The sequence below is a fragment of the Strigops habroptila genome, chromosome Z (genome assembly GCF_004027225.2).
Source record: "Strigops habroptila isolate Jane chromosome Z, bStrHab1.2.pri, whole genome shotgun sequence".
Taxonomy (NCBI): domain Eukaryota; kingdom Metazoa; phylum Chordata; class Aves; order Psittaciformes; family Psittacidae; genus Strigops; species Strigops habroptila.
Window position 1 is genome coordinate 72,926,664 of NC_044302.2, and position 144,179 is coordinate 73,070,842.

The following is a 144,179-nucleotide window of genomic DNA, read 5'->3' on the forward strand; positions in this document are numbered from 1 at the left end:
CATCAATCAGCACCCCCAGGTCCTTTTCCACCGAGCAGCTTTCCAGCCACTCTTCCCCAAGCCTGGAGCGTTGCAGGGGGTTGTTGTGGCCCAGATGCAGGACCCACCACTTTGCCTTGTTGAACCTCATACCACTAGCCACAGTCCATGGATCCAGCCTGTCCAGATCCCTCTGCAGAGACTTCATACCCTCCAGCAGATCAACACTCCTGTCCAGGTTGGTGTTGTCTGCAAACTTACTGAGGGTGCAGTCAATCCCCTCTTCCATATCATTGATAAAGATACTAAACAACACTAACTCTAACAACAAGCCCTGAGGGACACCACTAGTGACCAGTCACCAACTAGATGTGGTACCATTTATCACCACTCTGTGCTCTGCCATCCAGCCACTTTGCAACCCAGCGAAGAATATACCTGTCCTGGCTATGAGCAGCCAGTTTCTCCAAGGGAATGCTGTAAGAGACAGTGTCAAATGCTTTACTTTAGTCCAAATACACAATGTCCACAGCCTTTCCCTCATCAACCAGGCGGGTCACCTTGTAATAGAAGAAGATCAGGTTGTTCAAGCAGGACCTGCCCTTCATGAACCCATGCTGGCTGGGCCTGATGCCCTGGTTTTCACACATGTTGTGTGACTGCACTCAGGGTGATCTTCCCTGGCACTGAGGTCAGGCTGACAGGCCTGTGGTTTCCAGGGTCAATTGCTTCTGTTGCTCATTTAGAATATTAACTCCATGTATTTTTTTAGACTCTACAGCCTCATTCAAACCCCACCGATGTCCTTCAAAGAGGTTCTCATTTATCTCATCTGATGAGGATTTAAGACATTAAGGAACTCCTGGTTGTCCCTTCATTGTCCTGAGATTTTCAGGCTTTGGGTCAACGATACAGCAAACCTGTACTGAAGGCTCCTCTTGCACTGTGGGTATACGATGTCAAATGCTGATGTGGGACATAGTCATTCTGCCAGTTCACATTTGTTCAGCGCTTCTGAACACATTTTCTGACAGCTTGCCTTGTAGCAGCAGGCTCACACCAGTTTAGATGTCCATCTTGCACCCATTTAACTTTATGCTAAATCAGATGAGGTCTGTACTACTGCAGCTGGCTGAAAGTCAATGTAAGCTTCCTATCTTGAGCTTTGTCATCTCTGGCATCTCAATATGCTCACGCCTGATTCAGATCAAATTAATAATGGCCGTTGACCTGCAGGGTACAATGGTAGGGTTTTGGCACATTTACACCTGTATGAAACAGTACATAAAATGTTATGACTTTGCTTTTCATAGCAGTAGTCTTTTATTTTGCAGTCTCTTTCAGTGGTGGGAGATGATCATAGAATCACAGAATCAACTAGGTTGGAAAAGACCTTTAAGGTCATCAAGTCTAACCATTAATGATTGTAGATTCTTTCTTGATAATTTCCCTTCCCCATGCCCTCACATCCCCCTTGCCTTTTAAGTGGAATAATTTTATTTTTTCCCCTTAATAGCAAATGTTTATCAACGATAAAAAGGACAAAACCTTTTCTTTCAACTTCTGCATCAGAGAAATGCCCAGGCAAATGTTTATCAGGACCAGAGTCTTGCATTACTTTTGTCTGTTATCCCAGTAATACAATCTCTCATTTTCTCATTTTTTCCTTTTGGCGATAACTAATTATCTTTGGCCGTCATCCTTATCCTTACACAACAAGTTCTCTTAGCTGTTCTCAGATTCACTGAGGTGCTGTTTATGCACAGATAATAAAAGCAGACCCTGTAACTGAAAGGGAAAGCAGGATATAATGAGGATGACACATTCTGTATGTAACAGTACTGGTTTGGCACTACTCCCTTTTCTGGTTTTACTTTTTTTTTTCCCCCCTGACTTGTGAGTTTCAAGCAGGTCAGGTTAATCACATGTAAATAGCAATTTCACTGTATCAGTTGCAGATTGTTATTTGAGCCAACATGTGGTCTGCCCTAAATGAAAATCTTACAAAAGCACAGCCCTTGATTTCTTGTATATGATAAACTACATGTTATTGTTATCGCTGAAATTTGTTGGAAGTGGCTTATGCGTGAAGGGCATTATGGTATCCTCCAGGAAAGAATCAGCATATATTTAGTACATTTTTGTGGTAGATCCCCTTTTTTCACTGCTAAATAGTAGGTTTACATCTTATTAAGTAGTAAATATACATAAAGTCTAGAACACTACAACTGTGTTTCAGTGTCAAAACCAGTTGGATTTCTTATGTTATTATAGCATGCTTTTCTTTCTTTTATTTTGTGCAGGAAGCCTTCGGTTCTACACACTGAAGACACTTTTCTAAAAAATAGATGACTAAACATACGTAATATACACACAGAAATAGACATATTATGTAGTAGTATGTATTTCATATGATGTGAATGTCACGTAAATTTTTAACTTCACCCAACCCTTTGCTAAAAGGAGTAGCGTTCATATTATTACGAGGAGCAATTTTGGATTTTTGCTTAATTTTTACTGGCTGGTTTCATTTTAACACTCCGTAACATTATAAAAACAACTGCTGAGTAACACACTGATTCAGCTTTAGTGAGTTCAAAATATAAACTGCTTTACAGGAAAGAAAATAAAATACCTTCTCCCATTCCTTTGATTTAACTAAACATCTTCAGTGAGAGCAGACAGTAATCCTACAATCCTTAAAGGCTTTTTTTCTGGTACCCACAATGGAGTTGGCTGCAGTAAAAGGAGTTCTACTTACATGTTTGTCCTCAGAAATTTCCAGTCCTTCTAGCTGAATTTCAGTATCTTAGGTTATTAAATATTTTTTTCTTTCCTTATCCTTGTGTTTTCAGCCAGATGCTGTATTCTTCGCAAATGTTTTGAAGTAGTAGCAATGAGTAAGTTGTTTTTCTTACAGGGCTGCCATATTTCGTCCCAAGGAGTACACTTTGGTGGTGGATCATGCAATCAACTTGTAATATCAGTATATGAATTTACAAAGCACTTAGGATCATAGCGGATGGAGAACCACGTATGTGCTCCTCACGTATATGTAGGTATTACTGATTAGTCAAAAAGAAGAATAATCGGAAAAGAAGGCAGAGACCTCAGAAACAGCCCCAGAAACAGGAATAAACATTACTATTTTCCTCCTTTTTTTTCTTTTTTAAGGAAAGCTACGATTTGACATTTCTAGGGTGAATTACAAAATTTTAAGTTAATCCTTTTTAATCTGGAGGAGATTAAAGGATTTGGATTTTCTTCCTATGACTGAGGACTGTAAATGCCTTAATGTACTTTGTGGATTTCACAACGCATTTGAGTATCTTGGAAAAAAATAGTATGTGAGTTTTACAACCAAGTCAAAAGTAGATTTAATTTGGAAAATTATTTAAATTGAAAGTACTTTTCACTATTTCCCCTGATGTTGCTATCCTGCTTTGGGGAGTGTTCTGAACATGGGGAAGCAGCTAGAAATGTGAATCATCTCAATATTAATTTCCAACTGTGATAAGCATTTGCTATATCCAGTAACTTCCATATCACAACCTACATTTTTCATCTTGTTTTGATGCAGAGGATCTTACAAACCACCATCTGTAACCTAAATCAGAACACGACATACATGGAGCATTTTGCAGATATGTCCCACTTGCTAGCTACCTTTGTAATCATCTCAGGCTACTGTGTAATAGCCATCAGTTTGAGTCATGGCAACAGTGATTAACAGCAGATTGTGGCCTTTTAAAGAAAGTCCAGAATGCTTCTCTGGTTGATTTAGCTCAAATTCCTCTTCCCAGCCCTCCGAGGGATGCTGGGCTCCTGCTGTATCTCTCTCCTGCCATGGAAACTATGTAGCCTGTGTGCTTCCTCACACCAGCCTTGTTACATGGGTTGCATTTGCATGCATGCCTGTAGTCCCTTGCTTTTTGGATGGCTAGTGGTAGAAAGGATGGAAGGGTTTGCAGTGGCTTGGAGCTGTGGTGCTTGGTAGGATTCAAGGCACAGCAGTGTTCCTTCACCCTCCTTGTATTTTCTCTTCCCGCCTTCAGAGAATGGTGCACTTACAGCTTGGCTGTCTCTCAGCTGAGGGCTGCTCTTTTACCTGGACTCTTTTTTTAAAAAAAGTGGTCTTTTTAAAGATGTTTCTCCATGGTGCCTGGTCTTTAGTTTATGTACTTCAGCACACATTTTAAATGTACAAAATTTATTAATTCACCTTTAAAATACTGCTTTTTGTGTTGGGAGAGGCTTGCAGAATCCTTGTATTGGTTCACTGTTGCATCCTTATCTGAATATACATGGTTCCAGTCGCTTTTCTTACGTTGCAAAGTGAGTTTTGTGGCCTCATCATGGGTTCGTGGAAGATGAATACTAACCTGCCTTGTTTATTTTTAGGAGGTCTTGGTTGTGGACCCCAGTGCAAGTCCATTGGAAAAGGCAGCTACAACAATGTAATAGTCACCAGCAGTCCCATGACAGTTCAACAGCTGGGACCTGTTTCACTTCCTGCTAATCAGGTTTCAACAGCATGCAACCTGATCAACCCTAGCTTACAGAGGTCTATGGATGTTTCCACCCTGGGTCCTTCTCCATCAAATACAAGGTCCTGAGTTACTTTTTTATATTTCGTACTTTAAAAAGAGGATATTTTAATACTCTTGTAATTTAAATGCAACCTTTCTGATGATTAAAATGTCCTGAATGATGCCCTGTTATGCCATGGGAAATTTCATTCACTGCAATTTAATTTACATCAGCTATAGTCGTACTGTTTGGATCATTGAAATCATGGGTGAAATTTGTCCACGCATTTTCTATGCTTTGTAGGTCTTTTTCATAGTCACTTAACTATATCTTTGTAATAAGGACAGGAAATGTTATGGAAGATGAAAGCAGACATAGTCCACGTGTTGCACCTTCAGGAGCAGTGACCTACTTTAAGCTTACGTAGTACTAAAAGTGCTATGTTGGTGCCTGTTGAGTTACACTAATGTCAGAGAAAAAAACCTTAAATGCCCTCTCTCATCCTTATCAAATACCTTTGCTTTCAAATTGTTCAATTGTTTACATAAGTAATCAGATCAGTTGTTCCCAATCTGTACTGAGCCAGCAGTTCATTTTATCTGTTAGACTTGTGTCCCTAAAAACTTGTCCATTTTCCTAGCTCTCATGGGTAGTTTAATAAAAACTATGGCTTCTTCCTGTAAATGTTGCCTTTTTGTATCACTAAACCACAGATAAATCTTCATTAATTAATTTTTAAATGCTTAAATAACTTTTGAGATTATGGCTAGGAGTATTATCAGCAAAAATGAAGGGAAAATAGTCATTTATCCGTACAAATACATTAAGCACATCCTTGCATATTAGTTAAATATACAGTGCTAAAACATGCTGGCGTGTTATTTCAGAAGCTACATTCCCACTTTTATAGATGTGACTTGTGGAACAGTTGCTTACTGAGTTGAAATGTAACTGTTCTTATTTACAAAAGGCCACAAGAGTCTTTACTCTCAGGACAGTTTCCATTTTACTACACCACTTTATTACAAGGCAAGGAGCATTCTTGAAAGAATTAAAATTCGTTTTATGTAACTGGAAGAAAATTTTGCTTTACTCTAAGATGGTTTGTGACATTTCTTGTTGCTTAGTTGTAGAGACTGAGTTCCCCAGGACAATTTACGTAATTAATTACGTATAAATGTTTCAAGGAAAACCATTCTTTGCTAAGATGAAGATAGATGACAATCCAGAGACATGCCTTTGAGACAGAACAGAACTGATGATACAACACCATCATTAAGTAATTATTACTTACTTAATAAGTTCTAGGTGTGCCTGTATGGTTCCAAACACTGTTGTTTTTATCTGAATGTGTGGTTGGGTGTACTGTGTCAGCACTGAGTTTTGCATTTTTGTTTTTATTTTAAAGAAACATTTACTAAGGATGAACTGAAGTTGAAACTCTGGCAGAATAGAGTCTCTAGTGTCCCTAGAGTCTCTTTTAATAATTTATCAATGAAGGTGTTATAAAATCAGTTTGCCACACCAAGAATGTGAATTTCAGCAATTTGCCCTCAAATTGACCATTTTATAGGGCAAAACAAGTTTAAAGTCAGGTTTTAATTCACAGATTGTTGAAACACTTCCGCCCCCCCCCCCCCTTTTTTTTTTTCTTTTTAAATTACTTCAGCAATAAACTGCATTGGCCTAAACCAGTTGCCTAGAATGACTCCATAATCCTTCGTGGGCTGAGTGCTTTCCCTGGACTGTATCTCTCAGGCGTCATGAACTGTGCTATGGCAGGTCAATCCAAACCAAATTACTTGCTGAACCGAATCAAACCAAAACAACTTGTCTTGATTTTTGCTGATAGAAGAAGGAAAAAAATTCGCATTTTTCATATATATTCCATGAAGGATAAAACCTTCCCCATCTTTTTAGAGTTTCCCAAAAACTTTTTCAGAGTATTCAGTTATTCTGCTTGAAACCAGATGCAATATTGTGATTCACTTTGATGCAAGTCAGGAAAGGGCCTAGGAAAGAAGGCCTACTTTTGTCTAGTAAATCTGAAGACAAGGCAAAAAGATAAGAAAACATAGTTTTCATTCTTCCGTGTTTATGTATAGGAGTTTTGTGTATGTAGGAGTTTATGTGTAGGGTTATACTTGACATTGTGGCCTCTGTACACAGAGGAAGAAGAGAAAGTAATTACAAGTAATCTCTTGTAAATATTCATAAAAGATCTCAAGCTGGTTTAGATTACAATAAGTAGATGTGCCAATTAATACCATCTGAGAATCTGGCACAATGGTATAGCTGGCCCTGCATTTTCCTGTTAGGTATATTTACTTTCCCCCAGAAAACTACTTAGTCACAGTATAGACTGGGTTTTAAAGGAATTTTCTTTGTTTTGAGAGCTGGAATCTTCATTGCTTTTGAGTTTAGAGGCTTAATCTGAGGCTTCTTCAGATTATCTGGCTCTTACTTATTGTGTACTTGAAATTCTGGGCCAAATTGTTTGCTCGTTTTCTTCTGAGACTTTTGAAATTCAGTTTTTCTTCAGCTTCACTTGTGGGTATGTCCCTTTGTGTTAGGCATTAGTAGCTTTTTGAATGACACTGGTTCTATTAGGCATCTGATTAAAATTCTTGACATTACAGAACCAGACTTGTTACATTGGTGATTTTTTTTTTTTCCTACTTATAAAAGAAAATAAATAATCAAACTGGCAAAAAAGCCCAAACCAACCCTATTTGTATTTTCCGGATACAAATATATATATACTAGCATGGAAAAATCAAACCTTACTTACTCCTCTTGCTCTGTTGAAGACTGTGGAACTGTTTTGGGGTCACAGCATACAAACATGATTTAACTGCCCTGTAATGAACTGAACTTTAACAAAGCCCATTGATAACAGACCCAACAGCCTGAATATTCTTTTTTTCCAACAAATAATTATCCCTTTAGATCTGAATCTTGCACAACTTTGACCTGATATAGCAATCCCATTTTTCTCATTTCTCTCAATGCAAACTGTAGTCAGCATGTTAATTGTGCTTTTCTTCAGTGGTGTGTTTTGAAAGTGCCATTTAAGCCCTGATGGAGTAACATAACCTTCATAACAGTAGCCTATGCTGACATTCAACCTGAACAGGATGTTTCTTACAAAACAATGTTCAGCAAATCAACAATCCATTACAAAGCAAGTATCTTGAGCAAAGGAGCATTTACCCCTTGATCCTGTAGGTCACCACAGCAAGTTTGGGTGATATTTAAAGCTACATTTTCACTGTTCATGAGCTATCTCAGTGCACAGATGTAGCACCTGCAAATTGCTTTGTCTCTCCCTCAGCCCGTGCCAAGCTTCCCCTCTAGACAAAAGAGAGCTGAGGGGGCAGCCAGGGTGCCCTGACATCAATTCCCCTCCTCCAGCTCTTCAGCAATGACTGAGCAGTGTTCTTGTAGCATGGTCCAACCCTTAAATAAAAGTCACTGCAAAATGGCTTTTCTTTCTTCACAGTTGTTTGACTCTCAAGTGTTGGAAAATGCTATAATAACAACTAGTAGGAAAAAAATCCCATCACTCAGGGAGTGCTTGTGTGATGGGCAGAATAAGATAACAAAGACACTGTGATTTTTCATCTTTAACTTCTAAGGCTAGATCTGAGTGTGGAAAACTGTATACATTTCTCTCACCTGAATGACCTTGCCTAGTGTTTTCATTATTCTTTCAACCTTGCTGGTCTAATTGAAAGATAATCCACAGATCTCAAAGGCGAAAAGTCTATTTACAAAAAGCAAAATCATGGAAATTTGGTAAATATTACTATATACACTGGGAATATCTCCAGAGCCATTGTTTAGGATCTGTTCTTGCTCTCTTGGGTTGACTGATGTTGTTTTAAATGGGATTTCCAGTTTCAGCCTACCACCAATCACCACTTCAGTAGTTTCATCTATCTCTACCGAAGCTGCAGTCGCTGCAGTAGGGCTGTGGTGCAGACATATGATGCAAGTATGAGCCTTAACAGATCCGTCCCATGGTCTCATATATCTTCAGTATAGATACTAAAGCAGTATCTATAAGAAAATCTTGGAGAACTCAGAAGCAACTGCAATATTGCTTACCCTGAGTAGATAACAGAACTTGCTTCCCTATTAAAAAAAAGAAGCAAGTCAAATAGCTAGTAGAACTGCCTCCTCAAAGATAGTTGCTGTGACCATGTCTGTATCAAGAAGGAGATGAGATTTGGTTTTATTAATTTTCTTTATGGTGCATACTTTTCTCTTTTCAAAAATGGAGGTTTGTAGCAATATAAAAACATGCAATAAAATAATTATAAACAACTACAGGAATACCTTTGTAAATAAGAATACATTATGCCTTACCTGCATGACAGTTCCTGTGGAATATTGCATGCAAATATTTCATATACTGTTTATTTAGAGCTTTTAGAAAATATATTTCAACACCTGGTATTTAAAGTACCTATTAGTATTTAAGGTACCTTAGTAGCACTTATTAGCTCTCTTTTTAAAGTTAATTTGACCTCCTGAAGTCTTTGTACAATACGGGGAACTATTGTGGATCTTGGTTTTTATGTGAGAAGGTAAGAAGCAGTGATTGACTTGTCCACCTTAAAAAATGCAGTTTAGACGTGGAGGAGGAACTAAATTTCCCATTTACTGAATCCATCATTGAAATTCTATGCTTCTTCAAAAGTGTAATTTGAAAATAATTAACCCAGGAATTAATCCCCAAAAATGTAAGATGCAGAGGCTTCTGTGTCTATGAGATCTCCAGGTTTATCTAGCTATGTATCTGGTTCTTCCTACTGCTAGAGCCCCTAAAAAATTTAAATTAATACACTGATAGCACTGCTGGCTGACAGGAGATCCAAGTCTGCCATGTGAACTGAAAACAGAAAGACATAAATACACTTGGCCTTTACCCAGCATTTGCAGCCATGAACCAGGGACCTTGATGTTCTTGTACTTCCTTTTTATACTTTTCTGTAGAAAACAGTACTGTTAAGAGCTTATGAGTTCTTTTTTTAAGCTACCAGTAGAACATTTGCAGTATAAACAAGTTTCACATTATTTCTATGAAAAACAATGATAATAGCAAGATTACACTTTTATGATAATTTAGACTGCTGACTTGGAGGCAGGTAAATCATCAGAACAAAACTAAATAAACCACTTCAAGTAGCTCTTCTACATTATTCATTTTGTTTGGTTTGTAAATTTAGATATCTGTATTTATAAACTTGAGCTATCTCTGTAGAGACAACTATTTGTATGCATTACAATTACATTCAGGTTAAATATTTATTCTTTATTAATAAGTTTTCTTCCTGTTCTTTGCCAGCAAAATAATAGTAAACTCAAATCAATACGAGTTTCATACAAGGCAGGAGCATAATGCACTGGCTTCAGAAGTCCAAACCCATTTATACCACAGCTGATGAACAGATTTACATTGATTTCTGCAGTGATATATCAAGAACATTTACGGCAACTTTTCTTTAAAATCTTTAAGTTTTGAAGTTGGTTTCTTAAGTGACCTTTTTACATATGTATTACCCATGTATGCCTCCTGGTATGTTAACAGAGAGTACTGAAGTTGAGTACTTAAAATTACAGAGAACTTTTTTCACATGTAGCCTTTCTTTACTTTTATGTGTGTGAGAAAATAGAAGGACTACTGTTGAATTGTCTAACTGCTTACTTATTTTGTTGTGCCTTTATTCCAGGTTGCTCTTGTCACATGGGTCTCTGGCTCCTATGACATTAAGCTCGTCAGAAAGTCAGTCCACTTTGAGTGTTAAGCAAGAGTGGTCGCATGGGTACAAGACACTTCCTTCTGTTGCTCCTGACCAAGGTTTTCAAAACAGCAGTGAGCTTGGGGACTTACTAAATTTTTCACCTGGAACATCTGTGTCTGGTAACTGCATATCTAACTCATTACCATCCTACTTATATGGCACAGAAAATAAGCATTCCCCTTACACTAGTCCTCACGATTCCTCAGCCCAGTCTCAATCAGCCTGCTCCAAAAAAAGATCACTCACTCTAACTCCTCTGTCTGATGGCATTGGGATTGACTTCAATACAATCGTCTGTACATCCCCAACCTCTCTGGTGGCCTACATCAACAGCTCCAGGACATCACCAGCAAATGTCTCCCCACAGCCTGAGGTCTATGGACACTTTTTGGGAGTGAGAGGAAGCTGTATACCCCAAAATTGCTCTATTCCATCTTCCCAGAAAGACCTCCCCATGGCTAATGGCAATATCACCTTGTCAGGGTACACTGATAATGGGGCTGGCGAGTACCAGCGGATGCAGCAGCTGGAGCAAACCAGCTTGCAGACGGATGCTACCAGTAACATGGTGATCCAGGCAGGCATGCTACCTGCAGACAACCAGGTGGTGGACATCCTGAAAGAGGGACAGCTGGACGACTTCTCAAGCCATACGGTTGACATGCCTCTTCCACCCCTGCTGCCACCACCTCCTTCTCAAGGGCCACCACCACCATACCACGCTCACCAGCACCGGCATCCACACAACCTCCCCAGTTGCATTCACTCGTTGGCTGTGCCTCTTTCTGCTCCAGGCTCCCTGCTTGATGAAGACAGTGAGTCAGGTGATTTCAACGGCAAGTATGGCTGTTGTTGGGTAGACTGTGGTGCACTGTATGACCAGCAAGAGGAACTTGTGCGGCACATAGAGAAGATTCATATAGACCAGAGGAAAGGAGAAGACTTTACTTGCTTCTGGGCAGGGTGCCCACGAAGGTACAAGCCATTTAATGCCCGTTATAAACTGCTGATTCACATGAGAGTCCACTCAGGAGAGAAGCCGAACAAATGCACAGTAAGGCTGAATTCTGTCTCTCATACTAATAATAGGCCCTCTATTACTCATGAAAATACAAAAAATTTGTAATTCTGCCTTTGTTTTTCCAAGTTAATGCTGTGCTTTTTTAACTAGTCTGTGTGAATGAATGACTGTTCCATCTTTCCAACGAGATTGAAAGGAAAGGTAGTCTTTAATTTGATATGCAGTGACAGACAGGGTTGGACAAAATGTTATTTTCTAATTTTATAATCTTTTACTGTAGACTGCAAAATTGACATAGTAGACCTTGATAATGTACAACTTAAAGTACCTTCAGTACTTCAGTACCTGCATAAAGGAAACACGTGGGAAAAGTGCTGCAGAATAAATGGCACAATTTTACTCTTGCCTCATGTTACTCCTTTTAGACTTGAGGAATTTTCAGGATCTTGCATAAAGTTACCATGAAAAACTGAGAAGAGTTGGGTGTTTTTTTAAGGCAGTTATTTGTTTCATTACTAACAAAAAATAGACCCACAGCCCTGTTTTCATGAATACAGTAGGAATTAAGCACATAATTTCTCTGTTTGGAGATTCTAGCAGTGAGCATTCAACCTCCAAAGTTTTTCTTGCTGCTTTTCTTAAGGTCATTGCAAGTCAGTCTCACACATATGTAATCACATGGGGTAACCATCTAGCCAGTAAGCCGTAGAATCACTTTATGTTTAAATTCCAGTGAACAACCTATAATCTCTGTAATTAAGATTCTTGATTGGCCTTACACATAGTCTGTATTTTGGATGACGATTAGCTTACCTTTGCTGTGTGCTTACTTAGTGCCAGCAGAAAGTAATCTCACCAGTGCTGTTTCCAATCCTCAGCATTACCTAACAAAATAAGGAGTATATAATTTCTAGGAATAACTCTTAGTATTATTCACTTGAAAAAAAACATACTTATTTATACGTTATGAAACGTAAATTGGTCCTGGAGTCTATTTCTATTTGTGTGCCTAGTTAAATAATTTTCTTACTATGAGGTAGATGTTTGCTTGTGCAGTAGATAGAGGAAACTTTTTTATTTCACTTTTGTTACATCAAAGGGCCAATCTCTTTGAGGGAGAGCAGATATCTTCCCAGATTTCTCTCTTAAAGAATCTGGTAGAGGTTGGGTCGCAACACTAGGAAGGCTCTTTTATCTTTCCCTTTAGTCACACCAGACCCTGAACTCGGGCTCTCTGGATACTTTTTCAAAAATTCCATAATACTATCTTTTCTGCTCTCCAGATATATTGCATTGGAGTTTACTGTTAATTTCAGTTCCTCTTCATGGATTTCTTTTCAGCTCTGTGGAGAGAGAGAAAGGGAGAAAAAAGAATTATTAGGAATAAAGAAAGTAATATTTTAAGGGAATAGCACTTGGAGAAAAGGGACAGAGACAGACATCAACAGATGAGTTAGGACAGACAATGGTATGAAGAAAGAGCTGGAATGGTGAAAGAGCATTGTAAAAAGAGTAATGGAGGTACCCAGCATCTTCTAGTAGGAGAATTATGGTGAGGGATCCAGTAGATCAGGGAAAACATTGTGTTAGTAGCACTCTATACTCCCTGCCCTGCCTATTCAGAAAGGATGCTTACAGTGACCTTCTCATGATTATGAGGCCTCCTTGAGGACTCCTTAGCTTTGAATGAATTGTCATTCACTGATAATAAATATGTTAATGTTTAAGAGGATAGAGTACTTCATATGATAACATTTTTAAGATTACTAAACCTAAAGCGTGTGCCACATCACGCTGTGTCACAAAAATGTAAGAGGTGTCTGTATTAGCTTCTCAGAGAGGATCGCTGTCATAAACATTAAAAAGTGTGATTACTTTCACTGAAGTTCATTAAGTATTGCTGGATTATTGCTAGATAGTGCCAAGAAGTTTGTGTATCAGAACCAGCAGCCACATGCTTATCTTGCTTTCATGTTTAGAAGTGTAATGAAATGTAGAAATAGGGTGACATATACACCCCTTATAATGTGGGTGTAAATCTGGAACATAGGCCTCCTTTCTTGGGACAGAATGCAGAAACGGCATTCTTTAGCAGGGTTTGAGAGGAACAGCTAGCTGTCTTCTCCCTTTATCATTTCACAAATGCCATGAAATTGGAAAAGAATATTTGGCTTTCTAATGCTCAGGGGGTATGGTCTGGAAGTATCTCAATATGTTTAGGAAACTGTTCTTCAGCCAGACTTCATACCTTTCTCACCAAGCAGTGGAATTTACATTCATATCAATTCAGTTCAAGGTTTTAAACTGAGATTTTAAGTGAGGTACTAAGGAGAACACTTTGGGCAAGATGATCATGAAGTATGATTTCTGTAATTAACAAAAAATATGCAAAAGAAATCTCAAGCTTTTCACCAAGCCAGTATGAATGTATGCATTTAAGTGATAAATTGAAACAATTAATTCATAGTCTTTATTTGTCCACCTAGGGTCTTTCTATAGTTTATTTATGCCTCTTTCACTAAGAACATTAGAAAGTAAAAGTTTACGTCCACTGCAGTTTGCAGACTAATAAAAGGCAGTCTAGTAGATGAAGGAGGGAAGGAAAGATATCACATCTATTATGTGAACCAACCAGATTTACTACAGAGAATATATATCAGAAGCAGTAGGTCTTTGGGAGGAACCTATCTTAAGGTAGTGTATCAAGACATCCTGTAATTAAAGGCAGCCAGTTCCACTAGTCACCTTAGTAACATCACACAGTAGTCATTGTGTGAGCATTGTATGTGTTGATAGTTCTTAACATTTTGCAAGAGACAATCTTCTCATTAAGCATATATTGCAATGGGTCCTAGTCAGTATATTCATCATGCAGATGAGTGCAGAAAGTGTATCATCTTACACTGTTTTGTATATCCCAATGGATTGCTGTGATAGTTCAGCAAGCTTTGCAAGATTTTAGTATTACAAGGTGAGGGTTACTTCCAAATTGTGTTACTGTAACACAGAATCAGATGCACAACTAATTACAAGCTGAACTTCATAAAATCATTTTATTCTTCCCTGTTATCACCCTGTGATGATGAAATCATATATTTGAGAAGAGACTTGAAGAACAGCTAGGACTGCAGTTAAAATCAGAGTCAAGTAGAATATTCCTTTGACTTCAGCAGTACTTTTGCCACATCTGAAATAGTTTCTATTTACCTATGTAACAAAAATTTGAAATGATATATTATAGTTACAAGTGATACTCTAGTCATTAGTTCCTTCTCATTCTGGATGAGCAGTCTTCTTCAGTTCTGGAATATGAAAGTGTTGTAGAGTGAGCATTAATCAGATAGCAGCATATAAAAGCTTGTGATGATTATGATAATCAGATCCAAACATAAAGTCAAGCATTCTTAAGGTCAAAATCTTACAATATACTTGTCCCTCTGCATGGAACGAATGAGGGTGGAGTGGAAAATAATTGCATACTGGTCCTGATAGATTTGTTTCATATTCTTGTTCTTCCTCGAATCAGGCTCTTTTTTTCCAGCTTTAACCGAATTTGCTGATGAAGCTGCATGCTCAAATTAGGTTTTAGCAATTTGATCCAGTATACTTTCTCTGTGTACTGAAAAATCGTGGTGTATTTTTCATTCCTGCCCATTTTTAGAATATTGGTCCTTGTTCTAAAAATAAGGCACTTCAATTTTAAAAAGAATTATTTTAATGGAGGCTTGCTTTTTGTTTTGTAATGGAAGCCAAAGTAGGTGAATATACTTGCTTTGCTTTATTACGTGGAAATTTGTGAAGTTAAAGAGTACCTGCATGCAAGAGGCCTCACTTGAATTTGACTTGTTTGGAATAGGAATTCATTAAATAGCTGCTAGAATGTATTGGGCTCCCTCACTTTTCGTTGAAACATGTTTCAGGTTCTGTTCTAACTTAACTGCATCTGGAATGCATTCTTCTTTTCAGTGGCCTGGTTTAAAGACTGAAAAAAAGTTATTAATGACACGGTAAGATATATATAGCGTCTATTCCTAAACTTCTTATTGGAAGATGTTGGGGATTTAGACTAGATGATCTTTGAAGGTCCCTTCCAACCCAAACTATTCTATGATCCTATGATTCTTTATATAAAGTAGGTATGGCATGTCAAATATGTTGTATTTATTTATTAATCTATTCATTAGCTTGTACTTTGTAGGAAGAAGTTAAAGAAGAAAAAGTTGAATAAAAAGTGGATATTGAAATGCAAGCAGTTAATATGCCAGTGTTTGAGATAAAGTCTGTAACATTTGCCAGCAGTTACCATACAGTGGTATCTGAGGTTCCCTCAGATTTCCTCTGGATTAGAAAAGAAGAGAATTTCCAGTAGCTGTGGAAACTCCACAGCAGCAATTGGCAAATGCCGAACTTTTGCTCTCTTCGGCTGTACCTGTGAGGTTATTTTCTACTCAGTGTTCCTTCTTTTATAGTGAGTATTTCTGTACTTTTCAAGTTCAGCTGCAATGAGAGGTACTTAATTAGTCTTCTTGTCATGCTGTGCAAACAGTAAGCTTAATAAATTTATTCTAGTGTAAATAGCAACAGCATATTGTTAGAGATAAATTTCAGGCTCTATTCTTGCAGTTTCATTCAGGTACACTAGGAATGCTTCCCCTTTTGACACTGAATTAAATCTTTCTGCTTTTTGTAAGACCTGAACGATGTTTCAGCACAATGCCATTAATATTTTGAAGTATGGGATAGTAGTACTTATACTGCACCTTTTATCACAGCTGCTTGATGTGATTTAAACCAATAACATTGCTAGTATCCCTGTCAGATTTGAAGCAACATCCATGTAACTTCTGCTAACCATCTAAAATTGTCCTGCAACACACACGTCTACTAAGCATGTGAAATAGAAGGTATGGTTAAAATAAAACCCCATAAAACTTAACACACTTGTAAAATGCTTTTTTTGAGACACAAGTGAACATCTTTGGGTGAGCAGGCATATTTAGATAGAAGCTATCTATGCTACTTGAAGAACATGTGCTTGGAAGATGGTGTTCAAGACGAAAATTTGATTAAAACCATTAAATCCATTCTGTAAAAATTAATGGGATTTTTTTTTTTTCCATCTAAAGGCTTTAGCAGTGTGCTTTCATATGGTGTGTTATATATGGCATGTACTATATGCGATAAGACCATATCAAATCCTGTATTGCACTGGCGTCTTGAAAAAGTAGAAACTATACTTTTTTAAATATTTTTTTAAATTCACTAAACTAACTAAAAGAGAAATACCATGGAAAAGGAAGAGATGTATGAGTAATTAGACTATATAATGGTGTATAGACACCAAAAAGCCGAGTTTTAGTTTGCTACCATAAAGCTAAGCCTTCCTAACTTCTGCAATTTTAGTAACCTACTGGCTTTGGTTATGATGTTTTAGCTGTTTAAAGGAAAAACAAATTATGAATTGTGGGTGTGCCTCCACAAACAGCTCAAATTCCTGTGATCACATCAGATGGCACCTAGCCCAAGCAAATAAATCTTATCTCTAAGCAATGGTACTAATGCTCTTTCAATACTATTCTTTCGATACGAAATACATAATGCATCCATAGTTCAAAATGTAATGATATACGCTTTTCCTGTGGCTGCTCAAGATGCACAACTTCCAGTTGAGTTCAGTGAGCACCTGAAGTAAGCCTTTGGTGTTCAAACTGACCCTTAAATCATCGCGTCTCGTTATACATTCAAAAATGCAAAGCAAACTCCTTTCTACATGCAGATGTAGGACTGATGAAGGTGAAAACCAGCAGCCAGAAACCTGTCTTTTTTGTTGCAGAATAAAATTTCTGAAACCTTATACTTGTTCTTCTAATGAATAATTTGGTTCTTCTGTTAAGTATTTGAACCAGCTTTTCTTGCCTTTTGACTTAGATATTTGGAAAATTTAAGACAGATTTTGAATTAACTTTTTCAAACAGTCATCTTTTTAGTTTCACTGTAATCCAGAACGTGGTTGTGAAGTATCCAAAAAGAACAATGAACTTTCCTAATTACACAAACACTTATGTTTATGTGGAAAGGTTTCTAATTTATTATCTCTTTGTGCTTGTGGATAGGCACAAAGATTATATTTTATTTATAAGATTATATTTTTTATGTTCATTTCCCTGTGGCAAGATTTTAATTGAACATTTTTGAGATTTTTTGCATTGCTGTACCAAACTATAAGTAAATAGTAAACTAAAAAAAATGAAGCACTCTTAAAAATTTCACCTGAGGAAGACAAGAATCAGCTCAATTCACTCTGATCTCTGAAGAAATTCTATTCTACTACCACTGTAGTCCCAATTAGCGGAGGTGGCATTTAAATGTTAAAGATGTTAAATGTTTGTGTACTTTTACAGAGAGATACTTGCAGAGTAGCCTTCCAAAGGACCTGTAGAGTATCAGGCTTAAGCACTGTTCAGAACATGACTATAGGGAACCTTTCCAATAATGGTTGAAATTGGCTTTTTGGGCAAGGATATTACCAATACAGCCAGTGCAATGGAGTCTTCTGTTATAGAAATACAACTGCTGTTGATCTTGTGTTAACAGGGCTTGAATAATTGCTGAACAAACCTTTCTGTACAAGGCTGCATGGAAACAGGGAGGTGCAGTTTGTCTGTGTAGAGAGTTGAACTGAGAAAAGGATATTCAAAAAGAGGATCTAGGGAGGATTCTGTAACAGTTTTGTCTATAACTGCTGTGGAACCCAGTTAGATCTGTTCACTGCATCTCAGTTTGCTAAACCTTGGTATAGTCACATGGTGATTTTTTTCTGGTATCACTGCTATCCACTAGGAGTGCTTGTTTTGCCTGTCTATTAAAGACTGTTTTGATTTAAGTTTGATACTTTCTTACCAAATTTTTAAGGATATAAAGCAATATATTCTGTGAGTATTCAGCTCTTGAGAATTAACACACATCATTACAAAGTTCAAGATCACAAGTGAATCATTTTAGAGAGATGTTATTGTGGTAAGAAATTCTTTTTTAAGAGCAGTTTCTGCATGAAATGTTGAGATGTAATGTTCCTCATCTGTCCATGAAGCAGTGTGCTCATTACAAAGAGTTGTTATAAATAATTTCCCTCCCTCTCTTTTCTCCCTCTTTGAATGCATTCTATTGGTCATCAACTGGCACAAGCTCAAGGAAAAGATGACAACGTGCCTTTATGGGTACTCTTGGTACATTTCTATAAATACATTCAAACAAAATTAAATTGCTTTGGCTCTTTACTATATTTCTTACTGTTTAACATTAGCAGAATTGCCTTCATGGTTAGTCAGATGTAAATATCAAGCAGTGCCACTGTTCTTCAAGGTCTGGAATGGATGCCCATGGATGTATTTTCCTAGTAACATTCAGATTTCTGTTTTAAGAAATTACAGCTATGCAAACAAGCTTATCTGGGCCGACAATAAAAAAATCGTTGATTCTAATTAGGAGTTGTCACATAATAGAAAAGGACAAGGCTTCTTTTGTTCCATGAAAAGCCTGCTTTGCCTGCTTGCAAAATGCATGGATTTCTTTCCAGTGGCTTTACATAATTGGTATGACAAAGTTTCAGTCCTGTGATCTTAGAGTTTCCAAGTGATTCAGACACACTTGTCAAACCTTATTTAAGGTATTTGATGTTAATCTTTTACAGAAGTTGGTGGACTGCATGAACATGGGGTTTGCTTTGTCTAAAGGAGTCGGCTATACATAAACTGAATTAAGGAATATTTATGTTGAGACTGCTGAGATTATCGAGAGTCCTTTTTTTAGAAACGAGCCACTGTTGAGAAACAAGGCTGCCCAGCTCTTACTGACTCACAAGGACTCTTGGCTTTTGAATGCCTGGACAAATGTGGCCTGAATCCATTGTGTAAATTAACAATGTGAGCTACTAGGTTGTGGCACTGATTTTATGTCTGCATCAGTGAAGCAGGTCCATTATCGTATAACTTGTCGAGGAAAGAGACATACAGATGGAGCAAATACTGTAGAAATCATTATAATTTATAGCTCTGCAGGCAGAGTGACTGAAAATATGCAACGTCACCAGTTAAACTCAGACTGTTAAACTCAGCTAAATGAGTCTCTGTGAAGCCTGGGTTGTGAACGTGGCATTTCAGTGAATCAATGGAGAGTTTGGTTCCAAATTAAAAGCAAGCAGTCTGCAAGATTGTTGATCTGCTTTGATTGTGATAAGGTTCTCAAAAGTCTGTCGTGTATTTGTGAAAGCTGACACTTCCTCTGAAGGCAGAGGTCTTCTGCTTCTGATTGTCAGGAGTAGTTGAAAAGCCACTGAATGCAACACTAATCTCAAATACTGCTTCTGAATCTTCACAAAGTTTGAAAAAATGGTGATGCCTTCTTTGGAAACTTATTTTGTCCCCTCATCCTTCAGCCACCTACAATGAAAAGCTTTGGGGTTAATGTCTTCATTTCTTTTACGGTTATCAGTGCAAGATACATAGTGATCATATGTTGCAGATGTTCTTTGCAAGGCTTAGAAGACAGCAAAAATGAAGTTATCATAACAAGTTGTGTTTACTAACTTTAGTTCTTATACATCTTTCATCATATTAGCATCTGGGTACTTTATTTGTTTCCATTACATAAGATGAGATGGGACTCATGGTTAGTATCCTTCTAGTACTAGTATCCTTCTGGTCTATGCTGGTGTGACAGACCCTCTGTTAGTATGAAGCAAAAATGGTATCTGGTTAGCAAGGAAACGGTATACCCTGCCACTCTCTGAATCTGAGGGAGACAGAGAAGACTGAAGTGAGCTGAATAAGGAGAATTCTTGGTTGCTTATAGGAAGGAGGATTGTGTCCATCCAGAACCTGGGTATTTCCATGACTATGAAATTCTGATACAATTTTAGCTCAAAGATGTTAGCACGAAACTGCTCTATTTGTATTTCCAGAAAATAGTAAAAGCTAGTTGGTTATCTGTCTCTCAGCATTACCTTGAGATACTGGTTTTTTTTTCTTCAATGGTATGTAATATAACTGAGAAGCGTGAGATCTTTAGTGGCTTAGAGTACACAAGGCAAGGTTACAGCAGTGTTCAGCAAGAGGCAGCTGCAAGTTCTCTATTAGATGTAATGGGGGAATCATGTCTCAGGTGTGAATACAGAGAGCATTTCTGGTGGTGTATGGATATAGAACATTTCTGTCACAATCTATGCTGGTTGCAGAGACTGGAAACAGATGCTGTGGTGTGTTTTCCAAGACAACCTGCTGCTTGTTTCTCTGGAGTATGGGGAGGAAGGACATGGGCGTGTAGTATAACTTTGACATGCTTTCAAAAGGAAAAGAAGAAAATTAAACTAGCAGGCTTTACATCATATGTGATGAGGACAATACGCCAGTTTTGGCTACTCTTGTTTTGTGCATACTTGCATTTTTTTTCCCAATTTTCAACATTTATAGACACGATTAAGTCAATTTTGTATTAGTTGTGGAGATTTCTCTTCATGGTCCTTACAAAATTCTGTGCAGAGGGAGCAGTCCACGACACTAATCATGGGTATGTGGTATTTGGATCTATTCTGGCATACGTCCAGCAAGCTCAGAGTTTAGGCTGTCAGCTCATCTCTATCTTTGTAAGACCATATAGGTACAGTCTTTGTGATCCTTAGCACCTCCCTCAGTGGACTAGTGACATAAGCCATACAAACAACAAGGTAATCTTTATTTTTTTCTCAAAAAATGACAAACTTAGTTATTTTGTTTTACCTCTAGAGTGACACTGAGGAAAATAGAAGGAATGTTCTGTCAGTGTTTTAGAATCTGACTCATTACTGGGGGTTCGGTATATATACCCTGTGGTATTATGTATTCCATGAATTTTCATTTTTATCAAAATGCATTTGTTTAAAAAAAAACCAAAACGAACAACTACTTTTTAAGATTCCTTTGTATGGTAAGAGTAAGCTGAATTAAATAGCTTGAACTCTTCCAGTTTTTGAATGGTACTTGGCATTCTTTGCATTAACCCATTCAGTGTTTCGGCTTGCTTGATCAGTAGATTTTCCAGAAACTTCATGTTTTTCCATCTGAAGTTAAAAGTTGAGACAAAATGCAATTTATCTTAATGAACTGTGGACCAAATTTAATAACAGATAGGCTTACCTTTTTAAGTTGATTAAAAACTTTACAAAGAAAAATGTTTCACTTGAGTCCTAGAAAAATAATTGTCCATTCTGTAAAAAACCCTCCTCCACAAACAGTCACTACTTCTAAAACAAATGTAGATGAACAAAGTATTGAAATGTGTTATTTAAAGTTGCACAGGAAGTTTTATTTTTAAGATTTCACACAGTGAAATATTTGACCTGTGTAAGGCACATATGTTTTGCAAAAGCTAAAACTGTAAAAGAAACACATCTATCCCTGGTAGGGAGCAGGCACAGTGTGTTGTATTTGTTTATTTATTTATTTGATTGCTTGTTTTATTTATTTTCTTTGAGTATTTTCATCTATATTAGCCTGTGGGATAAGATAAAACTCTTTGTTCTGAGGTTCTGTCTTCTCAGTCTGGTTATACCAGAGTTGCTAGCAGTGTTTGGTCATCTAAACTTCTTTGAGTTGTTGATATAAAGAGCTGATGAAATTTCTCAAGTTAGGGAAAAATACTCTAGTTTTCTTCATTTGCTGATATAATTATATATGAGATTTTGTAGGGTCAGAAGATGAGCTAATCTATGGATATTGGCATTCAATTTCAAATTATTATATTACCAGAGCTTTACATGTTACTGGCTACCTACACAACCATGATAAATCGTAATTTCTGAACACTTAGTCCACTACACCTCCTGAGGTCAGACATGCATTTTAATTTGCATTTGGAAGAGACTAGTTATATACTTGTGGTATACTACAACACAACTAATAGGTAGTAACTTGTGAAGTGTTAGTATCTTGATGACTTGCAGGTATACCTGTTGATTGCTTATGAGACAGAACTGTCAGAATTGTAAAACATTCTTGGTAGTTTTCAATAAGCCTGTTTTTTAAAATGTTTGGCAATTTTTGCAGATTAGTCCCATTTTTTTGACAGGAAAATTCTGGAGCATATCGTAACTGCTAGAAAGAAAAAACAAACAAATAAAACAAACAGCGAACCACACACAAACCCAAACTATTAGAGATTGGTACTATTTTTTGCTAGCTAATCAGGACCTTGTAAAATGCAGTTCAATCCATTAAATTTCTACATTGGTTCCCATGGTGCAAAACCCGAAGCTTGCTGTAAATCAACTGTTATCATGGGTAAGAGCTTTTCATCTGAGGTGAGAAATGTCATGAAGGGGTAGGGAAGCAGCAAAGAACTTGATCACTGTCCTTCGAACAAAGATACCCCGCGACTTTCGGCTGTATTTTCCATAGCTTGTTGGGCACCTCACAGTGAATACCTGAGTGTCCTTGAACGCGGCTTCCTGGGGAAATGTCGTTAACACTTATAATAACTTATTGGTGGTATTCAGGTCAGGTGGATTTTATTATGCCATTGTTTCATTATTGAAGAAAAGTTAATGAGATTCATCTTGATAAGCATGCAAGTGTATAGTACATGGTCCATATACCTAACTCACAGGGGATCCATCCCAGAAAAAGTGAAGTTTGGCCTCACTGGCTTTCCACGAGTGCTCGTGTCAGAATCTGGAGCTAGTTATGAATCACATTCTTAGTAAAGACACTATTGAAAACTTGTTTTGATTAGTTTTTCTTTGTAAGGTGTATGTAAACAGACATTTTGATTTTTGAGAACTTCAGAAAGCTCAGTTTTATTTGTTAGAAATACCTCTTCATAAAATATATCTTATGTAAAACACGCTTGCGCCATTTGCTGCCTGTTACAACAGCAAACAAAATATCTCAATCTTGGCCGTGTTTTGTGGTAGCAAAAACTGGATAGCCGTAGTGTGGATGCCCTTTGGTTTAAGTGGTGATGTTCCAGAATACCTGTGTATTGGGGAGGATCATAAGTTTTTGTCTGAACTGTTTGAGGAATTATACCATCCGGCATATGGATGACAGAACATGAATTAGATTGCTAGAGGTGTATTGAAAAGTAACACAGGCTTAGACTACTACAGATAGCTAAGTTGCAAGACACTTATCCTTTCACAGAAACAACAGATTTCTTTTGAGAAACTTGGATGATTCAGAAATATTTGAACACAAATCAAATCCCAAGTATCACAATACCTTCTAAGAATAATTAAAGTTGACTGTGCTAGAGCTGTAAACAAGACTCTTATCTTGCTAAACTTGCTCTGAAATTCCAGTTGGCAAGTGAATTTGTATATTTTAAATAAGGCCAAAATAACAGAACAGCAGGTGCTGTCCTGTCATTTGTCTTTTCCTAATAAAAATGGCTGTTACTGCTTAACAGCATCATTAGTTTTTCATACTAATCTCAGAGTATCTCCTTAACAACTCTTTGTTTTTTTAAGATATTAAACATATATTTTCCCTTTTTAGTACATAACTTGCGACTGGTGATATAAAAACATTCTCAAACATGGAAGCTTCTTAAGTGTTGCTGTACAAACCCATCAAATGCTAACCTTTGACATGCTTCTTTCTATTACTTGTAAGTAGGAGAAAATACCTCTGTTTTTCAAGGGCTCATAACCTCTCCAATAGAGAATAAAACTGACCTCTCATTTTGGGCAGGAGACCATCGATGGGAATGACAGCAGCATGGATAAGTGGCTTTTTCTCACCTGCCAGTGTACAACAGTAACTAGAAAACTCAGCTAACTCTGGAGTAGTATTGATTGGTGCCTTTTTTAAAAGGCATGCCTGCATTGTGTTTTGTCTCTTGAAAGAAATGCTGTAAAGGCCTTAGCTTGCAGTCAGTTAATCTCCTAGAGTAATTTGTTTACCTGATTCTAATGCCAGATGTACTATCCAGGTACAAGCCACTTTTTTGTGGTGGATAAAGAGACTTAGCTGATAAAGCAGTTTATTATGTTTCTCTGCTGTAAAGTACATTGGTCTTGCTCACAGAAAATGTTAGTACTTTCTCCTTTGTTTGAACCATACCTCTATTTTTCCAGTAATTGTTGTCTTTGACTTAGATCTCATTAGGATTATGCCAAGGTCACTGAATGGCATGTCAGCTTAATTACAGTGGCTTTCAAGCTGAACAGTTCTGACTCACAAGCAGGAATTCACAGTTAGGTAAATGAACAATCTGAAGTGTCTGAGCTGCATACCATGCAATGCTTAGCTCTGTGCAGTAAGATGCTGAGTGAAGACAGTGTTCCTTGGCTCCAGTAAATGGCAGCTGAAGTTCAAAAGCCCTTGACTTGGAACAGGACTGAGCGACCTGAAGGGTTGACCATAAGTTGCAGTTTTTAGCTATGCAATTTTAAGCAATTTAGACATGAACAGGCCTCTGTTATCCCAATTAAAAAGTTTTACAACAGTGGTGGGGAATGTGAGATGTCTGGTACCCTAAAGGAAAGTGGTGTGACTTGTTCATTGCAAACAGTGAAGTAATAAATAGAGCTAAGCACTCCACAGGAAGGAAACAAAAAAAAAAAAAGATGATGTCCCACCATCAGGTTAAAAGTACAGTTCTTAAGGAAAGGACTCTTTTGACCTAGAAGTTTCCATGTGATGAGAACAACTTTATTATTATCATGTCAGAGCATGTGTCATTGCATGTGCTATTGCTTCAAAGTCTTAGATCTTTCTGCAGCTGGATGATGTGACCAACATAAGAATTCTGTTTGCAGTGACAGGCAGCTTCCATTTTCAGTCATCTCTGTTTCTTTTCAAACTCTGTATTTTACCAAGCTGACATCCACATATCTTATAGATCAGACTGCTATGTGCTTCTATAATATAACTGGCTTTATTTTGCACTTCAAAGGTCTTTTGCAGTGGTGCTTATCTACACAAACATCAGGTGGATCTAATAAAAGATGTCAGAATACAGAGGAAAGCAGAATACAGGGAGAAACAGAATCTTTTTTCATGTATTCCCGAGCACATGCATCATCAACATTTATCATTTATCTTTGTAGTCTTAAGTGTTTATTCACATTTGAGCAGAATTAACTCAGCTGGTTTTGAGTAAAAGACAGACAAGAGAAAAGTGCATTTAAAAAAAGAAAAAAGTGTACCTTTCATATTGTCCCTAAAGTTCAAGTAACTGAAGTACCTAGAAAATCTCCGTTGGTAATAGACATTGTCAGTTTTAGCAGCTACATTTGGGCAATGATAAAGAGTAAAGTTGTGTAGCATGATCAGGTTAAATTATGATCCTGATGAAGGAAGCCAAGAAATGCACTGTTTCAAAAACCTTGTCAAGAGCATCTGACATCTGGTGGCTGAAACCAGCAATCTGAAGGGCCTGTGCTGCAAATTTGGGTTTGGGCTAGAATTGAAACCTAAGCAGACCACGGGCAAATGCTTAAAAAGCAATAACTAGAACAGAGCAGTAAAGACCAGTGATCTTTATCTAATACAGGATGAATACTGGTGCAGGGCAAAAGAGGATTAGGAGTGAGCAGTGAGTGAATGAGGATCTCCCGTATATACTAGTGGCTGTATCCTATGAGCGGCATCCTGGTTGTTTCATGCAACTCTGTCAGCTTCACAGGCTTGTTCTTCATCTCCTGGAATATTGATTTATAGGAGCACAGCTGTGGTCAACTGTATCTTTTTTATTTTATTTAGGTTGGACTGTTTCTAGTTTAAAAAGAGAGATTGCCGAGTGGCATTGTGTAATTGATTGCCTGGTTGGGAGAGGTAAAGCACTGACATAGAAAAGAACTTCTTGAGAGGCTTTTAAGTTTTCTGATGAAGTGTAGCTTTCACCTTAGCCTCAGTTTCTCAGGATGTCTGGGAATCGTGTTTTGCTGTGGTGGGTTGCGATCTCTTTAATGCCTCACGCAGGGAGAGAGAAGGAACTTTCCAGGACATGCACCTCACCCATTTCTCAGGACTGTTTGCACAGGTTTATGTATTCTCAGTGTGATCTATACAGTAACATGTTGTAGGTACAAGACCATTTTAATGGAGGAGGAAGGAGAAGATAGGTAGGTTCAGGTTTTTTTAATACTTCATCTGTTTAATTCATTATCAGTAATTAAACTCATAGGCTGATTATGGAATGGAAAAGAAGTATCACAAAATAGAAGTACTGTTTCTTTTACTTTAAAATGGACATGGCTGTTGGTTCAGATTTTTCCAGCTACTTTCACTTATGAATTCTGAGCTTCTCCTATGAAACCAGAAACAAAATGAACCACCAACATGCAAGTCTCTTTGAATTTCAGTTTCAAAATGAACCACTAACATAGACTCTCTTTCATCATGATACTATGGCTTGATTTATTTTCTGTGGAATGAGATTGATAGATCAAAAGTCTCACAACTACTTCAACACAAATTAAGTAGCTGAACTCCTAGTTCATTCAGATATGAATGGTTATTACTGAATATATTTTGCTATGGTTGATTTGGCAATCAGTAACAGCCGTGCATACATGTAGACTGATGATGGTCGACCCTAATCAGTTTGTACAGTTCATTGTGACCTGATGCTTCCTGGGACACTGATCAAAGTCCTGTGAATCTTTCTAATGCAAAGAGTTATTCATTATACCCCTCAGCACATTCTTTGAGAGGATTGTCAGAAGATTCGTGATTTCTATAATAAATCCAAAGCACACAGAATAACCCCCAGTCAGAGGTGGTAACCTGATATTTCTGCATGATGGATTTCAGGAGACTAGTGGCTAGTATTCCACAGAGATATGTAACATCTTCATTATTGTATATAGCAGGCTGGATTTTAAAAAATTATCTTCAAAACTCAGTATCTCAGGTGTAACTTTCTGAATGTCCACTATGCAACAGTGTTTGAGGGGCAAGAACAAGTAACCGACCATACTTGCAGGATAGTTTTCCTCTTCAGTTTTTTCTGACTCAGGGTTATGAAATATTAAAACAGGAATGAACATTGCTTAAGATAAAAATGTGAGTTCTCTAAAATACTGTCGTTACACCATCCAGTTGAACATGTTTAGCTCTATAATTTTCCATCATCATAAGCAGAATAATTTAGGACTCATTATGGAAGCGATACAAAAAACAGGATATATAATATTCAGAATCTCTTCTAAATTTTTAAATTACATGAATTGAACACTGAACGGCAACCCCAGGTTATGTCACTTTAAGGGAAGGTTTGCAGTACACCTCACATCACTGCAAAAGTTGGGTAAAATTAGATTTCTACCATATACCTTCTTCTCTGTTGCTATTAGAATTTTATATTCAGAGTGCAAAGCATATGGTCTCTCCTAGGAGAAAGAGGGAAGTAAAAATCTGTTTCTACTTAATTTGAGGTTTTATTCATATGGGCAAAAGCGATGTCATTACAGCTGCATTGACATACAGGGTAGTATGTCACACAGCTGCTCCTTGACAACAGGCCATGCCTCTGAAGACAGCAGTCTTTCCTGTGGAGACTCAGAAAAGACGTCTGTGGTTTCAGTAAGTGCAGGGAAGTCTTGCAAGTGCAACTCCCTTGAATTTGCTGTAAACAGCATAGGATTTGCACCCAGGAGTCCTAGTCTGTCTCTTTAGTGCTTAATTCTCTCGGAGGGGCTTTGTCCCCCAGGCTGTAACAAGTCTGCTGTCGAGGTAACCAAAACAACATCAACAGCTTTCTTTACGGCTAAAAATTTGCTCACATGCTTGAAAGAACTTGAAGACTATGTTAATAGTGCCATCTGGTGACATTTCATGTAACCCTGTGCTATTTCTGAAGCAATGTTATAATGTAACATGACTTTTTTACCTGTGCATATTGAGAGTGTTTTCTGCCATGCCTAGAGTATAACTAATGAACTAGATCCTCGAGCATCTTTTGCTCTTATCTCTCATGAAGTGCCTTTTTGGCTGTTTTCTCAATTCGAATGCAGTTCTTTAGATACGGTGACAAAATGAAAGGTCTGCAATGCTGCCTTGCCTGGGGTTTCCCTACTGTAGGAGGGGTCTTCAACAGTATTGAATTGACAGCTGTTCTTGAAAAAAACCCAGTTTCTTGTAACTATATTTGCTATAATATTCTTTACTTCTACTGATAGCTGGTTTAAGTATCTGTACTGCTGTATCAGTAATATGAGGAGGAAGACAAGATACACTTTAATTGATACCTCAGTAGAGATGCACGTATAATCACGTGCTCCCAAGAAGACAGCACTGGAAAATTTGCAATGCAAATGAAGCTGCAGCATCAAATTAGAAACATATAAACTGGGAACCTGGGTACTTTTAGTACATTTTTTCTAATGTGGCTAGTGTATGTATCTACCCGCTTCTAAAGATCTCACTCAAAGTGGCAGGAGCATTAAAATTAATATTTGCAATTGTACCTCAAAGTAGAGAGAAATCAGAAATAGTTATGCTGGTAACTCATTTGCATGGTTAATTAAACTTACTGTTAAAAATGATGGGTAGTTTCAGCTTTTGGATATTACATTAATACTTTTCCACTAAATCATTCAAATTAAGTACTAAATTAAGTGTACTTTAAATAGCTGGTAAATACTTGCAAAAACTTAAGACCAAACTATAAGCATTGTATTTTGTTACTGAATGGTGACCTGTAGAATGTAGCTGAAGAAAAATATTTTTCAGTCATGCTCAAATAGAGACAAAAAAAATTTTTTTTCGCAAAGAAATTAAAATTTCAAGCAGTTAAAAAGCTTTGATCAAAACAAATATCTGGGCTACAATCTGTCATTAAAACGAGTGTTTCAATTGTTCAGGAGGGATAACAGTTTTCTTTAATTTGCCACTGCAGATATTCATGTCTGATTGTCTTTATTTATAATTGTATTCTTCTGAATATTGTAACATCTAAATAACTTCTTTTTAAGCATGGTTTTACAATGTGTTACCATTACCTAAAAAGTGAAGTTGCAATATGACAATTTTAAAATGCTTTGACCTCTGAAACAGTGTTTAAAATGGATTTTAAATGTTTCAAGAAAAACCTAAACAATCCTGAGGTATACTTATAAACTATGTCAAAGACATCACAGGCTGTGTTATTAAGCGTTATTGGGGGCTTTTCTCTTTCAGTTGTATAGGATTATTGAATCTTTACAGTTGGAAGGGACCTTAGACCTTAAAGATAGTTCCAACCTTCCTGCCATGGGCAGGGACACCTTCCAGTAGACCAGGTTGTTCAAAGCTCTGACCAACCTGGTCTTGAACATTGCCAGGGATGGGGCCGCCACAGCTTCTCTGGGCACCCTGTGCCAGTGCCTCATCACCCTTACAGGGAAGAATTTCTTCTTAATGTCTAATCTAAATCTCCCCTCTTTCTATTTAAAGCCATTCTCCCTTGTCCTGTCACTACATGCCTCTGTAAAAAGTCTCTCTCCAGATTTCTTGTAGTCTCCCTTTAGGTACTGGAACACTGTTACAAGGTATGAGCCTTTTCTTTTCCGGGCTGAACAGGCCTGACTGTCTCGGCCTGTCTTCGTAGGAGAGGTGCCCCAGCCCTCTGATCATCTTTATGGCCCACCTCTGGACTTGCTTGAGCATGTCCCTCTGGTGCTGGGGACACCAGAACTGTACACAGTACTCCAGGTGGGGTCTCTCGCGAGCAGAGCGGAGGAGTTAAGAGAAGTTGACTGTTTAGCTTTTTGACAGCATGGAAACAAACTGTAAATGCTCCCAATAAATCCATTGTGTTCTGTTGCAGTTATACAGGTTTGAGTGATGTGTGGCTCTTAGTTCGAATGATTAAATTTACATTAAAGCTATCATGCTATTTAAGTCGGTTGACATATATGGCAGTGAAAAAGCGTACGCCAGGTAAGAATTTGGCCATATATTTACCATGCAAACAAATTAAATACCTGTTTTTACACCAGGTATTTTTTTAATTGTTTTCTTGCTTGCCTTGTAATGGATTACATTCAAGTGCTTTAATCAATGGTTTCTGTTTAGGGTACATGATGACAATGCAGAGTGGCATACAAATCTTCAACTGATGTATACTCTGTAGTCACTTTATAGAACTTTATATAGATACGGTAGCTTTCCTTTTTTACTGGAACAGTAAACTTGGACAGAAGGTTTGCATATCAAGACCTTTTTTGTAGGTGTGATCACTAGATATATCTGTAACTGAAACTATAATAAATCATGCAATTTAACTTCTTGTGTTGTTGCAAAGTCAAGACATACTGAGTAAATATAATTCTCTGAAGGATGTATTGCTTACTTTTTCTGCTTGTTGGCAGTAAATGGAAAATATTGCATTGTTTTTGTATTTGATGGAAAAAGTTTTCTCAGAAGAGGTTTCTAGGGGGTATGTGGCTTAGGGAGACTTGTAACTAATTTCAGAATGAATTATTACAAAATTCTGATTTGGGAAGCTAAGTATTTTGATTTTCATGGTCAAAACTCTAACATGATGTTCATTGTTCTTGTAGAAGGTTGGTGCTGTAACATGAGGAAATGGGATTTGTCTGAAGGAGACAGAGAGTCCTATTCTGCTTTCCCTTGACGTCCTGTAAGTGATGTTAGTCCCATTCTGTAGAGTCTTGCCAGGGCAGGTTGCCTATAAGGCGGATGGATCAGCGCAGGCCCTAATTATCCATACTTTATGGTTTCTTGATAAAGTTCCCTGTATCTGTCCTCCTCTGTTTGTAAGGGTGTATGTTGTATCCATTGGGCAACTTCCCTGAAACATGTTGTAGTGTTCTATTGTTGTATTCTCCTCCACTGCTATTCCACTTGCCAGCTAATTTATCTGCAGCTTCCATGATATTTGCATCATAAGCACCACAAATGTAGTTGGCCTAGCAATGTGACTGGTGCTTACGCATTTCAAACTCCTTTTGTATAATTGATACCATGAAGCAGAGTGTAGCTGCATAGTTCTGTTCCTTTATATGTCTTCTTGGACATTTCTGAACTATAAATGGATATTTGAAAGTATATCCTGTCATTATTCTCTCAGACTGCCTGGCTCTGCTAGAACAAGGGGGCAATAATGGCTCATGCTTAGAAATTAATTTTCATTTAGAAAAATCTTGGAGTAGTTTACCAGTATTACATATAGGAATGGTTTGCTACGTACCATACAAATCACATCTTAACTATGCACAGTCATAGATAAGAAGTATATCTGGATTGGTTAATTTCCAGACTTCCCTGAGAACACATTAGGCACTAATTATAAACATACTTTTACTTCTGCTGTGGGACTTGTTGCTAGGCCAAGTTGATGGTATTGCATAAATCATTGATAGTGTTTATGCTGTAGACTCCAGTTATATCATACAATATTGTTTTCCACAGGGTACATTTTCATTTAAAAAACACACAGAAAACATTCATCTTCAGGTGTTTCTTAATGTATACACTTGCATATGTTCACTCAGACTATTGGTAGTACAGAAATGCAGCTGTTGATGTGAGTTAGTAGAATAAGCAGGTCCATTCCTGCCTCAGTTTGTCTAGGTTCTCTGCTAGGACTTTGTCTACTGCATCTATTTTGTTAAAGTTTGTGCTACATAAAAATAGGAGCTTCTATCTTGACCTTTCTCATTTTGCAAAGTAGGAATTAAATCAACTCTTTATGGTATGTGAGGTAATTCTTTGCTAAGTATGCATCCCAATCTCTTGCTTATGAGCAAATAATTTGACATTTAAGACTTCTGTGCAGCCTGTTAGAAACCAATTTTTAAAGATAATGGAATGCTTTCTGCAAACTCTTAAGTCTTAATACATGTTCAAGAAGGTTGAACAAAAGTGTGTTCATTGCTTGAGAATGTTGGAGAGACATGAGAGACATTAAAAACTTTGAGAAGACAGACATTGAAATTTATTCCATATTTAACCATAGAACAGGAATTTAAAGTAAGAAGGGGCAAGCAGCTTGTGTAGTTAGCCTCTGTAATTTTCAATACTGCATTCAGAGTAGGTACTTGCTAGATGGTTACAGCTGCCCCTGCTTGCTTTCCCCTTGGAAAAAAAATAAAATATGTGGGTAATACCCAAGGGAGAAAATAATGTGAATATGGAGAGGGGACAGAGTGGTGTGAGACCCTGCAAGAAAAACTGACACCAGTCCATTGTATTTCCCAGAATATCTTCTTTACTTAGAATGATCAAGGTCTTCTTTCTCATCCCTTGGCAGTGTTCAAGGCTGGGTTGGATGGGACTTTGACCAACCTGGTCTTTTGGAAGATGTCCCTGCCCATGGCAGTAGGGTTGGAACTAGATGATCTTTAAGGTCCCTTCCAACCCAAACCATTCTGTGATTCTGTGAAAGGACATGATCACTTCAGTTGATGTGTCTTATTAGCTGAAGCACTGCAAAGGTTGTATCAAAAAACCTAGTTGTTCTTTTTATCAGTCTGGTGAATAGTGTCCTTATTACTCCTTTTCAACTTTATATATAATTAAACATACTAAATAGACATCTGCACTCTACATATTCACTTTTACTCAAATATTATATTTCTCTGCATATTTTAGAGGGTGTCTTCTTTTGTATCAGTACCAGAGAGACAATGTATAACTATTGCATATGGGGAGAGGCAGTGAAGGGCAGTAGAAGAAATTTCCATGCCATGGCACTGTTGGCTATTTATGGGCCTGCTGCAGTGAGTCAAAAAAGTAGAAATAATTATGTGCTCACTCATGTGCAAATAGGTAAGTATTTTTCCATGGTTCAGATTCACGGGAACAGTGCTATTAAAGAAGGATGCTGTGGCATGTGAGTAAAGCACATGCTTAAGTGTTTGTTGCATCAGTGTCCTGTGAAGGAAAAGTACTTGTTTTCAAGCTATCTGTACACCTGCAATCGTCCAGATTCAAGAAAAGCAGGCCTTTCTAGCCTAGTGTCACCATCTCTGTTTAAGTGATTGAGTTGTTTTCTCTGTTTAGTTTTCCCGTCTGCTTTGGGAGTGGGATGAAATTAACCCTGTTCTGCTGAAAATCAGAAGTACGGCTGTTTCCTTGCAGTTATGTGTGTCCACAACACATAATACAATTGTGTTTGTCTTCTAAAAAGTAGATTTACTGCAAATAAATGGTGGTGAAGACATCATAGAATCACAGAATGGTTAGGGTTGGAAGGGACCTTAAAGATCATCTGGTTCCAAACCCCCTGCCACGAACATGGATGGCTTCCCACTAGAGCAGGTTGCTCAAAGCCCTGTCCAACCTGTCCTTGAACCAGGGATACATCAGTATCCCTGATAAATATTTAGCCATTCAGCCACACTTTCTCTCACCTGTTTAGTACTGTATTACTGCTTCTGCTTGGAACTGGCCATAAATACTTGGATTGGTTTGAAAATACTGCAGGAGCTGCTGACTCACATCTCCCTATATTCAGCTAAGCCTGTGTGTGCAGAAACACACATTGTGGTATCTGTCTTTATTACACTGATTTCTTCAGTCATTTCAGTGCCTGTTGTGCCGGCAGCTATGGAAAGAAAAAATAATTCTGGCAGAGTCATTGTTATTACGCTGGTTTAAAATTGTGTTTACCCAGTGGTCACATAAGAGTGTTTTAGGAGTTGCTTCTGGGCTTCCACTCTCCATTAAGGGGAGTAGGCCTGTACTTTTTTATGAAAAACATGCAGAAAACCATTACAGTATCAAAGAGGCTTCCAAGCTACCCTCTTACAAAGTCAAATACCATGTTGTTGCAGCTGCCAGACCAAAGTGGAACGGAAGACAGATAATTCAGTGAGGAATGAAAGCTTTCAGCAAAAGCTTAGATGAAAATCTTTTCATTACCAAAAGTCATCATAATCATGGAGTACCTTTTGTCTGAATAAATGGGAAATGTACATGGTGGGTTCAGAAAGGGAAGTCACCTAGGTTTCAAAAAGTGACCTCTTAGGCAATGACCACAAGTTAGGCTGGGTTGGATCAGGCAGCAGGTACTCCTAGTTTTTGAGATGGATAGTATGTGTGCTTCTCAGCACCTGTGTAGGTGATGAAGTCAATACTGATAGGAATGTTTTTGGCGAGACATGTTTTTAAAGAAGTTTCTGACTAGAGCAAAGTATCAACCCAGACTGTGGGGCTTTCTTTTGCTAAATAAGTAGTAACAGCTAGAGTAGGACCTCCGAAATGTAGCTAAAGCCAAACAAATATGTTAAAAATACTTAGGAAACTTGCTCTACAGCTGTATGGAGTACAACAAGTCAATTCGCCAAGTAGGACTTGCAGAGTAGAACATAATGAGTTTTGAAGATTGATTAGCTATTTTTATTGTAAACTTAAGAAGTATTCACAAAGGACATCGTCAAAAATAAATTAATGATTCTGAAAACTGTTTCAGTGACATGAATACAATGAATTCTTGGGTAGCAACATTTCTGGCTGAAAAGCTTTTGCAAATAAATTAATCACCATACAATAGCTGATGTCACTCTCACACCAAGAAACAGTAGTTTGACATTGAGTTTGATGGAGCATCCCATCTGCATCACCCTGTCCCACCCCAACTCTCCAGCACTTTGATTTCCTGGGATTCCAGTCTAGGAAGGATCTGAGGCACAAACTAGTTCCTAACTTAGGAATCTGGGTCACTCTCGTGGTTGAGACACCAGGATACCACAGTGTGCTGCTGTGCACTTGGGCACAGCCTATTCTGGTGTTCTACTCTTCTGTTAGCAGTGTAGGAAGGACAAGTAATGCCTAACGGCTTGGGCTGCCTTGGCTTTTTAGTATCTAATTAGAGTCTCTTAAGAAGCTTTTTTATCATAGGATTGTTCTTTTGCCTCCTGAAATGGCAATAATTGAAGATTACTGAAACTTGACACCAGAAATCAGCCATGACTTTGGGCAGTATTGCATTATTTTCTGCACAGAAATGGCTGTATTCTAGTAGTACTAAAAGTAATTGCCATTTAGCGTATTTTGTAGCCTGTCTTGGCTTCTGTGTTGTACGCCCCTATTCACAGTGAAGCATACCTCGAGTGATGTTAGTTCTGTTTTCCTACTTCCCACCTCATTCTTTCCTAGCTGAGGCTACGTATGACCTGTGCAGCACATTACTGCTGCTCCCCAGCAGCAAAAAAACCCCCACCTGCAGGCCACGCTAGTCTGTCTTGCACATCATACATACCAACAACTTTCAGTCCTTTATTATGATTTTTTAATTGAGAATTTTATAACTCTTTACTATATCTAGAAGAAATTTACTCCTTTCGCTTGCATGAGAATAAAAGAAGGAGGAGTTGAAAAGGAGGAATGCACATGATTCAGTCAACAACAAGGCAAGGTTTACTGAAGGTAGCCGAGCTTTCCTGACATAAAGCCCTCTAGGAAACCTGTGTAGTCTCTTGGTTGATCAGATGGAATAGTTTTACAATCAGGGCTGACAGAAATGAATATGCCACAAAAAGGTGACCCTCTTGGCCTTCCCTTCTAAAGGAAGCTAGTTCAAGTATGAGAGGACAGTAAAATAAGCATGATAAATACCATCAGTAATCAGAATACACCCAATCTTGTGAAAAATACAATCTATTAGACTCTTGGCTTCTGATTTTCCACAATGGGATTTCTGGTTTCTGTAAGGATTTTTTTAGCAGAAAATAAATTATTAATTTGTTCCTTTAGTGAGGAAAAAGATCCTAGTACTTCACAACATAATGCCAAATAATTGTCTGGAAATATTTATTGCATTATTTCTGCCATTAAAATAAACCTGGTCCTCAAGGCTGAGACTAAAATGTAAAAAAAAATGTAAAAAAATAGTGGTTCAGCATAAAAGTAAAAGCAACAGCTCAGAAAGCAGCAAAAGGAGGCTTGCTTTCTGATCAGAATATGCCATTCCCTTTGTAAAAAATTCAAGGGATGTTGTATAGACTGTTCAATACAATGTTATTACATTGATGGATGTACTCAAACAATTGATTCTAATAGGATCTCATCACTTTTGCATTCCAATAGATGCTTCATGTAAGACATTAATAAATGGTTGGGCATCACACTTTTGATCAAATGTTATCTCTTCTGTAACAATTTTTTTGGTTTCTTAACTGCTTATTCAGTTGTAAACCGCTAGTGACTCATATAATCAAAGGATTCCATGACTGTCAACAAAAGTAATCTTTATTGCTTAGTAACAAGCTGTGTAACTCTCTTTTGAACTTCAAGAGAAACAGTCACTGAAGGAATAAAATTTACAGAATATCAAAACTAGAAGATGACTGCATGTTAATCACCTCTAAAGAAAATACTTTTGCTCATAATTACATTATGAGACATCCCTTTATCTGCATGATTTATTAAGTCTTACTTTCAGATTTGGAAAGCCTAGAGTACTTCTCAAGGCTCTTACTTAATCCCACAGTCCTATAGCTACTGTGATCTTTTGGCTGCCCTTGCTTTCAGCCAGGGATCTAAGCACCAGCAGTTAAAGGCTTCCACTTCCCCAGGCTCCATAAAACATGGTTAGCATCACTGGGAAGCAGACTGGATTTAGCAGGAAACCTCTTAGCTGTTGGGCTCAATTGTGTGCTAACCAGTCTGAGTAAGTTCTGTGCCTGCCCAGGCTCCTGGTAAATTAACATTGTGTTTTTCCATTTAAAATGAGGCAGAACTTGTTCTGTTCTCAAGCGAAAGCAGAAATGTGCCAGCCTGTCAGCAGTAACTGAAACAATAAAGTTTGTAAAATCAACTACCTTTGGGGGTAGGGATGTAAAAGCTTGAAAACCTGATTTCTCTTTCTTTTTCTTGAAAGTGAGTGATATCTGCACTAAATTTGGTTTCTCAGCAGGGTCACTCAGCTGATATAAAAAGAAAGTTTGTTCTTGCCTAAAGCATATTTGAAGCAATGAATAATCAAGAAAACAAGGTCACCTATTTTAATTTTCACCAAAGTCTAGACTACCAAAATTACATTACATTTTGAAGAGTGAAAGGATTCAGAAGGTACTAAACATCAGTGGACTGTAGCATTTTTATCTTGGTATTAATCAAAATTAACACACAAGTTCTTCTACAATATTAAAATTTCCCTGTTATTTAAGTTTTAAACACTGTTTAAAATTTTAATTTATTTGCAATATATCAGGCAAACTTCAAATAAAATGATACCTCTCAAAGTGTGTTCTGAATAGCAACATCATGTGCAAATAGAAATGATACTGATATTCTTCCTCAGCTACAGAAATATGTGCACTTTGGCCTTTCTCCAAAGTGAGTAAAATGTATGGTGAGTGATTTTTTAAAGCCCTTTTAGATCACCGTTAGTAGATGAATCTTTCCTAGAAACAACCCCAGCAGATTAGTATGCTTTAAAACCTGTTTATCATTTTCATTTTCTTGTGTAACTTGAAATCTGTAATTGTTAGCAACCAGAGTTCCCGTATTGCACAGATGCTGAAGAAAGCCACCATAAGCACGTGGACTCTGTCATGCAGCTCTTTGCATTTGTTCTTGCCTGTTGTAATTTCTGTGCATCTCCAGTGGTGGGATTCGTCTCCCCTCAGCAAGTTGTCTAGTCTCTCCAAATTTGGTTGAGGAATACACACAGGCAGACACAGACATTTCTGAAGAGGTGTTTCATCTGATCATTGGTTGGGACATCTTGAGCTTCCTGCAATGCCTCTGCTAACTTCTTCCAGCAAATAGGAGGGTAGAGGAGACGCTGGTGGCTATAAACCAGTAGCTTTTTGAGGTCAGCTTTTGCTATAGCTTTGTATGAGCACGATACAAATATAACTGTCTACGGGATGCTGCTCCTTCACTGTCCACAGGCCTATTCAATGACTGCTTAATCTCAATGCTGATGCTCCAGTGTTTTAGCGTAGAAACTGAACAAGTAAGAGAAAAGAGTCCTTAACATGTGCTTTTTCATTCTAGACCCTTCTTCCAATGAAGTTCCAATCCAAGCTGGGATAAAAATACTCAGACACAGATTTTCTCTGCATCTTTTCTTGTTTCTCATTTACTGCTGGTACGATGCAGCCATTATTAATTTGCTGCTGCTGCCAACTTGTAAAACTCATTTCATACTAATTAGAAAAACAGATTTAAAGTGCTGGAAGGCTCAGGCCAGTGTTTATGCTTTTCTGAGGGCTGCTGTCACTTGTAACAAGGGCTGATCTAGGGAACACTGAAGCATAATGTGAGTCTTTACAGCTCATCACAAAGCTCAGTTCTTTAATTTCCTACTCTGTAGAGGGGGTCACAAAGGGAACATGCAACCCATACTGACTAGTTGGTTTTGTACTTCTTAGTGGTAACTGAATGGGGGCTTGCCTCATTAAAAGTCATGAGCTCCTACAGAATTGGGTAAACATCCAGCTCCTTAAAGTAAAGGCTTGACAGTCCCATGTCCTTTCTAGTGCAGAACAGGGATCAATACCTGCAGTGAGTCACAAAACATTTATTTTGGCTTGTTTTACAAGACTGTTTCTGACTTAAACTGTATTTCCTGTCTCAGAAATGTGCAAAATTAGAATATATCTATAAATACTCCTTAAGTTAAAATGTGGAATAGGAAGTGGTATTAGATTAAATATTAATTTTAAAAAGGAAATTAGCCTACAGTAATGAAGTTAAAAGGTTGAGATAAAAATTTTGAAATAAAGTTAAGTTTTTTACACCCAAGACAGATTATTTGTAATTAAATAAATGCTGAAACCAAATGGGTTTTTTAGAACATTTAATAATTAAAAAAAAATAATAAATCTTTTTCCAATTGTCTGAGTAGTATTTATAAGTAATTTTCCTCTTTTGAAAGATCTGTGATAGGTTGGCTGTAAATTGCCATTTTCCATGTTATCTTGTTTAATGTATGTGCCTTTTGCAAGTGTCTGTGTGTGTTTGGGAGGGACTGTGGCTTGCCAGAGGTTCAGGCTTTTTCGGGGGGCATTTCTGATAAGTTAGTGGTAACAAAGGTTTTAATCATTGTACTCAGTTCAGAAATAAAAGGCTTTCTCTACATGAAAACACTAAAATATTTGTTAAAAACTATGAGTAATCTATGTTGTGCAATTACTTCTTCCCCTCTGAGTTGAAGGAGATTATTGTTATCTTAAACGGCTTCTGTAGTCTCTCATCTTCATGTACTTTTTGGTGTCCACCTGCTTTTTTATAGCTTGGGTAAAAGGACAGGTTGGCATGGAAGGACAGATTTGGAAAAGAATTAGTTTAGAAGTAGGAATTTTTACTTCAGGTAGAAATAGCTGAGAGTGCTGTTACTTGTAAGTGGGAAAACAGTGCTATTCTTGGTACCACTTTGTGATAACACAGTTTAGTCTTTTACCATTCGTCCATGTAAACTAGCCAATATATGAAAGTTTTGTGGGTTTTATATGCCTCTCAAACTTTTTTGTTTGTGTGTGTGTGTGTAAAATGTTTGCAGTTTTATTTACACATTACTTCAATTCTAATGTAGTGATAATTAATACTTCATTCACAGGACTGGGTTTATCTTCTGCCTGTTACTGTGTTATTAAGTAACTGGAGAGTTAACTCCTAAGCCTCATTCCTGAAATGTCAACTTTAAGCACTGGAATGGAGGAAAAGGCAGGAAGGAAGCTGCCTCTCTGTACGGGTGGGAAATGCTGTACTACCCTTCAGTGCAGCTATGAAGCATTTATTCTGTAGCACAGAGCATTATTAGAGGACAAGTCTTTATCTGTTATAGAGGGAGAGTGAGACACAAGTGGCCCAGACACAGCAGAAGAAACCCTGTCTCCTTGTTGGCATCCCTTGGTAAACTGCTGCCTGGCTTTGGACAGGTCCATAGGCATACAAATTCTTGACTTTGAAGTCCCATGGGCACCTGCATTTCTGGTTTAGGATGTGTGCAGGTATTTGGTGTTGACAGAGCTGAGTGACTCCACCCTGTTTTCATTCTTGGCTCCTAGTCAAGTCCAGAAAACAGATATTCTTCTGTCTGTTCCTTAAGGGCTTAACCCAGCTTGAATTTTTGGGGAACACCAATTGTATCTGTGTATGAGTCTGACAGAAAATGTGATGGTAGCTGCTGCTTTGGCTTCCTTCTTTTCCTAGTGCATTGCAGAAGTCCAAAACTTGATGTTGAAATTGTTAAGATATTTACATCCCTGGTTGGATTTAGTACTAAGTGACTTGCTCAGCATCCAATAATATTTTATTTGGGAGGCTAAGATTGAGGAGATTTTGACTTTTCACCTGTGCTCTCAATATCTGATCATGTTGTCTCTGACTAACTGTTCAGATTCAGGTAGTAACTACTTCTGTTACAGAAAAAAGTGCTATGGAAGATCTGCTATGTGATTATTGGATTAAATGCACTCACATATCTTATTTACAGTCTTTATGGCAAATGGTCATATTATTGCAAGTAAAATGTATGAAAAATAGTAATAATTCAAAGATAGCATAATTCTTTATTGCCTAGGCTCATGTATTTCTCTCAGGCACACATATTCTTAGTAGAAGAGTATGTGACTTTGAAATAACTCAAAAAACCAGTTTGAATGGCACAGCATTTCTTGAAGAGAGAGAAAAAGCTCCGGTCTGTATCCCTCTCGGCACTGAAGACTAGATAACATGACTGTAGAAGGAGCTCGTGTATGCTATTTCTTCAACAATAGAAGTGTTGCTTGTTGAAAATTGTAGCTGCAGGTCATATATCAGAAGATTTCCCAAGCTTCATTGTCCACCATGGAGACCTCAATCAATCCTTCTGGTGTTTTAAGTGTTTCTGTGTGGTGATGGTATTATGTGACCTTCTGCCGTCTGCTGATGGGGCTTAATGGCTTTGAACAGCGGCATAGTAATCAAAAACCTCAAGAAAGATAATAAATTGTGTGTGGCAGTGTTCTTGAATGTTTCGCTCAGTAAGGACAGAGGGATTTAGCACAGCCTTGTGTGGGAGTTTTAAAGTACACACAGAACCACGTAACTGTCAGGAAGGACAGTCCATTCTTTAGGAGGGCTTAACTTGGTCAGCCAGCTCCCCTGTGTTTAATCCCTTGAGCACAAAAAAGAAAGAAGAAATTTAAAAAAAAAAAAAAAAAAAAAGGCAGTAATGAGATCCTCATTTCATGTAATTTGTAGCAAAAGGCAAAATGTCAAGCTAATTAGAAGATTGTTTCCTTGAGTCTCAGGATCAACAGTTGCCCACAGATCTGCTAACAGAGTACTTGCTATGTGAGGATTTAACCCATAAACAGCGTCACAGACCCATGCTTCTATCTTAGTCGTATTCAGGCCTTACCGACTAGGCCAGTGTGAGAGGAGAGGGGCTGAGCTGGAGCAACTGGTAACAATGGGCCAGGTGGAGCAGCGGAGAAGGAGGACAGGAGTTCTTCCTATCAAGACATAAGGAAGAAGATGCTAGAGGGTCCATCCCCTGCAGCCTCCTGGTGTGTACAGCGATGCCACAGGATGGGCTGAGGCCACTGCATATAAACACAATAATGAGAACAGATGGTGGTGCACCTCTGGCTAAGCAAAAGTCTGTAGTTTGACTGTGGTGCACCTGTGCCCTTTAGGTTGAATGTCAAGTTATCCTTGTTCCCTGTGAAGAACTGAGGATGATCCCAGAACATTTCTCCGAACTGCACGTTAGGTTTTCCCATAAGAAAGGAACGGGTGGCTGAAAGCAAGAGCTAGATAGCACGTAAGTCATGAGCTGAAGCCTATATTCAGCTGTTTATGGGCTGGGATTTTATTTTTATATTTTAGTTACCTTTAATAACACATATTGTTTGACTTCATTTGGTATCCTATATATGCTGAACTGTAAACCTTAGCAACAAGTACAAATCAGTAATTTACTACATATATTCATGGAGTTGAACATTAGATATTTAATAACAGGGATGTTCATTAAAATAAAAATAAATTGACTGGTTAAGAAGTCTGACTTACAGAATGCTGTTAAAATTTAGATCTAAAACACAACTTGGCTTATCCTGCACATGTATAGATTTTGACTACAGTACATTAATTTTATCTTTTGCATCCTGTCTAGGATTCTGAAAAATCACTCTTAACTTTATATTAGAACTACAGGTTGTAGAGGTGGAATATTTCCTTATGTCTATCAGGAGCCTAACACGTCTTTGTGTGTCATAAGCCTCATAAGTACATCTGTGGCCCACAAAGTAAATAAATAGAGTAATGAAATTTGCAGGTTCAGACTTATGTGCCAGAATTGAAGAGAGCTCTGGTGTAACAGTGACGTGCAGCAGTGCATTCCTTTCCCTGTGGAATTTGTTCCCTCATCGGGATGGCACTTTCATAGTTGGTTTTTTTTTTTGGTGGTGTAGGATGAAGCAGCATTATGCAAACTTAGTGCTTGCTTACTTTTTCTGTCAATGCTTGCAATTTGTACAGCACCTATTATTTAATCTATTTTGCAATCCATTAAGTCATCACAATGCTGCCAAGCTAGGGGAGCCTGGCACTTGATCATTTGCTTTTCCTTAGCATAAGTGGAAAAACGTTGTGAGTCTGGGCACAGCAGAGCTGCACAACCTCTCCAGAGCATTCCTCCTGGAAACTAGATTTGAGCAGAGAGATCTGACTCGGGCTGTGGTTCTTACATGCACATCTTTGTTAAATATAGTCAGTGGTTAAGCTAATGTTTTGGTCCACACCTATAACAGGGTAAGGTCCTGTAGTTAAGTCAGGGGCGGGGGCTGTCTGTCTACTGTTTGATCCCACCTGTTGACTTCCGAGGCCAGAACTGTCTTCTTAGTCATGTTCTCTGCCAGACATAACCTACAGCAGTGCAGCAGCTATGATTAGCCTACTCACAACTTGTGGCTGAGATGACAAGAGCTTACACAGTTTAACCAATATTATGTATGACCCGGAAATGTAGCTTAGAAGCTGTAAGTACACATTCTTTACACAGTTCAGTACAAAATCCATCATGGTCTATATCGGATTATGTGATTCTGCTGAACAGCTGCAGCTAGATCTTAGGTGGAATATTTAAAATTCAGTCAATAGAAATGTTTTTAGAGTTTTAAACATTTCTTCTGGTATTCCCATTTACACGTATAATAAACTCAGTAGTAAATAGTTCCAAACTGAAAATGGAAAAATGATGTATAAGGATAGGGAACCAGTGTATATACAACTGGAAAAAAGGGGTTTCCACATAAGCATTTAGTTAGACCTGCTTTTCTTGTGAAAAGTTTCTGTTTTGGCTGGTTGGCATTGTCCGACTTTTTTTCTGTGACATTCCTGACCAGCCTGGTTGAAGCTGAGATACAGCGGCAATGTCCAAAACTTGCAGTCCAGGCTGAGGCCTAGCATGCAAAGATTCAATATAAAACAGAGAACATCCTTGCTGAAATAGCCTTTTCTACTCTCCCATCAGTGGTTATTTTAAACCAAAATGTAACAGACTATGGTGAGTGCATATTTTAGAGTATGTTACCTGAAGAGGTCACTCATCCACCCACCCACATAGTAGAAATTTGACCAAGCTAGACTTGAAGGCTATATTCAGGTTCCTGCCAGGAAGCATGGTTCAGAGAGGAGGCTGAGGGAGGCAGCACTCCCACTGCCTCCCTGCAGTGGTTGGGGGAAGCCGTGCTGCTTCCTCAAGTGTCCCCGCAGCTTTTCATCTTTTCAGAAGACCCAGATATGTCTTTGTCCTTCACAGTCTCATGTGAGATTTAGTTTAAGAAAGAGACAAAAGCACAGTGACAACAGAAATAGAATTTGGGTATTTTGAACATCTGATTCACTTTAGGGAAACCAGTGTTCCTTTGTGTTGCTGGCGGTGTTGCTGGAGGGACGGCAATCCTGTAATCACAGGCTAGGGCAGCGCCCCAGGGACTGCAGAGGCCAGGGCCTCCCCACAGCGCCATCACTACATCCCCACGCCTGGATGGTAGCACTAGGCATGGCTGATGTGTGTCCTTCGGGCACAACTAGGCTTCCCAGATGCTGCACAGTGCCCGTGAGTGTGGCATATGGCATAGGGCACCTGCTTGAAAACCCCCACCTTGTTGTGTACCTCTGTTGCACTTGTGTTATGTTAAAACCTGTGGCTGCTTAGGGCAAAATTTTGCAGGGTTAAGTAGAAGGTAACAAGTGCATTACTCTTTGCTGGGCTAACCTTACAGCCCATGTGGTGATGTAAGAAACACACACACACATATAAAAATATATATAAATACATATCAAAGTTTCTCAAAATTAAAAGGACAAATCCATAGCTGAGACTAAATTACAGCACTGATTTCAGGCAAGTCACTAGAAAGTGGCTACCTTTTTTTTAAGCAGTATGAAGAACTCATGGAGTTTAGATATTGCAGTCAGGAAAACTCTGAAGTTTGCAAAAGCACAGTTAAGCAGACTGCAGCTGTGTAGTACTGTTTATGAGATTACAATCCCTGTGCATTATGCTGTATCTGATACCCTTTCTAGGAATTATTGCCCATTCTAGATCTTTTGGTGTCCCCCCTTTTTTTTCCCCTTTTGGTGTTCCTGTAAATTGTGTTCAGTGTCTTTTTTCCTAGTAAAGAATTACAGAATTACAGCTCAGTGACTGCTTCAGTCATTCTCAAAACATTTTTGTTAATGAACTTCCTTCTAACCCCATCAGTTTTCTAAACTAACTTTATTAGCATTTGCTACAAGTTTCTTTTCTTGTATGCATTTAGGCCTGGAATAGTCTGATAAGATCATCTTAAATATCTGCAGGTTTCTTCAATTGCTATTCCTTAACATATGGTCTACTATGATTCTGGTTTCCACTGGCATTTTTCTTTGACCTTTGAGAAATCTTTTATCTGAGCTTGGGCTCTCTTCTTAAATTGACATTGGAGCAAATAATTATTTAGTTCTCTAGAACTCTACAGCCTAACTTCTTGATCATCGAATTACCCTTGTAATAGATTTGAGGTTCTACTATTTAATATACAGGCCTCTTGATCTTTGAATACATAAAAAATATTAGTTTATTTGAACCTCACAGGCAGATACAGACTTCAGCTTTTATACTGGAGATGAGTTGTCTCCTGAGCAGTATGTGCCATGGTTTGCAGATATCCTGTTTGGGTCAGTTGAATATATGGACCCTTACTTCACTGAATCATGATGTACTTACTTCAACTGTAAGCTCTTGGTTGTGATGGGTGCTGGTCAGCAGTAGTCCACTGCAGGTTCAGTATCTCTTTACTGTGAATCATGGTGTGATTCACAATAAGCTGTAACATGTGAAAAGTGCCTAGATAAAGCATCTAATACCACAGTTTTAGCCACATAAAGTAGTCAGAAACAAGATATTACTCCATATAACAGCTACAGTGTACAAAATGGGGCTTTAAACCTTTTGCAGTCAAATCTGAGTGGTGTCAGTGCTGGACTTCAGCTGCAGTCAGTCTTTGTATGAAGCAAGGCTTGCTCCTGACACCTGTGTTTGACCAGGGAGCAACAAAAGATAAAGAAGAGAAAAAACAGGTTTTTTTTTGCACTTTCAGTCCATGTCCTTTTGAAGCTTTAGCTAAAGCAAATAAATAAATAAACAAACAAATAAATACCAAACAAAAAATTAACCCCAACCAAAAATCCTGCAAAAAGCCCCAAATGCAAACCAAACCAACCCCCCCTATACATAAATGAATGCAGGTTTAAAACTATACACCCACATTCACTTATGCTAAAACATGACCAGGGACATCCATGCCTGTTTCACGTACCATTGTAAGGTCCTGTCAAAGGCAATAGACATGGATATACCTACCCTAGAAATCTTAGGTGGCCGATCAAATGACATTTTGCTATCTACAGAAAGTTTTCTATGATTAAGTGTCCTCAGTACATAGGGTTTGGTATTTCCAATGGGTGTTAAGAATCTGAGTTTTTAATTTAAAAAATTTTTTTTTAAAAACAAAAATAAATTAGTTGAAAATATGTGGGGACCAAAAATAGGCTAGTAGTTTGACGCTGGACAGGTATGCTTTGACATCAGGTGAAAATGAGTTTAGAGAGTTTGGTTTGGTCAGTCTGTATTTATTCAGGCATTAGACGTTGAGGTAGGAAAAAATCCTGATGACACGAATAATGCGGTAGGAGTCTAGACAGACAAGGGGGCAGCAGAGGTTATCGCTACAGACACGTAAATACAGCTGAGCTGAGACTTCAGGAAAATACAGTGAGTAGCTCTATGGATGCTGCTGAGTCAGGCTGCATGACTCAGATGATTCCTCCCTCCACAGATTCCCTTACTGGTGAGTCAATGTGTGCAAATAAGGACTGCAGTCAGACAACTGAAGAAATAATTTTTATTCTCTCAACTGAGCAAAGACACGTCCATGACATCATCCTTGTTCTGAAATATCTTCTCTGTTATTAAAGCACAGCTTCACGCTAAGGAGCAATTTTTTGTTGTGCTTGGATTTGATATTTTTTTCCTAATCCCAGTACCACTTATAAGAGGACTTGTATGAGTTCATAGATGCTGTGACTGTTCTTTGTGAAAGCATTTGCTGCTTGCATGTGATACATATTGTAAGCATTGGAGAAGCGTAATCACAGAACTGTTAAAGGGTGAATGCCAAAGAGGCTGAGTAATCCTGTCAGAGTTACCCTGTGAACAGACCCAGACGATTTGTGTCAGAGAGGGATATATCTTGTGTGTGGTTTCACAGTGATCTGTCACATCTAGTCACTAGTTTGCTTAGTAGTCTGATGTGTTTATTCAGTTTGCAGATGAAGCTGGAAAACTGTGTTTATCTTGAAGGATTAGGATCAGAGTACAAAGCTATCTTGTTTTTGTTTTGTTTTGGGTTTTTTTCCATTGGTGTTCAGTAAGAATAAATATAGAGGATTGCAGTTAGGCAAGAATAATGAACATTGTAGGGGCCTGGTAGCATTTGGCGATGTAAGAGATTTTCAGGGGAAAAGAAAATATGATAATAAGCTGAGTATCAATAAATAATGCTGTTCTGGTGCAAATTAGACTTTTAGGACACAGGGATTATTAGGTAGAAGTACTGTTTGTAAGACGTGGGATACCATCCTTTGTTTATTCTTGGTCCAGTAATAACTTGTACAGTTTAACACTTCAATTCAACTGGACATGGACAAGGCGAAAAGTGTCACCCCTGGAGTCCAGGAAACCAGTGTGAATGATTAGAGATACAGAAAACATGACCTAGGCAACATGCAAGGGCTCTGTTAGCTTTAGCTTAGGAATGGAGGACTGAAGAAGAGTGGAAAGCAGGCATAAATTCTTTGAGTGCGTAAAACGTTATTAAAAAGGATCAATCCATTTTTCTTGTTCTGTCCCTCATTGATACAGACTCTTTTCAGGAAGGGAGATTGTTAGGAAAACCTAGTATCGGTAAAAACAGTTATTCTGTGAATTTCTGGACTAGATTGCCTGCAGAAGCTATGCAACAGTAGATCTGAAGGCCTTTGAGAAAATAGCTAAATGCCAGTCAGCAATACTTTCAGCAGAAGCTGCAAGTTCATGCTCTCTGATAGTGACATGAACTAAGTGCTCTCTACAGGCACATTCCATACTTCTGCCACCCATTTTGCCATCCCCTGAAAAGGGTGTGCTCCTGGAAGTAGCTTTTCCAGGCCAATGCTGGCTGAAGAAATCGAATGTGCCACTTGTAACGATACAGAGCTTGAACATGGCATGAAAGAAAATGCTTGTGAAATTTTGTACATGTTTGTGAAAATACGTCTTACAGTGGAGAAAATGAGGCAAAGCGTGTGGTTTTTTCACAGAGAGAAAGGAGACTGAAAGAACACATCTGGAAAGAATATTAAAATGTTGTAAGATCAGATCCTTCCATTTGAATAAATAATCTGGCATTACTCAGCAAGCAAAATTTAGCTAACAAAGTAAAAACCTCATTTAGGTAAGCTAAACCTATGGAAGCCAACATTAAATGAGTCATTAATGTGACTGTAAGGATAAAGTGATGTGATAAAATAGTTTACCAATGAGCATTGTAGCTTCCAAGAAATACAGCAATTTTAAAACAGTTGGATAGCTCCATAAAAGAAATGCCTGTTTCACTTCAAAATTGGGCTTGATATATAGGATAAAGATCTACAGATGGCAGGTAACCAAAACTGTTTAAAGAGGTGTGCAGCCTAAATATAGATATGGATAGATCTGTTACATATACAAAGTGAAGTTTCATGATCTGAGCTTCTGATCCTCACTCTTTCTCCTCTTCAATAGAAGGAAAGGTTCACTAGTGCAGTTTCTGATCATCCAGAGAAAGACCAGGAGGGCATGGCCTGAAGTTCCTGTAGCTTGTGTGAAAATGGGTGACTGGATACATTAGGAGCCCAAATTACTAACTTCTGTCAAGTGAAAGAAAATTATAAGGCATTTATTCAGACTGGTGGAGACACCCTCTGCAGCCAGTGCACTTTATTCCAACCTTGCTGTGCCACAAGTTGCCATTTGTCCCACCAGCGGTGAGGAGCAGGTCATGGGAAGGAGCTGGAGTTGTAGGAAGGACTGAAGAGGTGAGAGAGTGTAGGTAGGAAGGGAAGGCATTGTGATCGAAGGCACATGAAGTAATACCTGAAGTGCTGAGAGGAGATGGGGAAAGAAAAAAAATCTGGGTGGAGCATCTTGGCAAATGAGAGCACTTATTTACAGAAATACTCTACTTCTCTGCTGTATAGGCAATAAATTTTTAATAAATCTTCACTCCTCATCCCATATTCCTGTGGTCAAACTGCACACTTGTTTTAGGTGCTATAGCTATTCTAATGTCTGCTGCTTAAATTATTACAAGGTCATGAATCATTCCCTTTTCCCACGAAACAGTTTTTCTCAGATTTGTAAGCTAAATAGAAGCTATGGAATTTAAGATGGAATGATGATAAAGTTGTATAAAATTATAATTCTGGACTGAGATATGACAGCAGATATTTAGCACTATATTTAGCAAACTGTAGAAATTTGTTGCATTATTCACCTTAGATTACAAATCATGCTCCTAAATGAAATATTTTTTTACTTTTAAGCACAGAGTTATGTATTTGTAAGTCTTGCAGTTGCAAACCGATTTATTTTTTTAACCAAAGAGACTAGGGCTCATAATGTTTTAGAAATACTATACTTAGTTTTTTCTCCTTTTTTTTAATGATGAATAAAATGTTGATTTGTATATTTGTCGCATGAACAAAATTAATCTGAAGAATGCAGTTGGTATTTTTAATTAAAATTGAAATATTAAAGATATGAAACAAGGGCATCCCAAGCATATGAGTTAGAAGGAAAAGCTGTGCATTTCAACTGATGGCACTGCAACAGATTGGTATTTGGAGTATAGCATTCTTAGCTCTGCTTTGGGTAGCAACTGGAGAGATTCTTGGGATACTAATGGTATTGTGAATCCAAACCTGATGCCTACAGTACTTCAAACTTACACGTATAATGTACCATTAGCAAAGTCTCTCCATAAAAGAAATTCTTCAGCTGCTTGGAGCTTTTGTATTATTTATGTTTTTACTATTCCCTGAATGAGTTTTGTACCATGAGTAGGAGGAAAGGCCCACAGAGGCAAAAGAAAAGTTTGGTTTTATTCTGTAAAGGGACACTGAAAAAGAAGACTGCAATAAATATATTAGTGTTAAAGAACAGGTCAGCTTGCTAAGGCTTAAACATTTCGCTACAAGGATAAACTGAGATTCTCCTCGAAATGAACTGTATTTCATATGCCAGCCCTTTTTTCTTCCCCGCCCCCCCCCCTTTTTTTTTTTAGCCACCAGGGTACTGGAGTAAACATTCTTATATTGTTATTTATGCAGTTGTATTAGAATTCAGAGTAGTCTTACCACATGCTGTTAGAGGCAGAACAAATCATGGGAAAGAGTGCATTCTGGAATGTCATGTTCTTTTCTGTCTCTGCATTAGCAAGTAAATACAATAGTTCTGCAACAAAACAAAGGAATTAAAGTCTGCTATTCTGTAAAGTAGTAATGAACTCACAGAGGACAATTCAGAATAACTCTACCAAAAAAAAACCAAACCAAAAAACCAAAGTTGTATTGCAGCTGAAATAAAGATTCAGATTTTTATATGAGCCCAGTATCACTGATTTAGAACAGCAGGGTACTGGAAGAAAACTCCTGAAATGTTTAAAAGCTGGTGTTTGGTGGATACCAAATGGAAAGCTGTTCTCACACATGGTATTTTGAGAACGACTAAATGTGGAGTCTGTTCTTGTAATCATTCCAGGGCTGATTCTGCTAAATCACAACGTCCAAATGTAGGATGCTTGTACCGAAGTTAGACCTGTATCACTGTCTTTTTCCATCCATGAAGACAGTATCCTATTCATGTGGACTGTTTGCACCTTAAGCTGGGTTTATATTGACCCTGTGTTTCCACAAGTGTTTCATAAACATGCCAAAAATGAAACTACAGTGTTTCTCTTTTATTCTCTCTCAGTTATACTCAGAATTCTGTTAAAATGAGGAAGCATCCGTGATGTATGAATTCCTTATCCTATCATGCTAATGACACAGGAAATACACTGCAAGTCTGTGAAGTTTTTTTTGCCAAGCATTACTGCAGAATCTAGATGTATTTAGCCTCTCAAGGAATCTGTATATCCTGACCAAAGAGTAACAAAACTGTTTTCTTCAAATTACTCAGTACTGACATATGATATGGACATATAACAGTAACACTTATCTTTATATCAAGTTCTCCAAATACCTTAAAAAGCCCCAATTTTGGGTAATTTACAGTGAAACCGTTACATGATAAGGTCTGCATGATAAATTGCTTGTGCTAGCAGTTGCACACTTTGGACATCATAGTGTTAATAAACCTGTTGCTTTCATGTGCAATATGTTAGAAGAAAGTAAAACTGCAACTTAGCAAGTTGGTTTTAAAATTATGAGAAACGATAAGTAACGTGAGTGAGTGTTTAATGCTAGGAATACTGTTAAGAGCAGTAATTTTGTCTATTTGGGAGCATGTGAGCTCCTTTTAAACAGTAATTGCAACAGTGATGTGGAATGTGTGTAACCAAATGGTCAAGAGCAGAGCATGTGAAAAAAAAGAGTTGTCCTGTAACTCGTCAGGTATTTATTTAGAGAAGCTGTTTAAAGTTCAATTTGCATTCCAAGGATCAAATCAGAGGGACATTGTTTAGCTGTATGGCAAAGAAAGAGGAAGAATTTTAAGGATTAAGATCCCATTAGTTCAGCTTCAAAATGACTGGTATCTAGACCTTAGTCATAAGTTTTAAAATTGGAGCCCTGGAAAGGACAGAGTGTACTATCCAGCTGAGAGGATTCTTGCTTGTGAATTTTAAAGTTATGATTATTCCCTGCTTATACATATTCCCCTGCTAATGGCATACATGGTATCTAAGTATTATGATTATTATGCTTTTGTACTATAGTAACATAGATGGGACTTTAGAATTGCTTCTTTGGAAGACTGTATATCAATTTATTAGAAACTTGAGGATAATGTATTGTTAACTGTACTAGGTTTTGTTTGCTTGGTAAAGCTTTATAAATATGCCCAGGAACCTGACCAAGAAATTAGGAGTGGGATGTTTTTCTTTTTATGATTATCCTATCTCCTTAAATTCCTGTTTTCCTGATATTTTAAAGATTTACAGAAGTACTTTCAAATGGTAGTGTTGAATACGAAGTCACACCTAAAAACTGTAGGCAGCATGTCTGGTTGGGTGTATCTATGACAATACTTAATAAAAGGCCTTGGATGTGCACACTTCCCAGGGTTTGGAACTTGGAAATCTGATACCAGAAGGCTGCAGGGTCTCCAGGTAAATCTTCTCTAGGTCTTCCTCAGTGTTGACCATTGGGAATAAACCATGGTTCAACTAGAATTGTCTTGCTTGAGTTTTGTCATCTAAACCCAACTCCTGCAGCGGACATATATCACCACTTCAGGGACACAAAGTCAAGTAACAGCCTTTTTCCAAATCCAGTTTAGAAAACAATTTAAACAAATCTAGTCCAGGAAAAAGTTGCATTCAAATGCTCAACCTGACAGAAGCATGTGCTGAAACAGCTAAAAGAGAGCATCTGTTCACAGAGAATTTTCCCTGTGTTTTTTCTGCCCTGCATAAATCAAGTTTTCTCCAGTCTTCCCTTCTTTTATTCCTTTACATTCTTTGCCTTCTCCTTTCACTTTTCTTAGCTTAGACCCTCACTGAAACTTTTTTATTAAATGAAAATCATGACATTGACATATTTGCAACAGGGGTATTTTTCATTCCATATGCTATAATCTTCCCTTTACTGTTTATTTTCTTTATTGCAAATACTTGCAGGGTATAAAGCCAACCCATCTTTTACTGGGTCAATAGGCGGTATATGCAGAAACACGATGAACTTGCTTCAGCTGAACAGCACAGAACTTTTTTGTTAGCTGAGCTAGGAGGCTGGCGAGAGTCCACGGAGTAATCACATAGTACTCAGAAATTCACTGTCACCACTGTGGTATTTAATTAGCTGGTTTGCTGGAAGCCAGTTACAGGGAAGTGAGAATAAAATTCTGAAAGAAGGCAAGCAAGAAACAGGAGAACAACAGAGCCAGACAGTATGTACCTATTCAGACAGAAGATAGATTCAGTAGTACTTTTTCCGTGAGCCCATTTTCAATGGACTTGATTATAGAATGTGAAGTAAGAAATATTTTTTCTTGAGCTGATGCACACCTCCGCAGACTTTTACAGAATCCTTCTATTTTCTAAGTACACATCATATTATGATCGCAGGTCTAAATAGGAAATGTTCTATCCTGTTGAAACAATTGACCCTCATTTTTCACTGATGGCTGAGGTGAGAGTTCAACTGCTGTTCAGTAAGATGTTCCTATTTATTTCCGTAGGCTAATGTCCGTAATATATGCCACAGGTCAAAAATATATTGTGCTGGAAGCACAGACCTTATATAACTGATACCTTGACGAAACTTTCCATAGTGATGTTCTTGAGGAATAGACTAGACTGACTTCAGTTTAGCTCCATCGTGCGGATTCATATGTATGAAGCTCCTATAAGATCCTAGAAAATGAAGGACGGTCTTTTACCATTCACTGTTATTCTGTGGGGAAGTCTGTAGTATCTTAAGTGTTTCCTAAATATTTATTTTTCATTTGAATGGGAGAGTATGCCTCTTAATGCATCTGTACTTTTGTCCTGGGTTCAGCTATAGCAGTCATTTTTCTCCTGCTTAGTAGCTGGTGCAGTGCTGTGTTTTTTAACTTTCAGCCTGGGAACAACGCTGATAACACCGATGTTTTTAGTTGTTGCTAAGTTGTTCACTTAACATGTGAACTCATGTTAAGTAAATTTTGCTCTTATTTGTATCTGATTTATGTTATTTTTCTGGTTCTGACCTTGGGTCTGAATTTTCTGGGCTTTTAGTGTATATTTTGTGAATAATGCTGTTTATCATTTTGAGCCTTCAGTTGTTCAAATGTATTGTTTACATTTGACTGATGATAATTACCTAGGAATTCGCATCTTCAACTCTGTGATGTAGTATGTGTGTTTGTTGTTCAGACACTGTTCCCAAGTATCAGATTCTTCATTGTGAGAGTAATTTTGATAATTTAAAAAATAGCAACTCTTGATATGAATTTTCCAAAATTTCTATGTCCTTAGGTTTGAATGGCTTTGAATGAAACAAACAAGAAGGCCATAATTTCTGAGAAAGGAATGGGAATTTCACAGTGAAACAGTGACATAACTGAATATTGTACAGCAAAGAGCAGGGGTATTAGTGCCTTCATTCTGTTTGTGTTACACTCTCCAAATGCTGAGCCGTTTACAAATGCATCCTTTGCTGCCAGTGCGTACTCAGCAGCACCACAATGTGGAGCCAACACATAATGGTTAGTCAAGGGCATCCTGATTTTGTGCGCCATTTTTCCTTGCCAGAGGTGTGGTGGTGGTGAGAGGTTTCAGCTCCTGATTCCCGTAGCTGCAAAAAAAGAAGACTTAAAACCTAGAGAAGTTGTGGGCTGTTTTGTTTCCTAGGCCTGCTAAGCTTCCACAGGTGGCTGTAAACCTTCTTGAGATGTATCATCAATGTATGAAGTTTTCAACAACACCAGGCTTGTACTCACTCATGTAGAAATTATGAAGCACCCAGATTAGGAAGCTTTTTATTCCTAAAACATACTAATGTGGCTGCAAGCACCCAGTCTAGCCTGAGAGGAGGTTTTGTGCCTCATGGCTTTTTCTGCAACAGGTAGGAAAATGGTGATGTTATGAGCCTCCTTTCATTCTAGTTTTTTCTCCTTTTCTTTTTTATCAACTGTGGAAAAATACCTATATACCAAGGAAGGAATTTGTATTCCTTGGGAATACAAGGAAGTATTAACAAGTTGAAAAAATAAATACCGCTAAAAAAAATTCAGGCTGCTAAGACATAGTCAGGCATAATATGTTTTGCAGACAGTGGAATGGCAGAAAACAAAGCTTTCCCCAGTAGCTGCTTTTTGCTGGCACTTACTCTCCTTACGTTTTGCTGATTTTGGAAGTCAGCTAATCAGGTAGGTTTCCCCTAATTATGTGCATATGTGTTAACCCATCTTGCTTGAATATAGGACAAGGGGTAATGGGTCCAAATTTAAACAGGGGAAGTTCATGTTAGATATAAGGAAGAAGTTCTTGACTGTGAGGGCAGTGAGGCACTGGGACAGGTTGCCCAAAGAAGTGGTGAATGCTCCATCCCTGGCAGTGTTCAAGGCCAGGCTGGGCAGAGCCTTGGGTAACATGGTCTAGTGTGAGGGATCCCTACCCATGACAGGGGGATTGGAACTAGATGATCGTAAGGTCCTTTCCAGCCCAAACCATTCTGTGATTCTATGATTCTGTGATATAAACTAACCTGCCTAACTTTGCCTCTGGATGAGGAAACACTGTTAACATCATCACATCCATCAGCAGTGTTGTAGCAATTAGCAAACCATTAGGCAGCACTGAGCAGTTAAAGTTGGAGTCGTCTTCAACTGGCACCAGTACACATCAGCAACCTCATCTCACTGAATTCATCCATATATTCATCCATATTCATCCATCAAGTGAGAATCTTTGAATACTTAAATCACTAAGTTAATTTGGTGAACCTTCAAACATACAAGCACAAACCATCACACAGTGTCTCTTTCATGACAGATTCTTCACCAGGATATTTAACTGTTTTTTAGTGTGGGTCACTACTAAATGCTTTGATAGTTCTAAAAAATGCAGATTTGGATATATTTTTTTCTTAGGTAGAACTAAGTATAGAATTGCTTGTAAGTGCATCTATTTTTTTTATATATATAGAACAGCATATTCTTATAGCACATTATATTCTCAGATATATATTGTAATATGGAATATTCGGCAATATTTCTTAAGGTTTGATTGATGGTGTTCCTACACTTGTGTAGACATTTATATTTAATTAAACTGAATACAAAATGCCATTTTTTATAGGTAGTTTTTTATCTTATTCACAGTAATTTTTCACTGCTGAAATAGTGAACAGAGCAGCAGTGACACAACTTTAACTCATCTCTGCATATTGATCCTAAGCTTTTTCATTGAGCCCTTTTTTCTAAATCTTTTTTCTGTGTTTCTAGCTGGGTATACAAGCTGTGTTTCATTACTTAAAATTATTCATATTCTTGTACAGACAGCATGAATATTTAGGAATATGCTAAAAAATTTTTTCCTGGGTATTCTTGCCTGTCACTGAAATCAGCTTTTTATAAATCTTCGTGCTAAAGTCTGTTGACTACCAAAATGTTCAGACTGGATAGAGATGTGATTTAAACTTGACTAGAAATAATACTTTGCAGCCTTACTCCCAGTCCCTATGTGTAAGCTCTACTGTGCTGTTTTTCACAGGTCTGAAATTTTAAACAGCTTCTCTCCATTCTGACATTAAAAAGTGTGGATTTCCTGTAGTAGCCAGATCCACATACCAAGGAAGGGGATGGATTTGTAGGAATCTGTAAGTTTAAAACTGAAAAATGTTCTTCATTACTGTATAAACAGAAAACAAGAGTGTTTCTACATTGCAGAATGTTAATTAGGTAATGGTGACTTGACCTTGAGACTTGGTAAATTTAGTTCTGGGATGAATGGCTGTCCTGAAAAGCTGGTATTTTCAAAGACACAGTATTTTCATTGCTGCTATCATTCTCTCTCTGTACCTTGAGGAGTCACAGATTCCAGATGTCTGGTTAAAATTGTGGCACTACTCTGAACAATTCTGATTTCTTCTTGTTGGATCCTGGAGCAGTTACATGTTCTGGCCACATTAGGGAAGTTATAAAAAGATGACAGAGGGTTATTGGCATGTAGGTTGTTTATTGTGGATCTTTCACATGGTGCATCTTTTCCTGTTCTTTCTCTCTGATACCTATTGTCAGCCTCTGACATCTGTTGATGACAAAAAGTAAATTATATTTAGCAAGAATTTATATTTAGTGGGTATAGTTCTTTATTTTACCAAGAATAAAAATGACACTAACTGATTTCTTTTTCTCTTCCTTTCTATTGGAATCCTTAAAAAAAAAACCAAACCAACCAACCAACCAAACAAAAAGCCCACAAAGAACAAACATCTTTGCAGCTTAAGAAGCTGCTTTCCTGACTTTGAACCCCTGTGGAACTGTTCATATGCTCTTAGCTATTATTTTTGCATTGAGCTTCATATGCTTTAGGCTGCTAGTGGACAATCATAAAAAAATAAGAATTAAGCTTCACTGATTTAAACTAGGAATACTGGTTTTGGATATTTACTGGTCCATCCAAACACGTTGACTCTGTACAATTTTAATGTACATCACATCAGAACAACAGTTCATCCGGCTGCTTGTGGATGCTAACCATTAAGTAAAACAAAAGGAAAAAAAACCCCACTTTCCTCTTTCTCTGCATATACTAACTCAATGTCAATGTTCTTCCATGAAATAAAAACATCAAGAAATAATGCAATTTGCTTTAAATGAGGAGTGTCTCCCTCTAGAAGTGATTAGTATTTAGGGAATATGAAGACCCCTTTCTTCCCCTACTCTTACTTCTCCTCTCCCCTGTTCTGATTGGTTCACCCATGCCTGATTTTAACAACAAAAGATGCTAGTCAAAGAATGTGCATAATTTTAAAAGCTTTTGATTGTGATGCTTGGCAAGTTGCAGTATTTGGCATTTCCCCAATTATTCGTACTTCAATGACCATTGCCATTATTTATTTTTCTGCCAATGAATGTAATAGCCTTTTTGTAAGACCCTATCCCAAATATAAATATCCCAAATAAAAACAAGCTCAAAACAATAATGTGGCTTTTTAAGCATATTTTTTTTTTGGTCGTGGCTACTCTCTATATTCAGGGAGAAGGGATAGAGAAGGCAAGGAACAACTTAACATTCACATCCAATCTTGGCTTCAAATACGGGGCTTTGTTAATGTTGAATTTGCTTTCTTGCTGAAAAGAGGGAAAAAACTCTTCTTGTCACCAGAGATTAAATACCAAATGACATCATTAGGACTCAAAAAAACCTCCCGGGATCTTGTGCAGCTCTCCATTTCTTTCTTCTTAGTCTCTTTTCCTCTTCCTTCTTTAGTTTTCCTTTCTTAAATGGGAACAGTAGTGTTCAAAGTCATTACATTGCTGATGAACTGTAAGTCACTCACCCTTGTTTAAATAAGTGTAATTCACCTAGACAAAAACCCCAACAACAGTCATCATTGTCTCTTAAGACTGGATCCTGTTTGCTGGGGTATATTGCATCTGCCTGTTTTTATTAAAGAGGTATCTTTCCAAAGGCTTAGAAAAATAACTGCTTTACAAAAAGTGCCGTGAAAAGATAATGGCATTTGAAGGCTTCTATGGGGATAACCAATCATTTCTTGCTTTCACAGTATTTATAGAACTTTTCTTGTATTTATTTCAGGGTAGTATAGAAGTGAAGGTCCTGACACTGCAAAGATTTATTCATGGAGTGAGCTTACGGCAGTACAAGTCATCTTAATTAAACCAAGTAGGACCTCTCAGAGTACTGAGGATAAAGGCCCTTTTAGAATTGGTTCCTTGAATGTTTAGGAATCTGCTGAGAGAAGGCAGTCCTATGAAACCTTTCCCTTATTTTTGCAAGTTTATTCTCCTGTCAAACACTCTCTAACAACTGAGGACATGGTAATAACTAAACTGAATAGAATTACAATAGTGATGGAAAGAATAAAATCAAATTATGAATCGTCATGAGGCTAATTTAGTGACACAGATAATTAGAAGGGAGTAACTCCATTATAAGGTTTTTTATATCCTGTACCTTCAGTGAAACAAATTCTAGGTGTATACAGATGTTTCTGGGACAAATTTTACCCCACTGTAGTAAGCATAGGCTGATACTAAACACTTTGTGTCTAGTATTACATTAGATGGAGAACCCCCTACTGGCTTGATTCAGACGTCACTTGGGTGGTCAAGAATACACAGAGGATTACACAGTAATCATCTGCTGGATTTGGCTCAAAGTGCTCCACAGCCAACCGCTGGGTCTGAGCAGCTTTCCAAAAATGTAGCCTGAGTCAGCTGATAACTTCATTTGTAGAATTTGTTTTTAGAGTAAGTGACTTTCATTGTCTCTTTTTAATTAAAAAGAAAACAACCCAAAACTTTGTTACCATCATTGCAGCTCACATACTGCCTTTGAGTTTTCTTTCACTTTAGCTGTTGAAGCTTTTTTTACTTACTCTACAAAATGATTAGTAGTGTCATTTGGTGACCCCATATCATTTAGCTGGTACTGTTTCCACCTCTCATGGGGTCAGAAGGCCAGACTGTGGCATACGGTCAGGATGCTTGGTGCGCTGTGATCAGTCATTTACTTTCTTGTAATTCAAAGGCCTGTTTAGTTTGACACTTGTGCTGCTGTCAGAGGCAATAAGGGTCAGCAGTTGTGGTGACAAATTAGTTTTGACAAGCTTAATGACCTCAATGAAGAAAAGTCTGCAGCCTTGATAGCAACTGCAGAATAATTGGTTAGCTCAGCCAAACAACGAACATGTTAAAATCCCAGATCCTCTCTGGCAGGCCAATTACACCATTCAGCAAAAGAGGTGGAAGGTTGCCATCAGCTTCTATAGTGATACAAAAGCATCAATGGGCTGTATTTCAAGCAATTCAGTTTTGTTTGGTGGGACATCAGGATACTGAAAGAAACAATTGAGCCTTTCAAGCAGTGTTCATACTATAAATTGAAGCAGAAATCAAAGGAAAATCTTAGTAAGTGCCCTTTAGACCTTTATTGACAATCATGGCTAGCGATGTTTCAGGTAAGTGTGTATATATATGTATGTTAAATTAGCTAAATGCGAAAGACTTATACAGGTTTTTCCCTGGGTTTTCAGGCTGTAGGACAACGCAACCAAAGTCAAGTAATAAAGTAATGCAAGTAACAGAGTAACAGCTGGCATATGCTTATTGGAAAGTGTTTAATGTTTGATCTATACACAGTTTTCATAAAGAGATTATAATCACTATGGGGCATAGCTTTGACATCAAAATCCCCTAATTTATGTTGGTTTTTGAATTACAGATTATGCTGTTAATAAGCATCAAAAGGTCACTGCAAGCAGGGCTGGCAAAGGTGATCAGATGTGGGCTTTCTCATAAACAAACACTAATGGAGGAAAAAAAAAATCTGTAGAACCATCTTCCTACAAGCAGTTTCATCATTACCATCATCCTTCATTGCTGCCCTCTGATTCCCCCTGTGACTAACTATAAAAATCAAAACTCTCACTTTTTCTGCAAGTGGTCAATTTTCTAGAGGAAATAAAAGTTGCCAGTGCAACACCCAGAACTTCCACTGAGCCTTCCTTGAGTCATCTCTGTGGTCTGAAGCTTGGGTGATCTTCAAAGATCAACCACTTTGGTTTGAATGATTTGTTGGTACATAAGGTGCAAAGGGAAGAATGGAATACAGATGTCACAGATGTTTTTCACAGTGCTGTTGGCGTGACTAGAGTCAGTAAGTGTTTTGTCTAGTAGGATCCATCCTGAGATTACCTATTCACTGAAATGAAGTGAAATGCTTCCTTGGTTTTTCCAGGTGTCTGAAACCATGCAAGTTTTCCCCTCACTCATCATTCCCTCCTTCCCACACACTCGAACAGAGAAGTTGTTATCTGAAGATAATCTGTACTCTGTACGAAACTATCCATAACAAATACCTATCAGATTGACCAGTCTCCCTTAAAGTATCATACAGATCTCAGATTTGCTCACCACCCATTTGGACATCTGTCTAGCCAGATGTTGACCTTTCCAATAGCAGTCTAAACATCAAGTTATTTTCAAAGAGATACTCCAGATAGCTAAAGCATAATAGAGGACCATTCTGCTGTGTTTTCAACTGGTTTTGTGGTGCACATCAACATGCACTTTTAGAATTGCACATGATTATAAGGTAGACATAAACCCAGGTTCAGAGTTAGTATTCTGTTTGCATTAGCTCCTATAAGCTTCATTTGCTGTTCATTTTCAATTAGTCTTTGTGTTGTGCACCTACGTATATGTCTATCATCTGGCTTTGTCTTCAGGGTGCAGGCCATTAAAATAGAAAATAAAGTTTTTACTGTCAATTAAAAGACCCAAGCATGATGGTTTTGGCCAACAGTACAAAAATAGCTCTTACGTCTGTTGTAGCTTCTCTTAAGATATCCTTTCACACTAGGAAAAGATTTGTGTCAGGGACTACTGAATGCTGTAATGATTCACAGTGAAAGAGGTAAATGTTAGGTTGCCAAGGGGAAATACATACTAGGAAGAATGCAGTGTCCACCAAGGAAAGGAGAAGAAAAACCTTAAGAAAAACCCCTTAACATCATGCACTGGTGGTATGTTCTAAGGATAGTTATTTACTGAGTCATCCTTTTATTTTTCTTTGGTAAAATTCAAAGTTTCCTATCCTTGCCCTCAGAAAACTGCACAGCTCATCCCCTACTTGTGCCTCTGAACCTGCAGGTATTTCCGATTTTGTCCTTTTTGGCTGTACCCCTGAGCAGTAAAAATTTGGTACAGTCATTAATCTATGATTATCTAAAATATACGTTAAGTATTCCTCAATCAATTGTGGTGCCAGACATACCACATAAATAATTAAATGTCTTGTAACACTCATTGAGCAAACGCTTCACTTGAGGAATGGGCATATGTACTTATCTTTAGTAATATGCCATGCTTACCAATCTTCTTTTTTTCTTCCTGTCCCTATTATATGCATCTCATTTTTCTGCCTGGCCTAGCACAATCTGGACTGGCTTCTCTCATCCTACCCTTGGATTATTACTGAAGTGTTCTGCTTCCATAAGGTCTGTAAACCCTTCTCTTGAAAATGACATCTGTTGTACGATAGGAACAAAATAATTAGATTCATCGGTGCTTGTGATTATTCCATTAAAACCTTACATTTATTACTGAATTACTCTATTTACTCTTTCTTGCCCTGGCTTGATAATGATCACTTAAGGTTTATTATAGCTTAAGCCCCAGTTGTGTGGTGAAAACGACTCATGTGTAAGATGTCTAAGAGACCCATCTGTTTATATATTCAGGGGAAAGAAATGCATTAATAGATGCATTAGAGGATCTGTGCTATAGAGCAGAGAAACGGCTTTATTCCTAAATTACTTAATAGTTCTCTTTCTTCATCACTACCATGTTACTTTTCTGAGGAGGCCCAGGGAAATAAAAGGGCTCAGGACATCTCTAAACAATGCCTGACATGAAATAAGTGCGTGCTTACTTTATTAAGCTATGTAGATGTCATTGGTATTTTAAAGATTAGTTGTGGGATGTAAATGTTGTATAAATTATTTAACTTTCTACTAAAGATGGAGAATGAAAAATAATCAACACCACAGTATCTTTATTGGCATATACCTCAATTTTTCCTCTAACAAAGTTTTCAGAGGTGAGCAGCTTTTTTGTCTTACCGTAAGAGAACTTTTTTTGCATTAATCAGTCTCTCATGGGCCCTTCACACAGAGTTTTTGTCACAGGGATTTTGTTTGCATAAGGTAGTGTCTTGGTAGACAGGACCAAAAGCTGCGTATGTGTGACTTAAATGAGTACAGCTTTTCAAGGGGATCCACATAGGTTTTGCATTACCTTGATCTTCTGCTTTTGGGAACTTCAACCTTTCTGTACAGTCTGTGTGGCAGGAGGAATACCAACCCTGTACTGAGTAAGGAAAGACCAGCAGCAGCAATTGCCCTTAGGCAGAAGCTGATGAGTGCTGAGCTCTTTAGAAAAAAAAAATATTGTGTCCCAACCACAGTTTTACAAGCAATGACTATGTGTCAGCAGCTCTGCTGGCTATGGCCTGATTCCCTGCCTTGTCTCTTCCTTCAGATTGTGTCCTTTGTGCTCAGCCTTTGCTCTGAACCTCTAGTCCAGACACATTTTGATTTAGCTGTGGTACTGCCTGCTTCCAAACCAAGGTCCAGCGCTAATATTTGTACTCACAGATTGTGCATCACATTGTTAAATGGGATGTCAGAAAGCGTAAACCCTACCCGTTATCCTAAGATCACACTGCTTCCTTACTGTGCCTTTCCTGATGTTAAGAAGGAGGAGGATGGAGAGGAACAGCAGACTTGTTTTCTTTTCTTTTGTGTGTATTTGTACATATTGGTTCTTTGCACTTGGGTACATTGCAGCAAAAGAAGGAAAATAACTTCTAGATTTTTCTCTTATTGCTGTTTTCACTGTTTTCACTGGCATGGGATCACAGCAAAAGTGTTTCAAAATTTTACATGGCACGTATAAGCAAGGTGATTTGCTATCTTAAAACGAAGGTAGTGCCTATTTCTGCTTTGGGCATTCTCTTTTGACCTATTGTTCTTTTCATCAAATTTTTTTTTAATTTCATGTTAAAGTCAAAAGCATAATAATTATATTTCACTTAAGTCTACTGCAAAGAAATAGTAAACGTTAACTAAGACTTTACCTTGTCCAGCGTATGGCTTCTTCCGTTAGTTTTATGATCCCTAATTGACTAATGCCCATCAGTCAGTTCTGTTGGTCATTTTAAAACTTATTTTCTTTTTGAGGCCACACTGCACTGAAGAATTGTATTGCCAGCACCTAAAGTCTTGTCACCATCTTCTCACAGTCACAGCTTGTTTGCTTCACATCCATTCATATCCACTCCTTCTTGCCTTTTTGAATCTGGAGAGCTCGCTCACCAGGTGGGTTTCTGTAAGGTTTCCCAGTTCTCTGTTTAACTCACAGGCTTATAGCATGTGGGAGAATTGTCTGAGTTGTCATGAATTTTGAGATATAGTTGCAGATAGTCAAAAGCATGTTTTCAGCTGAACAAATCAAATGAAGCAAAAAAGCTTCTTTCTGCCTTTATTCTTATTACACTTCCCAGCAGGGTGGAAGATAAAAGGATGAATACTCCAGATTTGAAAAGAATTTCTAATTTACGTTCTTCCTTCATAAGACACAGTGCTTAATCCTTCCTTTAGAGGTTTGTTTTTTGGTTGGTTTTTTTTTTTTCTTTTCACTGACGTCCGTGGAAGTGGTGCATATTCAAGGAATGCAGAATTGGGACCTGGTTATTATGACATACCTGTTATAGTATGAGCTGGCAGTAATACAGTTCAGGTTGATTAAAAATTCACATTTGCTCAGTTTTCATATGCTCACATTTTTGCTGAATAGTAACTTTGGGGGGTTTTCTGTTTCATATTTTTTCACTAGCCATGCAGACACTAATCTGAACATTTTTTAATAAAGCATCAGTTAATCAGACTTTAAAATAGTGTGTTTATTTTCTCATATTTGTTTTGAAAATGGTCTAATTTTAATGGAGTAGTTTTTAAAAGTTCTGAAATTCATAAAATGAACATTATAATATGATCTTTTTTCAGTCAGTAGTTACATATTTTTGGGGTAGGTAGGGTGGATTTTAAATACTACAGAGTATTCTGGATGCCTCAGACCATTTAAGTGAACGTGATACAACTGTAAACCTAAATGAATCACTTGAAGTGTTAGAAAATGCTGAATATTTACTGATGAATATGGCCAGGAGTCTAACTTTTGTATGCTTTATATGTCTCCAAATAGTTAGAAATATTACAAGATAAAATACGCTTGTTTGCTTTTTATGTACAATTTTCAGGATTAAAATTTCTTATGGCATTATCATGGTAGAGAGAGAGTATTATGAATCAGAGGTGGAAAAATGTAGTATGTGTCATGTCTATTCACCAAACAGACGGAAATTCAAAGTTAATAACACAGTTAGAGGATAGCCAAGTAATCCTTACAGTCAAATATCCAAATATAGTGGATACCCATAGATACAAAGATGCACAGATTATGTTCCAAAAAACCCCAATCTACTAAAAGGCAGTGCAAGGAATAAAACTTTGGAATAATTTATTTAAAAGGAGATGTATCTTAGGACCACAAGCCCTATAATATTTTGGTCACCACTGCACATTTATTATAAAAGAGGTAAGGCTGCTCAGCTTAATTATATATGTTCATTCCCATGTATGACCATACCCATTCCACTATAAGTTTGGCCTCAGGTCCTTTGTGTAGAGCAAGAGTAATATTCTCCCTCTTTTCTCTTCCAACAGACGTTGGAGAGATTTATTGTATGTAATAACATTCAAAATGTTACTTAAAAGGAAAATGGTAAGTACATTGAAAAAAAGGAACTATACATTTCATTTAATTAGACATCTGAAGTTGCTATGCTGGAGTTGGTTACATACCATGCTCAATTTAAAGAGTACTTTTGACAATATAGGTGTAATTTCTTCTGTTTTATGATTAAGCAATCAATCCTTTGGGGAAAAAAAGAAAGTATGTGTGAAGAGATCATTTTAAAGGAAAGCTTTTTTTCCCAGCCCCCTTGCTTTAACTGTGCAAAAGTACAGTTCTGTGTATTTCTGTAGTCTATGAAATGAAATGTTACAAATACATAGTGATAGACTTTTTCTTAAAACAGCATTATGGATCTGATATTGCAGCTAAATTCCTGTTTCTATTTTATAGTGAAACACCTGAATTACTTAATGAAGAAAATGAATTAAATCCTTTAACAAAAGCAGAGGACTTTCATCTGATGAAAAGGATGTATGTTATCAAGTTCCCCTCATCCTTCTGAAGAAACTATCTGAGGAAGGTTGGGAAGCCTGTTCTTTGGCCTTAATGCTATGATAATGTATTTCCTTTAAATAGAGAAGAAAATACATCCTTTTTGTCAAAATACAGAATTTAAAATTTTAAAAATCCTATTTTTAGCCTTACGTTTTTCATAGACTTGTGTCATGATTACAATTTTCTTATTGTTTCTTTAGCAGTTAAGTGAGATTAGTTGGTTCACAGATGTGCTTTTATAAATGGTTAATAATATACAGGAAAAAATAGAAATAACTATTATCCAAGAGGTTTTTCTAGTTTTTTTGATTATAACTTGATTCTGCCAGAGTGTAACAGAAACAGCCTTTTCTACATTGTGAACTGAGCGGACCACAAATACACTGTGGATTGAGTGGCTTGAGCTTCTCATTAACTCAAGAAGAGACATTCAAGAAACATTACCTCCCTGATGGAAACATGTCAAATAAATTCTGTTATATGAAATTTGCAAAAAATTCTGTCCCTTGATGAGGTGATTGTTGCATAAGGGAGAATCAAGAGCTTTTGGTTCTTGAAATCAAAAGTATGCTTCTGTGTCTGTAAAAAGCTGTGCCAGAAGTTTTACAGTGTAAGCAGTGAGCTATGTATAGTAAGTGTGAGAGTTTACCAATGCAGTAGTCTAAAGGATCATATTATTGCTTTTCTGTCTCTAATATCATTTTATCTATGAAAAATAGCAAAGTGATGTATTTTCAAATAACTGTAAGAAGAAATACTTTAATAGTATTTGTAGAACAGCTTGCATGTTTGATTTTTTCAGTCCCATTTTGCATATTTATGGATGGGATGGGATAGGATGGGACAGAATGCATATTACTATTTCTATGTATAGATATTTCTATGCTATTTCTATTTATAGCAAATAGAATGAATCATGAATTTGGAACAGTTTGGTGAGGAAGAACCCTCTAAGCTTATGTTTCTTTCCCATTTCTCATGTTTTTTTCCCACTTGGGCTATGATTTCAGGTGTTCCCTGATCTTTAGTTTCTTTTTTTTCACTGATGGTAATAGAGATCAAAATGTAGTCCTGCGTGAAATTCACAGATCAAAAGGCTGTAAAACAACAGAATCTTCTAGTGAGAATGTGGTTTACACTCCCTTATCCCCACCTTTGAAAGCTTATGGTCTCAATTTATAGCATATTTCTGGCATGAGATCCTATAGATATCTGATGAATACAGAAATGAGATGTAGCTACATGTTTGAATTTGTATTGGAGGGAAAGATAGTGTTCCCACATTGTTGTTTTTTTTTTTTTCTGAAGGAAGGAATCAACAGGACTTTTTACGTGATGAAAGTTTATTTAGTTCTTGCAAGTGTCCTAGAAGTATTCTGTTCTAGATGACTTCTCTGGAGTTTAGCAATAATAGTAGCTGCTTTAACCGTGAACAATTTTAGAACTATGTTGACTTCTAGTAGCAAAAGCTGCAAGAATACAGATGGTGACCTCACTTAAAGAGGATCAGAGACAACCTTTTAGAAAAGCCAATGAGGAAGAGAAAGAAAGGAGAAAAACCAGAAAAAAAAAATCAAGGGCACGGTCTTCCAGAAGGAAGCAGTGAAAGAATTCCCAAATTGTTCATTCTTCCTCTAATGGTTTCTGTACCATATGTTTTTTTAATCAGTAGCAGCTGATGTGTTCAGTAATAGTTTCTTTTGAAGGGACTTGTCATAATATTTACCTTCTCTACAGCAACAGAAATAACTTCCAAGGCTGAAATGGCCATGCTTACTAAAACTAATGAAAACAAGAGGCATTTCTGTGGTGAATGAATCTCTTGACACCATTATATCAGGGGATAAATAACATTCAGTATATTGTGCTTCATTTCAGCTGAGGTATTTGTGGTTTTAGCATGTTGTTACCTAGAAATTAAGAGTATACAGTGTGGTACAGATTTCAAGAATGTGAGAAGTATGATCTCCAGAGTATTGAAATGAAAAGAAGGATGAGCATGCTATATTTATCAAGAACACATAAATTAAAATAGCCATCTGTAAAGAGAGCTCCCACAATAAAAGAGTATTGTGGCTTGGAACAGTTCCTTACCTGTTTTCCATCTTTACTGCAATTTGGTAGCATCCTTAATCCACTGTTCCTGGTTGTCCTGTTAGAATCAACACCAGAGTGTTCACTATAAATACTGATCTCTTTGGAAAGGAGATTAAAATTAAATTTTATTGATAAGCTCAAGTAATCACTGTGTACAGTGTTACTGGTAAAGTGAGATTTTGCTCAAAGACAGTGCCAGAGGCTAGCCTCTCTTGTGTGTCTGCCTCTGAAGTAGCCCAATTCAATTTCTCATCTGTTAGCCAATGTGGCTTTTGCTCTACATTAGTTCATAATTTTTTTTCTGTTGATTTCATTGCATTTTTCAGTTACAGCAGCAGTATGTAGCTGTTCTTACTTGAAATATACCCAAGGAGATGTATGTGTTGGAAATCTGAAATCAGATAGGATATAGTTTATTAATCTTGTTCTATTGTTACACACACACAAAGCATTATGTGCTCCTTAGTCAAAAGCTTTATAGTCATAAGCACTGACTAGTTCTGTAAGTCTTACATCTGACTCATAATACAAACTCTCTTGTACATCTATTAAGAATAATAATCGTGTTAGCTTGATGTAGGAAGTACAAAGAAGATAAATTAACAATTTACTTTAGGCTTTGTCTGTAATTATCTTTTGTTTGCATTTATATTTATGCAATGCTGGATTGTAAAATCTTAATGGAATCTACCAGATAGACTGGAAGTGAGGATATTATAGTGGAGGGAACATGCTTTCTTAAGAGGAGAAAGAAAGAGTAATTACTTACTGACTTCAACAAGCTTTGGACCAAATTTTCATTGAATGGTTGGGCAAACAAGCATCTACCATAATCATATGCAAGACATAAGCATAGTCTGTCATTATTTACTGGAGCAAAGAATTCCAATATATTGTTTGATTTCATAAGCTTAACTATAAAATCAGAAAATAAATCACAGCCTTTGCATAGCTTTGAAGAAAATACAGCCTTATATAAGCACCACGAATCTACCAAAGTGTTCAGTCACAGTGTCTCAAAATGTATTCTGTTCAAATGGAAATTGTTGCTCTATAATGAAGTACTGCTCTGAAAGCTACATTTTTACCCATTTACACACTTTAAGGGTTAAAAGCAGAGCACTTATTTTACATGAAATGAACCTGGGCTTTTAAATCTCATCTGTAGCATGCAGCCTCCTTGTTGGTGAGCACCTGATGTCAGCAGTTTGAATGATGTCTGACACTAATTATGTGTTGTTCACAAGATTGCCAGGCAGGAGAGTCTGGGGGAATAAAAAGCTATTTGAAAGGTTTTCGTATGAGGTCTTACTCTCAATTTTTTGAAAGCCCTTACATCTCTTGCAGAGCAGCACCCTGCTAATGCTGTTGAGGAAGGGAAAAGCTTTTAAAAACACTATTAATTAATGTTTGAAATGCATTGTTCTTGTTTGAAAGCCATATAAAAAGAACAGCATTTACATCTGTTCATGTGATAAATACAAAGCTGGGGAAAGATATTTTGTCCTTGTCACACCACCTGCCTTGGTACTGACACAGAAGAACCTACCTGGTCAGCATACTAGACCATTCAAAATCAATTGACAGGTAGACATAAAACATTGTTAAATAATTAATTTACCCTTTATCTGCTAGTAAACCTTTTCAAAACGCTACATGACTACTGGACAATTCAAAGATTTTATTTTGAGGCCTTATGTATATGCTACTCTGATTTATTTTTTCCTTGGAATTTTATACGAATACCTTTTCCTCTATTTGCATATATACATTCCCTAAAATTCAGAGATTGCTTATATTTTCATCTAGATAACATTCTCCAACCTCTAAGATTTAAAACTTTTCTTTGTCATGCTCATGTTCAGCTTATGCTTAGTAAAGTAAGCAAGTCAAGCAGCTTGATGAAGCAATCTCAGGCAGCGACTGGCTGTTGTGAATGGGATCAGGTCAATGTCCAGGTAGTACATCTACATGAGACAGAGTCAACTTTTTATACTGTCTTCAAGCAGGCAGACTTACACCAGTTTGGATCTTTCAGCACATGCTATATCAAATTATTTCATTGTCTTTCTGAAGACTTACAAGGGTACGTGAAACATCTTGGAGTCCTTTGCCTTTGCAGAGTCCCACTTGTTTCATTTTCTTCTCACATAAATATCAGTTCTTTGAAGGAGCATGTATTATCAAGCCATTACTTCTACAGTCTGGCATGGAAGAAGGAAAAAGTAGAAAACTAGGACTATATTTCTGCATTTATATTTTACTGAAAAAAGTATTAAATTGTAAATGATAAACAGAATATTTTAAAATAGTCTAGTATTATTAATTTTTTTTTGAGGAATAGATCTTAAATGTAGTTCAAATGTGGAATCATTGGTAGATAATGCTGTTTACAAAAGTCTTGTGCTGGATTTTGTCCCAGTGCTGATGGGGATCAGTTTGGAATGGAATGTAAAATACCACTGGTGAAATGCCTGCTGTTCCGTGTTTAGGAGTATACGATATGATTAGGCTTCTCCAAGGCTTTTCATGTTTAAATTATATGATATATTTGAACCTTATGTGGAGGGATCTACAAGTACCTGACAGAAGGATGTAGCGAGGTGGGTGTTGGTCTCTTCTCCCAAGTAGCAAGTGATAGGACAAGAGGAAACAGCCTCAAGTTGAGGAGGGAAGGTTCTGTCACTAAAGTATCCAAGTCTGTTATTAAGACTTTGGATGGACACAGGCTACCTCTTGGTACACAGAAAGCTAGCTGTTGCGATTTAATGGTTATAGAAAGTTGATGTTTAGCGAAGTCAAATTTAAAAAGGAGAGACATCTCTGTCCCCATAACCTTAGAGAAAGACCAGACTGGGAACATGTAATGAAATGTATTCATTATAATATCCGTAAATATCTCTCCACAAATGGCAACAGACTAGAGAAATGCTTATCCTTCACTTAAAAAATAAAAGATTATCCTCCCCCAAATGCACTGATGGTGAAAAATATTTGAGAATCACTGTGTATAACTGATTAAGAAAAAAAAAGATATTAAAAGCATAAATGTGAGAGTATCAGAATAAGACAGTAACATAATGTTGGATTAAACATCACTTTAATATTAAATACTGCCAAGGTGTCAATATTTCTGTGAGTATTTTATTTTACTTGTTTCGGTGTTAGAAGAAATTTCAAAGTAGATCTGAGAAAGCAGTGTTTATAGTGAAAAAGTGAATAATTTTTATATGTATAAAGTATTTGGGACTTAGTTAAGTGACTTGATAACAGAAAATACCTAGAAATTATCTTTTAAGTTACTTATCACATTAATATAGAAGAAAAAGACAAAAGAAAATGCAAAATTTGGATGCTGAAGCAAAACAAATTCAGAGAGGAAAAAGTAAAGATTTTTAATACCAGATAATACTAGGGGATAGTTGGATTAAGAGGAAGCTGGGCTGTCTGTCATTGACTTTAAAAATAAAGACTAGATACTTTCCTGTGAATGGATCAAATCTCTGACAGATGTTTGCCAGAGCAAGGTCTTCAGTCTTTGTTACCCTGGTGATCAGCTGAGATATTCAGAGCAATTTCTTTTACAGTGAAAACTGACTAATTTCTTAAACTCTTGACCACTGAAGATCTATTAACATTAAAGTATAGACAGAGAACCATGCTGTTCTTACAGTGTAAAGGTCTAAATACATTTCATAATGAAGGTTGTCATCTAATTCCCAATAGGGCCCAGAAGTGCATGGTGCATCCAACAGGACTTTACATGCTGCACAGATTATTTTATATAAATTTGTGTAATTATATTGCAATTTTACAGGACCATTGCCTGGTACACTCAACACTGTCTCTGAGTACAGAAAGCTGAACAGCACACTCATGATAACATGAGTGTTTTAAAATACTACTTTTGCTTTTTATTGACATGCTTAACCTTTCGCTGTAAATACGTTGTTTCTTGCTTTTGACAATTATTCTTGTAAAAAGGAAAAGTAAATATGGATGTGGACGCTCTAATGAATATGTTTTGAAAAAAACTCCCAAGTTTAGGAAGTAGAGAGAGGAAATTTTCTTTATGACCTACTTTGCAGTTTCAGTTTTTATGCCACTGTAAAAATAAAAGCTCAGTAACTGTAATTTCTGTATCGCAGTTTAGGAAAACATTACATAATTAATTCTTTGTAATACTTCCAAAAAACCTGGTTTAATCGGGAGTACGTTTAGGAATGTTAAACTTCAGATTGCTAAATGCATGCCATGTACTTAAGTGACAACTTGTAATAAAGGTGTTGCATCCTCCTCTTTTACCACAGTTAATAACTTAGAAACTATGGAGAATTGCATTTCAACTACCATCTATCTGACTTTTTTCCCCCATATGTAATCATGTCTTGTCTGGAATATTTCATTGAGATCTGGTTATCAGGAAAGAATGTATGTTCTGCATTTTTGGAAATAATGGCTTTTCATTTATTTTGTCTTAAGCATCAGAGACTCCCAAGGCTTTAAAAAGTCTGGCTTTTAATGTAAACATTCATTAACTGTTGTGTTATGATGGTCTTTCTAATAATACAGGCTTGCGGTTTCTGTGTTTTGCTAGAATGACCTTTTCTGCAATACTCAACTACATACAGCCTTGTGAATATGACACAGTAATTTAGGGCTGTAGAGGGGAGAGAGAACTTCAGAATATCTTCTCTGCTTCCAAATTATGATCAGCAGTGCAGGAGTCTTCAGAAATCACAATTTTTAAATTTGTAAGATAACAGTTCCGTTTAGTTAAACATTTTTTACCAGTTAAATTCAACACTAATTTTACAATCAGAAAACAATTATTTATACATATTTAATTTTGTTTGCATGCTTGAAATTTCAACTTTTGGTAACTTGTGAAATAAACAAAATGGAGGGCCTTCTATACAAACTTTTTAGCTGGGCTGAGTTTTATCTTATAAAATTGAAGGTTGCTAGAGATGCTGCAATTTATTCCATGCTTACATACAGCCTAGTTACTGTCATTAGAATGGATGGTTGTTCTTTTATGAATTTCATAAGAAATAACAACTTGTCCACATAAGATGGGCTAATCAGTAGGTTTCTTTGTTATTTTAGCATAGCTGCTCTTGAATGGTTTTATTTTCCTAAGGCCATTTGTTACATCAGCTCTCATGTTTTTTATGCTTTCTCCACTCTTTACTTTTTCCTAATAAAATGTGGTATTTATATCCAGGCAATTTTAAGAGATATCTATCTAAATTTTTATTTGTGTATCCTGGAATATTTCCTAATAATAGTTTCCTAAAAGTAAAAAATGTTTACACTTGCAACAATGTTTTGCTTGTGCACTAAACCTTCATAAAGGCAACACTATATGTACAAGCATAAATTAATATTCAGTGATCAAAACTGGTTAATCTGAAAGGCACTGTAGGTTTGCTTTGGTTAAAGGGATGGGATATAAATAAAAATGCTTCGTGGGTTGAGAAATTTTCTGAACTTGATGTGTGTGAATGATAAAATTGCACTTATGATATAGTTGGGAGTGATTCATCTCCTTTCTCAATCTTAATTTCTTAAGCTGAATTTTAATATTGCTATTTTATATATTCATATAGGTATATGTGTATTACACTTTATTCTTCAAAATTGTAACTCTCTCTTGCATTAATTAAAAAACTGTGGTATTTAAGTGATGAAAGATTTGTATCCGTTTTTTTCTCTTTTTTGAGGGTGTTACAGTTTTGCATTAAAGTAAAATTTTAATCAGAATTCTATCAGTGCTTTCCTACCCATGCTTTTGTAGACATACACACACTGAATAATATATTAGAAAATTTATTTGTATTATTCAATCGTTAGTGAAAAATGGTCCGTTTCTTTTCCAGTGAGTAAAATGAATAGGTAGAGAAATGGTGGAGAAATTTTTATTAGCATTAGAAATATCTGACAACTTTGTTAATGCACTATTATTTTTGCAAATATACAACAACTGCAAACTAGCATGTTATACAGTGCATGCTTTGGATGCTGCACAGTGGAATATGCAGCAACTGAAACTAATGAGATTAACTGATCTTGACTGATTGAATTAAAAAAGCCTATACTTCTAACTAATGTTCATAAATATTGAAGTCTAATTGAAATGAAATATACATAAAAATGCTGGTCTTAAATAGAACTGGTGGGTTTTAGTTTCCCTTAGGATAAAGTACATTATGGGAACATGATAGATGAAGAACTGGTTTTCTGCTCATATAAACATTGGCAAAGATATGACAAATACAAAAGAATTCATATTCTTTCTTCCCTATTTCTATTTCCAAGATATATATTTTTTGAAATATTTCAGAAATCATTTTACTTCTTGAATCACCATCAGCAAGGTAGAGCAGACTGACATTTCTCTGCATGATTTTGTTGTTGCTCAGTAGGTTGAGTTGGTACTGACAGATGCAGCTCAGTTGCTAATATCCTACAAGCCCAGACCTGAGGCAAGCGTAGCTAGCACAGGACTTGGGAACCTCACAGTGACCATTTTGCTTTCTGTCTGCTATTGGGAAAATCAGCTAGGGCTGTGTTTCCTGGATAGACTGAGAAGCGCGTCTCTCTGAGCTGACCAGTCTCTTTGGGTCTCAATGTCCCATCTGTAAAGTAGGAGTGGGATATAGTTTCCTCGTTCAGTCATGTGCAGGGAGGATAAATACATTCTTATGATCTAAATGGTTCAAACCCTGCAACAACACCCACACTAAGAAGCCAAGCTTTCTCAGCTCTAGAGGGGCATCCAGCCATAGCAGGCTGGAGGTCTCTGCAAGCCCTTTCAGCCTGTTGCTCAGTGTTTGCTGTTGCAGTTTGCTGAGTGTGTTTTTTTCTTTCTCTTTTCTAGTTTGAGGGCTGTAAGAAAGCCTTTTCCAGACTAGAAAATCTCAAGATTCACTTAAGGAGCCATACGGGTGAAAAGCCGTACCTTTGTCAGCACCCTGGCTGCCAGAAAGCATTCAGCAACTCCAGCGACCGTGCCAAGCACCAGCGGACACACGTGGACACTGTAAGGAAGCAGAAGTCACATTGCAGTCTCCCGTACATTAGACAGTATGCTCCTTTCCTCCAGCTTGGTGTCAGTAGGTAGCCCATAACCTTAGAGATAGGAGGGAGAAGTGTCTGGTGAGGCTGGTTAAGGTGTTTCAGAAGTGACACAGTAATGTAAGCGTGGATGAAGATGGGCCAAACTAGTTGATAAAAAGGCCACAGCTCCATAGGCTTTGCCTCAGACAGAGGCAGTAAATTTCTCCCACTTAGATGGTCTTTAGGAAACCTAAAGTTACTATGAAAAGACACAGAAGCCATCTGTAATAATAACATCTATTCTCTGACAAAAACTCAGTTAAACTTGAAGCTAGGGCATGTACCAGAAAAGTCAAGAGAGGAAGAATAATTTTGTAAATCTAAAAATTTTCCTTCCAACAAATTGTTGCTTGTGAATTTGAGTCCCAGCTGAGATTTGTTTAAAACCTTTTGTTTCATAACAAAGATAATGTTTTGTCAGATACAAGCAGTTTCCAAAGGGCAGAAGTCCAGAAAAAAAATGAAAACAATGCCATTTGAATAAAATGGCATTCACAAAACTTAAATGATCCATTTCAAATAGTCGATAGTAGGGCTGGTAAGTTAATAATTTGTACAGGTGTTTACGGAAATGCTTTGTGAAACATAAATGTCTAAATTGCAAAATAGCTGATTTCAGCAAACCGTTGGACCTGAAGTTCATTTAATACTAAGTATTGTGAACCTACAAGTCTTCAGGAAAGATGGACTTGTTAGAACAGGCAGAAGGAGGTACTTATAGAGATTTATATTTATTTGGTGAGTTAGATGTGTTGGGCTTTAAGAAAAATATAAAGGTATTACAGAACTGGAATCTTTCTAAAATGACATGTTACTAGAAAATGTGAGCTAAAGGAGTTTGTCTTGTGCTTCACATTAAAATTTGTATTTTTGTATGTAATATTTTTGAAACTTCAGTCTTCAGTGCTTGCTTTGGTTTTTGCTTGCTCTCTTTGTAATGTAGTAAACTAACACTTTTTCTTGTTCTTCTTTTCTGAAGCAGATTCTTCTATAATCCTAAACAGTCTCTCTGGGCCTTTACTGCACTTTCTTTACCTGATTCTCTAAAGAGTGTAATTTCTGATTAAGTCAAAGATTGCTCTGAGGGTGGAAGAATTGTGAGTATAACTAGCAATATTTATTGTACTGATTACTGAAAAAAAGGTAACAATGACAGGTGCCATAATGCAAGCTTTCCTTTGGTTCGTCTTTCTTATAAGCCTTACTTTCCTCCTTTTCCTTTCTAATAAATTACTGAACATTCTGCTTATAGTAATGTACAACATTTGTGTTCTGTAGTAATGTGATTTACAGCATCCCAAGGTTCAAAAAGAATTATCTGGAGTTAAAATAATCTGTGATATAACAGCTGCTTTATCCTGTTTCTTTTTGACTTAGAAACCTTATGCATGTCAGATTCCAGGATGTACAAAACGATACACAGATCCAAGTTCCCTGAGAAAGCATGTGAAAGCTCATTCTTCCAAAGACCAACAAGTGAGGAAAAAGGTAAATTTTTTACTGTGTTGACTGGTGTAAAGCTTGTGTGGAGAAGTCAGTGTTCTAATATTAGCTGTTTCAATGCATCTTCAAGTGCTGATGTCAGGCTGTTGATTAGAAAAACTGTTAACGGGGAATAGTAGATATAGGTTTTATATAAATGATACTGACTTAATGAGGCTGCCTGCTTTAATGCTTTTTATTTTCTGATGTGACAATTAATCACTAAACATACATAATGAGGCAAATAAAAAATAATTTTTGAAAGCATACTTTTTTTTTAAAGTTTTTAAAGTTCTGCCACTCTGTAAGTACGTAGTCATACAAAATCCAGCTTACATAGCTGGTCTCAGAAGTAGGGTGGATTCTGAGGGCACATGGGCAGTATTTGAGATTAAGGTGTAAATTATATTTACATACGCCAGACACTTCCAAATACCAAGACATTTCACAACATTGGTTCCCTGTGGATGTCAAGTCCATGAGTCAGCAGTTGTTTATGTATAAGCACATCTTTTAAGAGCTGAGTTGTGACCTAACGGAATGATTTCTTTTCCTAGGCATTTTTCATTACATCTCCTATTAATCACTGGCAATCTTTCATTAGATTGTTTAGATCATTGAGGATAAAAATTGAACCTTTCATTTTAAAGGAAATTGGTCCTGATAAAAGGGAAAAATGCATGGACTGGTTTAGGGATAGACAAAACTTTGAGACACAGCCCTATGTAAAACAAGTTATAGTTCAGAAGTTTTAAAATTAAATGCACAACCATTCATAGAAAGTTGCAAAATGCCTGTACAGCATTGGAGGCACTAAGTGGCAGTTTTTAAGGCTGCATTTTACAAATTGAAAGAGTACATTTTGATTCAGTGGTTTGTTGAGGCAGGACATGGCAGCAGAGACCTCCATGTCAGTCTCTGAGAAACTGCACTGTAGTAATCTTGAGGAATTTCTTTTAAACTCATGCGTGCCCACTCCTGTATCAGAGACAAGGTAACTAAGCATTAATTTTCACCTTAGTAAGCAGTACTTTGGCTGCCTTGCTCCTGTGCATGCTTCCCTCAGGCAGGACTACCAAAGGAGGTCTGTGAGCCCTGTCGTGCATATCTGAGGAGGGCAACTCAGCTACCCAGGCACTTGTCTTTTATAGGCACGTAAAGTAAATGCCAATCAAGACTTTGCATTCTGAAAAATTTGTGTGTGATGCGTCAGCTAAAACTGACATAAATGGACCTGAATATAGCTATTAAACTGCACTGTAACATTACTGTCATTGAAAGTGAAATAATGTGTTATCGCCCTTCTCTCATTGTGCCAGATTGCAATACTCTGTGGGATTTCCTTGCTGCGTTTTATTCACTATTTCACTTTGCTTATTTTCCATTCCTTATGTGCCAGTCCTGGCACTTTTTACTCCTTGCTTGACTCTCTGTGGGCACATTCTAGACTTAAAATTGCTTATTTCTCATCCCTGTTTGATAAGGATTTATTTGTGCGCATTGGTCACCTGTGATATGTTGATATATGGAAGAGGAAATAAGCCAAACCACCACAAAAAGAAAAGAAAAATTGTGGCTTCTATCAAGCCAGACACTTAAAGCATGGATAAAGTTTGCAATGTACAATGTTTACAAGGTACAACATAGTTACTGAACCTTTATGAACTTATAATTGCTAACTAACATCATACTTTGGTATTTGAAATATTTCCTGGCAGTAATAATAAGTAAGAAACAATAAACCTTTTAATGCAGAATTAAGGTTATTTATGGTTTTAATTAAAAGTGAAAATTGGCATAATGTCAAAAGAGTCTTTACAAAAATGTGAATTCATCAAAAATAACCATAAAAATTCCAAGGTGATAAAGGCACAGTGGAGTAATACTTCCAGCCCTAGGGATCTATTCCGTTGAAAAGAATAAAACCCTTTGCTGTCACACCCCATTAGTCATGGATTCATTTAATGTATCATGCCTGACTGCTTTTAATCCTCCTTTTAACCTCCCCCAACACAACAAGTGACATTATTGTGGTGTTTTAAGTTGCTGGCTCTCCAAGACTGTACCTGCAAATGGGTCTTTTATGTTGCAGAGACTTAAAATAGCAGGATGAAGTATATTCAGAACTGTGGAATTAACTACTTGCTGTGCTAAACTTTACATTGAATCTTCAGCCCAGATTTTCTAGATCTGTCTTCAAAGTTTTCCTTGGCCCTCTAAAATAGGGCCAGATTATGCAATGTGATACAGATAAATTTCCCTATCTGAATTATTTTAAACAACTTTTGTTTATGGCTTACTATGTGAGGCAAAAATACCTTTTCTCTAAATCTTCTAAGGCAGCCACTCTTCCCCTTCTCCTCCCAAACCCCAGCCTCTGGCTATTCACTAAACAACTTAACTGGGAATTGCTCCAGGTAATGGGATGAAATCCTATAGACCAAGAAGATGATGGCACAAATGTATTTAATGCAAGCAATTTAGTGGATAGTACAATAAACTTTCATTTATATTTCAGAGGAAGGGAGGAGAGTAAGGAGAGCCATGCCTGCATCAATTGTAAAATTCTTCATAAACATGAAGGACAATATGTACACAAATACCACACAAACACCTGGGAACAGATGCTGAAAATGTCTAGCAAAACGTTTTAGGTATAATCTCTATGCATCACAATGTGCAGGATGTATTTTAAGATAGTTTAGTGTGATAAAAAACAGTGCTTCCTAATTTATTTTAAGAAGTAAAAAATGCTGACTGTGCCTGGATTTCAACATCTCTTGGGGAATATGGGTGGATCTCCTTCTAAGCAGGGAAGTCAGTGATAGAAAACTAAACCTCACCCAAAATGGGAGCATAAAGTGATGCTAAGAGGAATGCTAGTGCACAACATGCCCCTGGACTACAATAACTTTTAAAACCTGTCATCTTCTTAGTCATCTCCTCCTTTCAATTTTGAAAGGACAACAAACTTACTTGGAAGATTTCTTCTAAGTAAGTTGAACAGTTACCATGTGGTATTAAATACCACAACATATAATGGAAGGTAAGAGCCACGCAGGATTCAGAGGGAACCGGGTATTTCTGTGGGTAATGAGACAGAGTTAAAAAGTAAAGGTGAGTTTTGCAAGGGATATTGGTGCTTGAAGGTCATGCTTCAGAACAGAAGTCAGCATCAAGCTAAATAGATCAGGGAAAAGCGTGGTTATTTTGTACTGCTTATTGGCAGTTTCTCACTCTTTCTCCTGAAATGCCAGCCGCTAATGGACACAGTGTACATAACTCTAAGCACTGTGGATGAGTCTTGGGCCTCGTCTAGAATAAGCATCTGCTTCTAAATTGATACTTTAAAATAACCTTCATGCTGCCTACCCTTAATTTATGCGTTCACCTGCTTTTTTCCTTCTCTTGTTCAACTTTTATAATCCTTTTCTCTTTCAGTTTTCTTCCTTCTTCTATCCTTTGCAGCTATATCCTATACCTAAAGGTATATCCTATACCTTTGCAGCTTTGGGTCTTCAGGATATGCAACCTGAACTGAACATATGTAGGTGGTTGAGGTGCATATGCCATGATAAAACCAATCCCAGGACTTTCTTCCACTCCAGATGCTCCTGTATTCTCTCATCTTTCACCCTATTTCTTTCCTTCATTTTTTCCCTATGAAGAGTTCCATTAAATTGTCCATTAGAAATTCTATTGGAACATATAGGCAGCTTTAATAAGGAAGGCTACAGTTGAGAGCTTTGTTCTGGTATCTTCAACAGGGCTCAGTAATTTTGTTCCTTGAATCATCCTGTAGGGTCTCTGACTAGTCAAAAAATGCACTACTTGACACAAATAAGCTTATTTTCAGTTTGTTACACTTTGTGTTTTCAGTAAACAGCAAATTTCTTTCATCTGTGAATTGATGATACCGGTTTTGAAAATATTAATCCATAATTCTAGTTTGTAAGTCTTTTTATTAAAGTTAGTGAAAACAAAATTATATAATACATCTTTAACAAAATCCAGAGTCTGCACTATTGCATACTCAGTGATTCGAAGCCAATATACAAGACAAATACTGGCATTATGCTCTTCATAAAGATTGATTTGTTGCACAAGCTAGCACACAGCCTTGTACAAGTATAAAACATTATCTTTTTCATGTAAGTATACCATGAAAACCATTTGCTATTTCTGCAGGAGTCTGCATGAAGAAATCTGTATTTGTAAATCTAAAGAAAATATTTATGTATTATAGCACAAGTCCCACTGTGAATGGAATGGAGCCTCCACTGGCTTTGTGTAGATCTTGTCATGAACATCTGCAATGTCTAATGCCTTTTTTAAAGTGCATTTTCAAACAGATAGGAGATAAGAAAGAAAAAGGACAAAAGAGTACTTTGATTTTGTACAGCTGTTTGGCAAGGACAAGATCAGTTTAGTAATATCTACCTTGTCATCTGAACAATGCATTGGCTGTGCTTTTAGGTAAGGTTTTAATTTTGTCCATGATTATACTAGCAAACAACTGTTGTAATGTATAATAGTTATTTAAGACAGAGTATCTTGAAAAAAACCAAACCAAAAACCCAAAAGCCAAAAAATAAAACAACGAAATGAGTGTTTCCATTTAATTAAAGGAAAGTGCAATGGATTAGGGCACAACTGCTTAGCTCCATCCTTGTGGAAAAAAGGAAAAGATAATTCCTTTTCAGGAATTCAGATAAACAAGACTAGCTGAAGGGAATGTAAAAGTCTTGGTCTGGGCCTTGAACTGGCAGACAGTTTATACCAACTAGTATCATCTGTCAGCTGACCTATCTTTGATTCTTTGGTGGTTTTAACAGCGCCCAGACTATGTCTTTGATCTTGTTGAGTAAATTAGTTATGGATCAGATGCATTATACAGACGAGCTTTTATACATTGAATGCTTACTTGACAATTGCCTCTGAAAGCTGTCTATCTTCTGGAAACTTCCATCATCTTAGCTGAATCAAATGGGTCTGGAGGAAACCATGCATGGATTCAGATGACAAGATAGCTTAACACCTCCTAGGTCTCTACTGGATTTTTCAACACCCTACAGAGAGGCATAGATCAGCTAAAGCATGCAGTGTTTAGTCTTAATTATATTTTGCTCCTTATTTATTTGTTTGATTTTTACTTAGTCTTGATCTAACACAATTGTGCTTGTGTCTTTTAACCTGTCTTTTTCTAGGACAGAATTTTTGTACTGTCTCTGCCAGAAAGCAAGTAGCATGGAGCCATAGCTTTGGGAGGGGCAGTGCAAAGGACATTTCTGAAAGCTATCTACAGCTGGTAGAGGTTTTTGAACTGTAGTGTATATGGCACATCTACGAAATCACTAAGAAATGAAGGGCATGGTGAGACCTCAGGAGATAAGGGATATGTGCGCAGACTTCCAGCTTGGTTCATTTCTGCCTAATAATTTTGCTTTTGACACAGACTGATCAATTGTAAAATGATGGCTGAACAGTGGCTTTTGTGGAATTGTCAAAACATTCTCCCAGTGAAGATGGACTCTTCCAGGATTTGTTCCTATGATATCTGAAGGAATCTTTTCAGGTGTGCTGAGTAGGAATAAAAGACAGGCAGTCCTACTTTGGATTGTAGTAGAGCCTAGTAGAGCACAGCAGTCCACACTAGGTTTGGAGCATGTTAGAAATAATGAAATAAGGATATAGATCATCTGGCCAAAGCAATTCCTGGAATTGCATTGCAGAGTGGCCTCTGCTGACCTTCATCATGGTTCCCATCTGAACTGAGGGGGCTTTACAGAAGCCACCTTGCACAGCTAGTAATGATCCTGAAGGTACTGCTCTTCTGTCAGTGTGCAATCCCTGTGTTGGCAAAAAGGGGATCTAAAATCTTTACATTCAGAGGCAGATCTCAGTAACTGAATTCTTCTGAATCCTAGTCATTTTATATCCCTTTTGTGACAGTTCACCACTGTCTAAGAGCCCTGTTATGTATAATGTATATAAAACTGTCCATCTTACAATGAAAACATTAAGAGAAATGGGAAAAAAAACCCCGCAAGTACTTAAAGACATGATATCCCCTATTGAACAGTATTTCTCTGAAAATAAGGCATACAAGTGTTTTCATTACAGTTTAACGTGGAGTTTTCTGTAAAGCTTTGAGAGATTGTCTACCTTTGTATGTGAGTCATGTCAGCAAATGTATTATTCCCTCAGCAAAATAATACAGAGCTCTTGCTTCTTATATGGCTGCTCATTTCTTGATTGTTCATTATTTACGTTGTTTTACAGTAGAAGCAGGCTTTTTTATTGTGACCACATGTTGATTTTACTGCACAATTGATGAAGCTACCAGTTTCTGTATAGATTTTGAAATAAACAAGATTTTACACCACCATTTAGATTTAGTGGAGAACATGAATAGAAAACAATGTCTGGTGATTTTCTTTAGCTAGTATCGTTGGTTTATTTAATTTCACAACACTTATTTCCATTTTATCCTTTCATTTCTCAGTATTTGAGAATCCAGAAACACAATGATTGATGTGTTTCTCACAGGAAATAAATTAACTTATTTTTATTTTTTTTAACTCAGAATGTATAATTGCTAGGGAAAGAGGAATCTGAGGAGGGTTACAGCATTACACCATTGGTATTTCAGCAGGTTATTCGGGCACTAATCCAGTTACTAGTGACGTTGTCCATTATGTGACTATATTAATCTGGAGAAATTGCTCTGTTTATGAACACCTGCCTCATGGGGAGTAAACTGCCAGATCCTGCATTATGTGCCGTTTGCTTCTGCGTCTTTCAGGTTTCACTTGCCCTTATTAAAACTCTTCGTTAAGATTTCACTGTTAAAATAGCAAAAGAGAGAATGGATTGAAAGGGAAGCAAACCTATTTTCTTGCTTTGAGAGCAGTTGAACATAAGGATATTTTCCCTCATTTGTTCTCTATGGAGTCCATTTAAGAGATGTCACTAATGCAAAAAGAAGTGCATTCAGGGGCTAAGGGTCAGTGAGCAGTGCCCATGGCAACTAAGAAACTATTCTGCAGAAAAAATGCAGTAAAGAGCAAGTGTTTTAATCCTCAACTTTAATCCCTTTACTTCCTGTTTTCAAAATGAAATATAAATCAGGCACCATGGTGTGCAGCAATTTTTCCTGAAAGGGATGTTGGCAAAAAGGGATTAGGAATGGCTGCAGTGTTTAAGGAATTTAATCATACAATTTGTTGGAAAACTTTTGAGACTACGAATGACCAGTTCTTTTGAGTGTGGTCAGTGAGAAACAGGAAAACAGACCCTGAAAGCGATGGAGGACTGACTGTTGCTGAATCCCACCGCCCATCCAGCTGCTGCATCAGGCGTTTCTTAAAAGGAAGCTTCATCATCAGGGATATGCTTTGCCAGGGTGAATGTAGAGCAGGAAACAACAAAACCCTCTCTAGGTTTTTTAGGATGCTATGCGGTTGTTATAATCAGGAGATTGTTGGTACAGTCTGATATCAGCATCTGCTATTTCACACCATGACTCCTCCCTGCGCTTGGTTTCTGCCCTGAGTTTGTACTCCTGTGAGCTTTGGCAGTGTGATGTGTTGAAAAGTGTGCCAGAAGGAATAAGTCACCCACGTTACATTTATATGTTAAAAAAAAAAAAAAAAAATTAAAAAAATCCATATTGTCTCAAAACTCTGTAAACAGCTGTCAGTGTGTGCCCAAAGTGTTTTACATTCTTCAGGCTCATTTTTGATACCAAACACTATTATTTTCTCCATTTGCGTGTCTTCACTTCCCTGCCACAGCATATGCATGAAAGTGGGCTTGAGCAAGCAGGAACCCTTTGTTCTTTAGGGGCCTGATTGACAGAGTCCATTGGGAGGCAGCCCTGAAGGGCAAAGGAGTCCAGGAAGGCTGGGCATTCTTCAAGCAGGAAACCTTAAAGGTTCAGGAGCAGGCCATCCCCATGTGCCAAAAGATGAGCTGGCAGCTAAGAAGACTGGCCTGGCTGAACAGAGAGCTTTGGCTGGAACTTAGGGGAAAAAAAAGAGTTTATTACTCTTTTATTACTTTGGAAGAAGGGGGCAGCCGACTCAAGACGCCTACAAGAATATTGTAAGATTAGGCAGGGAGAAAATGAGAAGGGCCAAAGTCCAGTTAAATTTAATTTGGCTACTGCAGTAAAAGACCATAAAAATGTTTCTATAAATACATTAGCAACAAAAGGAGGGCTAGTGAGAATCTCCATCCTTTATTGGATGTGGGTGAAGCATAGTGACAAAGGATGAGGAAAAGGCTGAGCTACTTAATGCCTTTGCCTCAGTCTTTAAAAGTAAGACCAATCGTTCTCCAGGTACCCAGCCACCTGAGCTGGAAGACAGGGGGCAAAACGAAGACCCCATAATCCAAGGGGAAATGGACAGCTACCTGTGACACCACTTACACACATACAAGTCTATGGGGCCGGATGGAATCCACCAAAGGGTACTGAGGGATGTGGCAGAAGTGCTCACCAAGCCACTTTCCATCATTTATCAGCAGTCCTTGAAAGTCCCAGTTGAGTGGAGGTTAGCAGATATCATGCCCATTTGTAAGAAGGGCTGGAAGGAGGATCTGGGCAACTATAGGCCTGTCAGTCTGACCTTGGCACTGGGGAAGATAATAGAGCAGATCATCCTGAGTGCCATCATGTGGCACACACAGGACAACCAGATGATCAGGCTCAGCCAGCATGGGTTTATGAAAGGCAGGTCCTGCTTGACTAACCTGATCTCCTTCTATGACAAGGTGACATGCTAAGTGCATGAGGGGAAGGCTGTGTCTGTCTAGACTTTAAAAAAGCCTTTGATATTTCCCACAGCATTCTCCTGGAGAAACTGGCTGCTCATGGCTTGGATGTGTGTACTCTTCATTGGGTATAAAACTGGCTGGATGGCAAGGCCCAAAGAGTGGTGCTGAATGGAGTAAATCCAGTTGGCAGCTGGCCACTAGTGGTGTGCCCCAGGGCTCAGTATTGCAGAGACTTCTGTTTAATATCTTTATCAGTGATAGGGACAAGGGGATTGAGTGCACCCTCTGTAAATTTGCAGATGACATCAAGTTGGGCATGAGTGTTTATCTGCTGAAGGATAGGAAGTCTCTGCAGAGGGATCTGGACAGGCTGGATCAATGGGCTGTGGCCGGGTCCTGCGCTTGGACCACAACAACCCCATGCAATGCTACAGGCTTGGGGAAGAGCGGCTGGAAAGCTGCTCGGTGGAAAAGGAGCTGGGAGTGCTGATTGACGGAGCTGAACATGAGCCAGCTTGTGCCCAGGCAGCCAAGAAGCCAACAGCATCCTGGCCTTTACCAGCAATAGTGTGGCCAGCAGGGCCAGGGCAGTGATCATCCCCCTGTACTTGCACCGATGAGGCAGCACCTTGAATCCTGGATTCAGTTCTGGGCCGCTTACTACAAAAGAGATACTGAGTTGTTGGAGAAGGTCCAGAGAAGGGCAACAAAGCTGGTGAAGGGTCTAGAATGCATAGCACTCATTATTCGGCTAATTACCTCCCACAACTTTATCTATTATATAGAACAAATATTTCATACAGGGAAGTTATAAGTGAGCTGAGCAATTGATTTTTCACACTCACCTTGATCAGCCATAAATATAAGCTACATTACAGCACAGAGAAAATGTCTGTGATCAGCATGGCAAAACTGTGATTTCATCATTCAGCAGGATACCTTTCCAACCTTACAGTTCTCAAAAATAGACTGCCACGTTTTCAGTCTTAGCGTGATGGTACTGGTGCTTAGCTGAGTGATCATGAAGGAAGCAAGGTGATCATGGGGGAATCAAGATATTGTAGCAAGGATGCTGGGAGGTTTGTGCTGGGCTATGATTTATACAAAAGTCAGAGTGTGTTGCATGTCTTTTACAGCTGGTGGATAAGTCTACTGTCTAGACTGGAAAAGAAATGCATTGCCTTTAGAGCAAAGCAAGAAACAGACTGCAGCCGTTAAATCCGTTCAATTGTTATTTCTCCCATATAGCATTTTTAACTGAAGATAAAATTTTACAGATGCAGTGAATGGTTGGCTTGCATCTGTCTTTTCATTGTCTGTTTTGTGTTTCTTCACATACTAAAGAAAAATAATAACTCAGATTTCTCTGCTCTTGACAAAATGCAAAGCATTGGTTTCAATTAAAACTTTCCATTCAGAGTTTTCTATAAAATATGAAAAAATACTTTGTTGGGTAGAGCAGGTATTTTACCCCGAATGTCTTTACAGGAAGAAAACAATGCCTTGATTATCCATATTTGAACTAGAGTCTGCTTTTTTGCATTCTCTTTGTTCCAAAAAAGCCACAGCTTATGCCAGCCCTGTTAATGGTACAGAGGAAAGATCTGGAAAAACATTGCACAGATAATGAACTTTAGATGGTAGGGAAGTAAGGACCCAGCAACCCAAGCATGGCTACTGTCTCTCTCAAGAGAAAATGGTAATGGTAGGGAACAGAGTTTTCCAGAAGTCATGTCTAGTTTGGGAAGCAGCTGTGATTTAACAGCTGGTTGTACTAAAAGAAGCTTACCCATTTCTGGTTGTGCTCTGCTAAGCAGTAGAGTTCCTTTACCCCTTGCTCCTTACCTTTTCCAATGGTGCAGCAGTAATTACTTTTAAAGAGCCACAAGCATACATTCCCTGCAGTAAAGGAAAGTAAAGTTATTCACAGTACCTATTATCTGGTGGCGGTTTATAAAAGGCCTGTGGTACTATTTTTAGTAGCAATTTGAATTAGCAGTGTGTGTCTGCTGTTGCACAAATGAGTGCAATACCGTTGCACAAATCAGTGCTGTATCTTGCTCAGGACATTTCATTGTATGTATGTTAAATACATATACTGTAATTCTAAAATTACATAATACACAATACATGTGTGTGTATATAAATTTATAAAATCTATATTTCTAGCTCTTGTGGTGGTAAATATGAATCAATAATAACCAATGCATGGAGTAAGAACTATCTTCACTTGTGAGGCTGCATCTAGAATACTGCGTTCAGTTCTGGGCCCCTCACTACAAAAATGACATTGAAGTGCTGGAGCAGGTGCAGAAAATGGCAGCAAAGCTGATGAAGGGACTGGAGAATAAGTCTTACAGGAAACAATTGAGGGAGCTGGGGCTGTTTAGTCTGGAGAAGAGAAGGCTCAGGAGGGATGTTATCACTCTCTACAACTACCTGAAAGAAGGTTGTAGTGAGGTGGGGTTGGTCTCTTCTCCCAAGTAACAAGCGATACGACAAAAGGAAACAGCCTCAAGCTGTGCCGGGGAAAGTTTAGATTGGATATTAGGAAAAATTTCTTCACCAAGAGGGTGATGAGGCATTGGAACAGGCATTCTACCAGGGAAGTGGTAGAATCACCGTCCCTGGAAGTGTTCAGAAAATTTGTAGATGAGTCCCTCAGTGATACAGTTTAGTGATGGTCTTGGCAGTACGGGGGTACTGGTTGGACTTGGTGATCTTAAAGGTCTTTTTCAACCTAGTTCATTCTATGATTCTGTGATTCAAAAATGAGATCACAGCTGTCTCCCAGTATTTGTTTCACTGGTTTTGGTTTTCTGTTGTTGATCCTGGGTTTTGTTTGTTTTTATAAGCCTTAACTATTGGACAAGCCAGAAAATTTATGTCAGCACAGGTTGTCATGATAGATCTGTTTTCAGTACCAAAGGATTTGCAAATGCAAAACAAACCTGAACAGTGCAAAATAGAAAAATGTGTAAAATAGATGGTTGCTGTTATTTAATACTTGTAACTAATACTTAGCTCTCATCTTCTTGTTCTGCTCACTGTTCATCCATATTAGTGCTACCTGATCATAGAAAATTTATCAGTTTCTTACTCTCAAAAGAAAAAAAAAGAGCGCAAACAATGTCACACAGGCAACCTCTGTAGATTTGTATTCTGTGTGATAGAATTCTGATTTTTTTATAGGTCAGAATTTTTTTCATATTAGATTCCATAGAAATTTAAAGTCACATAATGCTCATTAATAATGTAACTGATAAGATTTGAACCTGGATATATCTGGCATTTAATTTCACATGCACTTAATGTCATGAAAAAGCCATGTTACTAGTGATAACAGTAAAACCAGAATAAGATCTTATCAGTACAAGTAGCCATTGTTCTGAGTACAGTATTGTTAAGTATCTGTAAGTTTCCTTCTTCAGATTCAAAAAATGCCTGCTGTAATGGAAGGATCTTAACCAGGATTTAAAAGAGAAGAATTTTGCTTGTGCTCCGTTTCTTTCTTCAACCCCTCACCATTTCTTCATTCTAATTTTTCAGTGTCTTAAGGATCTGTGTGATTTATTTTCCTTTTTTTTTTTTTTTTTTTTTTTTTTTGTCTCCTGTTTTATCTCCTGTGTTTCAGTTGCGACCAAGCTCAGAGGTTGGCCTGGACATCCTGAATGACTGTCTTGCAGTCCAACCCCTCCAGCCAGCCCCATCGCCACATGATGCTGCAGATAATACTATGGGACACTCCCCAGGGCATGCTCACAATATTTACCCAGGTATAGAAAAAGACAAATAAACAGCCTACTGTATTATTGCTCACTGAAGATTAGGGATGGCTTTGCAGAGTAGGATGTACTCTAAAATCCCTATCTATCTCATTAGAAGGATAGAATCTGCAATATAACATGAAAAGATAGATTTTGAACAGATTCTTAACTGGGTTTTTTTTCAAGGAAGGCAGGACAAATCATATTTTATCCATTAAAAGACCTACTGGAATGAAAAACAGTATTTTTGGTCTGTAGGCATTTGACTTGTGCTAGCAGTTCACTTCTACAATTCCTTGTAGACATCTTGAATTCATTAAGCTTAATTGAAAAATCAAACGAGTATTTTTTCTTTTCCTTATTCATGTATCGCATACCAGTTTTCCAATAGATCTGCATTAATGAACTTCAATGTTGCATTATGAGCTCTCATATTATAGCTATAAATATGCCAATAAACACTTTTGTACTATAAAGATGATAACCCATTTTTTTTGTTTCAATTAAGTATCTGAGATTTTCGTGTTAAAATACTTAACACTGTAATACCTGGCAAAATGTACAATTGTTTACTTTTCAGCTAAATTTGAAACATTTAATAAGTTATGAGTGATAATATCTCAAAGCTGAAGACAGTGATGGGAAGGATGTTGCCATTTTTAATGCAATATTTTAGTAGTTGTAAAAACATCTGTTTTTAATTTTCAGGCAGAATGCATCTTCTAGTAGTTCAAGTTTCAATTGAGAAACAGATGTAGGAAGAGAAAGAATTATCTGAATGTTATGTGCAGTGCTGAAAATGACATTATGTGAAGTGGCCGCATCAATAAGTGGCTTTATTTTACTGGGAGGTTTTTAAAACTATCAATTCTGTGATACGTTTTCACAAGACTGTTGAGAGCTACACATTAGTTGGTGATGATCATAGAATCATAGAATAGTTAGCGCTGGAAAGGACCTTAAGATCATCCAGTTCCAACCCCCCTGCCATGGTCAGGGACACCTCGCACTAAACCATGTCACCCAAGACTCCGTCCAACCTGGCCTTGAACACTGCCAGGGATGGAGCATTCACAACTCTCTTGGGCAACCTATTCCGGTGCCTCATGACCCTCACAGTAAAGAACTTCTTCCTTACATCCAACCTGAACTTCACCTGTGTAAGTTTAAACCCGTTACCCCTTGTCCTATCGCTACAGCCCGTAATAAAGAGTCCCTCTCCAGCACCCTTGTGGGCCCCCTTCAGATACTGGAAGGCTGCTGTGAGGTCTCCACGCAGCCTTCTCTTGTCCAGGCTGAACAGCCCCAAGCTTCTCAGCCTGTCTTCATATGGGAGGTGCTCCAGCTCCCTTTTCATCTTTGTGGCCTCCTCTGGACTTGCTCCAACAGCTCCATGTCCTTCTTATGTCGAGGACACCAGAACTGCACACAATACTCCAAGTGAGGTCTCACGAGAGCAGAGTAGAGGGGCAAGATCACCTCCTTCGACCTGCTGGTCACGCTTCTTTTGATGCAGCTCAGTATACGGTTGGCTTTCTGGGCTGCGAGTGCACATTGCTTGGCCATGTTCAGTTTCTCGTCAACCAACACTCCCAAATCCTTCTTCACTGGGCTGCTCTAAATCACTTCTCTGCCCAACAGGATTGAAGCTACGTGGGGACAGTGTGTCCGATGAGCTAAGACCAGGTTTTCAGAAGTTGAGGACATTCTCAGAGATTTCCACTAGAATCTGTTGAGCACTCAGCTCTTTCACCAGTGTAGTTTTCAGACTACGATTAAGTGTCAAACTGCAGATGCTTAGTCAGTCCAAACCAGTCCAGACAGCTCAAACAAACTGCTGCCCTATGAATTGTCAGGATCCTAGGCCGAGTAAAACTATTGCCTCCAGCCAGCCCTTAGCTGGCAAGTGTCTGCAGTCATTATGTCCCATAGACAGCTTCTGAGACTGTGGCATTATTTTTTGTCTTTCATCAAAGCATCATGCTTCGTCTTTCAATTACAGCACTACTAACTATGGACATTCTTTGATATTTATATTGGCTTATTTTTTTTTCTTACTTGGCACTGCTTCCTATAGTTCAGCAATTTTTATAGTATTGATCAACATACTTGTATCAGCATTAATTTCTTGGTAATTAATAAACTGCTTTTCCTTATGTGTGTTCACAGTTATCTGTAATCTGGCAAATTTCTTGTAGTTTTATTCACTTGTGTGGGTTCACTTCAGTTACTGTGGGTATTATGTCAGGTATAGATGAATTCATGTCACTTCATTTTGACAACCACCCAACACAGTTGAAATGATTTGTTTCATTAACTACTCATCAAGGCTGCTACATAATAATATATTATGTGAATAAGTGAGATAACTCCAACAGGGAGGGAATTATTTTATTGAAATGGCAACATGAAAATTATTCATGCCCCAAAAGAAGACAAAAGCAAAATATATGAAAGCTTATGTGTCCTGCCTTAGAGAAGCTACTCTTCCAACTTCTCTGAAAACAGCATTTTTCCTAAATATGAACTTTGAGACTTTTCTGAAAAATAAAATATGTAACTTTTGCTGGAGACTGTTAAAACCAACATATTAGCTGAAATGTGCCTGTGGTACTTTTTAAGTAGAAACAGGAACAGATTTCCATTCTTCCAATGCCACTAATCAAACTTTTCTCACTTGAAGGTTACTTTTCTTATCATTTGCACACATTTAAAGCAAAGGTATGTGTTCTGATTTCCTAAGAGATCTACAGAATAAATGTTTGAAAGCAAACTATTAGAAAAATGTATGACAAAAGCAGACATTTAGATGCTAGTTAATTTCCACTTAACGAAGTACGATGGCTGCAATGATCAGCATTTCTCTGTACTGTAGAAGTACAGAATTTGCAAACCCAGATATATTTAAATTGAATACAACAATGATTTTTGATTACATATCTATTACTTAAAGTTAAGACTGCATAGGGGTTTTTTGTACCTTTTAGCCTTTGTGACGGTATAAAAGAAATCTGAACTGAGTATAATCTTACTAATACAGTGAGATAACATGACAGATTCTTTATTTAAAACCAACACAAAACTACATTTACATTTTAGGTCTAAAATTTAGCAAGCATGCATACCCTTCTAGGGCTGTGCATAATGATATTTTGTAAAATAGAAATTCAAAATCTGTTTCTACTGAAGTGTAAAACTTCTGGTAGCATTTAGGTTTTAATTTTTAAAAATACATGAGCTTTGGGGTTTATTTAGTTCATAGAATGAAGATGTGAGCAATTAATTCATAATAAGAACATATGAATGATGCTTTTTCTTCTGTGAAATGATATCAACTTACTTTGTATAGTGCAATCTAGAATCCCTAAGGCTGAAAGAATCACAAATACTGCAGTATAAAAGAAATTTATTTTTACTGTGCTGTTTGGTTAAAACATGAACATTTCATATTCAAGAACAAACCAGAATGTGTCATTCATTTATAAATAGTTACTGAATGTCACACTCTGCTCTGCTTCAGAGCAAACAAATGATATTACTAAGGCTTGTCAAGTGCATCATTTTCTTTGCAAGCTGGAAATTAAAAATTCCATCAAAGAAGTTAGAGAAGGTTTTGCAATTCTAAGTGTTATTTAAATCATGTCTTATGCTCCAGTACTATGAACTTTGACCTAGCTACTACGTAATGCCTATGAGTTAAGATGTGCTTTACTTAAGTAACACTTTTCCTTGTGTATGTTTTTTTGTTCCAATGAAACTGTACTGAGCTAGGTGCTCTACACACATAATAAGAAAAAATTAATTTCCAAAGAAGTTTATATCTAAGATAATGTTAGGGCAGTAGGTAGATACAACAGCCAGGTAGAGAATAGATGACTCATACAGGAAAAATGAAAGAACTTCATTAAAGCAATTGTTCTAGTGGGTGAGCTCCCTAACCATTAGGCACCATGGGCAGTGTGGGAGATGTCTGAGGAAAAAGCAGTCTGTTTGTTAAAGCTGACAGCCTTGGGAAGTAGTTATCACTCATTACTGAAAGAAAAAAAGAACGAGGAGGAAGAACTGAGATATTTATGGCCATTGCAGTGAAAAAGGGAGTTGTATTTGATACATAGAGAATGAAGGCAAAAGAGAAGGTGATGTAGGGTAACCAACAATTAAGAGGATCTCTGTCATCACCTTTGGGCTGAATGTAAGCATGGCATACATATCCAGAACTCACACTAAATGTGGTGTATTACCAGGTAGGACCATACACACATTACAGAGGGCTGAAAAGTGTTAATATTATTATCTTACCTGTTTCAAGGAGGTTAGTTTATTTCCCTTCAGACTTGTCCTTTTATGCACCAGTTTTATTTCTGAGTATATAATTTCCATTTTGAGACATCTTAATGGTTCTCCAAATATTGGTGTAATGGTTGGGCTCACATTGTGAAGAAGAGAACTTTTACTGGTGAATTGGTACAAACGTAAGCAACAAGGCAACTGCACCATTTAGTTCCTTTCTTCATAATGACACAGACTTCAGAAACTGCAGTCCACTGAAAGAGAAGAATGTCTTGAAAGGCAGAGATGTGACGTAAAGATGCCATGGCAGGAACAACTTTGGAGACAGGCTTATTAAGTACATAATGTAATTTTGACTTCCGCTCTGCTTCTTAATGCATGATGGGTTCTTAAGTTCCATACACACTGGAGTCTTACGGAGAAGCTGAGTAGGATCAGAGCAACACAGATAGCATGTTTTACAGTGGCTGGGTTTACCACTTATAGCTCAAAACAGCACATGCCCACATATTCCTGTCCCCAAAATCCTGTACGGAAGTATGGGCTCCCTAGGGAAGGTGAGAGGGGAGAATATATGGAGGTGATGTTCTCAAAAGCAAAAATCATTTCAGCTTTTTCCTTCTGTGTGCTAGTAAAACTTGCTCACAAGGACTGCATAAATATTCCTTATGGAAATGGAAGGTTAAATATAGTAATTAAAAAACCCCCAAAAACAAAAAAAACCCCACCCCAAACCCAAAACCAAAACAACCCCAAACAGCAAAACAAAACAAAAAAAACCCCAAAACCACCCAAACCAAAACCAAAGCCCACCACTCTTGCAATGTAATTTTTGTAATTTTAACTGACTGAGCTACAAAATGAAACCTTCACACTTTCTTACTCTATGGAAATGACAATGGAAAGAACTGTCAGCCCTGCTCCAAATTCATGCTGGCAATGGTAAGAGGGGAAGTATTTTGGGGGTAGAAATAGGTTGATGGTGTGCTGATTTGACAGTAATAAATCCAAGATAGTAAATTATACTATTGTTGGTAATTTGCAAAGGGGAGGGGGATTCTTCTGCCTTGAAAAAACGTTCTGTGAAATTACAGGTCTGGCTCCATTTAAAAAAAAAGTAAATCTGTACTTTGGCTTTGGATTCTGTAACATTTAAAATGCTACTTTTCTGTCTTCTTTTTTTAAAGGAACCTTATTCATAGAATCAGCTTTTTCTCTTCCAACCACCTAATTTGTTCCTATGCATTATGAAAGTGCATGTAAATTTAGCTTCTCCTAGAGAAGCCTTTGCATAGATACTCTTATGGAAAATTCTTATGTGTTGATAAATTGATTTGTGATGAGACCCCAGAAATGAAAACATGGCTCCTCTGTCTCTCTGGCTGAAACTTTGTGGGTGTAACCCAATCCAAGGTCCACATTCAGGCCTAACAGGTTATAGCCATCTTGCAAATCATGGTATAGGTAGGGCTTTTTAAGGGACACAAGGGAACAGCATCAATGATTCCTTGTTTTGTTTTGTTTTTTGCTTGTTGGTTTGGGGGTTTTTCCCAGAATATCTGAATCTTTTAAAAATTACTTTGAGTGTATTAGTTAATCTTATATTGGTAGAGAGAAGACCCTTGTTGTAGGAAGCCCTTCTGTTAAGTAAAACTTAAACTCAATTCTGCATCTTTCTGTGTGGACCCACCTGGTGGTGGTATATTTGAGCCGGTGAGCATGCTGGTTGCCATGAACATTTGCTCAGTTTTATACAGTTCAAATCAGGTGTTTAATGGCATGACGCACTGAAAAGACATTCCTTATTTCCTGCCAGCACTTCAAGCAAGCAGCTCACATGTGACAGCTAAATCACTAGAAAAGCTTGCCACACACACAGCTCCCATGAAAAAGTGGTCAAGTTATTTAGCAGTTTCTTAAAATAGTGTCCAAAGTTTTCTGTCAGTCTCTTAAGGTTAGCTCTATTGGGGAAATGACCTGTCAATGACAGTATTTTTGACTGCCATTAGTCTGAAGACTTCCAATTGCTCACAATGTTTCCCTTCAACTAATATTTGCAAGATTCATGTAGTAGCTTGGACCAATGCCAAGTCTACATTAAATATTTTAATAGTGGCATTTCCATTGGGAAACAGCTGCCAGTATTGTGATTGCACTTTGCTGGGTGCCCACGGAGGTGCTTTTGTCAGCACAGTACCTCTATGCAGCAAGAAGCTGCACTGACAAAAGATGTGTTGCATTGCCTGCAGGCGTTATGTGGTCTCATACACCATCATTCATGGTGCTGCTTTTGGAGGCTTCATTACAAGGCACCGTGGGAGCCCATGTACATTCTTTTGTCATGCTGTGATCATTTTAACATACCCTATGTACAAGAACATATTTTTGCATCTAATATGTGCGTTTTTTCTTGCTTAAATATCCTATCTGCCAGAGTTAGCTCTTACTTTAAACTGTGTACTGTTTCTTATCAGAAAAGAAGAAGAGAAATTACTGGGAAACCTAGCTAAAAGGTACTGCAGTAGCAGATAGTGCTATGTTGGTGAACATTGCAGTGGGCTTTAGGTTGCTCTAGTTCAGAGAAAGGACAGATGGTTGCCTATGCCCGGCTACAGGTAACCTTTTCCCAGGGACAGAGTCACCAGGTCTTGGGAAGTGCTGTGTGAACCTGTGCTACCACTGCAGCCTGGACCAGCTAGAAACATGTAAGCACAACTTAGAAAATACATGCATGAAATGCTTTTCATGGATGTGGCAGAGAACAGCTATGACAGGGAAGAATAGCTCTGGCTATCTTCTGTTGGAAACCCAGCCATAGTCCAGCTTTTTTACTCTTGATCACAGAATTACAGAATCATTAGGGTTGGAAGGGACATCTAGAGGTCATCTAGTCAAACCCCCCTGCCAAGGCCACAGCCTTGTAGAAATTTATTTTAAACTCGAAGATCACAGTACTGGGAAACTAAATCAATGTATTTTCTTATGCATATTAATATTTTTCTCATGGAAAAATGCAAGCTAACCTGTTATTTGCAAAGAATAATTTAAACAGTCTCTTTTTTAATTTACATAATCAAGGTTTTCTTTTGCAGTGTACCGATTTGTGAAATATTCTCTCTGTTTCTTCTGCCAGCATGTGCATTTGGTTGTTTTCAGTATTCTCTTCCACCATGCACATAAGCATAAAGTAATAAATTCAAAAGGTCACTCCTTTGTTTTCCTCTCTGCATTTGTCTTGATGCTGTTCTGAAAGATGAGTGTTGAGAGACTGATTTTTGGGGTGCATGAACAAAGTGAAAACACAACAAAAGGTACCTGCCCCTGTCTTAGGATGGGTTCTTCCTCAGCCCTTTCTTAGCAAGTTGCTCTGCTGGCTTAAGTGGTATCTCATCTCCCTACGGGGTGCGCATCCTCTGTACTTCTTTTAAGGTTTGAGATGCCTTCTACTGTCATATGTCTGTTGTTACTTGGGTTGTGATTAGGAGGCTCTGGTCCATATAGGAATTAGCAAACAGTAGAGGCTAGTACCAAGGGCAGCTGCAGACTTTGTTGTTGTTCCTCCTGGCTATGTGGTAGGGCAGCCTCCCCTCCTGCAGCTTTGCCTACTCGTGTGGCTTATACTAACTTACCCTAAACTTTGATATTATCTCTGCAGTGCCTATATTAGATGTTTTTATTCACGAATTGGTTTCCTATCTGTCATCTTGCAACAATCTGTCATCTCCACCAGCAGAAAGATGTCCAGGTGGACAGGTCTGCTTCACAATTTAAAATGAGCCTGCTCTTAAAAATGAGACTACAGAATAACTAAACTCTTGAGCCTTTCCTTAACTCTTAGCCTGGTGAATATCTAATGCAGGCTGGCTAGTGAGGATGAATAGATGCTTTCCAGAAATAGGCTGGGGACTTGGGAGATGAGGTGGTAGCAACATTCAAAATTGTGACCTGTGAAAAAGGCATTCAAAATTGTGGCCCTTTTCCTGAAAATGGATCTGTGGTGGGGTTACTCCTATAGTGTTTGTTTTGCTAGGACTACAGCATCTGTGCAGGCATTTTAGCCTAGGAAGATCTGCTACCAATGACAATGGCCTTTGAGGAACTGATTTAAATAATAGGATTTTATTGCTAAATTTGAGTCATTAGCTCCAACATATTCACTAACATAACGTAAGTTTTATAGGTACAATTTTGTTCTGTAAACTAGGGTTAACTTATACTTTTTTTATAAAGAGAGTGGAAGATGTGACAAACCAACAGTGGGAGATCATTTTCATGTTGTAGACCCTATCTAATTTGTTTTCAGGGTTCATAAAATATTTAAGAACATGTATTTAGCTGTCATTCAACATCAACATAAGCTACCTGACTGAGATGTCAGTAAAAATAATTGACTAACTGGATTTTCAGAGGGATTTGGTAATGAGTATCCTACCTTCTGACTATCTGATTTAAAGAACTTCTGAAAATAAGGTTACAGAACTTATGGTCAACTAATTAGGACATTTGGAGGGAATCCTGTATTGCTTTTTCTTTAATCATCCAGAACCTTTCCTTACTAGGAATGTATACAGAAGCAACCTCATAGAAAATTACAAAACTGTTAATGCTGGTTTGAAATTTTTATATGCATTACTGGAAAGACTGGGGGCAATAACAGCAATGTTTTGGTTAACCTATTCAAGAAACGTAGGATTTTTACAGCTGAGGGGAAAATGTAGGAAGGATTTTGCTATTTAAGAAATTGTGTGTTCTGTTCACTAGCGTTAAAAATATGTATCTTAGGAAGTATTTCACACCTCTTCTACAGCAGGAAGCTGTAGAAGATTTGAAGGCTTATTCAGACAGAATTCCCAAGACAAGGAGTACAGCTATATCATGCCTGGTTTTATGAAAATGTCATTTGGACGCAGCAAAGATTATTTAGTTATTCTTAATATGGGGGGGTTTTGCTTGTGGGATTTTTTGTTTGTTTGGGGTTTTTGGTGGGTTTTTGGGGGTTTGTTGTGGGTTTTTTTGGTTGTTTTGGGCTTTTTTTTTTGTTTGGGTGGTTGTTGATTTTTTTTTTTCCCTTCGGACAGAAAACAATACTTGAGAAAGACCAGTTAGTTGCTAATAGTCGGCACTACAGTTTTAGGGGACGTGTTACCCATTAATATTTGGTCCGTTATCAGTGCTGTCGCCTCCTGATGAGGGTTATTTCTCTCCTTTTGCTTTCAGCAGCCATGTTCCCCAGCACACAGACAAATGGAAGTGCACCAGCAGCTGGGGCAGTGTCCTTCTCCCACCTCAGCAGCCACCTTTCCCCAGGACATAATGTACAGGGTACTGCTCTCCATCCTCTGCTCTCAGCTGCAGACTCAGAGAGGTAAGACCAGCCCCTACTTTTCCCACACTGAGCCTAGGGTGGGACTGCCTTCAGAGCTGACAGGATGGGTGGAAACTGAATTGTTGGTGTGAAGAAAGTCACTGGTGGCAGCCCCCAGGTAACAGTTGCTCTGGGAATGGGTTTACCAGGGGAAGGAGAGGTGAAAGGGACTCTGTTATCCCAGCCTGGGCTTTCCATCCATCTCTATTTCAGGGACTTTAATTTATTTCAAGGGCTCTATTTCAGGGACTCTCTAATCCCCTCTAGATCTCCACCAATGGCTTGAGCATGGCAAGTCATACCAGGTGGGATACGTAACTCCAGAGGAGCCTAGCCATACCTTATAGAATGGAGGCCCATTCATGTTTCTGTTTTCTTGTGGTAGGAGAGTCGTATTCTGTCGATACTCTTTCAATGCTAAGTATTTCTTCAGGCACTTGGTGCTTTTATTTTTTGTCATCTTAGTAAGACTGACAGACAAGAAGGAGTTTTTAATTCATGGGGTTTGAGAGCTTCATTTATAGTCAGGATTTATTTTAGTCAGGTACCTACCAAGCTGGGTACGTACCAACCCCTTGACCTTTGCTGTTTCCATGATTGTAGGTATTTTAGTGATGTGAAAGCAGAATGCTGGAAGTGGTTTAATTTTTATGTTTGACATTCCCTAAATTATTTCATCAAAAATAAATGACAATCCCTAAAAATAAAATAACATTCCCTAAATTCAAAACATTCGAATTATTTATATAGTGTATGGTATTGTAAATTTCCACTTAGTTCGTTGAACCAGGAATCTACCAGATTGCGAAATTGAAGACAACTAAGCAGATAGTTTTTCAGTGGATAAGTCAGGAAAATACATCAGCACACAAAATACTGAATTCTTACTATATGTATATGGATACTTAAACATTATTTCGATAATCTCCCAATCTCCCTATTTTTCAGTGCTCTAAATGATAAATTGCTGTATTTCATTACCGTATTTCAAAGTACTTAATTTCCTTGAGTGACAGAAATGCCAGTAATTTGGAGAGCACAAAGTGTCCAATTATAAACCTGAAAAGAACATTCACTAGATTTCAATTACTGATAAATGAGCATAATTTCTTTGGAGGAAAGCAGTACTCACTCTGCCTTGTACCACGAAGATGGAAGAGCATGATGGCTCAGAGGACTGACAACAGGTGAAATTGGTTTCAGACTGCACATGTGAATTCAGCCAGTTCTGGAGCCACTGGAAGTTGTCGAGCTTTTTGTTCACCAGTCTGAGATGAAACTTGTTGTTTCATGATCACTGAAGCTCATCTAGTTGTTAAGTCCTTCCCCCTCACTCCTGGCCCCACAGTCCTGACCTTTTTCCTCTGCCAGGGCTCTGGCCCTCTGTGTAAACATGGAGGCTGCCCATGCCCTCTTTCCTGACCCAGAGGCTTTACTTCTCAATATAGTTTTCTCTCCAGTGCATGGACTGTCCAACGTCCATACCCAGCAATTGCCAGAGCACGAGGTCACAGGCAGGGACAGATCAATAGTTATTACAGGTATAAATTTCATGATGAAAGACAGCGATCTTCTCATTAGCCCATTTTTGAGGCTGGTGTAGGACCAGAGCAGACATGTTTATAGTACAACTTAACTCATTAAGTCCTTGAGTGTGTTACAGACCTCAGGATACTACAGCACTCTACAGAAGAACAATAAAAATCTAGTGTGATACACTCCTTTCTCATAAGTTAACAGTATACACTTACTCTAAAAAGGCTTTAATTGCTAACTCCCGTATATGGAGCTACTTTGGATTGAAAAGAATGGTGCCAGAATCTTCATAAAAAGAAAAAGGTATTACAACAGTGTTGGCTGGATTACAGGGCATATAGTACAAATTAAGGGAAATATTTAAAAGAAAAGCTATTGCAGAATCTGCATCTTGAGTCTAATACAGTCCACTCACCTAGGGGCCCTGTGAGTACGCTGTCATTTACACCACCTCATGGGTCTGATGATAGCTGTGAAAACGCGAACTGAACAAGCCAACACTTCAGTATACAAGTCTTTGAAAGGTGTGAATCATCCTGTTTATCCCAATCTCGTTGAGACGACTGCAAAATTTAGGGGTGCAAGCTGGGAATTTGTTCCCCCTCAGCCCATGCTGTGCAGTTCCTGGTGCACTGTGTGTGTCTAGAGTCATTCCAGAGATAGTCATTCCAGTCTGGCTGACTGTCACACACCTCTGTGATAGCCTGCATTTGCAGGACTGAAGCTGAATCAAGCTTCTGGCTGCTTTGGCAAGTGTGGGTGCCAGTCATATAACCTTTCCGTTTTGGACAGAAGATTCAGGTTTGTGAGTGACAGGAGCCAAAGGAAATAAGCATTTCCAGGTACCATGGGGTAGACAAATAATTAGAGGGCTTGTTTTGCATCATTTTCGCCCTAGGTGATGAGAGGGAGACCGTGGACTTAATTAAGCCTTATTAATGTGAGAAAATTGAACCAAACATGGGACACATCTTACACTGCTTTTGTTCTGTGTACAAAACTCAATGTACGCAGAGTGTGAGTCAGGTATAGAGTTTGGATCCAAGAAGCCACTTCATTTATCAAATGAGAGAACATGTGTAATAAAAACGCATATTTACATTTTGTTTGTTCCAGCTCTTTCATGCTAACTTTCAGTGCTCCCCTAATACGAAATACTGCAACTATGAAATGAAAGTACCAAATGATAATGGTACCCAGAAGCATATGTATAAAAGGGAATATGTAGTTTGCTTCCTTTTCACATATTTTTGTAATAGAAGGGCATTCAAGGAAGGTGAAAAAACAATTTAATTAAAACCCAGATTAAAAAAAAATTGGGTTTATATGGCTTAGGTAACATGTGCAGCTCAGTGCCCCAAAATTGATGGTGTCAAGTGTTTAAATTTTTTTTTTTTTTTTTGTTATTATTTATTGAATTCCACAACACATATATTTTGCTTTGTAGGGCTTGCTTTTGTACAAGAAGTAGTAGTCTATTAACTGATGTGAGACCAGAAAAGAATTCTTCATTTGGACTTGGTGTTCCAGATGATTTTTTACCTTCCTGTGAACCACAGCTAGTAGCATGTCTCTAAAGCAGGAGACATCTCAGCTTCACAGGGAGTTCTATAGATTGTATAAAGCTGGCAAGAAGGAGTAAGGCTGAACTCTTCAGTTTAGCATTACCACAGAAGTAAAAGTTCTGCAACAGTGCTTCTTTTTGCGTATTTGAGTATGTGGTTATATTCTCTGGAGAGACATAAACTTGATGGATGGACACCTGGTGGATAAAGAATTAGCTGGGTGGCCACATGCAGAGAATTGCGGTCAACAGCTCAATGTCCAACTGGAGAAAGGTAACAAGTGGTGTACATATAAACGACAAATTCTGAAAAGCGGAAATGGCAGCAAGTCTAACCTTGAACCCAAGCCATAGAATCATATAATCATTTAGGTTGGAAAGGACTTTCAAATCAAAGAACTTTTAAGTCATTGAGTCAAATTATAAACCTAACACTGCAAAGTCCACCACTAGACCAGGTCCCTAAGTGTCACATCTACATGTCTTTTAAATACCTCCAGGGATGGTGGGTGAACTCTTCCCTGGGCTGCCTGTTCCAGTGCTTGACAACCCTTCGGTGAAGAAATTTTTCCTAATATCTAATCTAAACCTCTTCTGGCAAAACTCAAGGCATTTCCTCTTGTCTTATCTCTTGTTACTTGGAAAAAGAGACCAATACCCACCTCACAACCACCTCCTTTCAAAACCAATTTTTCTCTAGCCTGTTTCTACACTTTTCCAAAGGCACTCTTTTCCTTTTCTTTGAATTTGCAAGAAGTTCAGTTCTCTAATACAACACAGCCACAGAAGATGCTGGGAGAGATTTTAAAGTTATATATCTCTGTCTCCAGGGAATCTCTATATTGAGGCAGCCACTCACAGCTTCCTTCCTTCAATTTCACTTTAAATTCCACTTAAATTCTCCTTTCTTATTCTCACCGAAGAGCACATGATGCTAGTCAGAGGGGCTGTTCTTTCTTCCTGCTATCCCTTCTTTAGGCTGGCTGGTTCACTGGTTTTATCTGAAAAAGCAGTTCCTGTGTTCCTAAAGCTTGAGCATGAAAAGGATTTTAGGTGCTTATTAATGACTGAAAAGAAGGATATAAAATTAAAGAAGTCTACTGGCACGTGCAGTCTACTCTCCTGAGAGACCAGGGGGATAGAAACCTGCTGTGGGATCGTTGCTGTGCAGGGTATGAGCCAGACCTTGACAAGTGTAAATTTGGTGGCTGAACAAAAGGGTGGATGAAGATTTCATTTTGTGCCGGCCAGAATATTTTTGTTAAGGGAGAAGATTCCCTTCCTTTAAAAAAAAATAAGATAACTTACAACAGAATAATCATTGGAGAGAAACATGTTGTACCATAGGTAGGTAAAAAATGTAGGGGTTTGTTATTTTGATCAAAATTAAATGACTTTTGGGCAAAACATCTGATTTTTCAAAATTGTGCTTTGCAAAAGTTATGTCTTACTTAAAAGTGTTTTTAAATCATGTTTATTTGATTGTCATTGATAGCTAGCTGGACTAACTTACGGTGCAATATGTTGGGTTACAGAATCCTGTATTACAATAGAATGTTTTCCTCATTGACAGTGGACTGAGGAGCTGCAAAAGCACTAGCACACAGCATAAAGTGCGGAGCCAAACCAAAATGTGAGATCACACCAGAATAATAGGGCTGTTTAAAGCAGAGAACAGAGACATAACCCCAGATTTTCTGGATTTGCCTAGAAATACAAAGGCAATCAAGAGGGAGTGGGTGTAGAGTTAACATTGTCAGAAGGTGCAGCACTGTACAGGACACTGTTGGAGAGAGCAACTTGCTACAGGGAGCTTATAGTTTTCTCCTCTGTCCAGCCAAAACTGCAACTGTAATAAGGTGAAAGCCTGATCTCCTGGCTGTGTCAACTGCATAACAGCTGGGTATGTTCCAAACTATTGCAGCTCAATAAAAATGATTAGAACTCAGCCAGTTAACAGATCACCAACCCAATAAATTGTGTTTAGAAATTGTTCAAAGAAAACTATGTCCTCTAAATTAAAAATAAACTAACAACCAACCAAACAAAAAAACAACACCACAAAACCAAACAAAAAGTTTTCAGCTTTAATGTTCCACTTCCATTTTGGAAGCATATTGAAAGCAACCATAAGGATTGATGTTGTCTAAATGATGGCACATGCTTTACTTTTCAGTGCAAAGTTGAAAAAAAGTAGTCTTGGACCAAATTTCCTGCTCTCCTTTCCCCAATTAGGAAGGGGAGTTTCTACTTGGCTACTGTGAGAGCTCTGTGCAGTGGAAGCAGGTTGGCAGTTTCCAAGTGGTTATAAACTGGTCCTGATTGTTTCAGAAAAAAAAGTAAATTTACAGTTCCCCCAGAAACACACTGTGGTTTGTTCAGGGTCAAATCCGGGCTGAGACAAGATCAAGTTTCTCTTTCGGTAGACAGAAGGGAAGTAAAAGTAGATCACTTTAGTCACCTATATGAGTAAGTCAGGTATTCAGTAAGTGATTCAGAAATCATTGCAAAGACCATTAAAGTCTACTGTAAAGGAGTTCTGTCTGGCTACACAAAGTAGTGCTTTGTTATTTTGGGGAGAATTTTTTGGATGTTAAACCAAATGTGAAATCTTGCAACCCAGAAAGCCAACCATATGCTGGCCTGCATCAAGAGGCCCGTGACCGGCAGGTCAAAGGGGGTGATCCTGCCTCTCTGCTCTGCTCTCATGAGACCCCACCTGCAGTGCTGCGTCCAGCGCTGGGGCCCCCAATACAAGAAGGATGTGGACCTGCTCGAGGAAGTCCAGAGGAGGCCATGAAGATGGTCCAAGGCTGGAGCACCTCTCCTATGGAGAGAGGCTGAGAGAGTCGGGCTTGTTTAGCCTGGAGAAGAGAAGGCTCCAGGAGATCTGATAGCAGCCTTCCAGTACCTAAAGGGGCCTACAGAAAATCTATAGAGGGACATTTTACAAGATGATGATCTTTAAGGTCCCTTCCAACCCAAACCATTCTGTGATTCCGTGATGTGTAAAACTTTGCTTATTACTTTGAGTTTTGAAAAGGATTTTTCCCTGTTGCTGGCTGCTGGTTAAAACCATTTTTCAGAAATTAATTTTCACAAATGACTTTTGAAAACACAGAGGATGATATCCCATGATTTTTTAGTAATAGTAGTCGTAAAAAATCACCTCTGTATTGCTTTTAATCTCTGGCAGCAAGTAACAGTCTTTCCATGCGAATGCTATATGGAAAACTAACTCCAGTCCCTATTCAGGAGACATCTAACCAGGTAGTTGTAGCATGTCTTTAAAAACCTCTGATATTCTTATCACAATGTAACTACTGATTTCTCTTCTTTTTTTTTTTTTTAATATTCCCTATATTGTTATGAAAGACATGCATACTTTATTCTATTCCTCCCTAGTAACTCTTTAAGTCTACACTGCATCAGTTATCTGGAACAGTGATATATTTGACATATTAAAGACTCAGTGACTCAGTAGTGACATCTTTATTTCCTTCAATAATATGTGTGTTTATGAAGTTAATATCAAACAGCACAAAGACCATTCAAACCCTATCTAAGATGCCTAAGAATGCAATTCTCAAAGAGCTATATTCCAAGTGTAATTTATGGATCTTCCAGAAACATAGTGAATAGGTTTCAAATTAAGTCATAATCACACAGATAATCACAGCAGGTCGAGGGAGGTGATTCTGGTGATGTGTGGCAGATACTGATTCTGAGCTGCAGCATTAAAGATCTCATGTGTCCTGAGATGCAGCTACAGCATGTATAATGACCAAGTCCAGAGGTGTTATACAGTGTTACTGCCACAGTTGCACCTTCTGTTGTATTTGCATTAAGATTACAGTTTCCTTACAGTTCTGCAGGAAAACCATTCTTTATTACTGGGTTAAAAAGAAAGAAATCCAGTGAACTGAGGTTCCAGCCTCAGAACAACAGGGATCAGTTTTAGGATCCTGGCAGTATTAACTGCAAGCACTGATCCCTCCTAGCAGCATCTACTGAGCACACCCACCACAGAGAAGGGTAGGTGGGGGCTCTTGTTCAGCACAGACTTCGAGCTTGCTTTCAGGATTGGGGAAAGAGTCAGGTTTGTGACAGGAATACCACATCAGTTTTCACACACCCTCTTGCAGAAATAGCCTGGCTTTGTTTTGTCAACCTTCCTGAATCTCCTCCTATGGGTGAGAAAGTGACCCTCAGGATTCCTGAGCCCAGGATGAGCTTTTGTTCCCTAATCAGCTCCCATCAGTCCAGTGTGTAGTTTGGTCACCAGGGCATAGACCAGGTCTCTTATAACCTCATCTGCAAAAATTACTGTTGCACCTATTTGTAATGTGCTCTGAGGTATGCAATTTTAAGGAAATGTAGAAAAATTTTAAATTTACAAACTCTGTAAAATCCTCCAAGTAGTGTGTAACCTTGTAGTGCCAGTACAGACAGAACTGTGCAAAACATACCCCTGAAGTGATGAACTTCTGTGGCAGCTGCACCACCAGGTTTGGTCTGAATGGTTCTTCTCCTCTGCCAGGCTTGTAAGTTTATACTTTGAGGTCAGATCAACATTTTGATGTGGCGAGACTCTGCCCCATTGGAATCAGTTTAACACTGGCCTTTATTTAGATTATATTGACTTCAGATTGTTTATTTTGAAATAGCTCTGTATAGCATACAAAAAATTCTAGAACTTGAAGCCTGAACCTGGACCAGTTCAAACAGTTTCAAACTGTTATCTAACTCATTAGAGTCCAATGACCAGAACTGATCCCTCACTTAGTGTGGAAGGACAGCTATTGACTGACAGATACAGTTGATAAAAAGCCTTACAATGAGACAGTTGGCAATGCCTCAAAAATCAGGTTCCCCATGAGGTATCTCCTCCTATTAAGACTTAAACCCACCCACAGAAGTTAAAAGGAGTTTTCCATGATAAGGGTGCAATTCAGCCTTTTAACTTCCCAGTTGTCAAATTTGAAAACGTGCCTTCTCTGTATCTGGGCTGCACACTGTTCTTTTGGAAGTCTCTGTCTATGCAAACTGCTAAACATTATAGTGATGTAAGTAAAGTAAAAACAATCTTTAGCTCTTATCTATTGGGTATTTTACAGTTCTGTGATTCTGAACCCCTAGGTTTGTTGCTCCAGCTCCTTCTCACCAGATCAACACCCAGGGAATTTCAGTTCCGCGCCACATGATGCAGAGACAGATGCCACAACCTCCCCACCTTCAACAGCCTGCAGCAATGTCTCTAAAGACATACCAGCCAGCAACAAACCCTTCTTTTCAAACAAATAGCCTCCACAACCAAGGTAAGAATCCTCATCACTCATGTTAATTGTTTGTCACTGTTGTTGAAGCTTCAAAGTAAGTTCTTCAAGGGATGGTGCTGGTATTTTTAAGGCACCTCACTTTTTGAAAAGCCCTGGAAAGTAGCCTTCAGGAACCTGTCTTTATACTGCCTTAAAATTCTTAGCTTAGATAATTGTTATTCATCTTAATACAGGGTTACAGGTTTCTCTTCAGATAGATTTTCAGAGCTGTCGTCGTTGTTGTCATATGACATATGTGAAGACATGCCAGAGCAGAACCAATAAATTCCTAGCATGTGGGGCTAGGAAGGGATCAGGTTAGCCTTCCTATTTCCACAGTACAGTACATTTTACTCCATTCCCTTTTTTTGCTGAATATTTGGCAAGAACTCATCTTCCAGAAAGGCATCCAGACATTAAGGTCTGTCCTTCTACCTGGAACAAAAGTTATCTTTGAGCGCATAGATGGCTTTACCACCTTCTTCCTCTCATCGTCATGGGAGAAGCATTGTAGAACTGGGATCACAAGCAGTTGCTCTGAAGTTGAACAGTTTCCGAGGAATCCTGCCTCCCAGAAGCTCACAGATCACCTCAGATTAGTTGCTGCTCCATACAGGACTTGCACTGCCTGGGGCAGCTAGCTCCACATCAGCTTGGAGCATCACCTCTTTAGAGCAGGCCAGAGCAATGCTACTGTGTTCCCACCTCCCCCTCCTGCAGTCCAAAGAGGATTTAAAAGGACAAAAGACATGTGTCATTAACACCATTAGAAGGCCAGTAGAGACCCTCATCTGGGCAAACGCCACATATGGACTGAAGCCCCATTCCACGTCCAAATTTAAGATAGAGCTTACTACTATCTTCTGAGAGGATCAAAAAATGGATAACCTCAAGGGCTTGGACCTTAAACCCATACCTTAGTCCCATGTTAGCTTCACTGGGTTTGCCTCTCTGTCTTAGGAAAACCTATGTTGAAAATAGACATTGGTGACAGGAATTGTATACATACAGTTAGCAACTGAAAGTTGCAGATGCAAAGATCTCTATGTTTAAAAATGGTAGGAAGACAAGGTGGGCTGAATTCTATTTTTTGAAAGATATAATACATTGCAATACAAAAGCCACATTTGGGTATTGAATGTTCTTTCAAAGATTAAGTAACCTAATGTCACTCTAAGAGGTGTTTTGTTAGAACGTACTCCCTCTAACTTAAGCATAGTTGTCTCATTCCTATGTGCTACACTGAAAGCTTTGTTGGTCCTGTATGCTTGAAAGGCTTAGATAAACTATCTCTCACAAAACGAAATATTTCAAGAGTTCATGGTCAAGTTTCTCCAGCAATACAAAGATTGACATCTTCCTCAGTCACATCAGTATAATGTAGAAAAACACCATGGCATTATCTCACCAGTATAAATTATTTGGTACATAAGGAGTGTCTGCGGGAAGCTCTGTTAGTTTCTGTCTCCTCCAGTTCATAACTTGCCTTTTCAAGATTTAAAGTGCTGTAGCTGTAGCCACTTCAGCTCAGTCCACTACCAAACAATGATGACATTTTTGTCTCAATATGTAAGCTTGTAAACTCCATTTAAATTGGCTGTCCTAAGGAAGAAAGAATTTCATTGCCCAAAAGCTATTTGAAGAAAGCAAGTTCTCAACAGACTTCTTTACTAAAAGTCTAAGCATCTTAAAAGCTCATGGAGATCTCAGAGCACTATCCTTTGGAGATAAATTATGTAGGAGGTGCAAGACTGACAAGCCTTTTATATCTAATAGCTACTTGCATTGTGAAGCTGCTTCTTCTTGGAAGAACATTGTCTACAGTTCAAATTTCAGTGTTTGTTCTGAGTGATTTTCAGCATCAGATACACAGTAATGTCAGAGAGGGCTTTTCATTGCTTTAAGTTAATGTTATATAATAGACTAAATATTCCCTTTTCTTCTTCTTGTGAAATTCACAATTTCCTTTGCTGTGTGGAATATTCAGAAGTGATGCTATGGTGTTAGACGACTCGCTGAGCTGCAGAAATGAAGCCTTTCTTTTCCTTTCACTAGACTTAGTATCTTTAATTGGATTACCATAAGCAGTAAATCTGAAACTGGAAACTGGAGCGATGACTTCCCAGCTTGATGCTGTTGTATGCCATTGCACTATGTGTTTGCAGACAGACTAGAAGCGAGTTCAGATCCTGGAAATCTGCAACAGTTGGCCCAGGACCTGTATTGTACTGGTCACTCTTTTCAGCCAAGAATAACTACAGGGATCTCAGCACAGGTACCTGAAGACAAAGGCATATGCAGCATGCAGGCAGCTGTGAAAATAAGGTGCTGCTTTGAGACAAGTCAGAAGAGATGTGTGAGGTAGAAAAGAACAGCAATAGAAAAATCCTCCGCAGTGATCAAGCTTTTTGTGCTTATAGTACAGAGTGAGGTAAAGCTTCTTTGGGCGTGGACATAGCTGGCTTGATTTTGGATGCTTCTAATACTACAAATGTTTTTGCACTAGAAGTCTGACTGTCCTTTAAAATAGTGCCTGTAACTCATGGTGTATGTTTCTGTGAGGTAAGCTGATGACCAATGCTGGCTGAGTAATGGAAGAAATAAAAATGTCATGCAAAATTTTCAGGAAAAGAAAAAAGTTGCCATTTGAAAAAAATGTATGTTAGCTGATATGAGTTACCTATCCTAGTGTATCTATACAGGCAGCTCTACTAGTAACAGTTTTCTTTTAATTACAAATAACCAGATTTAAATAAACAAATTTTGTTTTGTTTTTTCACCTTTGCAAGTCAGTCTGGCAGTACAATATGTGGCTCATATGTATGACTTACTCTTTCTTTTTGTTTTGTTCTTCACACTCAGATGGTACCAAATGATTACTTGTTTGTGTAATTCACCTAGTGGACACTGTAGAAATGTACTGCAGAGGAACACTATTTTGAAGTAGTTCAAGCCAAAGACAGCTGGAAATTTTACGTGCCATAGCAGTAAAGACTACTCACCCATGATGTATATTTCTTAATAGCATTTACGATTATTTTCATGAGAAAATACTCTCTCTTCGTGGTGCCAGGCAGAGAACTGTCTTAGAAGGAAATAGATGTTCATTAGAAACTTCCTACCTTATGGAAACTATAACTGTGGCAGTTATTTGTTACATATCTGTAGTGAAATCTTTGTCCACATCAGTTCAATGGAATCAGGACCTTATCACAAACTTATGTGGACCACAATTTCAGCTGCAAATTTGAGATAGCTGTGTACCTGGGATTTTCAGATGCTTAGCGTCTCTCAAGACAAGGCTCTATAAGTGATAAAGAACAAGAGCTTTTTGCTTTTAGAAGAGGTTCTTACAGTATACAGCTATTTAATCATATTTAAAAATATTTCACTTTCCTCTGAAAATAATTCTATCATGACAGAAAAATAACTGTTTAAACTATTTATTCTGTATCTTGACATCATGGATCTTAGCTGTAGTGCACTGATTCAAAGAAACACAATTGACATAATCTTGTGCATGTGTGTATTTTAAATAGCTGAACAAGAGAGCAAATGATACAGTCCAGGTTGCAGTCCTGAGAAGAAATGTTCAGTTGCTGGAACTTCATTAGCCAACCTATTTGCCTTTTTTATTTTTCCAGTACTGCATGAGAACAAGAAAACTGAAGCTACAGGTAGTTCTCTAACAGATAATCTCAAACAAGGGGCCAACTATAGTCTGGATCTAAGGCCTGAATTGCATATGATTTCATGTTATCTTACCTTCAGCAGTGGTGTAGATTGTCTTGGGCATGGCAACACATGAATAAAGGGAATAGTTCCTGACACCAAATTAGGACATTTTGCCGTATCATGTTTGGGCTCCAGTTCAAAGACCTCTACATTGTGACATGATGCACTGCAGACACGGACAAAGTACTAAATAAATGAGGGGTAGAGAACAATGTATGCTCTGTTCTGCTCCTCCCTGTTTATTTATGGCTCTGTATTTTATAAGATGGGTATTTTTGACCCTGAATCATGAAAAAACCATGTATCTAGGAAAGCTGAATTATTTTTCTTTTCTCTCTTTCTATCTTAAAAATATATTGGGGGGTTTATCAGTTAATGAAAGTGCTTTGTGCACTTCCCTGGTTCTTCCTGCAATATAGGGGTTGATGTACCACTGGATCAAAGCTTGTAAGACTTTGCTAGACAATGTTCTTTAGCTTAAGTAAGGAATGAGCAAACACGGGGAATGTGACTCACAATAGCTTAACCCTAAGGTAAGCAGTTTTTCTGCCAGACTTTAGCTAGTGATAGTCAAAGTTACTGCCAGGTTGTTCTGCGTTGGGAACAGGATGCTGTGAGAAAGGCAGAACTAGAGAATGAGCACAGAGCAATATGAAAGGACATTTCAGCACGTGTCTTGAAGAGTCTTGCCAGCTGGCTAAGACCACTATAGATTGAAATGGTTGTTTCTGGTAACTAGTCTGAGTCAACAATAAACTTGCACAGTGTGTCCTATTGATTTTAAAAGCATTTTCAAAGGAGGCAAAAACTGTCAACAGCAATGTAGCTTCTAAGTCAAGTTTTGGAAGGCTATTGTTTTTTCTTTCATTTTACTGAATTTTACTAGAGTTGATTCTTAAATGTCAGGACTGAACATTTAAGGAGTGACAGTTGTAAATTCTTAACATGCTTTGCGGTCTGACTCAATTTTGTTGCAATTATACTTTAAAAGAAAAAAAATATTGAAACCATTATCTTACAGCTAGCACTGCAGAGTTCCCACAGCCTCTGCAGAAGACAACGAAATCTACAAGTGTTCAGCTTTTCCAGAGTGAGCACAAATTCTGCAAATTGTGCCTGCTGTGGAAAAGGAACTGTGCTTCTGCTTTTGAGTTTTTCTTTCTTTATTTTTCTTCTCTCTTTTTTTTTCCCCTTCTTCTGTAAGAAGTCAAGATACTCTTTTTTCATGCAGGTTTTCAGACACAACACTACGCTGACAATTGTTTCGTTGTTCTTTCATGTAACTATTTGCCCAATCTAGACACTTGTTACATTTGTGTAAATCAAGCATTTATCTCATTGTATGTACACAGAAGTGTCTTGAGATGCTACTAAATAAAATACAAAGACTATATTTCACTCACCATTGTTTCAGAGACCTTCCCATAAGGTCTCTTCTGAGTTCTTGGGTGCAGGTTCAGACTGTCTTGTCCATCCATAGTCCTGGCATATTCTGATGCTTTTAAATATTGAGTTTGCTCTTTCAGTTCAAGTACATCTTATGCATGCCAACATTTGTCTGGTTTTTTAGTCTCAAAGGAAAAAAGAATCATAAAACTCTTAAATCATGCATTGTTCCTCCCACTTCAATGAAAAAGTGATACGGCATGTTCTTCACTGCGTCCTTCTCCTTTCCCTATCTCTATTATCTATGAAATGCATTTTTTGTACATAAACACTCAGTACATCTTCAACAAACAACAGTCCCATATGCACACTTCCATAGGAAAGTTAACGGAAATACATGTAGCTCCTAGCCACAATCCAGAAAATTTTTTTCTTATGTTCACAACATATTTCTAAGCATAGACTGTCACTATAAAGGTATTTGAGGTAGGTAGGTTTGTTTGGGTTGGGGTGTTTTACACAACATATTCCTCATCAAGACAATAGCACATCAAGACAATAGTAAATTCTGTAAATTAAAAAATTGCTACTAAGTCTAAGCTTTGGACATTTTGCTCAGGAGTCTGAAGGATGGCTTTTATAGGTAAAAGAATGTGGTGTGATTTTTTTTCAATTTTCTATAATATGTTTTTATAATATATTCATCACAGAAAAAAATTCATGCTAGTCATAGTTTTAAGGGGGAGAAAAGATCTTGCTTCCATGAGAAAAGTTTTCAGGCCAATCTACTGCAGAACATCTGTCTCTGCCTCTTAGATTGCATATATGTCCCTGTTTTATGAAGAAGTGTGGTTTTGGTTATATAAATACATATTTTGTCATGAATTTCAATATGAATTTACTCAGTGCTTAAAAACCTCTAATAATCACTTAAGAACAAAAAAAAAACCTTAAAGAACAAAAAAAAACTTAAAGAACAAAAACCCTGGTGGGGATCTTTCACGTCATGTAACACAATGGCCTTGGTTCTCTTCCATGTGGACTCATTTCTACTGAAGAGTGGGTTGGACTCTCACCACGTACTTAGAAACAGCAGGCCCTGTGGATTGTCAGCAGGCAGCCTTTCTGATCTCATATGCATGCCCCACTATTGGCCAGCTGTCTTGGCATTAGTGACAGATGCTCAGATTTTATGCAGACCTTACTGGAGTTATCTTCTTTTATTCTGTATTAAGCATTCTCTTAGATACTTCAGGAAGCAGCCCAGTGTGAAATCTGGAGAGTACCAGTTCAGATAGCAGAACTGCAGAGTAAAGGGAGAAATTCCCTTAAAAATTTCAGCTTCTACCCAGTCAGTGCCTCTCATGAGTCATGCTGTCATGGATGTCAGGACATCCATGAAGTGGACTGTGTTCAGAACTGGTAGCAACTGGAGGAAAATCTTAGGGAGCTTCATATCAAAGCTGCTTTGTTGATAGAAAATAGTTGAAGGACTGGAGCTACTGCTGTTGAGGTTTTTATCATTCTTAGGGCCATGGTTACACATGCTATCCCTTGTGTCTATATCCAGGTCTTTTACTGACCACTTTCTTCTCCTTGTTGTAGGGTTATATGGGCAGCTTCAGACTTTCTGCCCTCCACATTATGCTGACACTCAGAAGAATGTACAAGATAGCGTTTCTTGCAATACAGTTCCTCCTTTTGAAGACTGCTTAGTTCCCACATCAGTGGACCAGGCAGGACTTGGCACTTTCCATAGAACTTTTTCAACGCACTCTGATATTGCAGGTAAATGACAGCTGGGCACTTTGTGGGTGGTTGTGTACAGTTTGTGGACTTCGACAGATCTGCTTGAGCTATGTATGTAGCTAGGACCTGTCACGACAGACTTTTCAGAAAGAAGAGATCGTTTTCAGACCTCTGTGGTGTTGTTTGCATTGAGACCCAGTCACAATAGGTCACAGTAACATCTGGCCTGTGTGCAGACAGCACACTGTTGAGGGCTTCTCAAGATTCCAACCTATGGGGGTCAGTCACTAGCTCATGTATTTGAAAAAGCCAGTTTAGCCCTATGTGATACTTGTGCAGCCACTCCACATTGCTGTAAGTATTGTAGCAGGGACTTGAGATGATTCAAACCATTGATTTTTTTCATGTTTGATTTTTCTCAGTCTTGAATTTCGTTTACATTTCATGGCAAGAACTGCCCGGGTGCAAACTTTTCTGTGCACACTTCACAATCTCCGCCTAGCTGAAAAGCACATAAGGAGCTTGCATGGTAGTCTGGAAGGGTGAAAGTTACCTACGTACAGAGGATCAGCACAAGACAGTAGGCCTAATCAGGACCTAAGTACCGTTGATGCCCACATCTTTTAATGTCTTTCCACACAGGATGATTTCACTTAAGATTTACTGTGCTTTGAAATATCTCTTATGTTGTGGTCTTTCATTAGTGCGTTAAAAAGCCAATGCACATATAACTTCAAAGAGCCATCCTGCAGTATGTAAAGAAGTAATCCAAAAGACGAGAGTTTTTCTGCAGTTACTCTTGTGCTTACCACTATTGCTTGTAAAAGATAGTGATTTCTGTGCCGAGTTCTACTTTACAGCAAATAAGTCCCACAGTATTTTATTGCCTCTTATCATGTGTTGGGTATGATGAAATTCAATAAAAAAGCATGAAGTTTATTTTAAAAATTATCACAATTTTAGCACCCAGTAGGTGCTAAATTTTAGAACCCTAATGGGCAAGTGTTAGATGAAATCTGCTGTACTTCATTCTTGATTGTGGCAGAACTGAAATTTCTCCCTTGGTAAGTAGTAAGTTGTGTAATTATTAAATTCATACCTATATTGTCTTGTTTTGTATGTCTATTTGGTTTAAAGCCATTTCCAGTTCTTTGCGTAAGTATTAGGACGTTCTCCATTATATAGGTATCCTAGTTAATTAATTATTTTTGTATTTTTTCCAGTTCATGACTTTCCAGCAGAGTCGGTAGGTATCTTTGGTGATTCAGCTCACAGCATGCCAGAGGATAGCAGTTTCCTACAAGTAAATGCAGTGGATCGTTGTTCTAGCCAGCTTTCTTCTGTCTACACTGAAGGCTAAAGTAATATAAATCTAGTTACAAGAACTCAATTCCATTTCATCTTGCCCTTCTGATATTCCTCTACAAAATTTTTCTCTCCATGAAACTGCCATGTATGTGTGGGGATATGGGTTGATATACATACAAAACGGAGAGGAAAAACCAGTCACCAAGCATTCATCATACAATCAAGCAGTCAACTGAGAAGGAGAATGTTTAAAGAACGCAAGCTTTGCCAAAAACTTAGCAACTGTTTCTTTTCTTTTTATCTGTGGCACAGCAACTCTACTTTTTTGTTCTTTCTTCTTTTTAATTTCTTAACTTCTCAAAGGGAATTCACAGACTGAATAAGAAAGCTGCTTGTTGGCTGTAGTCCTTTCAAGCTGAATGGGTGGACTTACTGAAGAATACAGCTTTAGAAAATTCCATTTTTTTATAATTAAAAAAAAAAAAAGGAAATGAAGTAAACCAGAGCATACTACAAACATTTCAAAGGCACACAGATTTTTGCACAACCTGTTCACATGTGATGCTTCCAAAGTTAAACACACACCGGCATCAAAAAGGGAGAGAAATAAGACATACATCCTGGCAGTACCCACTGAAGGCATTGGTGTGGCTTCTGTTTGGAGCCAAAGATCATTAGTACTGCATTTCTTAGAGCCTCAGTTTAGGTGTCTTTTCCTTCTCTCTGCATTTAAACACAAACAATATGGCCATTGCTATTTTTCCAATATTCCTTCTGACCCAGTGCTTTATGCAGTGAATAAGAAGGGTTAAATGCACTACATGAGAAGGTACATGGACTTTGGTCGTATTAGCACAGCTACTAGATAAGAAAAAGTATGTTTTAACTTTCTGTTGATTTTTAATTATATTGTAGAGCTTTATTGCTGTATATGCTATAGTACTCCATAGAAAGGCTTAAAATAGCCTGTAGAAAAGCTTATTCCTTAAATTCCACAGATTTTTTTAAAAGCAATCTGTACTGATTCAATTAAATTTTTGTTGCCCTAACATTTTTCATTTCCATAACACATTTTCAGGAAGAAGAGCTACTCTTAAGTTTGCTATGATCCTTTTGGTTATTTAGAGATGTAAAAATGAACTGGTCTGGTGGTTTTGATTTTCCCACTCAGTGTCAGGCTCTGGTCCTCAAATTTAGTCCAGAATGCAAGCTAATGAGGTTGCTCTTTGTGAAAAGAGAAGGCGATGAGTTTAAAACAGCATTTTGCAGTGGACATGTGTCATCACTGTGATCCTATATACTTTGGGAGCAACTCTTACAAGACTGAGTTTTTAGGTTATTAATTCCTGTTTATCCATTTTACAGACTTCCTACTGTGTAGTGTGCATCGTAATATTCATATAACTTGATTTAATAAGGACAAAAATCCAAAGTTCATTCTTACAGGCTAGACCATAACAATGCTTCTGAAATTAGTCATCTAGAAAAATGAATTATAAAAAAAGTTTATAAAACATTTTTTTAACCTGAGAAGCTTTTGAGAGTTGTTGAATGCCATTTGAGTCAAATTGAGTAATTTAATTTGCCATTATGTTGCATAGATGGATTTATATCCAGATGTTTATAAACACTGGCAACCCTTTGAGGTTTATATTAATGAAGTATATTCTTATAAACAGGCATATGTACTTATATATTTAATGGAGATATTTTCATCCAATAAATGCAAAGAATATATGGATAAACCATGCACATAAATGATGTACAGTAGGAACTAATACTGTTTAAATACAAATAATTCTGTACTAAATTCTTCGCCCTTCTATTCTGCTTCTCAAGTCACACATTAATGTGTCCTTTTGCTTCAGCTTGCAATAGTAGTGCTAGTTGTTACTATGTGTGGTTAGCATTCGGTTAAATGACATCAGGCTTCCCTACACATCTATACATACACAGGCAAAAAGACAGTTCTTTTGCATTAATGTATGATCTAGTCCAGTCCATTGACAGGGAGTTTTGCTTTTTAATAAAGCTTTAATCTTCTGCTGTCTTAAAGCCCATTCTTTGTTCACTGCACATGCATAACTTGGTTCAGCACGAGTAATTAGGCACCCTGAGCAATTTCAAATGTGTAGGACTATGTTTTGTTCTTTTGTATATACAAAACCTTCAAGGTTCTTTTAACCACAGGGTTGTCCAGGATTTGTCAGTGGCCGTGCACAAAACCAAAATACTGCTGCTGACTCGAGACACTTCAGATTTGGCTGGACTGTGTGCTAGGACATCTAGTTTAGGTCATGCTTAGTCTAGAAAGGTTGGGCCAGGTGATCCTTGAGCTCCCTTCCAACCTGATAGTCTATGATTTTATGGTGTGTACAACCTTGACTTTTGAATCTTTTGAAATACTTTTCCTTGTATCTGAATGTACAAGTTGTCCAGTAGAGAGCGAGCTTATGCATCATGAAAGATCCTGACCAAAGCAAAAGTGGGAATACAGAATTCAAAAAGGGGGATTTGTTAGTTGCATTTTAAAAAAGAAACTTTTGCAAGACATTCATGCTTTCTTTAATATATATTATATATATCTTTACAGCTTTCTGTGAGCCTTAATCTTAAAAAAAGGAGCTAGATTACAGTCAAATTAAGTACGAGAGTGGGCTACCACTCTGTTAAAAGATACGCCTTTTGTTTACTTCTTAATCAAAGGGGATTCTTCATGATTATTCTCTTTGGAGTTAGACTGACTTTGAAGCATCAGTTTATATCACTGAGGACAGTTGTGTAAAAAAGAACCATTTTTTCACACACATATTCTCATGTAGTTTGCATATTAAAATAGGGAATTTTTTTTGTCACAGGTTGTAATGAAAAATGGTGCTTGTCAAAATACATAGCGTAATGCCAGTTATTGACTTATACACAAATACTTATGCCTCAGTGATTTTTGTGTTGTTATTGTACTGGCTGGATTGTTAACTTTCTAAAGGGAATCATATCTAAGAGATGAAATTATTTTAGACTTTGGACTTGAAACAATATTCTAATGAAGTTATTCACAATCATTCTTCTATACAATTCTCTTGTTTTCAGACTCGAATAGTCTATTTATATTTGCATTAGAAATGGATCTACACTGGAGTTTAAAATATAGTTTTGAAGTGCATATGTACATGTGTGAGTGTGTCAGAGTGCATGTGTGTATTTGGATCTCCCTTTCTATGTATATATATACATGTATATATACACATAAACATATAGGGCGTTATGGTTTACTAATGTCGGATGCTGAAGTATTGCAGTGCTAAGGCCATCTGTCACATTGTATTTTGTTTTCAACTTTCTTTAAAGAGGTGTGAATGAGTACAAAAATTACGTTTTAACTTTTAGTCCCCATTTTACCTGTGTAATTTCATAGCAGATTTTTTTAAACAGCACTTTCTTGTTGTTTTCGTGAAACTTTATTGGGTTTTTTTTTAATAGATACATATATATTTCCTAGGAACAGACAAAGCAAAAGAAAAGGACCACAATTTAAAATTAGCTGAGTGGGGGTTTATTTAAGAAAAAAATCCCTTTATTCTGCACAGAAAGCAGCATCTTGTGTAATATTTTTTTACACAAAGCACTTTGGTGAGGAGAGAAAGTGGGAGTATGTTTTTCCTAAACCTTACAGAGTATTCTACATATTTATACATGCTAACATATACGCATATGAGCTCCATTTGCCATACTGTATACCTGGCTGATACTTGCTCTAAAGACATCTGTTGCATACCATGAAAATATTTTGAAAGGATTAGGTACACCTTTTTTCTCTACTAGTATGTGTAAGTTTGTGATTTGTTACAGTTATTTTTCATATAATCGTAAGTTATATTTGTCTTGTTTAATAAAATTCTTTTTTATGTAAAAGGTAAAACTGAAAGATATATGTGCATGGTACAAAATAAAACTGGATAATTGTAACTCAGTAACATGACTGATAGAACGTCTTATTGTGAGATGCCTTTAAAGAAGACTGCTCCAGCCATTGTCCTTCACTGTAAAACTACTAGTGCTTGTATGAATTAGTATAATTAGAAACAGAAATAAAAAAAAAAAAAAAGAATCTCAGAGATTTCTTCTAGAACACACTTGCGCCAGAGTTTTGAGTCTGGATTTAATGATTGTTGTAGTGAGGCTAGAGATTTGTAGAGATAAATGAATGCCTCAGTGTGTGTGTTTACACCCTGGGTGGAGACACAAATAAAAGAACAACATGCAATTACATTTTTGTGCTGTGATGATTTTTATTGGTTTCTTTGTTCATGTGGTTCTACAATACAACATGTAATGGGATTTTGCTTTTCTGTCTGGTTATTGTTTCTAACATACTCAAGCAATTAAGTTATTTCAGAGCATTTAAGGGAAGGAAAAGAGCATTTATTTTTACTGTGCATTAGCCAAAATGCTATCAAAAGATAGAGACAGAAGTTGATATATGCTAATGTCCATATTGTCCAAAACACATCCTAAGAATCCAGCATGCTTAGGAAATAAGAGGTTACCTTTTACCACACCCATAAATTGAACTGGCTATCTAAGGACAAAATACAAACTAATAATTAAGTGCAAAAAAATTCCTGTTACAGGTTTGCAAAAAGACCTTTGAAAATAATGATCCAAGCTTATTTTGCTATGAAATTACTAGTGTGGTTGGCTTTGAGTCAACTGTTAGCAGAACAAAAACTAGTAAGCCCAAATTCATGACTGGTATACATGTGAGCTTAGTAGAGCTTTTACTAAAAATGAACTTTGCTCAGTGTGTTCTTATTTACACTGCATCTTAATTTAAAGTAGTAAACTTACCCATGGTTTTAGCAAATATAGTTAGTGAATACTGCAGACTACCATGAAGAACTGAGAGCTGCTGAATTAGTGTTTCAGAACTCAATTTTTCTTTTTGATGGAGAAGTATACAAGTTCACTGTGCAATGGGGAGTAACATGTCTTGAAATACCTCAAAGCTCTGTGCTTTTCTCTTGAGTGCCTGAGTTTGTTCAGTTTTTCATGATCTCCTACAAATCTTTCTACAGCAAAATAGTGAAATGTAGTAAAGAACTTATGTGACAGCTATATTCCTACAGAGAATTTAATTTCTGAGTGAAAGTTACCTCAAGTTTTTATTCTATAAAGGGTTGGTATTTGGTTTTTTGGTTTTTGTTTTTCCTATTTCGGAACAAAACCCCATTTTGAAAATCATAATTTCTCACAATATGGAAATTTGGGGGTGGGGATACTTATTTCATTGCTTGTATGTAGTTATAGGAGTTCTCCCATGCACTTGTGCCAAAGCCACAGTGTATTCCTGAATTTATACCTACCCTGCCCTAATGGAAAAAAGTTCAGTAAGGCTCTGTTTGCCATACAGCCATCTCCTTCAATGAGGGGAAAAAAACAAATAGTGTCCTTCCATTCTGAATATGAATCTATTCATATTTACTTTGCCTAATTACAAGATACCTTGTATTTGAAGTTAGAGTAACTGTATCTTTATGAAAACACAACTGTCCATTTTCCTAGGCTGTCATCCTCAGGAAAATGCTTCATCATTTTCAGACTTGCTGTTTCCTACTTTGGATCACTTTATTACCCCAAATAATATCAAATGCATTTTGAACTACTTGATTTTTAAACTCTGTCTTTAAACCACGGTAAATAAGCCTTGTCAAGAAGCAGCTTTAAAAAACTTCTCCCCTAATGGACAGTCTCAAAGTGGACAACTTCTGCATGACTGCATATACCCACTCACTGCAGTATATAGCTACAGGAAACAATGGCAAAATTAAATTACAGAATGAAAAACGTTAGCTTTTTAAGGTTGCTGTATCTCCTTCCAAAATGTTGATATATATTTTACCTCTAACTTCCTCGAAACCATGATTTTCTCATTTAAAAGCTAAGCATGAAAAATCATTCTACCATATCTTCCCATGCCATTTATAGATTTACAGCCAAAGTAAATTTACCAAGCAGTCAGTGTCATTAATGATTCACAAATGAGATGGACTAGTTCAATGAACTGTAACAAAGAACTCCTTTCTAGGTGGCTAGTTAAAAGTTTCAACATACCTTTGTTAAAACTAGAAAATGTAAACTTCATGCACGGTTGCAACTAGATACACAGGATAAAGCATTACAAGTTCATCTAGGTAGACAGAAGAAAATATAATCATTTCCTCAATATCATGCATTTTTCCCTTTTGACCAAAAAATTATTTGAACCTGCAAATCAGTAGGCACACTGCAGGCTTGGCTACACATATAAATTGTCTATCTATCCTCAGCTATTGCAGAAATGGACACAGCAAGGTAGATTAAGCTCATGAAAACCAGGGTGATATGTCCTCCTTATTCTCTGAAAATTCCAGCATAAATCTGTTGGAAAAACCACAAAAGTGCTGCTAAAACTATGGCTGACATATTTACAATCACAAGACAGACAGCATTGTGATTTCACTTGTTAAGCAGCCGCTTCACATAACACAGTTGTAATTATGCTGTATCTATCTTCAGGAGGAAGGATAGTTTGGTTTAATGGAAGTTAAAGGGAGTGAACATGCTAGGCAAAAGTTAAAGCAGTAATACAAGACCAGCTTATTCCTTATATCAAGGAAGTGGGAATAGTGTTAGATGGCACCATCACTGCACTAAGCCTTTATTCATGATCAGTTTGACCCTCATCCAATGAGGAATCAAAGCATTTCTGCAATATGGAAATCTTTTACCCTGAAAGCTTAAATCTGTGGAAGCTGCATTTTATCATACACCTTTTTTAAAAAAAAAAAAACCAAAAAACTTAAATAATCCTTTAGAAGTCAAATAATGCTGGGTAAAAGTTATCTAGCTTCAGTGTCAATTTTCTCTTTTGTGGCTTTGTTAAGACAGTCCACAAAAACATTAGGTATGGTAGCAATGTTGTGATCTAGAAACATATTGAACAGAAACTGCATTTAAATCATTAAAGTAATTTTAGGGAACCTGCTGAAATACAGTCTACACAATGCCAAGTAATTTCTATCAGAATTACTCAAACAAAAGCTGAACCAACATTTCCAATAATGTGAGATTACCTAACTAATGGAAATACTGCTTAAAGGTTGAAAGAGAAAGAAAAAAGAATGGCACTCAAATCCACTGTGGTAGTCTTACTTGTAGCTGTACTTTTTCTACAGCTTGCAGTTGTGTGTCTCGGTTACTTTATTGCCCTGTTTCACTGTAGAGACATGTAGGTGCAGAATTTGGGCTGGCAGTTGGGCTTTTCAGCTTGATGGGCCTTCTTCATGGAAACGACGTTATATACATTGATGAGCTAATCTGCTTCGAATAAAGGTGGGGGCAGTTGTTTGTTTTTAGCTGAAAGGGACTCACATAATAGTGGCTTTGTTGCATTTACTTTATACTTTCTCCTTTGATCCCTAACCCCAACATAACTGTCAAAGAGGCTATGCTCAGTGGCTCAAAGGACAAAAAGAATTGAGCTTGCCAATTTCATTGGCCCTCATTTTACTTTCACATCACTGTGTGACCTCCAGCGAGACAGTTAATATACAGGAACAAGCTGAAGCCAAACTATTTGGTCTCAGAAGTTTTTCATGCTTTACTGTTGGAGTTACTTTCCCTGTGTGAATTATGGCCTTATGCAAGGCTATTGTTCAAGTCATCACACATCGTAAAGGCTGTTAGCAGAGAAACAAGGGCTTTAAGGGAAATTATGATTAAAAGTGATCTGCATGCTCCTTTGGACCAAGGAATTGCTGGTATTGGGCCTGCTGGTCATTCAAGCCAGAGTGCTCTGATGGCAAAAGTTTTGCTGAGGCAACTGGACACCAGTGTGGACCAGGACTGACTGCAGACTGTGTGTCTCCCAAACATGCTCTCTGCAGATATCAATGGCTTTGGTTACTGTCTGCCACCACAAAAAGAATGCTCAGGTAGCTGACCAACTGGTTTTAACACTGGACTGAGGAGGATCATAGTTATTGAGGGAAGACAAAGTTGCTGCATATAATCCTGATGACCTGTTACAGTTTTAGGGAAAAACTGAAGAAGAAGCCTAGTATCTGAGCTTTGCCCAATGAATGCAACAGATTGCATCAGATGAATTCCCACTGTGCAGTCTAATTTATGATTATTACTGCTGGTTTTTTATGCTTACGACTTTAGGATATTATTTTATGCTAAAGTCAATACTAAAAAAAGGAGGGGAAAAAAGTTTTTCTTCTAATATATTTTCTCTTGTTGTTCAGAAAATCTTCCTGAAAAAGCACACTAAAAATTTTTCTCATTTTAGGGCTGCACAAATGTGAATGAGGGTAAATTCACCCCTCTCTGCTTGCAGAAAAAGAGAAGTATGATAACCGATGTTGCCTTAAGTTGTATGTCTTGCTTGAGAATCATACTCAAGTCTAAACTTGAATTGAAGTTTGGGTTTAACCAAAAAGCAAAAAGAAGTCACTGACATTCTCAGATACTTTTTGTCAATTTGCTCAAAACATACCACAGCTAAATCACCTGAAGACAGACATGGAGTTTCTATCTAATTACTTTATACAGTTTAAGCTAATTCTGGAAGCAAGCTCAAAGTGCTGTTAGAAAACCCCAAACATAATGAGTAGTGTTATGCTGCTCTTCCCAAGATCCATTGGGAAACAGTGGTCCTGAGAATAGAAAAACTACATGTCCTTGATTGCTTAGTATGCGAAGTATGGCCTGCTGTGACACAGGAGGCATCATTGCTCCGATGAGCATGAAGTGGGTTGTAAACACATAGGTATTTAAAGAATTAAAAGGCAAAGGAGATGATAGATATATAACCTAGTTTTCCACTTGATAGCAGTAAGAAACATTTAGCCTGCAATGAAATAGTTCTAATAACTTGGTTTTCAATGCAAGTGGAAGTATCATTATAGCAAGCTAGCAATAGCAGGGAAATGATCCCAGGCAAGTGAAACTGATTTTAAATGTTGATTCAGGAGGCTCATGAGCATTAATTTTTCAGGAAAAAATGGTGAAGGAAAGAATAAAAACAGTCACAGTACAATATAAACTATATATGTACAGAGACACAGGTGGGAAATGCAGGAATTTATAAATGCTTTTTCTTTTCAGAGCTCTCAAGGTTCTTTCCTAAAACAAGAGGAGAATACATCATTAACCTTAATTTGGACTTGTAGTTGCCAGTAATACTGTAAAGACTATCAATTAAATACTTCCAGTCAAGTTCAAGCCATTGCAAACATCATCAAAACCAGAAACTACTACTTACTGGAAGATGTAGGTTGCTTATAATCTGGAAGGCCTTCCAGTGGTGGTTTGCTGCCTTCTTTGTCTTACTCATCTTGATTTTATGCTCACAGCACTTGAGAGCCTTGTTCCAATTCTGCATAAGCCCTTGAGCAGAGTCTCAATAGTACTGTACAATATGTAATTGTTAATAGCAAGTTGCCATGGTCACAAAGTACTATCATTTTGGCATGGCACAGTTGTACATCCACTCTTCCCTGACATAACTGACTGCACAAACTATACTGCAAAGGAGAATTTTGCATTCACTGGTTCCTATTCTTATATTCTTCTATTCTTTTTCTAACATTTTTTGAGAAAGAACTAACACAAGGTACGCAGTCTTCCTCAGTGTTAATGTATACATTGACATTCACTGTCAAGCTCACTGTACGTGGGAAGCAGGGAAAATCTCATCCCAAAGTCAGGAAGAACATCTGTTGTCCTCTCTTTCAGTTTTTTGGCTGGAGTGGGGCATAATAAAAAGGGTATAAGAGAGTGACACAGAAATGTTAACTTTAATTGAGGCCCCATTTCCACAACACATTGAAGTGAATGAGGAGTGGTTCTGCTAAAATCTAGTAGAAAGAGCATGTCATGAGCATGAATACCAAATCAGGTCTAGTAAGTGCCACAGTAAGTCTCTTCTAAATTTCATATACTTGGGTTTGGATGGAAAGGAGAGAAAAAGCGAGTAATTACTTTTTTGCCTCTCAAGGCTCCTCCCTGCTAGACTATGTGTAGGTCTATAAAATGCTGGAATTAATCCTATATCCTTACCTCATCCTGCAGGCATTTAACAAAGGCAGCCTTCTAGAATGCCAAGTTTCAACTAACTATTAGAAGTGAGTGAGAGAAAAAGGGGACAAAGAGTACCTGACATGATGCCATGTTAATAATTCACCCAGATGTCTAGGGTAACATAAGATTTCTGTGCAACATTTCATGAGCTCCTGAAATAGGCTTTTATTTCTCAGCAAAGGAGATGAAGCACTTGATGAATAATGGCAGCTAGTAAGTGTGTTAGAATTGTGTCACCTGTTTGTACATCATTTAACCTGAGTGTGTAAAGCCTTGTTGCTGCACAGTTGTATTTTACATACAAGAATCAAGAGGTTGTTTGCTTAGCTGAGTCTCTTTACACTCTCCAGTAATTAGTCTTGGAAACTGTACCTGGGAATTCCAAACATGCATCTTTGCACAGTGACAAAATTTCCCAGATTATCTTCTGGACTTGGTGTATTTATATAAGGCCATTACCATCAAGCAGCTCTAAAAATAACAAAGCCATCTTTTATGAGCCACTCATGTTACTACAAGGTTAGAAGCTGCGGAAAGCTCAGGGATGTTGGTGAGTATATCAACTTCTCTTCAGTGAAGTTAAATAAGTTCTGTTATGGAACAACATGCTGAAACAATAAGACCTGATGTCTAAACTGCAGGAGTTGAGTTAAAGAGGCTTTATTACCTCCATCTGGCTGCAGCAAGAGGAGAGCAGCAAGCTGAAACAGCAGGTTCTGCCCAGGCTTTGCATTTGCTGGAGGGATCCAGGTCCCATATCTGCCTGTTCCCTTGTGGTCATGGGTTTCTAGAATATTCTTGGGAATGTCAGGAAAAGTCTCTTCATGCCTTTTTGAACTCCAGGGGCTCTTACTCTTTGTTCTGTAGAACAACTTAAAAAGCATCCACTACAAAGAGAACAAAAGCCCCTTCTGAGATGATGTTGGCCACTAAGTTACTTCAATACTGTGCTGACAACAAAAAGAGAAATTAGCAACAGGCATGTTTCCAGTAGCAGATAAACTGCATTTGTTTGTTCTACCACTCAAGGGATTTTATTACTTTACATAAAAACAAGAAAACAGATGCACACATCAATAAAATGGGACAAGGCACCTATCTGTTTCAGAGCAACAGCTCTAGCAACATATATGGTAGTTGCACATGACATGTAACAATATATAAATTCTTTGAAAAATCTGATTTTATGCCAACCCAAATAACCTTGCTGAGTTACAGGAATCCAAGAAACTGTGCCATCACTCCTGAAACTGTTGGTGTGCCTCTAACATCTAATATCTAGTATCTAATTGGTATGTGATCTTTTTAAATTTGCTGACCCTCTCTGTCCTGAGTACTGCTCAGAAATGCTAATTTCATTTGGTTACTTCCATCTGTTTGATGGTCCCAGTTTTGAGCTAAGTTATCATAATTTTGAAGTGGTCTCACTCTGTTTCCATGGAAGTAATTCTATGCTTACACTGGGAAGACACAGACTGCCCATGTTTATTAGGAATGTGCTGTGTGCTTTTATTGGTGTTTGAAAGGTTGCACTGATAAAAAGATCTGGAAAATGAATATGGTATCTATGTACTTTCAGTACTGGTATACCAAAAGATTGGTTTTCTTCTTCCCTAGAAATGAAAATAGGTTGGAGCAGTACAAGGAAAAGTACTGTCAAACTTCAGGTGATATCTTAAAATGAGCTCACAGGACTTTTTTTCCTTTCCGTGTTAAGCTGAACAGTTATCCCACGGCAGTTTCTCTGAAGTCCATGGAACTAGGTTGACATAAATCAGTATCAGCAGAGTCAGAATCAGGTGTTCATCCTCAGTAGGTAAACTGTGCTGGAAAGTGCATGCAGATCCACTCCCTCACTGACTCTAAGGATTCCACACCCAAAGAAGTGGCAAATGCTCCATTCCTGGCAGCGTTCAAGGCCAGGTTAGACAGTCTTGGGTGACGTGGTCTAGTGTGAGGTGTTCTTGCCCATGGCAGGGGAGTTGGAACTAGATGATCTTTAGGTCCTTTCCAACCCTAACTATTCTGTGATTCTATAATACTCTTTCTACTGTGAAAATACTTAGGTTAACTTTGGTCTTTAAGATGGCTGGTAGCAGTTGTAGTTTGCTCTGAGAATCTGCTCTCTGACATTACGGATAACAAGATAATGAGATAGAGAGGGTATCGAGAAATTAAAACTATCTGCAAGCAGATGCATATAAATTTGTCACCAATGTCATGTTCTTAATTTTCCAAAAGCTGACCTGCTGCAGGAACATGTGGCAGTGTAAGGTGACCTAAAAGTGAATGAAGTAAGGATGTTATTGCTTAGCAGTCAATGTGAGATGAAGTGGTGATAAAATGGGCTCATTACCACAATGAAACTACTGTGAATTCTGGACTAATGTGATTATCTGTTCCTAAATTCAGCTGAGAAAGAGAGCACATAACAGAACTGCTAGTCATTTCGTCCCAGAGACAAAGACCTCTCTTACTAGCCTTTTTTTTTTTATATATATATTAAATCCTTAGGTATAGATCCCTTACCTTACATTTCCTCCTATATGTTACATCAATGGAAAACAGCCTCTCAAGTGAGCACCAGAATAAAGCTTCATGACTCATACTTCATAGTTAATCATTAATCCCATTTTTTTGATCACTGTAGGGTAATAATGTTATGTCTACGTAATTCTTTTGGAAATGCTAAAAGAAACTATTTGCACTGGGCATCTTTCATCTTTTTCTCCTGTCCATTAACTGTAAACTAAAAGGATTTGAAAATGCAGATGTCAAATCTGATGAGTTCTTCTTGTGCCAAAATCTGTGTAAGAAAGATTTAGAAAGAGCCAGAGATGCTGATGAATATTCAAGTCATGCATTTTGAAGCAGCATTTAACACAATTATTTTTTCTAAGAGCTGTTTTGATTTAATTCCAGGCATATTCTTGTACACTTTGTACTGTAAAGCAGTGCAAACTAGCTGTATATATTTGCAGGATGGCTGCAATCAGAAGAGAATGCAAAGATAAAAATCTCCAGTATGACAAATGGTGGGAAAATTATATTTTTTTCCTGAAATTTCTAGTTGTTTTGAATCATGATCAGCTGTAGTAAAGCCGGGTCCCAATTTCACAGTGCTTTCATTATGCATTCTGACCCATCTCCAAAACTTCCAAGAAATGCTGGATTTTTATTTTATCCTATTCTCTTGAAACTATGTGGTCTATTTTTTTTTTCTTCTCTGTTGTAGTTTTTGAACAGCTGTAACTATTCATTTTTACACATTTTTTACAAATGTTGACCAAGCACACAACATATTTTTCTCAGCCATGAAGGATATCATTTGAATTGTAATGAAAGATTTGTATTTTTCACTGGTAAAAGCCTCACAAAAACTTCTGAGGTACTGTACTACCTGCTGACTAAGCTCTAAGACTAAATCCTAACCTAAACTTAGCCTAGTTTAATTGCAATGGCTTTTCCCTAATTATAATTTCTTTCCTGCTCTATTTATGATTTTTTTCATGTTTTGTCATTTAAATCACCTCAATGTAATTACATCAGTTCACTGTTTTTCTTAACTGATTTTTCTTGGTGCAAAACCTAAATCTTCATCCCTTCCCATATTTACAGTTCCAACAGAGGAACAAGACTATTGAAATCATGAGAGTTTGTGTAATAATGGATCTTTGGATCAAACTTTTATACTCTACTCTTTCACCCTTTTCTTAAACTTTTTAGCACCTGCTCTTTGTGATCTGTCCTTATTCTACCAGACTGCTCAATTTCATTGTAAGAAGAGGATATTTTTATTTGGGAAAGAAAATAAAGATATTTTAAAAGCAACAAACTCCCCCACTTTTGATGAAACATCACAAAGGAGAGGGGAAAAAAAACCCTACAAACAAACCGTCAAACAACAAACCAACAGAACAAACCAAAAATGGTTAATGCTAATCCTAAACAATTTAGTACTGGAATACATCTAAATATTAAATAAAAATTCTCTCCAGTCTTTGATTTGCACTTCTTCTTCCTCATGCCAGAAGATTACAGCACATCAATGGTTACTGAAGAAGATATTTACTAATCCACATACTGGCATTGTTTATTGGAAGTTGATTTTACACAAAGAAGAAAATAATGAGAAAGTGATAAACTTCATCTTTTCATGTGAGACATTTATTGATATTTTTTTCAAAGTGTTTTTCTGTTATGATTTTATGCCTTGCAGTGTGGCAATGCGCTATGGTTTGATCTATGGTTAAGATGCTAAAACACACTGGTACAGATCACAGTGCTTACAGCTTTTTGGTGTGTGAAGAGCTTCAGAAGGAATGTAAGCTTCCTTAAAGCTGTGTAGGCTGGAGGTGTTTCTACCACTTTGTTGAAGCGGAAAACATCCAGTTTTTCCTTTAAAAAATAAAAGAAACCATCAGCTCACTTGGTATAGCTCAGCTTTAATGTCATTATAACTACAATATGCCAAAACAGCCTTCCAAACATGCTGCTTCCTGCTAATGTATTCTTCCAGCTATTGTACACCACCTCAGAGAGTGGACTTATAAAAACTCCTTCAGAGAGAGTTCAGGATGGACCAACTTGCTGTCACTGAAACTTTATGCATGGCCCACTGGTCAACCTCAGGATATGAGCTGACCAGTGGCAGGCACATACCAAATCCCAAGGTCTTCTGTGGACAATCCCTGAAATGAGCATCCCATGGCAAATAGGTTTTGTCAGGACTTCCATGTCAGACCATATCCAAGCTGCATCAGCATTCAGAATTATTAATTACAATTTTGTATCCTAAAAATTTAGTGTTATTAAAATATGGAATAAAACCATCACTGGATTTGAGAAATATCTGGACTTTGGAACACTTTCAAAAGCAGGCAGAATGTCCTGAGTTCAGCTGTAGCAGTCATTTTTTCTCCTGCTTAGTAGATGGTGCAGTGCTGTGTTTTTTAATTTTCAGCCTAGGAACAACGCTGATAACACTGATGTTTTTAGTTGTTGCTAAGTAATGTTTACTCCTACCAAGGACTTTCTCAGTCTCATGCTTTGCCAGGGAGGAAGGGAAGCTGGGAGGAAGCAGAGACAGGACACCTGACCCAAACTGGCCAAAGGGGTATTCCATACCACAGCATGTCATGCCCAGTATATAAACCGGGGGGAGTTACCCAGAAGGCCCAGATCACTGCTCGGGTCGGGCTGGGTATCGGTCGGCGGGTGGTGAGCAATTGTATCCTCTCCCCTTGTTATTTCACTAATCATTATTATCATTGGTGGTAGCAGTAGTGGTTTTGTATTATACCTTAGTTACGGGACTGCTCTTATCTCAATCTGTGGGAGTTACATTCTTCCGATTCTCCTCCCCATCCCTCCAGGAGTGGGGGGAGGAAGAAGGGGGGGAGTGAGCGAGCGGCTGCGTGGTTCTGAGTTACCGGCTGGGCTCAAAACACAACACAGAATAAATCCAGTGCAATCAGAAGCAGACGTCAAAGTGGAGACTTTTCTGGTTGGGTAAACTCGAAGCAGGAAGCAGTGACAGAAAACACCAGAACAATTTCTTCTGGATGGAGAAGCAAACAATGTGGCTAGCACACTGTGATAAAGGTGCCAAGACCTAGTAGTTTCCTGTGAAATAAACTCAGTGTGTTGTGATGCTTTTTCCTCTTCCATGAAATAAAACGATTGCATCTTTCAGGCATGCATGCAGCTTCCTTCTACTGAACAACTTTACAAGCTTGACTCCTGATTGTGAGCTGGTGACTAACCCCCCATGGCAGGGGGGTTGGAACTAGATGATTTTAAAGTCCTTTCTTTAAAGATCATTGTCTTTTCTTCCCCAAATATTCTATGATTCTGTGACTCCACCTACAAGGTGTTCATCTTTAATCTTGTTCTCCAAAAGCTCAATTTTATCACATTTTTCCTCATTGTATTAATAGGTGAAGCTTCTTTTATTTTTTTTCCTAACTTCAGTTTTCTCTTCTCTTTGTTCACTGAATAGAAAATCTCCTGGAGGCACATTTGTGTATCAGAGACCAGTGAATCATATTCCCAGTGTATTGAAGAGATTACTGAAAATTGTGGCTGTGAAGTTGTAAAATCTTACTTAGCAAGTTTTCAATGGGAAAGCTTGTACTACCTGCCACAACAGGGAAGTCTGGACAGACCTTAAACAAGAAAGCAACAAACAGATATTTTGAGTGATAATAAATGCCAATGTAAAAAAAAAAATAAAAAAATAAACCACCCTAACACCCTGTAATCCTTCTGTAAAAGAATTTAAACATCCAGAACAAACCAGTGCATTGTTTCAAGTCACAAGGAAGTAAAAATGGAAATGGAAAGTTAAAATCTGGGGTAGTTGAAGATCAAGATTAGGGAAGCATTGAGAGTTTTTGACAACATGAAGAACAGGGAAATCACTCATTACTTAAAAGTATAGCACCAGGAAAGCTCTTTAAAGCAGAATAAAGGAAGTAGCTGAGGTGAAGATCAGGCTAGTTTTTTGATGCAGAACATCTTCATCATAGCAATACTAGTAACAGGGAGTACTGAATAGCAAAAATCTCTCACCATAGACATTTGGGTTTGAAGAAAAAGTTTGAGAGCTTTTATCAAATTTCTGAACATCATGCCCTTGGAGCAACTTGAAATGATGGTACATGCAGGCAAAACCAATTGACAATGTCAAGGCTTTACGTACAGCTACAGCAAGTACTTTTAAAGTAAACACAATGAGCTTCAGTGTGGTATTTGGAATCAAACTTCCAGTCTCTTACTTTTCACTTTGCCATTGGGTTTATTATTTAAAACTTGCTTAGACAGAGTTAACACAAACAGCGCTTGGCATACTAACAGCAAGTTAGGAAAGACATATTGAGTTTCCTGCTTAACAGTGTTTTAAAATAAAGACTGTCAGCTACTAAGCAAGTAACAAAGGACGCTGTGATGCTGCAAACAGCAGAACGAAGAACTGTTTATGAAAAAAAGAATCAAAAACCTAATGGAAACTCCAGCAGATTCTAACTGAAGCACTACTTAAAAGCAAAGAAATATAGTTGCCGTATCTTAACAGTAAAGAATCAAAGAGGACATTTGAGAGGGAACAACAGCACGAGTTGGAAAGGGCCCAGCTGCACTGACTATCTTTAATTAGAACTTAACGAATAAACTATTAATCTTCAATTCTAAATGCATTTGTGCCTTGGAAGTCAGCTCAAGAAGCAGATAGGTGCCTAAATGCTTTTGAAAGCAAATGCCTCAGAAAATTACTTTTAAACACATGATAAAAAAACAAGATTTGTCAGAGTACAAAACCTTATATTCAAATATCTGGAAAGGAAGGTAAGGATATATGATGCATGCGAAAATGCGCTATTGAGTGTTTGCCAGGTATTAGCAGTCAGCTGAAGGAATTTCAGTACTATATGGCACTTGATGAGGGGAATTACATGACACTTCAAGTACAGGGCATGCAAAAGATAGGTGGCAGAATCCAGATTTACAGCACTAAAAATCTTCACAGCCTTCCTCTTTTTTTAAAACTTCAGAAGAAACTTTCAGACAAAAGTTATAGATTCTCACTGCATAAAATGGACAGATTTCACAAATAGTTTAGAGAACCTTATAAATTTTTTGACAAATAACAGGAAAAAAAACCCCAAAACAAAATAAAAAAACAAACAACGCACAAAAAACAAGCTCTGTAAGAGCCAGCAAAGATTGTGAATGGGAGGTGTCACTATGACTGCTCACTGTCTTGTGCTATCATACTTTCTAGTGCTATTGCTTGCTTTGATAAGTAATTTTAGCTGTTTTGTCCTCCTTTCAAAATGTTTGTCCTCCAAACTTTAAAAGGTTTGGCTTTGGTATATTTACCTGTTCTTCATATAATCCATCAATTTACAGGGCTAATAGTCTTCTGAATTAATTACTTCTAAAAAGTAAATTTCGCTTAACCTGGCCTCCCTACTTGTCCAAAGAAAACCCTCCAAATCTTTTTCTACTTCACTTTTTTTCATAGAACTGCAGCAGTGAATTTCAGAGTCTGCTTTTAGCCTGAAGCCTTGTACTTTTGGTTATATTGTTTCCCCCAGCTAAAAAAAACCAAAAACAAACACACTGTGTGTATAAAGGTAAAGTTGAATAATTTTAAGCCAGCAGTTTTCTAAAGGCAATGAAGTAAAACAGCAGTCTTAAGATCAATATACTAACTGCTTTCTAAATAGAGCCTCAACTGAGAAAGCTGTAACATCTTTATTAAAAAGAAGAAAAAAGAATAAGCATCCAAACAAGTTTTGGTCTCAGCATTGATCTTTCTGTAGCACAATTTCAATTATAGTATTGCTCTTCTGGCAGGTATTGTGAAACACTTGCTTAATCAGGGAGAGTCCTTTTATCATAGCAGGATTATTCCGTGTTACTTAGTTTTCTCTCCACTTTATTTTTGCTGCTCTAGCACAGATTTTTTTTCACTCTGGGGAGTGCACAGAGAATTACGTACCAGTATATATATTTGTGAAAGGACATAAATGATACTCAGCTTTTCTAACAGTTTTCTAAACAAATTGAAGAAAAATAAATACTGAAATCACGTTCATTCCAAAGATGGCAAGGGATAGTAAAGCCCCAAACCAAAGCATCCTCATACTTCAAATTGTCAGCTTCAGTATTACTGCACTCCAGATTTACTGGATAATTCAAAACTTAGGACACATTATCTGCAACATATCCCATTCTTACAATGAAATAGGTAAGTAAACTGATACACTGATGGCAAATCAGTGTTATACTTTTGATTTTTTAATATATTCATAAATGAAAGACAAGTAGAGACAAACTGCCTGCCTGCCAGGAAACAAACAAACACAAGAAGAAAAAAAAAAAAAAGAAAAGCCCACCAGAAAAAAAAAAAAAAAGCAAACACCACCCTCCAATCCCCAAAACTCAGGTTACCTGCATGTTTGCAAATCAGAAAAGTTTTAAATGTCTATACATCTGTTAATGATGTGTTGTCTTGAGTCCCTCCTAGGTCAGAGATCAAATTGTTGTTTCATATTAGCTGTCTCAGAGAGAGTTCCAAAGAGTAATATGAAGTTCTCCCTCTCATAAAAGAAATTCATTTTGACAGTTTCCATTGTTCACTGAATTTGAATATAAAGAAAGGTGAAAAGGGAATATTTAATAGAAAAAGGCTGTCAAAAATATTGTGCAGCTAGACTCAGACAAAGAGGGGGTTTAGGTCAGTCATTATATTTCTGAGTCTGAGAAATTATTTTTCCACAGCATATCATGGAATCATAGAATGGCTTGGGCTGGAAAGGACCTTAAAGATCATCTAGTTCCAACCCCCCTGCCATGGGCAGGGACAATATATGTGAAAGAATTCCAAGAGAAATTTCAGAAATAAAGAATATATGTGAAAGAGTTCACCTTTGTTAGGTCCAACAGAAGAAGTCAGACATCATAACCCAAGTTTGACAGATGTGTCTGCCAAACGATGCAATACAGCTTTAGTTTTGCTGGAGACTGTCACTATGGTACACTCAGTGAGCCGCCTTCTGCAGCCTTGCTTGCATGTGTATCCGCTTCTTGTCTGTAGGTCCCTCAGCCCAGATCAGGGTAATGACCTGTGAAAAGGAAGACTGGGATCACTTAGCTGAACGGTTGCATATCAAGCAAGGCCATCCAGGCAAGTCAGACCTCCATTATGAACATGGATCCTGAGGCTGGCCAGTGCCTGTGAAAACCTGTGAAGAGATCCTCACAGCTTGCCCACAATGTCGGATAAGGCTCAAGGCCAACCACGCAAATCAAGACCCTGTCCAGCATATTAAACAAGGCAAGGCTCTCTGGAGCACCTGGCAGACTGATAACATCAAGTCCTTGAAGCCACCAATGCTAAAAATACATCTTCATAGGAGTAGAAATAGTATTGGGATTGTCTATGGCTACAGCTGTCAGTGCTGCTATCAGAGACCAGACAGTCAAGGATTTGCAAGAACGGTTCACATTTTGAAGCCACAGTAGTGCAAAATTGGGTGCGAGGAGAGGGTATCAAATGGACGTTTCATACACCATATTATCCTCAAACCAATGGTATAGTTGAGCGAACTAATGGCCTGATTAAAAGACATACCAATATTTCATGCCACGATTGAGATGTACAACTGCTACAAGTGGTCTTCATTGTCAGTAACTGCTGGGGAAAATATCAGAACCCAGAGACTTTAATGTTTTGCCCTACTGGGCCACTGACAGGTGACACCCTCACACCAGACAATCAAAGGGGTCAATTTCCATTGGGAACCCATGTGGGACAACCTGTCATGAAACCGCCCTCTACTGGCATTGTGCCCATGACCCTGGAAAAACCCAGAGGCTTATATGCCTGGGAAGCCCTAGATGGGAGCAGGAGGACAACTGTATTAGTGCCCGATGGATAATCCTTGACTTTTAAGCCCTGTCTCAAAGGTTGGAGGTCTAATTTAATTTCCTTACAGAGCAGTACATGGAGCTGTGGATCACCATAATGCTTCTACTTGCAGGAGGAGCAGTAGCCTGCATGAACCACCAGGACCTGGTCATCAGACATGCCAAAGGCCAGCTTGGAGTGGGACACCAGATGTAGTTTCACCTTGCTACATTCCCCTCCCCAAGTGGAGACATAGAGTGGAGTTGGATAGTTTCAAGGAGGGTCTATGCCCCAGAAGCAGTAGGACTGCGCCCCATGAAGCAGGTGTGAAGTGTGGCAGGAAGCCTCAATACTAAAGAAAGGGTGTATATATATGTATATGTTTTGAATCTGCTGATAGATGACTGTTTTGTTCACATTCCAAAGTTTGTATTACAGTAAGTTGTATTAAGCGCTTGATGGTATGACCTGTTGTTGTGATAGCAGTAAAATAATTGAGGAATGAAGATCCAAAGTGAGCATTAAGACTCACCAAGACTGCGCTCCCTTTTAATTTTGGAGGCAAGAGGTGATTGTACCACCACTCCAAGGAAACCACTTGAACCATGACTATGGTCACAGGGTGGATTGTGTGGCAGGCACATCCACCCTGAAAAAGCCCTGATGAAGATGTAACAAAGACCTGCGACAACTTCCTGCCACATGAGAAATGCCTGTCAAAACTTCCTGCCACAGACAAAAGCCTGGGAAAACTTCCTGCGCAGCTCTTGCACACTCACATAGTGGTGGTCGGAAGGAACAAAGGCAAGGAAGTTGGGGTGTTGAGCCAGTCGGGCACTACATGACCATATCTGACCACTGATTAGATTTGACTAGGGTATAAAGGGAACCCCAATGGAGAGCCATTTGGAGTCGATCCTTCTCGGAAAAGTGGGCCTGCAGTCAGGGGCTCTCCCCTTGTTTTGGGACACTGTCCAAGAAAACTTCTCAAGGTTGAGAGCCCTCCCTTATTAGGGAGTGATTGCACAATTTAGATCATTGGCTGTAAACTTTAAGAATCAGCAGTGTAGTGACATGTGATATCCCAAATCTATAGCTGGTGTTGTGGAGCTTTATTTGAGTTTGAACAATAAATTTTGTTTGGCTTCAGTTTATTGGTTCTGTGATAGAGGTTATCACTGAATGAATACACTTATACCGGGAAGCAGTGACAAAATTTAGAGCAGCAGGTAGGTTTCCTCAGATTTTCAGCCATGATAGAGAAATCCCAGGACATTTATTAACCTCTGAACAATGGTCTGTCAGGATCACTGAATATTCAACATGGTTTATCCACCTGACATCCTAATATGCATCCTTTAATACATTACCTGAGCATCTCAACCTTTTAGAAATAATTTTGTGTAGGCCTTTGGGGTAGGTAGTTGCCATTATTCACTGACAGAAACAGAGAGAGAAAAGCGCCTCAGATTCAGTGCTGCTGCTTTTGCTCTCGCCACCCAGCACTTACCCCTCACTAATTGTTGTATGGCTCAGGTTAGGAAGTAGATCCTTAAGTGCCTCGCAAAGTAAGGTAAACTGTTTTCACTTTATGTCCAAAAGTCTTTGAAGTTGATGATGAGCATATTTGGCCTGATATTTCAGCTTTGACAACTTTTTTCCAGAAAAAATATGTACTTCTTATAGTGTTTTAGTGACCCAAACCTATGGATAGCGTGAGTTATACTCATGTGATACTGCATCTTTTAACCCCAGCAGTATACATTTTACCCAATGCCGAAAAAAAGTTACTAGAAGTGCTTCATCAGGAAAATTCATACCTGCTTTCTTTATTGTTACTACCTTTGTAATAGGCTGCGATGTAGGCAGATCTAAAAAGCCTGATTTCTCTGCTGTCTAAACAGTCCAGAATGCAGAAGTAAGCCATATTTGTACTTAATGCAAGTTTTGCCACTTTATTCTGTATTTGCTTTTACAAGGAACTGCAAGGAACAAATAGCTGTTACGGGCCCTGCATTTGCTAATAGTTTTATTTAAATATCACACAAAACTCATTTAAACTCACTAACAGAAAAATAATATTGTGCAAAAAAGCGGCTGTCAGACTAAGTTGTCTACCAAAATGATGACTGTGGTCTTAAATATTTGAAATAAGTCTTCAAAGTGCATTGTACAGTTATCACAGACTGAGCAATAGGGTTGTAAGAGTGTACGTGAACATTCCTGAACACCAAGTCAGGAATGAAAGAACCGAAGAAAGCTGTGAAATGTCATCATTCAGTTCACCTCAGTAGACAAAGAAAATCCAGACCTTTGATGACCCCTGGTGAATAAACTAAGCACTGCATTGAAATGATAAAATGTACTTGGAAGAACAGTCCAATCAACTCTCACTATCATCAAAACAGAGGAGTTATTCCCGTAAAAAGCAGTATGAAATGGACAAAGTTCTTTTATGGCATGCCAAAGGAAACAGCTCTTCCGCAGCTGGACCAGCACCAGACCTGAGAGTTGTGCAAGATACCAGGCTATCTTAAGCAGATCTAAAGCTAATTAATTACATTCATGCATCCCTACTAAAATAAAAAATGGGTCAACTGATCAGATGAAAACTATTTTACTGTACGAATACCCCATTTCTTTTATGTCTGACGGAAGGGGAAGCTTTAAATGGTACAGCAATCACATGGAGCCTTGTGAATCCAGCCACTTCCTATACTGTCAGTCATGCTTAGGGCACTGAGAAGGCTCCCGCTTGTCTCTGTCTGTCCTAGCTCTTTCTGCATACACTATGAGCTAAGTCTACGTTAAATTCTCCCTTTTGGAGTAATGTGTTGGTGATGGGAAGTCCTTCATCAAACAGACTCAGTGACTGTAAATAAGGCTGTGCATTGCTCTGCAGAATAGTTAGGTGAAAGGTAGAGCTACAGAATTCTTTATCTCTGACTTTTCCCTTAAATATAGCATGACTAAAATAACACAGAATATAAACTTGTCTAAAACGGCAGCATCATGCAGGTTGTTGGCTCACAAACTACTCTACATAGGCTGTAGTAAACAAAGGCATAATCATTTGAAATTTTTAACAGTACGAATGAAAAGTTGAATTTACCTGATTTTTTTCCTTTTAAAGAAGCTGAAATTTGAGAATTAATTGCATGCAGCTGTAATTTTATAGTGGAAATACATATAAAGTAGAAAGTGTTTAACCTAGACCTACCCATAAAAGTCAAAATTATGCCTGTCATATCTAAGTAAGTTATTGTAAGTAAGCAACATACTTCACTTCAGAGAAGTCCCAAACTCAAGTATTTGATGCACAATACAGACTAGACAGACATTTTTCAACCATTCATGGTCTTTTAGCAATGAAATCTAGCACATCTGTAGAAGACACCAGATTAACTACTATCTTGAAGCAGAAGTGAAGGACTGGTTTTGCACCAGTTTATGGAAGGGGAAGCATTAAAGCACCAAAGTTTAGCCATAACAATTCTATCAGTTGTATAATTTATCAATAACATTCGAACTAGTAATAGGGCTGAAGAATTTCTTAATGTGTCAATAACATCTTTGCAGGCAATTGTGAGTTTTACACATGATTTTAAAGCCTCCCTCTTTCTCCTCTATTGTCTTAGACTCCAGCCTAACAAAGCCAGAAAAATTTATTCCTGACCAGGAGTTTTAGAAATCTTAAAGAAATCTAAGGAACTAGCAATGGGATTAATCAATTTGTTTAGGAAGGCAGGAAGGGGAAAGATGAAGGATCACTTGCAGTTCCAGTAAATGCTGTGAAAAGCATGGAAAATGCTTATCTCCTGCCCAGCAGCTCCTTTCAGGAGAAAATATGCAGGTGAAGCTGCAAAAGAGAATATCCCTGAAATGGCAGGACAAAAGTATATTCCCTTCTAGCTCTGCTGACCTGTGGAAAGGAGTGTCAGGGCATGAGTTTCCCACATGTCTTGAGGAAGCTAGGCTTGCTTGCACCTTTCTTCCAGGTGAGCATCAATTCAAGGAGGGTAGCTCTAAGGAACACAATAATACCATATTCCTGTCAAAACTTCATTAAAAAATGTTTTTGTCTCTATCCTAGCCACAAAAGAGTTCAGATTAACCACCATTTCAGTTAACTCCAAAAATTAACACTGGAGCCACTCTCAGGCATAAAAGAAACCTTTCTCCATCAGGCTAAACTGTCCAACTTTGATTAACCACTGTGTGTCCTTCAGCTGTCCACACATAAATTTTCTTTTACACACAAAAGACACTATAATTTGATATTTATACCTATTGTTGGATATTCATAAACACCAAACACTGTTTTCCCTTACTCTGGGAAACAATTTGATGGTCGTAGCAACAGGAATTACTATTATCTGATTGCTTGATAAGACATCCTTACCCTGAATAGATGCTAGACCTCTCTTATGGCTAGAAGGAGTTTTCCTGTTGTAATTTGACCATATGTTTATTGAATTAAGCATGTCTAAGATGCAAGTTATTTGTATTACTTCCATATGACTAGTGTAGATCAGTTTTAGGTTTTGTCTTTATAGCCCACTATGAAAAGAACAATAGTGCTCTCTCAATTTCTTGTATAGTGTGCTCTACTTGGTGAAGAGAAGTCAAATTTAATATTTCAATCCCATAGACAATTCCTTTTCCTGAAACTTCTGAAGAATCAGTGTAGAACACATTTTTGCAAATGGAAATCTACTTATCTTACCAAGTGCTGTCCTTCAGGGCAGCATAATTTGTGCTGATTCTTACAAGGGTGTATAGGTGTATGTTTTTTGGTGTGATCTCACAAACTGAAAGGGACACTGCCAGGCTAAAACTTGTATTTTTAAAAATGTTTTGTAAAAACTTCCATAATAAAAATACCTTTTATTTGGACTATTTTTGCTGTCTCTTTCTTTTTCCTTTTGATTAAATTTGAACACTAAAAGCAGACTGGGCAGCCTCATTTTTCTGTCTATTCATTTTAACATGCTGTCTCACATGTGGTAACACAATATTGAGGCATTTGAGCTGAAATCCCCTGCAGGAATGTGCTTACTGCAAATACACTCTACTGTTAAAAACTTGTTTCAAACATTTTAAAAGTTTCAATAGAAATTATAATTAATCCCAATTTTTAGTGCATTTTGGTTGCAAGTATCATTGAATATCCTTTGAACCAGCTAATTCAGAAAGACTCTTTTTCATTATTGTGATTTATTTTATTTTTTATTTTATTACCTTGCTTCCCTCATTATTGCTTTTAGTTTCCTCTGTTGATTTATGGAACTTGGAACGGAGTACTTAGTATTTGCAAAACTACAAGAATTAGTGGTGTGTTTCAGCACCTGCTTGTAGTACCCAAAAATACTTCTGTTTTTTTCCCCTTTTTTCCCTCTTCTTACAGTTAGCTCTCTTGCATACCCATCTTACTGTATCTGGAAATTTTTACATACTGTCTAAGTGACAAGAAGTTTTTGATAAGACAGACAACCAATGCAACTTACCGAATTTTGAGATACCGTGATAACATGAGGTTAATTTCTTATTCCATTGTCAGCTGCAACATTCCGTTTGCAGCTTCAAGAAAAAACCGAAAAGTCATCTGTAAGTCACTGCAAAGTGATCAGCACATTCGCATGTGCCAAGCAATATGGCTTCCTACCATGAGGCCATTGCTCATGCAAAAGGCACCTTAATACTCACCTGCAATGTCCTTGGAATACAGATAATAAATGATATTGTAGCTCTCTGGGACATTGCTGTTATATACCCTTAGAGAGAGATCATCAAATACATGTTTTCATGTGATGCATGCCAAAATCTAAGTCAGAACTACATTATCTAAATGCTTGTCAGAAATCAACTTTGAAATTTGAAGGTTTGTTTTTTTTTCTTTATGAAGCAAGAAGATCCCAGGGATGCAGAACACTGTTCCATATAGATGTTTATTATTCAGAAAAGGATCTGCATTCAACCATAAGCCTGCACAAGTCTTTCAGCAAGTATAATGATACTTTAAAAAGGTTTGCTTTTTCCCTCAGTTGCTATCATTCAGGTTTGTTTTCATGATGTTTAAACCTCAAGATGTATGGTAGACTGTAAGCCCAGTTCAAGAATTCATTCCAGGCTACAGACTGCAGAATGATTCAGGTGCTATAGGTATAATCTACCACTGTCACTGATGGACATTGTATTTAACAGTATTAATTTGCATAAAATGTGACTGTAAAAGGATCATGCTGTGATAATAGAATGGGAGGATCTGAAGCCCAAAGGTACATCTGATGGATAGGGCTAAACCTATTGTTTGAACTAGTGGGAAATTCTGCCTCCTGTCAAAAATCTTCATTAATGAAAAATTAACATTAGCTTTAGTGAAAACAAACAAACAAACAAACAAACAAAACTCAGAAAACAACCCATCCACTCCCAAACCCAGTTTTCAGATTTTGATGAAAAATTTAAATTTCTCTGGAAAACAGATCTTTCCCTTCTTTCCTTTCCCTTCTTTCCTTTTTGCAAATCTCTTTTTTTTTTTTTCCCCATCAATTTTTTGCTTGAGTTTATAGCGTAAAGATTTTATCATTTTATTTTTTTTAATCATCCTGACTATTAACAGTCACTACGCTACTGTTGTGCTGTGAGATACCTGGAGTTCTATCATCATTAACATTAAATCTGTATTTATTTATATATAAAATCTATCAGTTGATAATTACTGTTATGAGAGGTGACAGATTGTACTTGGAAAGCTGAAATATTTCTGTCTTCACCATTCAGTGCTTTCCTACACACTGCCCTTTCTGTGTGCATTAGCTCAGAGCTGAAGGGGGTGATCCTCACTGCAGGACACATTAACTGTTGTCCGTCTGGATTTCTAGCTCTTAGATACAGGACCCAGAGCAAAACTGGGTCTTGTTTACTGAAAAGATTGGTATTACTGGGTTTAAAACAAAGGTCACCCAAATTGCAGGTGTTAGGTTTAGGAGCAGCAGCTGGTGTGACACATGTGTTGCAACTGACTGATCACATCCCTGTCTGTTTTTTCCAAAACAGGGTAGGAGTGAGGTTCTGGTATCCTGTAACAAAAGACCATCTAGGTCAAGGCTCTCCTGTTTCAGGTCAACATACAAAAGAAGCAAAGGTCTAAGAAAGATGTTTAAACAGGGGTCCAGTACCTAGTTTAGTGATGTCTATATCTTCCAAAAGCTGAATGTGAGGTGGAAGAAGTCTCTCAAAGTCCAGAGAAATGATAAAGAAGGCAATTAAATTCTAGTACAATTGCTTTGTTCCATCCTGCAGACAGTACGGCTGAATCCCGAACCCCTCCACTGTTTTGACTATGAAAAGAATGAAAAATGAATTCTACATTCTAGTTGACCTTTTCTCTGGTCTTCCTTGAAGGAAAAGATAGTATTTCCTTGACTCTCGTACCTTTTAATCTAGACATTCTTACTATTCCTTCATTGTTTTACGAATTTGTTTAAATGGCTGAAGAAATAGACAACACAACCTTGTGCAGTTTAGCAAGTGCAAATGCCGAACCCTGCACCTAGGAGACGAGGGAGGCAGGCGCAAGGTTGTGTTGTCCATGGGGCTGGCTGGCCACTTTCCAGCCTGCAGGGAGACCCTTCAGGGGGCCCTACCTCTCCTCTCTCACCACTTTCTGGGGCTTTCTTTGCTGTTCTGCTCCTGGTGCCTGAAAAGCTCCTGAATTTTCTCAATGAGCTAATATGCACAAGGAATTTAACCACATTCGAGGGGCTGCCTGTTCTGAGGCAAAGCCACATGCCACGGATAGAGTCCTCCCTCCTGGAGACTCCACACCCAAATGACTCCTGTCATCTTCTCATCACAGCTCTCTGAGCCTTTCTCTGACACTTGTCTACAACAGCAACCTGACTCCCCCAGCCCCTAACCTGACTCCTCAAACCCCATGGCCATGGCTGGGGGTGCAGGACCGGGTCTGTCTTCTCTTCTGGCTACCTGCGTCACAAAAGACACTGCAGGGGAATGAGGCTCATCTAGTGATCTGGACACCCGGGCTTGGTCTCTGCCAGGACAGCAAAGCTCTAAACCCCAGGCATCCTGGGGTTCCAGGAGCAATCCGGGAGCAGACTGCCATTCCATAAGCTGAAATGTGCTGCTTCCTGACACTTCTTGCTGGATGCATCCCAGTCACCTGCTTTTAAGCCTTTCCCCAGACACACTAGCACCAGCCTTACATAATCCCACAAGACACTCAACAACATCCTCTCATAACGTTTGGGCAGCCCCACACACCCTTGTCCGACATCCCACAAGGACTCTCCCAGCCCTGCTGGCAAAGCCCCACTGCATCCTGCAAGCCCCTGCATAGCGTTTCTGCAGGTGATCCATCTGGAGGTCCTGGGGGACACAAAAATGCAAAACATGCCATTAGTGTGCCCTGGAGGCCAAAAGGCCTAAAGTGTCCTGCAAGTGCTTAGGGGGAGTGCTGTCAGCAGATGCAGGGAGGTCTCTCAGCCAACATTGCTGATCTAGTGCATATAATCCTGTGTGGGACTTAGCACCAGTTCATGACCTCACTCAGATAATTCTAGAATCCCCACACAACTGT

General features: G+C 37.9%; 1 protein-coding gene across 2 annotated transcripts; it reads left to right on the plus strand.

Moving 5' to 3' along the window:
- The first annotated feature begins 4,394 nt into the window (after window positions 1-4,394).
- GLIS3 (GLIS family zinc finger 3) lies at window positions 4,395-119,376 on the plus strand. Of its 2 annotated transcripts, none has more exons than XM_030470358.1 (9): window positions 4,395-4,588; window positions 10,248-11,373; window positions 74,519-74,680; window positions 76,135-76,245; window positions 88,655-88,796; window positions 98,298-98,442; window positions 106,682-106,860; window positions 113,587-113,769; window positions 114,954-119,376. In XM_030470358.1, exons 1-9 carry the CDS (start codon window positions 4,458-4,460, stop codon window positions 115,088-115,090), a joined length of 2,316 nt encoding a protein of 771 aa, XP_030326218.1. In that variant the 5' UTR covers window positions 4,395-4,457; the 3' UTR covers window positions 115,091-119,376. The 2 variants fall into 2 exon arrangements, with proteins under 2 accessions (XP_030326218.1, XP_030326219.1); XM_030470359.1 differs by having other exon boundaries at window positions 4,401-4,588; window positions 98,295-98,442.
- The last annotated feature ends 24,803 nt before the right edge of the window (window positions 119,377-144,179 follow it).

Excerpts from the sequence above, each read along its gene's own strand:
- GLIS3 (XM_030470359.1), top strand. The coding sequence starts at position 4,458 with ATGACAGTTCAACAGCTGGGACCTGTTTCACTTCCTGCTAATCAGGTT. Across the intron at positions 88,797-98,294 it reads TGCTCACAATATTTACCCAG|CAGCCATGTTCCCCAGCACA; the intron begins GTATAGAAAAAG and ends TTTTGCTTTCAG. Across the intron at positions 98,443-106,681 it reads TCAGCTGCAGACTCAGAGAG|GTTTGTTGCTCCAGCTCCTT; the intron begins GTAAGACCAGCC and ends CTGAACCCCTAG.